The following is a 144179-nucleotide window of genomic DNA, read 5'->3' on the forward strand; positions in this document are numbered from 1 at the left end:
TGGCCTTGAACACTCCCAGGGATGGGGCATCCACAACTTCTCTGGGCAACCTGTTGCAGTGTCTCACCACCCTCACAGTAAAGAATTCTTCCTAATACCTAATCTAAATCTACCCTCTTTCAGTTTAAGACCTATCAAGTTTAAATCTAATTTAGATCTACCTATCTTTTCAGTTTAAAACCTATCAACCCTCATCCTCTCACCACACTCCCTGATGAACGGTCCCTCTCCATCTTTCCTGTAAACCCCCTTTAGGTACTGGAAGGCCACTATAAGGTCTCCCCAGAACTTTCTCCAGGCCGAACAATCCCAACACTCTCAGCCTGTCTGCATAGGAGAGCTGCTCCTGCCCTCTGATCATCTTTGTGGCCCTCCACTGGACTCGCTCCAACAAGTCCATGTCCCTCTTATACTGGGGACCCCAGAGCCGAATGCAGTACTCCAGGTGGGGTCTCACCAGAGCAGAGGGGCACAATCACCTCCCTCAACCTGCTGGCCACGCTTCTTTTGATGCAGCCCATGATACGGTTGGCTTTCTGGGCAGCAAACGCACATTGCTGGCTCATGTTGAGCTTACCATCAAGTAATACACCCAAGTCCTTCTCCTCAGGGCTGCTCTCAAACCATTCTCTGCCCAGTTTCTATTTGCGCTTGGGATTTCCCTGACCCACGTGCAGGACCTTGCATTTGGCCTTCTTGAACTTCATGGGGTTTGCATGGGCCCACTTCTCAAGCCTGTCCAGGTCCCTCTGGATGGCATCCCTTCCCTCCAGCTTGTCAGCCACTCCACACAGCTTGGTGTCATCAGCAAATTTGATGAGGCTGCACTCAATGCCAAGATCCATGTCACCAACAAAGATGTTAAACAGTGCCGCTCCCAGTACTGACCCCTGAGGAACACCATTCGTCACTGCTCACTGTTTGGACATTGAGCTATTGACTGAAACTCTTTGAGGGCAGCCATTTGAACAATGTGTTTGATTTTTTGAACAGTACATTTGACATAATAACGTATTCTAGTTTTCCATCTATGCACCTGAACATCCTCAAATAATCTTAGATGAACACAAGCACATCAAACACAGACACCAGCACACAGGAGTTTTATGGCTTTTGTCTGTGCTCTTAGGCTCATTTATTGTATGTAATAATGTGTTCTTGCAGGAAGACAGGAAAACTGGAGATCTGAATGGAGAACTGAGCCTTGTCATTCTAATTAAAAACCTGATTCCATACTTTAGAATTGCTTTCTCAGAGCTCCACATGCTAGACAGTATTCTGTCCAATTTCCAGCAGACCTTAAGGAGCCCAATCTCCTATCCCATGGATGAAACTGTGTGAGGATGGGTCCTGCGAGCAGGGCAGTCCCTGGGACACTGCTCAGGGAACTGCATGGCATGGGAGTGGGGAGGGCTAGTTGTGGCCGTGCTTAGCTCACACCTGCCATTAGTGGCATTTAGGAGTGCGTTGCACAGGAATTGGCAGGGCTGCGCTTTCCAGTGTCCCAACCTCCTTGCACAGTCATCCTCAGCCCCCACACTAGTCACAGTTTCAATATCAATTCTGCTGCCTTGATAGCCTCCCCCATAATCTAACAGGCAGGACTGGATCCTCCCAACACCATCTAGCACCTTGGTCATTAGAGCATGGTAGAGCCAAGGGAGCTGCAGGCTGGTCCCTAGCCCCGTTAAGCAGAGTTTGTTAGCAATGACCAGCCCTCTGCATGGCAGTTCTTGGTGTCTGAGCATAAGCAGAAGGAGAGAGGTACTGGGGAAGGGATGGGAGATGACAGGGGGTTTGTGGTAAACAGACATCACCCCAAGATGAAGAGCTCAGTAAGGCAAAATTGTAGAGGATTTCTGAAAATATCAAAATGCTTCTCAACAGGTCCCTCCAGACCCCTGGAAATCCACAGTGGTTTTGTAATTCCCGTCAGTGGCGTAAGAGCTTCCTGCTTGGATTTCTTTGTCCGTTAAGCCAAGTGAGTGCAGCAACCTGAGGATCAGTTAGGAAAAGAGGATTACATGATGATACTGACCACAGAAACTCTTTCTTTTTTTCTTTTTGCCTTTAGACAGGGAACTCGGCATCATCCAACACCCTCTGGACCTATGCAGCCGCCTCTCATTGCACAATGTATCAGCAGGTACTGCCCATAGCTGGACTGTTTGGAAGCCACATGCAATTCAGGAAGCCCAGATTTACCCCTGCTGTTGCCTTAGGTCTTGGCAGTTATTGGATTTAAGTTACAAGTGCTGTATAACTATACAGATTATTATGTTTGCATTTTGAAGCCAGCGTACAGGCTGAGGACTAGGTGCAGTCATTTCCCTGAAGATTTCATCATTATTCCTTCCTGATAGGAACAGTACTCCAGTCTAGAAACTATTTTAGGGAATGGGACATGTCTCTCTTTTTTTTTTTTCTCATTTTCAGGTTTTTTGTGCTGGAGGCAAACTGCCAAAGGGCTTGACTCTATTGTACTTTGAATGTCAATACCAATAAATTAAGCAAAAGGAGGTGTCTGTCTGTTAGTCTTTATACATGTCACAGTTGCAAAACTAGCTAAATTGGGTGCTTCAAAGGAGGATTTTTATCCTAGTCTCAGTTTAGTAGGCCAGGTGTTGAGGGTAGAGCTATAGTTATTAAATGGATAAAGAAAGTAACAAGAAATTGTGTGTAAGGTTTCAAAAATGGTAATCTGTTGAATTTCATTACTCAGTGATATTTGACTGCTTTTTCATTGTCTCCAAAAAGATTAATTTAGTGGTTCAGACCAAACCTTGCAAAGCCAAAAGCTGCTGTGTAAATTGATAATTATTACAATTATTTACAATTTTTGATAGTAGTAAAAGCAAATGCCAGGGGATGAGGCCTTAAAATGCAAAGAGAGGATTATAAATTAGTTTAAAACATAATTCAACAAAGGGAGAAATGGAGCTGAGTGCAGCAAAAACTTGACCTAGCTGCTCAGCCTAACACTAGAAAGTTTTATTTTAGGACATGTATGTATATTTTGTTAACAGCAACACATAAACTGAGACTGAGGTATGAAATGGAACCAGGAACTAAGGAGAAATTTTCATGAGGAAAAAACCCAGAGACCGAGGGCAGCTGTAGGAACAGAAGACCATGACCTGAGCATAGCAGCCCAGCAGCATGAAGGGTGAGATGCAGCAGAGGCTGAATTCCTGGAGGTGAACTGGCTTGCACTTGACTGGGAGGTCAGAACACCAGCCTCGAGCTAAATGTAACAAAGAAAGTTGACAAGGTCAGATTTGTAGCCAAGGAGAGCAGTTTTAAGATCTGCTTTGTAGATTAAATGGCAGTGGGAAGCCAAAGGGAAAGAACTTTCAGTAATCATGATGGTGGATTGTGGGAATTTATACTTGCAGTTTCATTACCAAAACAGCAGAAAGAGAGCAGGTCTTAAAATCTTTTATAGAAAAAATGTTTTGTGTGCTCTTATTTCTTCGTATTCTGCTTATAGCAATGGGTAAGTGTTTAGGATAAAATCTCTCTGGCCATGCTAGGGTAGAAATACTGCACTGGTTGTGACATAGGACTGTTTTGAATAGAAAACAGGAAATTAATCTCTGATTGAGATCTGTTTCTTATCACTTTTGTCCTGCTTTGAAGTTCTTATATCCCAAGTATTTTCCCTGCAAGCACAAAATTGTTTTCATAGTAATAACTCCTCTCCCTTCCTCCCTTCTTGAAATTAGTTCTTGGTTCTTTTGCAAATACTGTCTGAAGAAAATGACTGGAACCATGGCAGGAGCGAGGTATCCACATCAGGGTCTGGAGGGTCTGTCTGTGTTGCAGGATGTGGGTACCAGGGACCAAAATGAAACCTGCCCATGCTTCCTGGTCCAGACCAAAGGAGAGGTCAGATGCCACTGAACTGCCAGATGTCTGGCTAAGTGGGAGGATGAATGTTAGCTGTGTATCTGCAGTGCATTAATGTCCCATGCATTAATGGCAGCTATGGGTAAAAACTAGACGCTATCAGCAGAAAGGACTAGAGGCAGGAGAAGCAGTATTCCTCCCAAAAGCAGAGGAAGCCATAGTCATTGCTAGCCAGAGAGCCATAGTCAGGTTGTGCTGTCTGGGTGACACCACAGTTGCGTGCATTTCAGAGCGACTCTACCTCTCTCTTCTGCGTTTAGCTGCAGGAATGGGACCACTGTAAAAATTAGCAGTGATGGGATTCCATTTGCATCCACAGCACACAAGTGGCAGGGTGATGAGTGTGCAATTAATACAGTGGCTGTACAGAATAACAAGAGATTGCTCTGTTACTCACCAGAGTACCCTGCACAATGCCAGGATAAAGGGGTGGGGTCTGAGTAGGTCCATGTAAGAAGTGAATGAGTGAGCAGCAGCTATGCACATAAACACAACACACAAGAGGACACTTCTTAAACTGGAACAGAACACAAGTAGTCAAAGAAATGGAATACCACCTGCTCAAAGCTGGCCACAAGCCAACCTGGGAAAGCGGACTAGGAGAAAGCAAATGGTTATGGTGGCATTACAGAGTTTCCTTAGGAGGAAGTATCTCCTCATTAGAAGAATCAAGAGCTCGGCTCTCAGGGGTACAGGGATAAGGCTACCCATTTAAAACGTGTTTTTCAGTAGACTGGCCAGAACCTGCTTGTGTACCTGGATGGTCTACTCTGCACAGCTCATGTGGAGATGTATCGGCAGAGGCAGTTCTCATCTCTCATCTTTAAATTAAGGGCTCGGGACACACCAGGTTTGGTGAGAAGAAAATGCCTGCCTTTGCCTCTTTACCTGGCCTTTACCTGATATGTCAGCAGATCTAAGACCTGGATGAAAGGACTGGAGGAAATTCAAAGGTCTGGTGTCCCTCAGGGATCTGTACTGGCACCGGTGCTCTTCAATATCTTCATCAATGATTTAGACAGTGGGATCAAATGCACCCTCAGCAAGTTTGCAGATGACATCAAGCTGAGTGGTGCAGTTGACATGCCAGAGGGATGGGATATCATCCAGAGGGACCTGGACGAGCTAGAGAGGTGGGCCCGTGCAAACCTTATGAAATTCAACCAGGTTAAGTGCAAGGTCCTACACTTGGGTCAGGACAATCCTCATTATCAATACAGGCTGGGGGATGACGTGATAGAGAGCAGCCCTGAGGAAAAGGACTTGGGGGTACTGCTGGATGAAAAGCTGGACATGAGCCAACAATGTGTGCTTGCAGCCCAGAACGCCAAACGCTTCCTTGGCTGCATCAGAAGAACCGTGGCCAGCAGATTGAGAGAGGTGATTCTGCCCCTCTACTCTGGTCTCGTGAGACCCCACCTGGAGTACTGTGTCCAGCTCTGGAACTCTCATCACAAGGACATGGACCTGTTGGAGCTGGTCCAGCAGAGGGCCACGAAGATGATCAGAGAGCTGGAGCACCTCTCCTATGAAGACAGGCTGAGAGAGCTGGGGTTGTTCAGCCTGGAGAAGAGAAGGCTCCAGGGAGACCTTGTAGTGTCCTTCCAGTACCTGAAGGGGGCCTACAGGAAAGCTGGGGAGGGGCTGTTTGCAAGGGCATGTAGCGATAGGTCGAGGGGCAATGATTTTAAACTAGAGCAGGGTAGGTTTAGATTGGACATTAGCAAGAAGTTCTTTACAATGAGGGTGGTGAGACACTGGCACAGGTTGCCCAGAGAGGGGGTGGAGGCCCCATTCCTGGAGACATTCAAGGCCAGGCTTGATGAGGCTCTGAGCAACCTGATCTAGTTGAAGATGTCCCTGCTTACTGCAGGGCGGTTGGACTAGATGACCTTTAAAGCTCCCTTCCAATCCAACACATCCTATGATTCTATTCTACGATTCTGTAACTTGGAGTAATGTTGAGGAGTTCAAGTCCATTTTCACAGTATTTACCTGAGATGGATGTATCAATACTGTTGGGGGAGAAATGTCCTGCTCGTACTTCTCATTAGGCTACAGTCCTTGAGGTCATGTCCCTGTTATTTTTGTCCATTTTTGTACAAAGAACTGTACCATGTCTTCCCCTTGTAACCCCCAGTTTTAGTACGCTCCTCCCTTATATAAGGAAACTGGTACCTATGTATGTCATTTGCATATGTGTATATGCACTCACAAAAACATACATAAAAAGTCTTGATAACAGCTGTATTGTTATCTTGTCATATATGAGGCTTTCAAGGGCAGTGAAGCAGTAGTATTTTTAGGCCTTTATAACTGGAATAGAAAATCTGGGAGATGAAGAATATATCTGCAGGGACCAAATACTGTTCTAATTTTCATGCTTCTCACAGCAGGAATTTTTGTTAGAAATCACTTATTAAATTTTATTCAGTGAGATATGGTGCAGTACTCCAATTCTCTGGTGAATCACATACATCCTCACAGTGCTACAAAATAAATATTTCACATGGAAAATACTTTCTGAGCAATTACCATTTGGCAGACATGCACTATGTAGAATAAAGTTGGGGAGAATTTGCTGATGCCCACAACAGGGTAGCAATGATTATATGAAAAATTTCATGCTGGAAGTTTATAAATCACTTTAATAGCTGTTTGATGTTGTACAATTCTACAACATAGACATAAAGAAAAAACACAGCATGTTTGCATTTAGTTTGTCCTAAAAGAAGCTCTGAAAGTTATGGTTATGTTGTTAATAAAACGCCTAGATTATGCTACATGCTATGTGTGTCCTTGCTTATTCATATATAGGTAAATCTTGAATGTCTTGAGCCTTCAGATGAGACTTAGAGGAGGTGATAACAAAATAATAGCTCATGAAGCTCTGACACTGTGTAGCTGTGCTTGCGAGCACAGAGCACAACTCCAGGTCTGAACCGCGTCTCCATGGGCTTCATGCTCCACAGCACAGGCTAGCCCTTACCTCAGCTGTATAGGGCTAGTGCTCTCACTGGGGCGTAAGGACAGACCCAGAGGCTTCCTTCTGCTACATGCAGCGTTCTCAGGTAAGTGTAATGGTTGTGTTCGAAGTTGGCTTAACCAGATACTGACACTATCAGGCTGTGTTTGACAAAAATATGTTTTGACAAATGTAGTGCTAATGGAAGTTACACAAGGGAACACTGAAGACATCAAATCAAGTGGGTCTGGCAGAGCAAAACATGTGTTCAAGACACTTTTTCAGCATAATATCACTGTTGGGTTAAGCTGCTCTGAGATGGAGTTGCCACTGAAAGGGGTGATTATGCTTCGCTCCCAGGTACATGTTCTTGCTGCCTCTTTCCTGTCAAAACTAGGAATTGTTTGGCAAGTCAGATAAGCTTGTTGATGTGGTTGAAAACTATGCCTTCAAGAAAGACATATTGGCTTTCAGTAAGATCAGAGGATGGGCATGTCTCATGGCTAAGGGATCCCCACAACAACTGCAAACACCTCAGTCTTGAGTAGCTGGATGTCATGGGAGGAGCAGGACTGCTTCTTTTAACAGCAACACAGCCTAAGATTGGCTCAGGGTGACACTAAAACCGTATACTCACTTAGGATCCCCCCTTGGTTCAGCTCAGTGCTATTGCTGTCTCGTGGGGGCAATAACAGTGCTCCTGGCAAAAACAGCTCCTGACCTCTCTCAGGAGAAATCTCTCTTTTGGGATGCAAAAGTCTTCAGAAGCCACAGGTACAATTTATGCCTCTACATTTTCGAAGTGAATTGGATGTGACTCTTACTAGTTGAATCCTTCTTTTTTTCTTTCAGCTACAGGTGGGGACATCTGCAGGCTGGCTTCAGGACCTCTGAAGGTACTAGTAGTCTTTATGGAAATTTGACCAGCACTGCTACAGCTACAGACAGAGTTAAATCCTAATTATTGAGGTAAAATAAATAAGGGAAAATAAAAGAACATTAGATCTACCCCCTCCCAGCAGCCCCCACAGACATTTAACATTATCTTAGCATCTACTTATGTGAGGCTGGCGTCTTTCTCTGCGTTCACTGCCTGCCTCGTCCCAGAGAGCTATTATGGACATCTATCACATAAAAATTTCTTTGCTTACCCTGTGGTGAAATGAACACCATTGGGTAAAAATAACTGTATCTCTACCTTGTTTTCTCTTTGTTCCCTATAGCTGAGCTTGTAGAAAACACTAAGTTTTATATTATTAGCTTTTCCTTGTGCCTGAAACACCTTGGGAAAGAAGGATTCATGGCCTTCTAAAATCTGTACTCAGAACAGTTGTCAGAAGTAAACTGATTCATAATCAATATTGCCAGGAAGGCATGCTTGATGCAAAGGAAGTATGTGGGCAGAGAAGTGAAATAAGCCCATTAAAGGAACTAACAGCAACCTTCATATATAGAAGTTGGTGGTAATAAATACCAATAACATAAAATGTAAATAGGTTATAAAAATGAAATATATGATTCTGGTGACTAATACGTGATTCTTTTTCTTTTCCTTACTTACATCCCTTCCCTACTATAAGGTACCTAAATGAGACCTAGATTGCATTATGGAAATGTTCCAGCTGTTGTCACTGGAGAAAAGATTAGAGGCATCTCTGCAGAAGGACAAAGCCATCGCAGTGCTGAATGTTATATCCCCTATATTTTTTATGTCTAATTTAGTGGCGGAATGGAATTTGTACCCTGAGCTTTCTCTTCGGCACTTGAGATGAGCTATGTACTAAGGAGTGGGGGTTATAAAGGCCATCATTATTAAGTTCTCAATTTAGGACTACGTAAGTGCGAAACAAGAAAAAACAAGTATCAAGGTTAGTCTGTTCCTTTCATGTAGGTGGCTTTCTGTCTTTCACTGGACCTTTAAGGAAATATCTGCCTTTCCTGACAACTTTTCATAAAACAGCCCTGATGTAAATCAACATTGGGGTTTTTACCCCCTAGTGTTACGACACAGTGGTACAACACAGGACATAAACAACTGAAACCCAGTCTCTGCTAGTGTGAGGAAGAGTGGCAGTACTTTAGCAGAAGCATGGGAACCGAAACATCAGTTGTATCACTCTTTGGAAAGAGGTTGAGGAGGGAGAGGTCAAGGAAGGAAAAGAGGAGTCAAGGAAGCCAGAGGGACAGGGGAGACTGGCAGTGGGACAAGTATCTCTTCTCAACATCAGTCTCCTCTTTCAATCGTAAACTTTCCCCAAACCTTCCATAAGCTTCTCAACTTCAGAAAATCTTCAAATTGAAAGTCAAATTGCATATATCCTAAAAATGAGGTTCATTTTCAAGAGGCACCAAAAAATGAGCTTAAGATAATTTTAATAGATTAAATTCCTGTGGAAAGAAAAATAAATAAAATTGCTTATATTTTTACTTTGGGGTTTTAAACTCTTCTCTGCCAGGTTAGTATATGACATCTGCTAACAAAATTTTCTTTTGAATAGCCTCCAGATCTACAAACCTACAAAGCAAGTTCTGCAATAAAGTGGCTGTAGGCCTCCACTAGTATCAATATACAAAACAGTCGTGGCCAGCCAGCTGTGCAATCCCCCAGGTCAGACCAGGGCTGTCCCCATCCCTTGTACTGTGTCAAGTTCATCAAGGCCTGCGCAGTAACACCTGTTTCTTGTGAGACATTCTGTCCTTACAAATTGCAAAGGTACTTTGTAAAATATTAATCAGTGAGCTTGGAAAGTATTTCTGTTCTCATTTTGCAGGTAGGTAGATGGATGCAAAGAGATTTAGTAGTTTATCAAAGGTCTTAAAGGAAGTAGGTGGTAAAGCTGAGAGTTTAGTTCAAGAAGACTAAGTCTCATGACCTTGATCTAAATGACACTTTATTTGGACAACATCTCATTATTCACATATGCTTTTTTTGTATAATAGAAATACTTAATTCCAATTACAGGAAAGGAGAACTGTAAGAAATTGTCGACTATGAGAATAAGGCTAAAATCACTAATAAAACAGAGGAGGATATTTACTGCTGAGAGGAGTACAATGTTGAATAAGTGGGGAGCATGAACGCTATTAGTTCTGACTTCTGCAAACAGACTTTGTTAAATTGGCAATTGGCACAAGGGATCCTCTGCTGCATTTCCAGATATGGGCTTAGTTTCCCCAGGGCTGTCTTCCATGCATTCATGTTTTAAACTGTATAAACTATGACTTCCTGAAAATAAAAATAGCTTTGTTAAACTTAGACTTTCAATAAACTACATCAGATTACATGAGGCAGGAAAAGTATTTCTTTGCATAATAAAAGTTTCTGGCTAGTAACAAGACATTTTAAAACTTAAAACATATGCAATGTCCTGAGCCTCCTCACATGTTCACCAGCTTAACTCTAAATGGAATGAATGCTACTTCTCTCCGCACTTAACTTTCCTCCCACGCCGAAGCTTTTAACAATAAACACCTAAACCCTACATCTGAATTCTTCTGTCAATCAGACAGAGAAGTGAAACAACTTAGAGCAGTATCAGCATTTCATATTTTCTTCTCCATTCACAGCAGGACTCCAATCTACATGCAACTTTGTGAATAGTCTCACTGAAAGCAATTGAATTGTTCCCACATAGGGGATAAAGAAGAAAAATCCGTCCTTTTTACTTGTGAAGCAGATTGCCATTCTAGAGATACCCACAGTTCACATGTTTGGTGAAACTGCAGCTCTGGGGACTGACTGCCAAGTCATGTAGTCAGAGTTTAACTGCTGGGCTACCTGCACCCCCTTCAGAACAGGCACCTGGTGAGGGCAAGGAGCACAAGGTAGAGCACTGTGATAGACAGTGTCAGATATGAGTAGCTTTGCATTTTCAAACATGCTTAAATGAATGAGACTACTTGTCCATGTGAAGTTTGACATGTGTGTGTGAAGGGCCTTTATAATGTATTAGAGTTATTGCAATGATAGGGAAAAATTAAAAAGGAAAGCTAAATCCTATAGAAGTCTCCTGAGATCCAAACATAAGCAATGCACTATACCGTCTTCCTGAGTTTATTTGCAGGCCTGGATCACAGGGGAAAGCTTGGAGTGCATTTTGTCTGTCCACCACAACATGTGTTTCAAGTGAATTACGGAACGTGTTTTTTATTCCCTTTTTGTGGTTAAAAAGGGACAGTTTGCATTGTCAAAGAATGGATGCTCATTCAGTCTAGCCCTGTCAAAAGCACAAGTCAAGGAGATTATTTCCTTGCTGGAACAGGACACTGAAGAAGGGTCCCCTTCTTTCATGCATACTTTCACTCATCTCTGTCAGTAGTTCTCTTCCTTTCACTTCTGCATTGCTGATGGAGATCTATAACTGTTTGTGATTGCGAACCCACTTCACCGTTGACAGCAGAGCAAAGAAATACTGCAAAGATATGTAAGAGAAGCAGCGCCTAAGAACACGACTTCTTGCAGCACCTTGCTGGCAGCCTGAGGAGAAATTATAGAGCTATGCACAACATTTTCTGCAATAGTTATTTTATCTGCAGTGATAGAAGCATGAAATGAGAGAAAGACAGCTTGCAGAATTATCAGCTTTGCAGTATTAGCATCTTGTTGCCATATAAAGACAGCAATCTCTAAAGTCACTTCAGTTGTTTCTCTACAGATAGCACCATTGGCAATGGCTCAAGAATACAATAAGAATTACAGAAGAACCATTGATACAAAAGAGAATACAGAAAAACAATGGGGATTTTTAATGAACCACTTGCCTTGTTATAGACAGTTTTCAAAAGTTATTTTTATGATTAGTTTATATTTATACACTGTTATTCACAGATCTACTCTTGCTTGTACTCAGTTTGCAAGGCACTTCTCCATTTTTTATGCCCTTATAAAACTGCCCTATAAACTCATAGGAGTTTACGCTTGTTGGAACCTCATGGAACCAGTTCTCTCTCTCAACCATGTATACATGGATGTGTATTTGATGTGAATATTTATTAGTTCTCTGTAGAAAATACAATAATCAAGCTGTCCTTGAATGGCAGGGGTCCGACAGTCTAGTTTTTTAACATCATGGAAGTGAAACGTTCTATGCCCAGCTGTTCAATTTACATCTTTTGTTGTACATCAGTGAATTCAGATGGCCTAAGTTAATTTCTAGGGCACTTCTACATTTTGAGGTCTCCATGTCACAATAGGTTTATCTGAAACTTAACAAGTATGTATGAATGCAGTTTTCTGTAACGCCAAATGAGGATTCAGCAGTTATGTTTTTCAAACAAGTAAAGTAGAAAATAAATAAATACCCTATGTGCAGGGTGGGATTGTAAGATGTCCTGAATATAGGAAGGGGACCCATATAGAATATGGGAAGCCAACAGTCCTGAATTCTGAGCCAGATTAGAAGTCACTTTCAAATTCTGATGGCAAAGTTACATATGTAAATCCATACTTAAGCATTATAATAGGGTACAGAGTACATAAGTGCTGCTTAGAAGAGACAGAAAGCCTAACACACTCCAGTCAAATTTTGTCCATGGGTTGCTACAATCTGTTGCATGACGTGCTTACTCTAATTCAGAAACAGTTCAGAAAGGCAGTTTCTACATGTGCAAATAGCATGGTGCAGCAGCAGCGGTGCAGTAGAGCAAAGCACTTGTGCAGAGGACTCAATATCTACACTACACACATTTTGGAGGTTTTGGAAGATAAATGCAGGAGTGAACTAATTGGAAATTCCTGAATCCTCAGTACTTTAAAGGAGAAATTATTATAAGCAAAAGAGGTAACTGGAATAAAGAAACTGCTGGAAAATATGCCTGTGGCCAAATTTTATTTCTTTTTTTTCTTTTCCTTTGGTGCTCACATCAGCAAAGGCATTCTTTTTTCAATGTCATACTGAGTGAAACAGACCATTTTGATAAAAATCTGGGGAGAAATATTTATCTTTCAGTCAGTAGCCTGGAACTGTCAGAGTGGTACCAAAGCCACCCAACTTGTCATTTAACCATCCTCATCTCCTCCTTCATAATTTTTTTTAACTTTTACCTTTACTTCATCTTAACTGTGAGCTCCTCAAGGCAGAATCTATTTCTACGTATATGAGAACTTTCTTGTTTTGGTTTTAAATATGACTTAGTGGGGCTTTTGGATGCTGAACCAAGGCAAATAATAAAGAGCAACAAAACTAAGAGTAATCATATTTAATATCCTGAGCTTCCCTTACATTTTCAGCCTGCTCCTGCTCCCTGTTTTCAAAGCAGTTGATCACCTTGGGAAATTAATGAATATACAGCTGTTTCCTGCTTCTGTAAATTCAGTTTGTGGTGCTTGTAAAAATTGTATATGCAGCGGTCATATATGAGTGAACTTCAAATGGACAGAAAAGCCAGAGAAACTGGCATCTTATTCAGGCATATACATATCAGTAGTTATAAAATTTGAATGGAAATTTGACAGTTGTGAGATTTTCTAACATCAGTATGGGACAAATAGGCTGTGTCTTCTCTGTGGGGTAGGTGTGCTTTGGGGCACATCCCATGTTCTGGTCCACCAACATGCTGAACACAGGACTTGCTGGAGGACACTGCAAGTCCCCAGTGGGCAGCCAACCCTGGTTAGCTCTGTATACAACTAAGGTACAGCCAGGAACGATGTTCACATATCCCTGGCTGTATCCCAGGTCTGTCCTGGCATAAGTGTGCACTCCTAGATTAAGACACTGAAAAGACAATCACGATCCAGTTAATAATATATGGTGAAGTGCATGTAATTGATGGTGGCAGGTAAACATGAAACTATCAGGCACTTTCTGAAACAGAATCTGGCCTGTGCCTGGGTTATAAATTCAAGTGTGTGGATGAACTGTTTGATACAGAGGGAGTTTTGGGGAGGAAAGGAAAGAGGGAGGAGGAATTTTATAGCTTTAAGAGGAGGGTTTGGGGTTTTTGTGTGTCTGTGCTTGTTCTTTTTAAGTCTCTTTTGAGAGCAGAAGTAGTAGGAAATTTGTAAAGGAAGACCAGAGCATATTTAATTGTTCTGTTCCCACAGTAGACTTTCTGGGCATAATAAATGGAACATAAGCCCCATGTCTCTAATTTGTTACTTGGAAAATCCTTCATTCTCTTTTTGCCCAAGGCAAAAAGTCTCTTCTATTAAAGTTCCTCTAAAACTAACTAAGCTTAATGCAGCTTCCACTGAAGTCAATGGGCATTTTTAAATCCATTTCACTGGGAACAGAAATAGGCTTCTAGGGTACATCCTTGTGTTATTCTTTCTTTCTTTTTTTTTTTTTTGTCAGATTATGTCATCATAAGTGCCTCTGCATTCTTGAGAAAGTGGCATGGGAGATAGGTAAAGAGTTTCACTTCACAGGAAATCCCTCATTTTTTTCCAAATCTAAAATGAGTTGGGGAAAAAAACTGGAAGATCACTCTGAATCTGTTCTATGACCCAGATGAGTTAGTACTTTTTTTTTGTTTAAACCCACATTGACATATGCCTACATATTAAACCCAGTTTTCCACTACAAATATCTTATAGATTAGGGCAACGAAGCTGGTGAGTGGTCTGGAGAATAAGTCATATAAGGAGCGTCTGAGGGAGCTGGGGTTGTTTAGCCTGGAGAAAAGGAGGCTGAGGGGAGACCTTATGGCTCTCTACAACTACCTGAAAGGAGGTTGTAGCCAGGTGGGGGTCAGTCTCTTCTCCCAAGTAACAGGCAATAGGACAAGAGGAAATGGCCTCAAGTTGCACCAGGGGAGGTTTAGACTGGATATTAGGAACAATTTTTACACGGAAAGGGTTATAAAGCATTGGAACAGGCTGCCCAGGGAAGCGGTTGAGGCACTGTCCCTGGAGGTATTTAAAAGACGGGTAGATACAGTGCTTAGAGATATGGTTTAGTGATGGTTTTTGTCAGAGTTAGGTTGATGGCTGGACTCGATGATCTGAAAGGTCCCTTCCAACCTAGGCGATTCTATGATTCTATTCTAAAGTATCTTACAATACCAATCTGTAAACTTTTGCTAGAGGCTACCAAAAATTTTGTGTCAAAAATTTCCAACCATTCCTGAGTGGTGGAAATCTGCTTGTTCAACATTACAGGGAAAGCTCTGACAGCTATGTGGAACAGGTTTGAGCAGCAGTGGTTGCTGGCAGCATGTATTTGCTGTTGGTCCCACTTGTTCTCAACATTACCGAAGTTGCCTTAGCACCGGCAATGTGTAGGTTAAAAAATATCTTTAAACAAAAGCTTAGTGCTTGAGTGGATTTAAATGGTTTTTAAATGTGATCCCACATTGCATGGGTAAATTGTGCTAGCTCTTCTCCAGCAAGATTTTGGTTTAAGCCTAGCTCTGGCTACCAGCACTTGAAGTGCTTGAGGGACAGGGCCCCAAAATAGAACTGTTATATATAACCAGATGGTGACAAAACTGTAAACATTTGGGAGAGCTGTGAAACAAAATGTTATTCCCAGTCCTCCACACACCAAAGCAAGTCCCTTGCCTTTGCTGTACTATGGACCCTCTTCTACCCTATAAAGGAACAGAAATAAAGCCCATAACAAGGCCCTGTGTGATACACTGGTGTTACTCCCTGATTTGAATTCCTCACTTCCTCGGTAGGGCAATGCAGTGTGTTAACAACCAGCACACCTCAGCTGGTTCTGGTTTTGTCACACAGGTAGGCTGTGTACGGTCTCAGTGAAACAAATGGTGGTTAACCTGCTTCCAAATGTGTATTTGGACCAACAGGGCTAAAAATACAGAAACCAAAAGGGAAACAATCACGTGGTGGACACAAAGCACCAAAGTACATACTGACTTTTCAAAATTATACATCCTTATATCCTCCAGGGCACAGTCCTATTTAAGCATGATTGCCATGTACAGCTTAGCTGTAGGTTGTTTGAGGAAAAGTACCTTTACAGTTTGTGAGGTATTCAGCATAGAAATCCTTGGAACCTTTTCCTAAATATACAAATGTGTGGGACATTTTTTATAGTTGTTCCCTGCTGCTATCCTCCACGTTTTCACTATAACTTTATTTATTTATTTATGCATGCTGAAATCAGTCTCTTTGTCAGGGATTTTCGAAGTAGAAAACAATTCATCAACATTTTGCTTGGACTATTATTGGGATGTTAGAAAAATAACAGTTTTAGCATTTATCAAGGGGTAGCCTGTCAAACTCCTGAACCTGGTCTGGTAGCATACTTGGTTTGCTTATGAATAGTACCTACACTAGAGTGCTTTGTTTACGGAATGAACTGTTCTGAAATGAGTAGCTGAAATCTACCCAGCTACAATGAAAGTCCTATTGCTTTTTAATACGAGGTGTTGCTGAAGTTGCTGTAAATTTCAATGGGAGTTCAGTATCTGGAGCACCTCCAAGATCTGGGGCTCCTAATTTGGAACCTGAATTACATTTAGTATACATTTAAAGTCTAGATTGTTTTTAAGTTTGTCCACCCCATTTTATCATGCAGTGCCTGTTGCAATTACTCAGAATCCACCAAACTCTACTAAAATTGCAGGACATGGGTATGCCAACTAGCAGCAGCTCAATGCTTCTATTTATAGGGGAAAACCAGGTGTGTGTTCCTGCAATTTTTCACAGAAACTTACATGTATGAATTAGTGTGGTCTTTTTGATACTTTCACCTCAAATATTTTCTTTAGACCATTCTATAACATGATGAAAGTAAGACTTGGATACAAGTGGTGAATTCTGAATGGCCCAAGATTTGTCTGAAGCGAAGATGTTACTCTGCACTGCAATCGTCTCCTGCAGTGCTACTGTGGCTGTCCACAAAAAAAGGAGGTTCCAGGAATACATGAAATACAACACAGAGCAATAAACCTTAGTTAAAAGTACTTTCAGTGACATTCAAAGTGTCGGTTGTCATACCAAAGACCATCTAAGGTCTTGCCTCACTGGGAAGAGGCCTGATACAAATGTCAATGTGGTGGGAAGGAAGCTTTGGCCATCTCACCCTCATTACACCACTACCTGCTTCTGCTGCTGGCTTCTGCTTCTGGCTGCTGGCTGCCAGGTAAAACCCTGGAGGCACAGCAGCAAGCTACTTCCACTGAGGGCTCATACCTCTGAAACCTACTTCTGACAAGTCATACTTGATAATATTTTAGTTTGCAACTTACCAATTAATTCATACAGGTGAACTATTTTATTTTTTTTTTCCAGCATGACTTCCAAGGAATTAAATTCCCTTCTTGTAGAAATATATGTATATTTACTTTTGTCTTTGGATATCACAGAATCATGGAACCACGGAATTTTTCAGAGTTGGAAGGGACCTCTGGAGATCATCTAGTCCAACTCCCCTGCTAAAGCAGGATTGCCTAGAGCTCATTACTCAGGGCTATAGCAGGATTATATCTAATTCAGGTTAGGTATCCTGATGCTCTGATGTGTTAGACAGCCATGTTGCTACAGAGACCTCAACAGTTACATCTGAGGAAAACTTCCCATGTTTTGCATGGTTTCATGAGAAAAGGAACTAAATTAAGATTAAATATAGACTAGTAAAGGGAAAGAAAATGGTTGATTAAATGCTGCTTTCTCAATTTCGTGCCATAGGGGAGAAAAGGCAGTCACTCGAGACAGAGAGAAAATAGAGTTTCAGAGAATATTTGGATTTACAGTGCGATTAGCTGGCAGAACTTATTGCCACCATATATTGGAAAAAATATATTCTGGCTGCCTATGGCAGCTATGATTTTCATCATATCAATTGGGTAATTGGATAGTCCTGTTTTCAAAAGCAGTTCTCCCAAATACATAAATGTGAAAACCTGAGTTTCCTCTAAAACTATTTTCCTGTTACTCCATTTGATCTCTTTTTCAGTTTTGTGCTAGAGTTTCTTTTTTTGTGCCTGTGTAAGTAAGGTTTTTCTTACCTTAATTGAAGTTGTGCATGCTGTTTATGTCTCTGTGTTTGTCATAAAAAGGTAAAGTCACAGCTTTGTAAGTCCCTATAAGTTTAATTAAAAGAGGTAGCCCAAGAGATAAGAGAAACCTTGCCCAGGAGATGGAAAACTACAGAATGTTATTTCCCTTTATTAGACTGTGGAGAAATTGCGCAGTAGAGACTTTGTGAATGTCTCCACTGCAATGTCTCCACTTTGGTCATTTGACTTTTGACAAGACACTAGGGAATCAGTCACAGGATAGAGACCCTAAGAAACTAGAATTTATGGGTTCCAGCATTCATGGAACTTCATACTATTCTCTTACTGTTAGTGCATCTTAGTCATATTTCAACGTATGCCTACTTTTGTCCTTTTCTTTTGTAGTTTTGGCACAGATCAAGATTTCACTTCCCTTTGCATATCTGAGACTAGCAGTCAGAATGGATGTTACCCATTTACACTTCAGGAAAACATTCTCCTACTGAATGCTATGGGCAACATCCGCATGACTTCTGCCCCATTGTCAATGTTATTTGCTACATCAGTGGGCTTGTTCAATTCAGGAATAAAAAGGCACGTTTTGGGGATGAACCCTGTGCAGACACCCATGCCCTGTTGTGGCAAACTCTCTCTGTCTGGCAGTGCAGCTGCACGTGCAAACCTGTACCTCCCCCAAGAACGAATCAGTGAAGCTGATGGTGTTGTGTTAAAAAAAAACCTGTGTAACCTCACACATGTATTTGCTGTGGGGTGGGTAGCACTTGAGTTTAATTTTTGAGGCAACTTCATATATATCCTGCCAGTGGCTTGACCTGAGTGTTTTCTGAAATTCTCCCAACTCTGCTAGCAGTTAGTGGAATTCCTGTTCTAGCAAAAGCTTGACACTTTTTTCCTGGCATATTGTCTAGTTCTGTTGTGAGCCCCACCTCTTTTGACCGGTACTATGGACACAAAATAAACACCACTACTTAATGATAATACTGTCTGAAATCCCAGTTTCAAGTTCAAAGAGCACATGCTTGAGGGCATACAGTCACTGTTCAGATGCTGAGAGCAGTTGGTTTTTTTCTCATTAATATGAATGTCCTGTTCAAAAGAAATGTCGTCAATCTTTGGTGGCCTAGAACTGCAATCAGTTCCAAATTAATCAGCAGGTTGGCAAAACATCAAAAATACCAACAATATATGAGTTGGTGCCATTTGCAGCCAGTTACGTAAACAAGGAAGGCATCATAATGGAGTGGCTGATGGCAGAGCCAAATACTGCTGCAAGCAGGCTTTTAGTACTACCTACCCATCAGCTGAGTAAGAGTCTGTTCACTTGCTTGCAATTAAATAATGAAATTAAACTAGCTACTATAAACACTGTATAGTGTAGGGTAAAAAAAAAAAAAGCTCAATGGAAAAGAGACACTGAAACTTATAAGGTGGAACTGAATATGAAAAGCTCCTGGTATAAAGAAAAAAGACACAGACACACAAAGTACTGTGTTAGGAAGCTACGAGGTAAAAAACTGGTCTCACTGAAGACAGTAGCATATCTTCCACTAGGTCATTCAAGTTCTAAGGTCAGCATCAGACTGGGGTACCTCCCTGTGTTTAGGAACGAAGAGAATGTTTCATAGAGAGGACAGAATTTACCTTAGAAACACAAAATACCCCTGACACTGGATACAGCATCCTATTGATTTTTTTTAAAGTCAGAAATAGAGTTATTCTGAAAGCATTAGGAATGCTGGTTTCCTTTTCATGTTCCCTTTTTTTTTTTTGGGGGGGGGGGGCGGAAAGAGGAGAGGCAGGGCAAAATGGGTTTGAACAGCTTGAAGGAAGAAACAGCAATGGGGATTTATATCATTCACATATGAAGAGTTGCCATCCTGCCACCATTTCCCAGTTAAATTGAGCTGGTTCTGCTGCAGGAACAGGCAGGTTAATAGCAGTGAGAATGTGAGTCCACCTGGTTGGCAGTTTAGAACAGGGCTGAAACGGTTGCATTCAGAAAACAGTGAGTATAATTCTTTAATGGAAGTGGCAATTTAAAAAATCAAAAAGAAAAAGAAGAAAATCAACTTAAAGAAGAAAAACAAGGGACCAATGTCAGCTTTAAAAGTGCTATCTGGATGCTAGGAAGGATGATTATAAATGATTCAGAGACCTAATAAGTCACTTGCCCACAGCTCCTGTTGACTTCACAAGACTTTTTCATAGATGAATAAAATCTTCCTAGGAAAATACTTAAACCTAGCTAGCAGCACTAATGAGATAAGTCTGTAAAACTCTCTGTGACATTAGCAAGGCACCTAGGAATATTAACAGCAATAGGGACAAAAATTAGGCATCACAGAGGATTCCAGGTGGTTTCCTCCGATTCCCGGACCATTCTACCCAGTTTCATAGTAGCATGTTGCAAAGCCTGTAAAATGCAAAGCCTGTTTTTTACAGGGCCTAATGGAATGCCCCCAATCTCTGGTAAACCCAATAAAACTATATTTTCATAAACAGGAAAGCAAAGTTAATCCCTAGAGCTTCTGAAATAATAATGACTTTTAAAAGTGCAGAATTATTTATTATTTGTACCACAATAGCAAGTAGAGAAGCCAAACAAACTGGGAGTTGCTTAATACCAGGCAATTTGCGAACATAGCACAAACGTAACAGAAATATGCAATCTAAACAGACCAGGCGGCCAGAGGGTGAGAGAGGAAACAGAGCCTGTTAAATAATTACGACTTTGCAAAGCCATGTACATGCACAGAATGAAAACTAAGAGAAGTTACAGAAAATATGTTAGAAACCTAATTACCAGCCCTGGTTCTCGCAAGTGTAAAAAATGCTATTGTTTGTGGGGTTGCATTTCTGTCAGAAAAAAGGACAATGAATGAAGGTATCATACAGACATTTCATTGCAGCCTCACTGTACCAGTGCTATTTAGCAAAGTTTCTTTCTAATAGAAACAGTATGATTATCTGAGAAAATTCCTTTGGATTTTCACTTGGTGAGGTTTTCTGTTTCAAGGATCTTCTTTTTATTGTGCAGAAAAGCTCTGCTAAGTTCAGATCTTTACATGTTGAGTGAGAAGTGACTGAGTGAAGAGTTTTCCATTCTCCCCACACTTTCATGGTAAATCTGCCTCATACTACTTGATGAAAGAGCACCTCAGCTTGTGTTTCAGGTCTCTGGATCTAAATCAGAAAAAGCCATATGGTAGCTACAAAGCCACAAATGAGCAAGCATAGTGCATCCGCCTCCACATGGACCATGTAGAAGGGCTTATATGCAAAACACATGCAGATTCAGAGAGTTTGCTGGGACTTCCAGATGAAACTTCTGCTTCTTCTAGAAAAAGCAAGTTTTTCCTTTACCCAGACTCGTTCACAGGGAATAATCATTTAGAGAAAACACTGGAAGGTGAAAATCCCCAGTAGCTTCCTCTTTTAGCAGAAGAGAAGTAAGAAGCTTGCCTTTCTTCTCCACTTCCACTCATCTGGCTGAGCTCCTCTTAAAGCGGGTGGTTATGACTGAACTTACGTTCAGCATTGGTCATGAGAAGACCCTTGCAACTGACTGAAAGAGCAGAGCGTAACACGTTGCCTCTTGTTAGCTGAGCCACATTAATGGACTGTACTCCTGTTTCCTTGCCTGTGGCGACTGTAGAACAAAAGACATTTGCCTAGGCTGCCATCATGAAGGTACACAGTTGCCACAGGTAAGGAATGCAGGTACGGTCAGCTACCACAGCTCAGTGAATAGCTACCTTAACCACTTGTAATTGCTTGTCCACGCCTTCACTGGTGTGTATATGGCTACACTAGAAACAAAGGAATCCCATGGTGTTTATGAGTGTTATACCCACAAGCTGCTATTTAGCCACAGCTAACATGTTCACTTTATTGTTCATTTAAAAAAGGGAACAACACATTGTTAAATTTGGACTTATAAATTAATTTTTCCCTTTTAAAAAGCAATCTTTTTTTTTTCACAGACACCATAAAAGACAGCAAAGATGGATTTCCATTTGTTGTGTTTGGTATGCTAGCTAGCAAGCGCTCTGGCCCACATGGTGGGAAGAATGTCATTTATCATCAAAGGTTCATATAAATATTGAGTTATTTCTGCCTGACCATTTTTTCATGCTTCGGCATGAGGGCCTGAGGACAGCAGGAGAGGGAAAAGTTTTTGAAATATGGAAGAGGTAATTAGTAAAAGTAGTCAGTAATATGGGCAAGACTGTCACTGGGGAAAGAAATCAGGAGAATGGTCAGTATTTAGTCAGACATACTGGAAAGTGGTGAACACAGCATGACTGAGCTTTTGAGGAACTAACTGTAATGAGGCAGAGTACAAACTGTTGGTCAGAGCACTTTTGCCCAACCCATTGAAGGCTTAGTTGAGTTTATTTGCAAACATGGCTGGCTCTATACACAGTTTGTTCTCACACACAACATGCTTAGTACTTTGTTAGTAACTATGGTAACTGAATACATACCATTGCTGCCAGAAGCAGCGTGGCCCATGACTGTCTTCTAACAAGTATTTGGCATGTGCTTTCACAATGTAGATGAATCTCCTGACCCTCTGCTGGACTTGGTTTTGAGAGGTTGGCTTTTTACAGATTTATGCTACTGGGCTACACAATGTGCCTTTGGGCACTCTAGTGTCTGTTGAGACACGTGGCAGGGGAGATGCCCAAAACTCTGAAGATGTACCAGAACCATCTAACACTGTAAATGCATGCATGTGACACATTCTTTGAGAGGAATTGCTGTGGGGAGCAGTTCAAACCATATGTTACCACAAGGTCCGATGAAAATGCCACAACTCTTTAGAATACAGTGGTACTCCTGAAGTCCTTCATGGGAATCATTAACGTGCTAGTAGCTTTGGCCTGAGATTCCTGTGATGTTCCTGAGTTTCACCAGCTCCTGCATGAAATTTGGTAAATAAAAGCCAGAAGTTCTTACTTACATCACATGTCTCAAATGCACAATATTGAAGCGATATGTTGCGTGGTGTTCCCCTTGGTTTGTACACTTAGCAAAACAGGATAATGTTTCTGCAGAAGTTTTGTGTGTAAATATGCCTACTTGCAACATTTCCATTTAACTACAACTTTTTTTGCATGAACTCAACAGAATTTCTGTTAGTGTGTATTCTTCAATATTGCTTTGCTCCTTCTCCAAAGAATTTTTCAGGAGTGGAGCCCTGAGAAACAGAGCTTGAGAAAGAAAATGAACTTGTGGTTAGACTGACTGGATCTGCACCCAAACCCTGGATTGTTTCTGGTTTTACCACACACTATATGTATGACCTGAGGCAAGCTATACTGCCTTTTTATGCTGCAATTTTTCATCTCGAAAGTGGGGATAATAATACTTTCTCTACATCACAGTATTCTTGTGAAGTCCATTAACAGTAATGAGAAGCTTAAGCGGAATGGAAGCAACCATCGCAGCTGTTCTTTCCAGGCATCAGATAAGGGTGTTCATCATCTAAACGTGCGCAGCTGAAACACCACCAGCAGGGTGCTGGGCTGGGACTGGTTTTCAGTGCCCCTGTCTGTGCAAGGGGAGATCAGTGGCTGGATATGCCCAATGCAGACACCCCTCACACCATCACCTTCTGAAGGCAAATTAGACACAACTATATCTGGTACCTCAGTGGGCACAAGTTAAGACCTCTTAGAATAATGTCCAAAATCTTAAAAAAAGAGTCTGGAAAAATAATAAAAACCAACCTTATTGTCAGTTGGTGCAGGTCTTATTAACCACAAGAAATCTATATTGTTAGGAATCGTAAATGTCAGGGATTCATACAGACTAAAAACAGATATCAGGAGTTTTTGAATTATTTTTTATATGCTTGATATGCTTTTCAAACTGTTCTATAACAATTTGTGGACTTAGATATAGACCAGGAAACTTCCCACTCTACAATTGGTCTCTCCAGTCTCTTTCCCTGTGATACTGTCCAAATTCAGCTTACTGGCAACTCGTTAGCACTTCCACGTTTTCCGTTTTAACCCATGCCGCTGAACCATGGATGATCTGCAAAACCAGGACAAGCAGCGCACAGGTGGGATGCAGGAGGATGGCAGCAGGTCTGTATGTGGAGAACTGCAGCTCAACAGCCCTGAGGTGTCACTGGGTAGAGCTGCCACCATATTTTGCCACCCAGCAAGGAACACCTGATCTTGCACATTTGTCATGTTTCATATTTGAGTCATGCTTGCCACCTTTAGCTTTTTTTGTTTCCTCCTTTTTTTCTTTTCGAAAGACAATATATGGTCCAGTGGAATGGCGTGGAGAGAGCTCTCTTCAAGAGTCGCAGTGACGCCATACCTACTTTGAATCAGTAAATCAGTTACAGCTGTGGAGCACCTGTGACGAGCCTTCACCTCTCAGCAAGGTCAGGTTTGTATTGCTGTCAGGGACTGAAGTGCCTGCCAGGGGGGATGACGGATGGGGAAGTTTACCAACATGCAGACAGGGTTTGCTGCTGTCAACAGCTGGGGGTCAGAAACCAGAGGCCCTTCTCTTTTCCTACAGGCCCGGCCCCAACCTCACCAGCTTGCGTGACCTGGTTTCTGCAGCTCTTCAAGGCCTCTGCAATGCCAGCACAAAATTTTGGACAGATGGCTAACGATCGGTCAGCCATTTGTGCTAGCCGCCCCAGGAAAAACATCTGAGGAGCTCAGGAGGGGCTCTGGAGGCTTCGGAGGACTCTGGGGCGCTGGCTTCGCCCGGCCCCGGACAGGGGGAGCCCATCCCGTGGACCACAGGGCCCGCGCCGGCGGTGGGCGAGGAGCGGGCAGGGGGCGCTGCGGCGCCTGGCGGCGGAGGAGGAGCGGGCGGTACAACGGCAGGGCTGACAGGCAGCGGCAGCCGTCCTCGCCGCCGCCCGGCCTCCTTTGTCCCCTCCCCTCCCCGCCGCGCCCAGCCCAAGCCGGCGGAGCGGAGCGGGCCGGCCTGGGGATTCCCTCCCGGCGCCGCCGAGGTCGCCATCTTCACCCCCCCCCCCCGACCTCGCCTCGGACCCTGCCGTGCAGCGCGGGAGGGGGGCCTGCGTCGCGCCCGCCCGCTGCTTGATACGGCCGGCCGGTAGCGGCCTCATCCGCGGATCTCGTCTGCGTCCTCCTCCGCCCCCGGCGCGGCGGGGAGGGGGCGCGGGGCGCCCGGCAGCGGGGGACGGCGGTGCCAGGGCGCGGCGGGCAGACAAAGGAGCGGGCGCCGCCGTGGGCAGCGGTGAGTGGCGGGGACAGGGGTGTGGGGGTCCCTGCTATCGCCGCCGCTCTTCCCCGGCGCGCCAGCGGGGCAGGTACCTGCCGGCGGGCCGGGCTGCGCCGCGGCCGCTCCCTTCCCCGGGGGGGCGCAGGGGCTCGGGCTGCTGCCGGCGGAGGCGGGAAGCGGATGGGGGGGCTGCCTGTTCGCCACCGCCGGTGTAACCTCACCGCCAACCCCGGCGCCGGGCACCGGCGAGCGAGGTGCCCGGAGGCGGCGGGGGCCGGGTCTGGGCCGGGCGGGGCATTGTCGGGGGAGGCTCCGGCCCCGCCGCCACGGGAGCGGGGAGCGGACAGTGCCGCAGGCGCGGCGGTTGATGCTCCGCGGTGATCCCGCCTGACGCTCAGACAAAAAGGAGCGAGCAACAGATTTTCTGGTGGGCGATAAAAAAGAGATGAAGAGGGGTTATTATTATTCCCCCCCCCCCTCCCGCTCCTCCTTGGCAGAGAGTGTGGCGGGAGGGCAGGTGCCGCTGTGCGCAGGTGGGTGGGCAGCGGGGCCCGGGCTCGGCCTGCGGCAGGCTCGGGCGTGGCGGCCAGCCGGGCGTGCCGCGGCGGCTGCCTGCCCCCGGCCGCCGCCACCCGCGTCCCCGACCGCCTCGGGGAGCCCCGCAGAGCGGCCTGAGGGGCAGTAGGCCGCTCGGGGGCGGGGGGGGGGTGCTGGGGTATAGCAGCTGTGACTTTGCTGTGCATCCAGAGAGGTGAAGTCGCATTTAATGCAGTTATTTGAAATGTGGCACTTGTTTTCTGGGTTAAGCGTTTGGTTTTCAGGCGGTTATTCAGTGCATGTAACCTTGTGCTTTTAACGAAATTCTGAATCTTACTTTCATAGGCCAGCAGAACATAAGGACCTGTGACTGAACTCTGAACTTGGATATGCATTAAACTGTAAGTCTTCTGATTTTGTTTTTGAACTTGGATGGATGAGTGGAGTAATTATTTCACTTTTGTGAGACAAAAACTTAAGAAGTAATTTAACCCTAAGCAGACTTTTCCCATGCCCATCGCAAATATATCCCTGGTGAACTGTGATAACTGGTTAAAACTAGAAAAGTAAAGAAAATCTGTAAAGCCTGGAGACAGGGGTTGCACTGAGCTCTCTTCTTAGGTATTTTTTTGATGATGGGCTTTATTTAATCGTTAAGGGTTAACAGGCACGTTTTAAGCTTAAATCAAGGTATAGGAAACGTGTAAGTGTAATAATACTAGTATGTTTCCTTATGTTTATCTGAAGTAATTGAGATAAGATAGTGCTTTTTCCTCACTCACAAGGAATGTTAAGTCAATTCATTTGCTTACGTAATTTGATTAATAGGAGCACAGTGAAGGTACAGATATGTTTCTGAAAGTTGTTTTTTACATTGTTGAAATATAGATGCAATTTTGAAAGATGCAATAAAATACTTAATTTCAATTGTAAAAATCTTTTTGAAGGGTGAAAGGGACGGTTATAGATGAAATTGTAGAAAGAGATCGAGCAAATGATTGCAACCACTAATGAACTAAGTAGCAGCTCAAATAAGTAAGGACATAATTCACTGTATACATTTTAGTATGTACATAAATTTGATTGTGTGTCAATAGTTGCGCTCTTAAATTTAATTTCTCACATTAGTGTGGGTGAGAAACTACAATCTGGGTACAGCTGTCTGGATATCTAAAATATTTAGCTAATGGGTAATACTTTCTATATGCTTTCTGCTTTGAGGAAAGGCTGGTATCCTTTCCACAGTATGCAAACAGTTATTCTATATTCAAGAAACTTCCTGGTGAAGTTTCTGTATATTTTGACCAAAGTTTTATGGAACAGAAATTATGGTATACAGTCTGTAAAAGGTTATAATGCGTTTGTACACCAGAGGAGTGAAGAACTCTGAAACTGCTGTTAGGTGTAGCTTGCCCATAAATGTTACAGCTGTGTCATATGTTATATTTGATTTAAAGGCTGTTTCACTGAAAAATAATTGACAATTTACACATGCTGGTCATATCACCAGACCAAATAAATTGTTTTGAAGCTTGCTAGTAATTCTGACCTTATGAGGGTGTCAAAAGTTCTGTTGTGGCTTGCAGCGTGGTGGTCTGTGGGAAGCCTTGTGGACATAGTGGCTTGTCACAATAGGGCAAAGACAGTTAGAAATGTTTTGAACATCCCATCATAGTTTCTGCTGTCCAAAAAATAAGTTGAGTTGGTTTAGAAACAGGAAGGGGAGAAGAGAAATTGAGTGTGTTCCAAGTGGCTTTCTAAATGTTTTACTCTGACTTTTTTTTACCTGGCTTTCATTTCAGTGATAAAACATTAACCCTAGAGTAGTATTGAGAAATCAATTCGATGTCCTATGGAGGCCTTACAGTGAACAAGAAGTGTTAAATGACTCATTTCATGTTTTTCAGCAGCAAGAAGTGTAATCGACACTTTCTTACATTTCTAGAAGGAGTAATGTTTTCTGGTGGTGAAATAACGTTAATCAGCAGTTGCTGCTGTAATTCATTGTCCACTAGGGAGGCATCTGTGTAACACCGGGTAACCTGAGCAGACATTTCAGATCAAGCTTGCAAGAACCCTTTAGATATTTGTGCCTGACATTTTGACCCTCAAAGGTGGAGTGTGAAAGGGTTTCTTTTTTTTATCTCTTCAGTTAGGATTTCTTACTAGAATTACAATTTAGAGATTTGTTTCTAATTTACATTAGAAAAACATGGAGTTTTTTACACTATTGACATATGAATTACAACAAAAACATATTTCATTCTGTGGTATATGACTGAAGTGGCAGTTTCTTGGAGTTCAAGGATTTTTTTTTTCAAACCATTAAGAATAGTGTTGAGATTTGCTTTCCTTAATGTGATCTATAGACCAACCTTTAGGAATGAAGCATAAAGTGGAATTAAATTACTCACTAATTTAAAAAAAAAAGTTAAAATAATTCCTGGAAGACGCTTGCAGGTCTCTTTTTTGTTTCATTTTTGGTGAATTTAGCTTGCTGTGGAGTGGCAAATTATGTGTAAGCTTAGTATACCATACTGCTAAAGGAAATCTCTTGCCAGTCTGTTTTGCAAAGTCCATCATGATTCATGTTAGCTCTGTGTGCAGAAACCCACTGGGTTCTGGTCAGTGTCACCAAGTACTTGTATAGAATTAAAATATGAGTAACTTTCACTTACTTTTGAGTAATACTTTGACTATTCAAAGTAGCTTTCAGCAACTTAGTTGCAGCTCTTGATTGTACTTGGCAACCTGAGTCCAGGAACTGAATAGCAATTTATCATCAAACTCATTACTGCAACACATGTTTTTACTAGATATGGTTTTAGCTAATATTAAAGACTGTTGCCTTACATAAACATGCATCTGAATGACCCAGTTATCTTTAGTCACCACCTTACCTCTGGGTATCTCCTTCTTACTGTACACCTCTCTGTGTGCTCAGATAGAGAAAATGGGTGAAGACTAGTGTGGCCTTTTGTAGAGCCTTGTTGTACCTTGCTGTGTCGTATTCAGTAAAATGTGCCTGCTAGTTGCTGACATACCTGTTTAACACTAGTCTTCTTGTGTCTCCTAATCTTAATATTGGCCTGTAAAGCAAATAATTGAGTTTTAACAGAACTGAGGGTGGTGTAAAAGTGTTAAGTCACTGGTTTGGTACCTTAAAAGTCAGAGAAATGCTTTCTTATATATGCCGAAGAATTATTGGGAATTGGCTGCTGTTTATTCCACAAATGTAGCTGGTACATATATGCCTGTCTTCTAATGCAAATTTTATCAATGCTTAAAGAATATTTAGCGGAGTTAACATGAAGGAGGGTTTTGTTGTTGTTGTTTTTTGTTTTAATATTGTAGCTTACTGTTGCATTAAAAGTAAGTGTACATGACGATGACTGTGTAACTAAATGATTTTTTTTTTCAAGAACAAATTTTTGAATAGACTAGATGGAGATGGGAAAACCAGGGACATGGTGTTCCTTCCTGTAGCCAAGCCTAGGAGAAAAATAAAGGGGGGAAGGGGAGGAGGAATGCTTCTCTGAAGGATGCATATCCTGAGATGGGTGGATTGGGTTCCTTTTTGTTTAAAAAACATCAGTAAATCTGAAGAGAGGCTTTTGAGTATTCACAGTCACTTAAGGTTTCAGGATACTTGTCTCTAGTTTTATTGCATGACTAGTGATGATGTCAAGAAATGATGACAAATTCAAGGAACAAGCAACCTGAAACAAATGAAAGTAGGTAAGAGAACAATGAAACAGCTGCGCTGAAAATGTTGAAGCAGGGGCTTCACATAAAGAGCAGATCAAAGAGGAAGTTTAGCAGTGAGAAAACTGGCTATTACTAACAAAGAGAATGTAGGAAAGTTAGGCTGGTGAGTGTCCTACAAGAGGGTCTGTTCTCAGTGCTTGTTACATAGCTGGTTAAGTCTGCCTGAGGACCCATGTGGTCTCTTTCTAGTTCAGTGTTTTATGTGCAGTTTGAAGTGGATGTGCGAGAAGAAACTATTAATTCAAAGGTAATTGTTGTCCCAAGAAGAACAGAAGTTTCCCTTGATCACTCCTATTCAACTCTGAGAGGATGAAGAGCTCTCATGAAGGCACAGTTAAGGGAGAGCAGATCTACTTCAGAGCACTCTTCCATCTTTGTCACGTTAATGGAAGGGTTTAAGAGAGAAGGGTAAGGAGGGAGGCATAAGGTGTCGATGTGATCATCAGCAGGTTTTTGCAGGCTTCTTTCTGGAAACGTGGCTATGCTGTTTAACTTCATGCTCTGATTTAGTTTGCTTTCTGTCCAATCAGATCGGTAATATTGGTCATGAGAAGTCAGAGGGAGAACTGATACCTTCTCTCTGCATGTGCAGTAGTGCATCAGAGTGGTACATGGGAGAAAGCAAGCTGCTGACAGTTGCACTGCCTGAAGAGCTAGGAACTGCTTTTCAGCTTGCTTTAAAGTTATGGTTAAGGTATATTAAACAAACTACTGAAATATATCTCGGTGGGTTGTGTTCAATGGACGTCTTGCTTATTTGGCTGATATTGAACATATGGATCACAAAATAGGCCAATATCTGGTAATGTCAAAGGTCTATCGGGTTGCAGATACCTAAGCACTTGATCTGATACTGTGGTTATTAGAAAACTGTCAGCTCAGTCCTTCACTGAACAGAGTTTGAATCCTCTCCCCATCCTACATAAATTGTAGCAGAAGTGTCATGGTCCATGACAAGGTTTGTTTGCACTGTATAAACCATTGCCTCTACGTTGGAAAAGAGGTGCTGGAGGAGAAATTGCAATTCATCTTTAGCATATAAAAAGAGAAGATTTCATCTGAACGATATGGGGCTTCTAATGCTGGGAGATAAGGGGCTTCTAATGGTGATGACCACTCTGATCAAATCATTTTTCACAGCGAACAGTTGTAGTACTTAGAGTTGCACTTAAGGCAAGCAGGGGTGAAATATTGTAGGTATCTTTAACCATTTAGGCTAAAACAGAGAACTGTTTGTTTTATTGGTATATAAATCACAGTACAAGGGCAAAGTAATGTATGAACGAAGTAACTATTACACACTGCATCATTGTTTGCTGGGTATTTTGGGGTCTTGTCCTTTTTTTACAAATTGTTGTACAATTCAACATGTTTTTTTCTGACTGCACATGCCTTGAACTTTATCAGTTATTACAGAGAGTTCAGAAATTTTTTCTTAGGAGAACTTCCTTTCCACAGAATAGAAAGTGTGTTGTTACCAAAGCCTTCCCAGTCAGAATCCCAATTGTCCTGATAGAAAAAAATGAGTGTGTCTGTCTTTTGAATGAAGTTGGTGATTTCTGTCTTAAACTTAGTGCCGTTCCTGTCATAAAGTATAGGTTTATCTTTGTATGGGCTTGATATACTTTTCCCTCACTTCCTTTTTGGAAGGGGATCATTCGTGATCTTTCTTGTGCTCACCCACTGAATTTGGAGATTGACTGTTTAAATCTTGTGCAAAAATAGGACTTTCATAAATTGCGCTTGGCTTTCTCATCAAAACAGTCATACTAGTAAGTATTGAAATATTACATGCAGAAAGCTCTTTGTTACATATATTGGTTGCTTTTATCTTAAGGCTCATGTTCAATAACTCTTGTGCTGACCGATAACATCTCTTTCAATTGGCCCCATGTGATGCAGCTGTTCTCATCAAACGCCAGTTGTTAAAGGAATTCCACCTACTCCTTTAAAACTTCCTAAGGACAATTTTTCATTTGAGCTCAACTGCCTGTTTCCCCTCTTAACCCTTCAAGTGAATGGTTTCTTGCCCTGATTTTCCATTCTGAAGACCTTTCCTAATAAGTTGAGTTTTATAAGGTTGGTTCTGCCTTGAGATAACAAAAAAATTAAAATTGGTGTAAGAAAGTAGTTTAAACTTAAAAGTAGTCCTGTTCACCTGAACAGTATAAACAGTTTTGAGATACAATAGAAACTGTTTTCTCCAGCCAAAAGTGTCTCTAAGTATTTCAGAAGCAGGAGTTTGCCTGTTTTTCATTTGGTGGTGACATAGCCAGGAAGTCAATCTACAGTGCACTGAAAGAAAGGTTTAGAAATACCTGGTTTAAGTACCCTCTAATTTTTAAGGGGACTGAGGAGGGAGTGGTCATCAAATAATTGCTTTAGTTTTGGTATTTCATGCAGTTGTCACTTGTTGCTCATCAGATTTTTATTTTTTTTTTAATTGTCCTCAAGCATGTGGGGGAAATAATTTGTGGAGATAATGGAAGACTAAGTCAATAGCTCTGGTGCATTCCTTTATTTTATTTCCTTCTTCCCCACCTGCCCCTCCCCGCCCCCCCCCCCCCATCAAAAATTCATCTTACACAAATGTTTAGGTGATCTGTTCACAGTGGGAGCATGTCACTGATCATGTCACTGGTACAGCCAGGGGTTGCTGTGTAATCATGTCTTTTTGTTTCAGTGTTGAAATAGTGACTTATTTTGAAAGGCGAAATCTAGGTGTGTCCAACTATGTTGTTTGACACAATTGTAACTTGTTTTCTGCTAACTGTCTTGTAATGGGTAATGCCTTGTGATGCTTTTGAAAAATGTTAGTTGGACTTAAGACTGTATTGAGGTGAATTCGAAGGGCCAGTATGTCAATACAGCCACTCTGTTGTGAAACATGTGATTCACTCTAACGCAGGTTTTCCATATGGACCCAGGATCCACCATTGCCAAGCTTCCTATGAGGGCTCTAAGGAAGAGTCTGTAAATCCCTGTGCTGTCACTGCACTCTTCTTCACCCATGCATGATTGTTAGGTGGTGCTCCCACCTACTGCAGGCCTTTCCTGGGAAGTCGGTAGAGGTGATGAGGGACGCCTATCAGTTTTAAGTATTTCAGGTTAAAGCCTGGCTATGATGAAGTTAGTGGTGAACCTTTCATTGAGATCCTAAATCCATTACAATTGCGTCAGTAAAGAAAATCAACTGTGTCTCTGCAAGAATGCATTTGCAAGGGTAATATTCGTCATTACCTGCAGCAAGCAGTTATGGTGAAGTCTTGTCTCTGGTATTTCTTCATTAGAATCATAATTGCATTAGTTGTATCCCAAGGTGCTTACAAAGAAAAGTATGAGACATTATCACTGTATATACAGGACATACAGACACCAGACATTGTGGTGGATTTGTTTTGTTTAACCTATTGTTTGGTTGGGGCACAAAGAACCAAGAATTGTCGCCTTTGCTCCCAGTCCTGTGGCCTCTATGTTGTCAGGATATATATGTAGTCACAGTAATACGATCCTCATTTCTTAAGATGACTTTTAATTTTTTTTTTCTGTTGAAAATTATAGTAAATAAAAGGAAGCTGCATCAAGAGTGATTCCACTTGTGGGAAACTCGCAACAGGCATAGACCTGTTATAGTTCAAACAAGTCTGCATTTCAGTGAAATAGTATATAAATTAAGAGTTCCTTTAAAGCAAATATGTTGTTCTGAAAGTGACACTTCCATAAATAGCTATTCAAATGTGGACAGAAATAATGGGCGAATCTAGATTATGCTTTACATACTGAAGGTATGCTGTTTCTTTTCTCGAATCCATGGATTTAGTTCCCTTTCTTTCAGGGACAGAAAGCATAATCTGAAAGCTTTGTTGCTTTGTTTCTACTTTTTGAGGTCGTATTATGAGATTTTTGTCAGTGTTCTTCTGTGAAGACAGCTTTATCAAGCTGTATGTGACTTATTGTGTCTTTAAATGTAACTTAATTTGTGTTTGCATCTATTCAAAAATGTTGAGGGCATTTCAAATACTGTACTGTTCCAAAATCCCAGGCAGCAAATTTTGAGAATCACCATGGAAATGTATGTGTGTGGGAGGAGGCCTAAAGTCAGAATCTGCATTAACAGAATTTGTTAGTATTGCATATGCTCAGTGCCACTAGCACTGCTTGTTCTTTGATGTAGATATGTTCTTTGCTTAATTAAAAACAAAGTGATATGATTCACCTAATACTGCTAATAGTTTGAGTTCTTTTAATCAGTTTTTTTTTTCTGTGATTCTGAAACTAATCCACTGAAATAATCAGATATGTGGGTAATCATTGAGTCGTCATCTTGTTCAGGAAATGGCATATAAGAATCTTGTAATCTAGCAAAGAAACTTCAAAACTTGGTGCCTCTCCAAGAACTTACGGATAGGCTTAGAAGTTAGTGTTTTACAACTGGAGCTACATACCAAGGACACTTACTAGTGATAGCTCGTGTCTTGGTGATTTCTGCCAAGTCATTGTGAATGCTTAAGGTTTTTGGGTAAGCCTGTCTGGATACTTTTGTACATGCAGTTGTTGCCTTAGACACAGAGTTAGTTTTGAAGTGTAGTCAATGCTAGTTTAAAAAAAACCAAACAACACATTCTTAAGAGGAACTGTGTTCTGTTCTTGAGTGCTGAAACATTCTTAACAATTACACTTACTCAGTCAGTGCTGATGACAGATAAACTTATAAATTAATAGGAATTTATAAGAAGGCTGGCTATTGCTTTATGTGTGTGACAGAAGTTAAATCTGGCATTTCTTGGCTCTTTATTACTGTAGTCTAAATAAACTGGGAAAGAAAAGTGAGACTTGGATGAAGGATGATATATTTTCCCCATTACTATATTGATTGTCTCAAATTTTAATGAATTGCAATAACTTACTAGTTTAAAAACATTGGCCTGCCGGTACTGAAAATTACAGAGGCATTGATACTGGTTCAGAATGCAGACCAAGTTATAAGGACTTTTGTGTTAAATGGCCTGAGAAAATGAGCTTCTTCATTTTTTCATTGCATAGATAAGCTCTATAGCAAAACCACCAAGAGGGATGCGGAGTTGAAATGCTGTCTCTGCATCAGAGTTCAGATGAGTCAGGGGAGGCTCACAAGAGCTGCCTGTGCCACCGGCAGAGCGAGGTCATTAGCCTGGTGTGGCTGAACACAGTCAGACTGTCCTGAACTTACACAGTCAGCTGTAGGTCTGAGCTATCCCTGTGTGCATTTACATCACTTGGTGTATTTTATTTTTACAAAGCTATTCACTTGTTATATGTAGTCTGTCATAGTAATAATGCTTATTAGTATGGTATTTTTTCTTCAAAATGCCAGGCCTTCTTTTGAAAGGCTAAGTGTGGGAAGTGATGACTTTGAAAGTCTTTGCCTTAGGAAAACAAGTTGCAGTTTTTCAAGGCTGTTTTTGTGAAAGCTGAACTGCACTGTGTAGGCAGTGGAGCTGTTTGTATAGCTAGTAACTTGCTATGTTCTTTCTTTGCATGTTGAAGGAGGAGATGTTTAATGTCCACTAACAGGATATTTCTCCCTCTTGTTCTTTAAGACAAAACTTTAGAATCGACAGGACTTCAAACAATGATCTGTTGTAGTTCTGGGTGGGGTCTTTTGTTCTGTTGATTACCTCAACCTATCTGCTTCTGTTATGTACAAGATTTGTAGGAGCACATAAGCTGATTGTCACCTGTGTGATTTAAAGCAGACAGCTAAGGGATTATTCATACCACATTTTGAAGCAAAAATTTAAGTAAATTACATCCTTTATATGATGAATCAGTTAAGTTATTCATGTCATGTTCACCAAGTCTACGTTGACAGGTATGAAAACACAGTACCTGCTTCTGAAAAGCATACTATTAAATGCACCTTCCTCCCACCAAAACTCCTGACAGTATTAGCCTCTTTCAGCTGTTTCCTTATGAAAAAGGAAAGCCTTTACATACTCTGAAAGAGATCACCATTAGATTTAGGTTCTATGGTAGTAAAATAATCTGAGAAAGAAGTATTAACACACAGATACTTCTTCCTTCTCTTTATGAAAGGCCTAGCCTCTCAAACGTTGTAATACATACTGAGTTTCTCCATACTAAAAATCCAACTGGAATGAAATGTAAGATTTCACGCCTTACATAGCTGAATTTCTGCACTCGCAGCATCTGACCCAGGTATCTTTCAGTCGTCTTAGTGTGCTCATACAGCACTGTCCATTCATCATTGAAGTAGAAACACCTATGTTACTGAGCCAAAGAACTTCATTAGAACAGAGAAGAAACAGGAAAGCTTAATGCACAGGTAAACATGACCTGGAGGTCAGCCATCTATGTGTCTGACTCCTAGTAGTTTCCAAGAGGATTATTTGCTTTTTTTCTTGGGGAGATTTCTGGAGGCCAAGGGAGGTAAATGTAAACACTGTAAAATATTGAAATGTCTTAATGTTTCTATCTTCTAAGGATCTCTCAAAAACAAAGTTTAAGGTGAGGAAAAGGTATTCAGAGATAAATTCAAGTAGGCTACTATCCCAAGCCCTCCTCTAGCTTAAGTTAGTGAATAGAGGTAATCTTCTTCCTTCAGACGTATTTAAGCGTAAACTCTGTCTCTACATTGTCCTCTAAAGCAGTGTAATTTTGAGACTAAAATGAGTTTTCATGATTCTTTGTGCCTCAACTTACATTTAATTTTACATACTTTATGGCTCTTTTTCTTCCAAATATGCACAGCTCTGAACTCATTGACATTTAACAACTCCGTTCACGTTCATTATGGCTCTATTAAATGAATTGGTGGATCAGTTATAAGCTTCATAATGAAATGATAAAATATGGTCCACTGCTTCTCTGTAATTTTCTGCGTATATGTGACTTTGCCTTTGACTGGAATGGAAGGATGATTGTAAATCTGTGCTGTATACTACATATCTTTATAGTATTTAGCAGGTGCAAAACTATCCTTAGTATTTTTTCCATTTCTGTTTTTAATAGCTGGTGAAAGGATGGAAAAAGTCAGATGTTCTAATGAAGATAACAAAACCCAATATAAAGTTTAGATGATGATTTCCGTATGGATACACTGGTGCAACTGCTAAAATTCAATGTCTGGGGTGTTTTGTTGTTGTTTTTTGTTGGTTTTTTTTTGTTTGTTTGGTTGGTTTTTTTGGTTTTTAATGGAGAGGACTGAATGTTTGCAGGCTATTTAACTCTTCATCTATTGTAAACTCATGGCCTCTTTAGCTTAGAAAATACTTTTCCTCAAGACACAAATGCATTTTTGAAGCTTACACTTTACATATACAGTGTTTTCAAGCTCTTTATAATATTTCAACCTGTTCTGTGTAATTAGAAACAACTTAGAAAATGTTATGGGGCTGCACTAATGATTTTCTCTCTGAATTTGATAGATTTAGTAATAACAGCATCAATTTTCTCAAGTCTGTTAATGCTTATGACACTTTTGTAGCTGCCCTATCAGAATAGACTTCTTTGGCATCTAAAAGTATATGTATGTCTTCAGCAGAAGCACTGTACTAATAGATAAGTTTCACCTATATAAGGCAATCTGTATGTCATTTATCATATTGATTTTTACTTTGTTGTCTTTGTTTTCATACACAGGTCTTACACAGAACTTCTCAAAAAGGCTAATACAACTTAAGCTGTGATGGACTGAGTAAAATGAGAAATCATCTGAGCAGATAATGTCAGGATAATGATGAAATTGCCTGCCAATGTTGCAACATTGGCAATTTCTTTTAACTGGTTAAATCAGTAATTTAATTATTATTTAGAAATATAGGTGGTATGCTGAATTGTTAGCTCTGAAAACAGGGCTTTAGACAAGCATAAAGCTTTAAATTCTCATGCAAATGCTAACACTTACACAATTACTATTTATAACTGACATTCTTAATGAATGAGTGATGTGGGCAAGTCTGCAATAAGCTGTCCTGCCTTCACAGAAAGTGGTTACAGCTTGATCAGTAGTGTGCCTTGGCAGTACCTGCAAACAACTGTTCTTTCCACTCTGCTGGCTGGTACTCTGTGCCAGTTCATTTAATAGCTTTTCAAGCCAGAAGTCTACTGTTTGTAGAAGTGGTTTTGTGAATTAAATTGTCCATTAGGATGTGGGTTTAGTCTACAGGCTTCATTCATCTGGGACTCTAAATAGCTGTGGCATGATGACTTACAACTACTGGTCCAGATCTCATTTGTGACTGACTTTTTAAAACGTTAGTGTACAAGGATGGCGTTCCTTGTTCTGTCCTGATGCTCTTACAGGATGGCCCTAGATTTCTAATGCAACAGTTTAGGAAAGTGTAATTAATTTATTTTCTACTTAGTCTATTTTTCTTTAGGGAGAGGGGTAGAGGAAGGCATTTGGCTCAGAAGTCATAAATATAGATATATCTACTGTTACCTCATTTATATAAATATTGTTACATATTGAAATGACATACAGAACTGCAGTCTACATGTTTTCATGATGTTATGTATGCTATTGTGTTAGTACTCTGTGCTAACACCTCATAGTGCAGAATTGTCTCAGTTTTCTCTCAGTAAAATTTGCTAATATGAATCTCTCTCTACTTTGATTTCAGTTGCATTGCATTTGAGTGACGAGGTCCATGATTAAATACAGTTGAATTAATTGGTTCTATATATCTTACCTATATATCAGATATTGTCCACAGAGCCTTTAACTAGGAGGGAGCCAGCTTTCAGTGGCAATTAAGTTACAAAATTGACATCTACTCTAAAAATGCATATTTGCCTTGCTGGCTTTAAGGATTTTATTTGCTTTCTTATTGAACTTGTTAGGCAACCAGTGCAGTGTCATGTGTTACAAGCTGGTTGCTCAGCTATTTTGTCTGAGGAACAGCGTATCGCGATATGATTATTTTACCAGGGGAAAGAAAAATCATCAGAACTCTACTTACAGGTATTCTGAACATAGCTTATGTGGAGCCTAAGCATTATGACATCAAAGTGTTTTCCCTGTGTGCATCTGCCACTATGTTGACAGCCTTCAGCTTTGCTTCATCTTGATGTCCCACCTTTAGGACCTGTAGTTCTCCAGTCTTCATTCAGTGACTCTACTCTTTTTATATAGTCTGTCAAGCTTATAGTTCTGTCAATTAAAGTTTACTTCATTACTCTTCGTTATTCTGAGGTAACTAAAGGTAAACAAAGAGGGAAAAGCTGTTGTCTGACTGCTTACCCAAAGGAAGGAGTCAAATCTTATCCTTTCCACAGAATTTCCTTGTGTCACTGTCAGGGCTGTGCAATCATCAAACGTTATTTTCATGAAGGCAGTTATAGCCAATTCCAATACTGATCCTCTTAGCAATCCACTGTTGTGAAGTCATTTCTGACCACCCAGATTTCTACCCTAACAAAAAAGGTAATCAAAGCTTTGTGTCTCGGACATGTAATGCCGTCCAGACAAGTTTCCCCCTTCCCTTTTTTCCTCCCCAGCATTCTTTTCTTGATTTACCATTTTTCTTTATTTATAGTCTGTTTTACCTGCTCTTATCTGCCTCAGCTCTTTGTTCTAGTCCATAAATTTTCTGAAAACTACAGGGGTAAAGATTAAAATACCCTTAATTTTACTTTAAAAACCTGGTTTATGTCAGTCTGAAAAAAACACAGAAGACTCGGTTCCCTAGTTTGTGAGCAAGGAAGGACTGAAATATGACAAGCCACCAGTGAAAGTCAACAAGCAAATGTCTTGCAATGTAGTGTGGAAGTTAAAACACCAGGGAGCTCAAGCATGGAAGAGTTATTTGTTTTTTTAAAAATAAAATCTACAAAACATTGCCCTACCTAACATCGGGGATGCATAAAATTTAATTTATTCCTAATTTTACCTTGGTTTACATGAACATTTCAAGTGTGAACTGGATTGTTTGGAGTTTTCAGTTTTCCTCATAGCTTCTGTCTGTTTTGAAGCCCATTTCTGATATACGAATGAAATTTGTTGTTTCAAGTAGATTCTCTCTGAATGCAGGGTTTTTCTGGCTTGTTGGGGTATTTTTTGAATACAGGTTCAACACCGGTAAATAATCTGTTGCTACTGCAACAGCAGATTCTAGAGCAGTCATTTCTCTTGTTGCTCAGAGGCACCTTCTGTCCTCCTAAGGGGAACCTTCTATTCCTGACAGAAAGGAATGCATTTCCTTTCTGTTATTGCCTGCAGTACTTGTAATCCATCCTTCCTTTTACTGAGAACTGCTGAACTTGGTAGCAGATGTCATGGACAATAATTCAATAACAAACTTGTTTGCTAAACCTCACGCATGTCATGAGACTTAACTGCCAAGTCACACATTTTTATTGGGCACTTAGTACAAAACAGTTATTTCCTGAACTACCAGGTATTGTCAGTGATCTGAAGGCTGATGAGTGAGAAGGATTATCTAACTAATCTTGCACAGAAAAATGTCGGGATCTGGTTTAGGGCCTTTCCACCAGCCCCTGCTAATACTGAGGTTTGACCCTAGCAAAGGGAGCAGCCAAAACTAAGTTTGAGCTCAGAACTGCTTTTGAGCTCATGCTCCTTGTTTACTTCCTTTAACTATGCCATACATATATATACATATATATACACACACACACAAATTATGTATTTTAAACAATGTAGAAATGTATTAGGAAAAGAATAAAGAGTACCCAAAAGTGCACAAGTCAATGAAGGTTTCTTCCAACACTGCAGTGAACAAGGTAGCCTCTAATCCTTGAATCCATTCACAAATCGCAGTAGCTCAGCTGTTCTGATATCTGTGGTGCTCCGCAAAGGACAAGAGTTGGACAAACTCCTGTCTGTCTTGGTAGCTGTTTTCTTTTCTTCCTGCTGACATGAAGTTACATTGCTCTTTGTTAAAAATAATTTGCACTAGGAGCTGTAATAGGTAGTTACGCCATTTTTTTCCCTCCTTCTTTGCTCTCTAGAATTGGGTATCTCTTCAGTGAATAACGTGCTGCTTAGAGAAAGGACTAGGGTAGATGAAGTTTTGAAATTCAGGTAGGCAATACTGTCAGTTTACTTTTCATTTTAAATGTTGAGGTAAACATAGATGACGGATCTATGAATATTCTTTGTGGTACCAAAACCATCAAAGCGTGATAGGGATATTAACCTTAAGTAGATTGGATCTGATTTCATAGCTCCTCTCATGAATTCTAAGCAGCATTTCAAGTGCCTCCCTGGCGATGAGCCCCTGATAAGAAGTCCAGCAGGATTATGATATGCAAATGTCCTTTGTGCTCATAATAAAACCAGATTGATTATTATGCATATCTAATTCAGACTAATTTTGACAGGAGATCCACGTACTTTGTGACACTCAATTAATTTAATGGATTATTTTTGACAGCATTAAATGATCTTATTGCCCCAACAAACTCCGGTATTCATGGTATGTGCAGCCACATATGCTTTATCTAGCTTTCTTTCCCTAACTTTCTTATCAAAGTACGTTCTCAATGGATTCACTAATTACTTTATGTGAATTTCTCATTCCTATTCCTTTGTTCAAAGTAAGTCTTCTAAACACTTAATTCTTCAATAAGATGACAAAACTCCTTTGGTGTTCTTTGTGTGATACCTTTCATGTCTTTACTAATTTAACTTGCAATTTAGTATCATACGCTATTGCTTATCCTGGTTTGCTCAGCTTTGAAGGACCCATCCAGCTTGACTTTACTTTTTAATACCCATCAAGTACATGTGCTTTGGTGTGTTAAAAACACAGTGGCTGTTCATCTACATTGTTTAATCAGCTGAATTTGCCTCCAGCAAAATTCTAGGATAGATCTATTCCTATTTGACTTTGGTCAGTAATACAATTGCAGCACATTTATGTAGGGTTAATTTTTGTAATTACACGTGTACTGACGGAACAGTTGAACCCTGAAACTAGTGCTCTTTTCTTATGAGCTCAGCTCTGTATAGCAACTTCATTTTAGAAGCTTTTAAATTCTACTTTAATGTTTTCCTTTACTGTTTCATATTATACTTCAAATTTTTGATTTTACTAAAAATACAAATGAACTGTGGGGAAGGATTCTGTTAGGTACAGTACTTTAAGAAATGTGCATAAAAATCTTACACATGCTGCTTCCTCAGAAAGAGGTGTAACTTGTGGAACACATTGCATTGAGAGCAAAGCCTGCAAAAATCTATTTCATTTCTCAGGTACTACTTCATAAATATCTTTATATTTTACCTTATTCTTTGTGCTTCTGAGCACCATTCATGAATTATGTAATTCAAATAGCAGTTAAACTTGATGTTTTACCCTAAAAACACTGAAAGTATGCTGAATTTCATTTAAGTACTGGTAAAAGTCTAACATCATGTTTTCTGTTTTCTTCTTTCTCTCTCCCTTCCCCCATGTTCCTTTGACAACTCTGAGGTGTTCTCAGCATGACTGATGATACCAGACATGTTTGGGCTTATCCTTCATGTTCCTTCCTTTCCATGAACACACCTGTTTTTTTCAGCTCTGATTTCACTCTTGTAAAATCTTTCTGCCAGTGGGCCTGGGGAAGGAAGAGTCTGCACATGAATTTACCCTGGAGAAGTATGTGACAAGGAGGTGGTTTTATTACTAACATGTGAAACTGGAAGTGTAAGTGGCATCCCAAAGTGGGAGCAGGAGCTGCAGCCTCCTGTGCTGGCCCTGCTGTTCCTCCTCTGGTTAGCTTCTTGCTGCTATGCATCTGGAGCATCCCCAGACGTTTATATTCCCACCCTGTGAAAAAGTTTCATTGCAGAATGAGAATGGGGTGTGGTGATGTGGAATATCTGTCCTTGAGACTGTTAGGAGGAGGAGAGAGAAGGAAATGGTAGTCCAATCAGGTAATTTTAAAATAAATTAAAAAACTACCAACCCCAGAAAATCCCACTAATCAAAAAATCCCACCCTGTGTTGGTGGATGGAAGGTGGAGAAGAGAAGACAGGCAGTTGGGTAGCAGCTGTAGGGCTGATAAGAGCAGCTGGTGATGTCTGTTTGAAGACGAGGAGGAATATTTACTACCAAAGGAAAATAAGGGCTGTACTGCATGCAGCAGGAGGATGGCTGTGCATGAGAGCTGGTGCAGGAAGACCAAGTGGGGAAGAGACAGGACTTCTGGAGCACGGGCAGCAGTGAGTGGTGATCGTCTCTGGAGCAGGCAGGGAGCAAAGAGAACTCCACAGTGCAAAAATATGCGCAATTCATTCTTGTGCCAGAAACAAGTGAAGTGCAACGGGTGTTCCCAACCTGTTGGCTGCCCTTTCTGTACGTGCTTCAGGAGTGTCTGCAGGAAGCTTCAATCCCAGGTCAGGAAGTACAGCCTTCCTGACTTGCCTCACTGGCAGCTATGAAATTGGTGAGTGTAAAATCTCCATAAACATCTTACAGTAAGTCCTATTACAGCCTAAAAAACCCCATGCTTAAAGTCCTAATATTTTAATTCATTTATTTTAAGTGTTTTCAGGTGTAAACTGTGGATTTGAACCTCAAAACACTTAAGATAAACAAAGAAAAATATTAGAACTTCAAGCATGGATTTTTAGGCTAGAATAGGACATACTATAAGACAGTGATGCAGGATGGGCGCACCAGGGCCATTCCATGCTGCCTCTTTACTTAGAACCCCACAACATTTCTCTCTCCTTTATCTCTTCTGTGCATCTTCATTCACATAGCCAATGTTTCTTGTTGCATGACTTTGATCACATGGTGGGTGGATATACTTCCAGTCATGTGAAAGAGAAGGCATTAAGGCTTGTGGCTGTTCATCATGGTTAGTATATTCCTCATCTGATCTCATGATACTCTGAAACATATACTTTCCAGTTGCTTAGAGCAAACCCAGAACAATCTGAAAAGAAAAGATAAAAATGTGTTTTTCTTAACTTTGCCATTCTAGTATTGCTACTTATCACTTAATTCACTAAAGGTCTAGAATACTGGGGTGGGGGTGAAGGTGGGGAAAAAAAAGTATCTTCTCCCTTCTGGAGCTAGTGTCAAAGTGGTAGTGAATTTTAGATAAATGCTTTCATATCAGAGTTTGTGAAGGAAAGCCTTACTCCATTCACATCTAAACTAAAAGCTTCTGCAATGCTTCTTCAGTACATTCTTGCAGCCAGAAGTCTTAGCCTAACATATTAGCAGACTATTCATGTGTTGTGTTTATGTCTGGGTACCATCACAGAAAAGCCTGCATATCTTCAAAATCTGAAATATGTCTTTTCTATTACCTTGCTTTTGTAGTGTATGGTTTTCAAATTTGGCTCGTGGGCCATCTTTTCTGACTAAGATTTTCATGGATTTTAGTTTCCTGTGTAAGGAAGTGTTTAGACTTCATCCACAATGCTTTCATCACTTCTGTATGACTCTTTATTTTAAATTTAATAAGGATTCGTAAAGTTGGAGCAATTGCAAAAAGAGAAGTTTCAGTTCACTTATTTAATTGAAATTTGTATGTATTGTTCACTTTAAGGGCAAAGGAAAAAAATTCCCATAAGATGCTGGATTTTAACATTTTGTTTAATGAAGAACTCTTATTTTTTTTCAGTTTAGCTTAACTTCTGCCTGCAACTCCCGAGTTCTGATCATTGCATTAATGTTGTAGAATAACTCTGAAGTTACACATGTGCAAAACTGTGCTCTTCTGTTACTCCTTTTCAAATGCCTGTTTGTACAAATACATTGCCTTACTGCTGTCTCTTGCACCAGCTGTGTGTGTATCTGACTGTCCTCCGCTTCCTTCGTTGTTAAACTTGCCTCAAATCACTGGAATGCAGCTGGATTGTGTGTCTGATTCTGCTTCTTACATAGGTCTTCAAAAATGGGTTTGTTTTCTTCCCTGAAGCATTTTGTTTGCATTTTGAAGTAGAACACAGCTGATCCAGTTGAACCATATTAACACAGAAGCCCACAGTGCAACTTTTGCTGTCACTTTTCACAGTAAAGTGGAACACAAGGAACAATGTCATTGAAGCTTTGTGGCAATGTAAGCCATAAAACAGAAGAAAACAAGGAATCAAAGATGGTCAATAAGAAAATTGCTGTCATGGACCAACTTCCATTACACCTGTCTGTATGAAAAGAATAGTAAACAAAAAGTAGGATAGGAATCTGTGCTGGGAATATTGGTTGATATCTCAATTAGACTCTTAAACTGGTTTGTCTGCCTTTGTGGGTAAGTCATCCTGCAGTGTACTGGGGAAGGAAAGCACGAGGCTCACAAAGAAATGATGCTAGGAAGTATGCCTGCATGATGTTCGGTTACTGTAGTTTGAAATATTGAATATGCGCCCTAAGAGATCTTTTGGTTTTCAGGTTTTATATTTAGACTTCTAACTAGCTATAGAATGTACTTTATAATGATATTTAAAGCATCTCTAACAGATTGGGAAGTTCTGTTCTGTAAGGTTATTTTTTTTCTTTCTGGAAGTACAGTCATACGCTGTAATCTTTTCCTTAAATTGGCTAAGCTTATGTACAGTGTGAAATATGGCATCCTGAAAAACCTGTACGTGCTTCCTGCCCTCTTATACACGCTGTACTTAGCAATCATATTTTTGTTTCATATGTGATTTTATGCAGGAAAAAAAATCTGCCATTTTATAATCAAGGCATGAAGCTTAAGAGTGTAATTCTGGCTTTTACCACCATGAATAATCACATCTCCACAGAAGATGCCCCAAGCCAAAGCATAACACTCAGGACAAAGTACTGTCTGCAGTGAGAATGCCAAGGACAAATGTCCTGGGACTACTTGAACACTGGCGTCCTGTTTCCTGGGAGAGCCCAGGCTGAGTGTTAATAGTCCTTGTTACAAATTGTTTAGTGCTTGCTGTCTGTCTTTGGTACATCAGATTTGTAGTTGCCCTCCAATGTACAATGCCTATTCATTCAGAAAAGCTACCAGACATTATGCACACATTATATAATCAAATTAGATTGCTATAGGTATCAAATAATTATGGAACCCTATTCTACAGCATGAAATTAACATGATATACTTAGGTAGCTCAGAAGCAGAGACGAGCTCATATGAAGTCTAAGAATTTGATCTTTAGAGCAGGCTGGATGCAAAAGTGAACACAAGTGGAGGAGATTTGTTTCCCCTACCATATCTAAATCTTCTTTGTGAATTCTGGGTGGAACTTCTAGCCATAGCAACTGTCTGTTTTCTTCAAAAGAAGGTAAAGGGCAATATTCTCTCCTATATTAATGATGTAGTATCAAGAAGGAAAGAGGAAGTAATGAACAGACTTTTGCTAATGGTCCAATTTAACAGGTTCGTCTTTGCCACAGAAAATACTCTTCCACTCTGATGTCATGTCATCTTTTTGCATGAACAGTTGTTAAAGCACGCTGAAAGACATAGAATGGATTATTTTCTAACTTTGTTTATTAACATTATGGGTTTGTTTATTAACTTACTGGGTGCTCCCTTAATAAGAAAAGCACTTTAAGCTCTGTCCCCTGAATGAGGGATGTGTTCCAGTAAGAACTTATTCAGGACTTTGGCACATAGATTCAAAATACTGTCTTGAAAATCTTACTAATATTCAGCTTTGGACATGCAGATTTCACAGACCTCTTGCTTCCTTTCGGTGGTGTCACAGACACCTAGTCAGCAGTTTACTCATGTCCAGAATTGTTGCAGTTTGGTTGAGACGTTTGGATGCTACCCTGTGTCCAGGAGAGACTGATCTAGTTTCTTGGAATATGTTTTCTTCAAATCATATTAGGCTTCTCACAAGACACCATTCTGCAATGTCAATTTCTTTTTAAAATATAATGAGCAAAGTAATTTCTTGCTGTTCCTGCTTCCTTAAGCATAAGCTAGTAGCTGCAGCATTTTTAAAGAATCTGATTTCTTCTTTTGACTGAGGCAATTCAGAAGAAGCACATCTTTTCTGTCTTTCCCTGTATTTAAATGTATATCAGTCTTTATTCCTTCTAGTCTTTCTTGATTCCCAGTTATTAATCCTGCCAGGAATGTTACCTGTTACTGAGTAAATTGGGGAGGAAGGGTAAGCAGGCCAGTATTTCCATTATTCCTGTTGCATAATAGATACGTGCCCCTCTCTGGCTGGAATATGCATGACTGACCATTCTTTTGAGGCTGGTTTGTTCATTCCAAGTATTTGTCAACAGTTATTCTGTCAGTCAAGCTGGGTCAACCAGCCTTAAGTATGAATCATGTTTGGAGGCTGAGCTGCTATTGCACATCCTGAGCACATTGACTTGTTTGTGCAGGAATTTAAAGAACTGAAAGAGTGTCCTCAAGCTGTAACTTCCTTAAATCCCATTGACCAGCAGAAGAGGAATGCTACTGTCAATTGAATTGGCAATTTTTGAGTTGACTGAGGCAAGAAAATAGTGGTCGGGGAGTTGCAGTGGCTTTGCTGGGGTTTTTGTTTGCTTTTTAGTTAATATGAGTGAATTAAAAAAATGAGGATGGTAATGCTAGCTTAGCCCCCTTTTTAAGAGTAGTCTTTTCCACTTAGCAGTATTGTTAGGGAAGATGCCTTTATTGTGGTGATGTGGAAATGTGAAATACCCTCTTTAAGAGGAATGCATGGGTGATAGTTATTTGCTATACATGTGTTGCATGAAAAGGGGCAAAGCGGTTTTGGCAGAAGATAAACCCCCTTGCATTCTAACACTGCTCACCGAGGTGGGAGGCTAGGTGCGGCTAGGTTTAAATTCTGAGTGATGCCCAATTCAGCGCTATCAGTCCAATTGTGTTTAATATGATTAAACTATTACGATTTGGATACACTAATAGTGGACTGCACCTTCAGTCTAGTCGTGCTCATGAACTAGCACGGCCACTCTCAAGTCTTTGGTCATGTTCAGTGGGAAACCGAAACGACTAGCTACTTAAACAGTGCAGTTTATTTAAACAAGAGATATATATGTTCTTAGGATTGCTGGTGATAAATACACTGTCTGCAAAGCACGTGCAAATGAAGATATTGTTAAGTATACAAAACGCGTGACAAAGTTATAAGCGATACAGCCTGGCTAGAAATGTAGCATAGAGATTCTCTAGAGAAATTTCTAAGTTCCCCGAGGAAACACTCGGTGTAATCGAAGTCTTACCCAAAGGCATCCCCATGAGGGGGAAGAAAGACTCCGCCTTTCTCAGCTGGTCCCATAAGTCAGTGATGGAGTTCTCCTGACTTGTTCGCGATGGTGTCTTCCCTGATATCCCCGCTCTCGCAGGCTATTTGTATACTATTTTTTTATCTTCAAAGTGGAGTTTCAGTGACTTTAGTCATAAATACTTTTATTATGATTGGTGTGGTCGCACCTTGGGGGCGGATAGTCTCCGGGATGGAGGTGTGTTTTGGTATATTGTAGGGAGCAAAGTTCGCACAAAGGACAGCATTTCATTAACATCTGACAAAATGTTGGCTCGGGTAGCGAGTAGGGCGGCTTATCCATTCCATAGTACCATCTCATTCCCATATCTGCTGTTTGTCACAAGGGAAGGCCACAGAACAATCGTGTTCCGTTCCATCCCTCGTGTAGTTTCGCAAACAGCCTTGTACAGGGAATCGCAGATGTTGCATTCTTCGTGTGCCAACTGTGGCTGTATTCTACCTCAGAAGCCTCTTGATTTTATGACTTTCCTTAATGTGTGAACAATGGTGTACTTTTGTATTCTTGGCCAATTTAGTAATTATTCCACAAAATGTATATGAAAAGATGTTAATTTACTTATTCAGAAGAGGGAAGGGAGGCATGGGGAAGCATTGTAATTAATTATTGGGAGGTGGGAGTGCCAGAGGAATTGTTTGATTTGTAAAACAGCAAGCCAAATCTGTAATTGAGTAGCACCTGCTTCTCAAAAATCTGGAAGGCTTTGAGTGGAAAATGCTGGGTACTTAACACTTCTGAAAATCTAGCTACCTAAATTTCCAGTTCTGTTTTGAGATGCTTCTAACATAAGGCTCCTAACTTGAGATGCCACAAGAGTCTGGGGAGCTGCTTTATCGAATGTTTTCTTCCTTTTAATGGACTGTGACTTAACAAATAAACGAAAAGCCACACTGTGACATGAGTCTCTGTAGTCCCAGTTGATTTTAAAGTGCAGATCTCCAGACCAGTTTGTACACAGATGTTACTACTTGATTTATCTGTGGTAAGGAAAACAAACTCATGTAAGATCGCTGAAATTTCTCATTCTTAACAGGGGTGCCATAGAAGAAAAATACGATTTGCTGTCAAAATTTCATTATTTACCTTCAGATAAGCCAGTCTAGAAAAACATTTTGTCAACAGATGCTATCTCATAAATGCAATGGTTCCTTTGTTTCTGTCCCTTTTTCTTCTGCTCTGCGTCTACCTCCTGAATATCTCCTGCACTATCTTTGCCTCTGGATATTTTGATATATTTCAGAAAAGCTTCTTAATGCAGTGGATTATCTGTTGTGGTATCATTACAAGTGCTTTTACTTCCTCTTTTTGCCAATTTTTATATGTTTGAAAACAAAAAAATCTCCCACCCAGTTATTTTATATTGTATGTAAATTTCATATCTGTTTCATGAGTATAGTTTGTTTTGCTGTGCTCTGCATTGCCTCTCCTTTCCCTCTCTCCTTCACCAAGTATAACACTACAACCTTTCCTGTCACCTTTCTGTCTCTTCCTGTTCCTTCCAGCTGCTTGTATCTCAAAATGGCTGTAGTGGTCGTTACTGCTGTGGTGATGTTGCTAGATGGACCCAGAATTGGAAGGCTGCTGGATAATGTTACATTATTAAGTCCTCCATGGAGTGGCACAGGAGAAAACTGTAACTTCTGTTTTAAAAGGCTTGGGAAAAGTTCCTAGCTCTGCAAAATCTGACTGCAGTGCCATTTAAGAGTGAGGGACTTGATATGTGTTACTAATGTAGTAGCGGAGGCTTTTGGATGCTCTTTGTTAACCTAAAATATTGCATTGCGGTGGCTAGTAACCTCTTGTAAATAGGTATCAAATTCCCAGATGTGAAGCTTTATTGCAGAAAAAGTATGACTTTGCTATATGTCCCAAAACAAACTGTAACAAAAGCACGTGCATGTTCCTGTCTTTATGGAAGACAGAAAATGCACTTTCATTTTCATATATGTTTAACAAAGTCACATAGCATTTACTTACCAGAAGCTTCTACAGTGGAGTAGCACCACAGCTATTACTAATTTGGTAGTTCAGGCTGAGCTCAAGTGTGGAAGTGGTTTTCTGTTTGTTTCACTGCTGTTTTTCAGATAGATGAGAATCCTTTAGAAGGAAGATACATTCACATACAATTAGAAATAATAGCTTGTTTTGCAGAAACGGATTGTATTCTGATACAATCTGATAATAACTATGTTCAATAACATAGTTATTAATAACAGTTATGAAAAGAAGCAATTATGAAAAGAAGAAATGTCTGTCACTTCATAAATTCAGAGCAGTAACTTCTCAGAAAAGCTTCTGAAAGACTTTATTTCATTGTCCTGCTACTGGTATTTTTACATTTTAGAAAGTACTGCATTTTTGAGGTATTGCCTTTTCAATATTACAGTAAAATAGGCTATTAATCAAAAAGTGGAAGAGAGTATTTTAGATTGCTGTTTTCAGAACTCCTGCAAAAATCCCAAACACTTTGTCTCTTTCCCCATCAACGTACCAGTACAGAATTAATGAATGAAAGTTGATGACCAATATGCACTATTATTACTGGTGTTACTAGCACTGTCTAAATCTTGCAACTCTCTGGGATATCAGTATATTATAAAGCAAGTGAAATCAGCATTTGTTTTGAAATCTCAGTCTCATGTTGAGGGTATATAGGGATATATAAAAAAAAATAAGATACAAAAATACTAGTTAATTTCAAATGTTCAAAAATGGAGGTACTAGCAACATGAAAAGCAGATTCACTCTCTTGACAAATAGCAGTGTTATTCACTACTTGCATGTTCAATTGCAGTTATTTCAGCACCACTGTATGGTATTCTACTGCTCCTCTGACTCTTACCCTTCTTTATGCTTCTAGTTACTTCTGGCTTGCTTGCTGCTAATGTGAAATACATGTGTTGTTTGTTGGTTTTGTTGTTGTTGTTGTTTTTTTTTTTTCTTTGGGCTCTAGCAAACATATACCTTTAACATAGAAATGGAATTTCTTCCTGGCAATTGTTCTACTATCCCAATTACAGACCTATACAACAGGAGCTGGATAGACAGAGGTATGAGATCAGGCTAGGAAAAAGAGCAGGTGGAATCAAGTATTAAAATACATAGTATTACAAATAAGCATGGTATTTGTACCTTTTTTTGATCTTGTTGTACTCCTACTTTAAATATTTGAGATGTTCACATGGAAGGAAGCCCAAAATTATAGGTTAAGGCATCACAAATTATGGATTAGAAGAACAATTAACTTTCTGTTGCACTAGAAGTATTTGAGTCATGGTCCTCGAATAATACCAGTTGGATTCTTCAGGATCTCTTTATTTGAACTCCTGACTGTTCCCCCCACCCCAGGTTATTAAGTGCTTTACACAGAACTCAGACAGTTAACTGTAAATGTATTGCTTTTTTTTCAAAATGTGAACTTTTAAAGACATTCCCTTGAAAAAATAGGCTTGTTCATCTCTGCCTTGCTTTGTGCGCATTCAGAAATAATCACATGGGGCTCAAAGACCTCAGCAGAAGTACCAAGAGGAAGCACAGTAGGGAAGATCTAACACGTTTTTCAAAAGGTTACCAGGAAATAGATTAGCATATGTCCTGTATCAACATGGAGTTAACATATCATCCTTCTGTTTACAGTCCTTCCAGTGTTAGATCACAGGTGTCAGATCATGGGACAGGTAGCAGTCTTTTAGTGTCAGACTGTATCTGGAAGTTGTCATACGCTGACTCTTTGGCAGTGTGGTAAGTGTATAACCTTGCCAGGATGCTCTGGTAATCTTACAGGCAGCAAACTCTAGAATTCCTGTTGCCTTGTGTGGAGACTTGGGTTCCTCAGAGCTGGAGCTCAAATGTTTCGTCCACTGTTGCTAAAGAGGCAGACCTTCAGCGAGAGGATTGCTCATCTGATAATATTATGTGAAAAAATAGCCTGACCTTTAGTTAAGGGCTACAAAAAATGTGATTTCCTTTCCACCTCTTGCTGTGTAGTAGTCTGACATCCTATGTGAGAATGTTTTTGCACCCCATGTACTCTCTGCCTGTGCTTATTAATGTAAAACTAATGATCACTTTGGGTTGTTGTCTATGAAATGAATCTTCTCAGTTTCCATTGTAAACTATTTATTTGCACATAGCCTCAAAAAACATGTTTTATGAGTTATTATGTATTGATACTCAGGGTTCTTATGGAGACTTAGTTTCTTTCTCTTCGCTATTCATTTTCTGCTGTTCAACAATGAATTTTTTGCCCTGAGGAAGAGGAGTCCAAAGTAAAAACCAATTATTTTTGTCTGTTTTATTTCCTCTGACACTAGGAATGCTAAATAACTTCTTTATAGGAAATTGCTGACAATATACTGGCATTTACAAGCAAGAACCAGGTACCAAAACCAGTCTAAGAAGCAATTAGTTTTTAATTACTTTGAATTTGTTTTATTTATTTATTTTTCTAAATTTTCCAAATGGAAACGCTGCCCATATCCCTCTCCCTTTAACAAGTGGCACAACCACTTAAACCTGTTCATAGAATTAATTCAGCTCTTAATGCTAATATAGGTTTGAATTAAGCCCTGGGAAGGTAGTTCAGTGTGAATGAACCACACCATAGTGTGTGGATTTGGTCCTTTGATCCTGTTGTGTCCTTTTCTGTTTTGTGTCTTCAATCTTTATGTCCCAGAGAAGGCCAGGACTTCTAAACACAACTCTTTCTGGAAGATTAGAAATATTAGGAAACTGTTCTTACTGGTTTTAAAAAAAAAAAAAACAAACAAATCTCGTCTCACTAGTTCTTAAGTCGAACTGCAGTCTGAAATTCCCATCAAGTTGTGAGTAAAGATGACTGGATCATACATAGATGAGCAGCTTCTGAAGACCCATCCCTGGAGGGAAGCAACTTGTGGTGGTGGTAGGCAGCTTCCCTAGCCCTCCCGATGTAAGTGGTCACGACGGAGCGGAGTGGTGGGAGGTGCCTGCCCACTTTCTGGTGAGGGGAGAAAGGGGAATGCTCTATTCTGGTGATGCTGTGCCTGCTTGGAGGAGTACATAATGAAGCCTTTGTGGCTGACATGCGCTTTGACAGGAATGGGCTATGCAGCTGCAACCCTAGCAACAGGGCCTGGAGAAAAGAATGAGGGCAGCTTCCCAACAGAGGATGGTCACATTTGAAGATGAGCAAATTAAACCAGCAGCATAGTATTTAGAAGAACCTGTGTGCCTGTTACTCTGCCTAGGGATTTTTTTTATTTTTTTTAATTTTAATGCTTAGACTAAATTCAATATATGTGGGGTTTTATTACATAGATAAATCAATGACTTAAGGCTTGCCAGTGTCTTTGTTTGTTACTTTTAACTTTATCTTGGTTTGGGCTTCAGGAGTTTCTCTTATTGAATGTAACTCTGCAAGCTTTTTCTCATAACAAGTAGTAAAAATCCAAGATTATTTCTGTGTGTGTGCGCGTGTGTGATTTTAGAGTCTTAAGTTGATAATGCATTTCCTGGAGGATTCACAGTGCTGTTTTATACAGTTCACAATTCAATGTCACCAGTTAAAAAGCACGAAGGAATTCCGTTTGAGCTGATTTTTGTAGTATGGATGCACAAAATCCTTAAAGAAGCAGTGGGTTGAGAAATTAATTTATTGTAAAAAAAAAAAATATACATATATATGTACATATATTCCTGGGACTATTCGCAAGATTTGTATTGATGCTTTTAAAGTGGTTATGCTTATTGTAACAGATGTTTTATAGAAAAATTCAGGTTAAATATTTAATTTGTAAGATGCGGCACTCCCATCTATTTGCATGGGAAGTCCTGTAAATGAATTGGGATAATGCTACTGATGTGAATACAATAGGCTTCATTAATTACCCAGCTGTGGATAGTGATTCACCAGCCACAGTTCTGGCTGCGTGTCTGGGAGAGTGGGGGCGTTTGTTTGAGGGAGAGACTGAATAATGAATACCTTAAACCAAATGATCTATGGCTGAGTGGCAGACAAAGAGGGCTTTGGGGAAGTGACCGATCATCCTACGTGAAACGATCTTGGCTATATCTGGCCTTCATGCTGAACCTTGCATGTGAGCCACCCCTCCTCCTTTTTGGGGAGAAAAAGAGGAAATCAAGTCCTCTTAGGAAGAAAGTCCGTCTTGCCAGCGCTGAAGGCGCTGTTATTGCACCATGCTCATCTAGTTACTATAACGAAGAATGGTGATGTGAAAAGTTTGATTATTTTAGTTCTGTTTTCCAGTATTTTGACAAATGCAGTAGCCATTTTTTGGCAAGATAGGTACAGGTGTTTGTTTGTTTGTTTTCTTTTCCACTTTTTACCTCCTATATGTAGTCTCTAACATCTGTGCTACAAGCTGATTGTAAGTCAGAGCCCAGAGCAAATGGAACAGCAGATGTGATGATTCCTGGATGTTCTCTGATCAGGCCAACGTGCTAATGTGGGGCATCAGCAACTCATGAGTGTTCCCTTCTGCTGGCTCTGCAAAACAGGCAAGAATATCCTGCACAGGAGCTGGGTAGAAAGCTCTTAAACTGTTCAAGCAAGACTTACTGGAGTTTCATTGTAGATGGGAGGAGTTACTCATATTTTGGCTTTCCTTTTTTTCTTTTGCCTCTTCCCCAACTTGTTTTGTATTCAGCCTGAACAATTAAATTGGACTGAAGGTGAAGGCTAGGAAGAATGTGTTCCCTCACTAGGTGTATTTGTTGACTTGCTGTAAAGTGCTTAGGGAAAGGTCTGACACTTGTATAATATCTGGAGACACCTTGAGTCTCAAATTGTAGAATTCTCTGTATTTTTGTGAGGGGTAGGAAAAATGAGGGAAATATTTCGGGCTGGGATAGGATCTGATGCTGTACTTAGAATCATAGAATCATCTAGGTTAGGAGTTTTAAGATCATTGAGTCCAACCGTTAACCTAACTCTGACAAAACCATCACTAAACCATGTCCATAAGCACCACGTCTACCCATCTTTTAAGTATCTCCAGGGTTGCTGATTCAACCACTTCCTGGGCAGCCTGTTCCAATGTTTGATAACCCTTTTGGTGAAGAAATTTTTCCTAATATCCATCATAAACCTCCCCTGGTGCAACTTAAAGCTATTTGCTCTTGTCCTATGACTTCTTACTTGGGAGAATAGACCGACCCCCGCCTCTCTACAACATCCTTTCAGGTAGTTGTAGAGACCTACAACTTTTCTCCAGGCTAAACAATCCCAGCTCCCTCAGCTGCTCCTCATAAGACTTGTGCTCTAGACCCTTCACCAGCTTTGTTGCTCTTCTTTGGACATTCTCCAGTACTTCAATGTCTTTTTTGTGGTGAGGGGCCCAAAACTGGCCGAAGTACTTGAGGTGAGGCCTCACCAGTGCTGAGTACAGGGGGATGATCATTTCCCTGTCCCTGCAGGCCACACTATTCTGATACAGGCCAGCATGCCATTGGCATTCTTGGCCACCTGGGCACACTGCTGGCTCATATTCAGGTGGCTGTCAACCAACAGCCCCAGGTCCTTTTCTGCCAGGCAGCTCTCCAGCCACTCTTCCCCAAGCCTGTAGTGCTGCATGGGGTTGTTGTGACCAAAGTGCTGGACCCGACACTTGGCCTTGTTGAACTTCATACCACTGGCCTTGGCCCATCGATCCAGCCTGTCCAGATCCCTCTGTAGAGCCGTCCTACCCTCAAGCAGATCAACACTCCTTCCCAGCTTGGTGTCAGCTGCAAGCTTACTGATGATACACTCAATCCCCTTGTCCAGGTAGTTCATAAAGGTATTAAACAGAACCGGCCCCAGTACTGGGCCCTAGGGAACACCACTTGTTACTGGCTGCCAACTGGAATTGACTCCATTCCCTACCACTCTTTGGGCCCAGCCCTCTAGGCAGTTTTTTTACCCACTGAAGCATATGCCTGTCCAAGCCATGGGCAGCCAGTTTCTCCAGGAGAATGCTGTGGGAAACAGCGTCAAAATGTTAGACTTCAATGTTAGATTTAACAACTATTATCTTGTGCTCTTTGCAGAAGTTGCTAGTGAAAGTGAAGTTGCAAATTTGAAGAGCTTGACAGCTTCTTTAACATACCTTTTCTTTATTTGAAAAAGAGTAACCATAACGGAAAAACATGTTAAAGAGTACATGTAGCTTTTATCTAAGTGCATACTTGCTACACCTGAGTCTTAACTTTCAGATAAAAATTGTTATCCCAGGTAAAGGAACTGGTGTGTGTTTTGGGGTTTGTTTGTTTGTTTGATTTTTGTTTCCAAATATACAGAGAATATCTCTGTCAGCAGATTCAAGGAGAATATCATCCACACGCCCCCCCCCCCCCAAAAAAAAAAAGTGTATGGCATTGGAGGAGATATGATCTATTTCAAAATAGGTAAGCTTTGTATGGTAAACTGAATTGTCACAACTGTTTGACAATTTAGTCAAAGTAGTTGCCACTTGCTTTTCATTTGAGTTGATTTGCTTAATTCAGTTCTACATGCAGACTTGATGGTACCCTTCAGCAAAACCCCAGTGACCATCTCCATGCCTTTCCCTGGAAAGGATTATACAAATTAAATACTATGATGTTATTAAATGATTAAAAAAAAAAAAACACAAAGAAAACAAAACCATACACAACTAAGAGAAATGTGAAGGCAGAAAAGACCTTTCTTTTTTTTTCCCTTGAACAGAGAGGATTCTACTGAATTTTACAGCTTAAATTTTCAGTGATGAAGGAGTTTGTCAGCAGTTCTGTAGTGTGCTTTATCACAAAGTTTGTAAAGGTCAGTATGAAGATGTTTGCCAATTGTATATGCTTCAAACCTTTGCAATCTCTTCTTCAAAGGTGGCTGCAAAACTTCTTAGTTCAAGGTAACTGGGGAAAGGCGCAAAAGTCTCCATAGAACTAAAGAAAATAGGGCAGTTTTTTTGATTTTGAGAGAAGATGCAATTTTACCTCTTTTGTAAAAGACAGTATGCTAGTTTGGGCTATTTTTATCTTTCCAAATCTTGTCTGTTTAATTCCTGTTTCTTGGTTATTCGCCACAGCAGTTCTTGAGTGAAAATGAAGCTGTTGTGCTACTTAGTGCTTTGTATCTCCAAATTGCTGTGATCCCAGCATAGAACAAAGTTCCCCAGTGTTTAAATCATAGGCATACTCTCATTTAAAGGGGAGCATGTACCAGTATCCATAGGCTTTCCTGACCCTGGAAGTACCAGAAAAGGTAGTGGATTTGTATGTTAGCAAATTGTAATGGTATTTCATGTGTCTTCATAACAACACGTGGAGCCAGGATGATCGTTCTGAATATCTAATATATATTTACCTTGTGGTCTAGGGAACTAAGCATTCGCCAAGAGAAATAACTCTGATTAACTAAGTTTACCTGTCAAAAGAGTAGAATAAGACAACAGATGGTGGAGAACAGAGTAGGTGGTGCTGGCAAACCATTTTATTTCAAGCTTAAACTCGGAAGCATCTGATGTTAAATCCATCATCAGCTAAGCCTTGTAATTCACTTCACGGTTTGTGGCTTGTTCTGCAGTCTTCATCAGCATAGTTTACAAAAGAGGTCCGGGAGGAACCTGATGGTCCTTCCTGCTATGAAGAGCTGCAGTCGTTGCTGCTGTCATTTTCCTTACGGCTTTGTCATGTGTGTTATAAAAAGACTGCATGTCTGAAAAACTTCCGTAGTTGGTCTTGAGTAAAGGAACTTGTACTTCTCTGTTTCAAGTGGGCAAACAGTTTTGATTGATGTGAGAAATGAGAAACATTTGAATCTTCATGCTTATATTTATAGAGTTTCTTACTCTGTGTGGCAGCAGCATTCTTTTCATAGAAGGAAGCACAAGTAGTATACTTCATATTTGTTATTCAGGATATTTCAAGTCTATCAGCAGAAGTACTGTATGTATAGCAATTGTTTTGGCATGAGAAATATCATGGTCAAAACACTGTTTATTTTCCAGGCTTCCATTAGGAGTTTTGTTTATGTCAGAAGGTTGGAAAGAAGAGGGCAGTGTTTTGTGTGTGGCCTTTTTTTTCCCCCCCCCCCATTCCTTACGTGTTTGAAAGAAAGTGACTAACTAAAATAACATAAGAGGGATTGCTTGGAGACAGTATGCCTCTGATCCATACTACAGTTGCTGATACTGTTTTTAAATGTGTTTTCTTGTAAATAATTTCATTTCTTCGCTTTCCACTCCTCTCCCAAACAAACTACCCAGAGCTAGGTCTTTGTACTTGAAAGTGCTCATTCAGTTCATTCATTCAGCAAATGCTGTCAGGTAATGTGACAGTGGAATTGAAGTGCCCACAATAGGAAAAAGAATGTAACTTCATTGCTGTGCTGTCTTACAGAGATAAAATTTTATTTCACACTGATAACACCTGCTGTAAGTAGATACTATTTTGGCCATTACAAAATGCAATATTTAGTGAAACTTGTTGCCTTACCGTATGTGTGCATGGAGGACAGAAGTATAGGTACTCTTGAGGAAGAGATGAGAAAGCAGGAAGTAGTTAGGAGCAATGTCTAAGACCGTGCTAGGCTGGACAACACAGGGCAGGAGCAGGAAGCATGGCTTCTCTTTCAACAAAACTTCTGGGAACATAAGCATAAAAGGACCCTGTAGCAAGAAGCACCCGGTTCACATCACTTTGAAGGGCTGTTTTTCACCTTCACTGTATGGAAGAGGTGGACTCAGCAAAAAACGGTTGCTTGGCTTGTTCTTTCTATTTTGTTTTCTAAGTTGTGGTTCCTAGGATTCGACGTGCTTGCTTCGCAGTGCAGTACTACAGGGATGACAGAGGCAGCACAAAGAGGAAAACCACCAGAGGCTGAGTATCTGGCAGCTTGACACACCTTGAGGGTGATTGCTATATTTGAAATACTGGCAGAAAGATGAAGCGTTCACAAAACTCTAGCTAATACCAATTTCAGCCTTAACAGCAGCATAATAGTGCAAGTATCTTGAGGGAAGCGTTAAGGAGGAAAATGTTTATAAGTTTGGGGTTCAGTTTTCCTAAATTGCAGATTCCTCCATTACTCCAGTATCTTTATTCTTTTAAGATTTGAGTTGTACCAGGTAGGTCATCCTACAGAAGCTAGATACATAGGTAAGACCAACAGAATATTTTTTTTTTAAATTTTTTGAAAAAAGAAATATAATACATGCATGGGAAAAATGTCAAGGTAGATTGTGAAGTAAGGAAAATTTCTACAAAGACTTGATTAATTTTTTTAAAAAGAAAATGATAAATTGTATGCCTTTACTTGAAATGTCCTACTTAATGAAAATAAAAGGCAAGTGATGTGTGATCTTTCCCCACATGCACACCTTCCAGATGCCTACTTGTACTGCTTCCTGTATCTTCCCTTTTGAAAAGTAAGGAGGTTGAGAAAATGTTGTTTGAGAAAGGGAGAACAAAATTTAGAGGAAGGGATGATAAAGTTTCTGTATAACTGAATTGTATGGAAACAAAGAGGCATACTTTTAAGACTTGGCTTGCTTTAATCATCAGAATAACTTTCTAAGGGTACTAATGGATTCCCCATAATTTGTTTTCTTCAAGTGACATTTGAATGCCTATTTTAAAACAGGATCACAAAATAGACTAGAATGTCAAGATCTTAGTTTTCATTCAATTATGACATTAATGTGTCTTTGCATAGAATACTATATAACAACATTGTAGAGGGCTCTTCAGACTGCAAGAATCACCAGTCCTTTTGTCACCATTTCTGTTTGTATCTAGAAATTCTAAAGCAGGCCATCTTCAGTTTAGCTGGCACTTATCTACACAATGAACTTGCAAACTTCAGGGGTTTTCCCCCTTTAGTTTACAAAAAAAAAAAAACCGAACCCTAAAGAAGACTGAAAATTTGGCTAAATACAAAGCAGTAGAAACATATTAGTGGCCTCAAGTCAATGAATGACTTAACTATCTATTTATTTGTTGTTTTGACTGATTAAAAATAAGAATCTACTTTCAGCTTAATAGTTCTTGGCAAAGAACAACCATGGAAAGAACAACCACGCAAAGAAATGCAGGTTTTTTTACGTGACGATGTGCTAGAAAACTCATGCATCAGTAAGCAGGATGTTGTTGTTTCTTCAGATAACTTCTGTAGATCACCACTAGTAAGTCAGCTTTCTTTCCAAACCATATTTTGTTTTAGCATATTTTTCTTGTATAACTTTTTTTTCCTTGCCTCTTATTTGTAGTCTCAAGCCTTAAGTGTAAAGTCTGTATCTTGAGGAAAAGATTAGGCGTTTAAAAATCCTGTTATGTCATATATAAATCCATGCAAAATAAAACATAAAATTCCAGTGATTTGTCCAAACTCTGTATTGATAAAGATTAAGTAGTGCAGTGCTATCTGGTACAGTTGTAGTCCTGTGGTGTTGCCTAATGGTAGCAAAGGTGGCAAATCTTCTCTTTTCATATTTTTGGGATTATCTTTCCTTGGCATGTACCTAGCAAGTAAACATTGGTAAGTATAACAACTGCATATGTGATATATTAATATCTTACCTAAAGAAAAGACTTACAGTATCCATTAGGTTTTTTTTTAAGAAGGGTGTAACAATGATGTTTCGTCAAAGAGTTGCTGACTATACTGCAGAGCTTTTATAAATACAGAAGATGGGGTTGACATAGGGGAAATGATAATACTAAAAGTACATAAAACTTGATAGGTATCATACTCTAACTCCCCACGTGGATACTATAATTTTGCATGTCTAGTAGGGAAGTAGTATCTGTGGATACTGCAGCCATTGCAATATATTCATAAAATATTACAACCAGTCGTTCACACCTAATGAAGGATTAAAACTAGTCTCTTCTTAAAGTGATAATGTTAGTTGAGAACTAACATGTTGTATTACTTCCAGACCTGCAAAATATCACTTGATATGTTTGTTCTGAGCAGCAAAATTGAATAAGTGAAAAGGTTCCCTTTAAAAAGAATGTTGTGGTTTCGTCATGAAGTGGTCTGAATATGTGACCGGTTATATTGCTAGAATGCAATGAAAGCAGATAACAAGACAGATGTGCAGAGTTGTTTTTTTTAAAATTCGTTAAAGATTAAAGTTATCAGCAGTGTATATTCAGTGTTTTTTTTCAAGGCAGACCATTCACGGCAACTTCAGAGTTCTGTGAGCAGAGTTCAGAAAAAGTTCTGCTGGGAAATATACTTGTTGCTTTATATGAAAATATATCATATTTTTATCTTGTTCTTTTCAATGCCTGCTCATTAAAATGTAAAAGATTAACCTACATAATTCTAAAAACTAATAAACATTCGCTGGTCACTTTTGCAGGGCAAAGGTTTACCCTCTGTCTTTAACATCACAGAGCAGTTTCAGTGTGCTAGCTCTGTGAGAAGACATACACTGAGATCCATAAATTGGTGGAAATGCATGCGCTTGGAACTAAGTTGAGTAAGAATGTCCTTGACTATCTTGAGTTATAAAATAATATTGTCATTATGCCTCAGTTTCCCACACATGTAAAGTGGTAGAGGTCAGGAGACTTCCTCAAAGTCAGAGTGCTCATGGCAAATCCTGTGCCTGCCATAAGCCTCCTTGTTGTATCTCTTTTTTTTTTTTTAAGCAATTGTACTAATTCCTGATAAATAGTTAGCAATACGATTCATGATAATGGATTCTACTCTAAGATCTTTATGCATATTTTTTTTACGATAATTCAGTAATTACTAGCATTTGCTATGACAATCCTGTCACAAAATTGACTTCACAAATTATATCAGTGAAGTCACCATGACCCAAGATTAAGAATTATGCTTGTGTTAGAATGCTGGGAGTATATTAAGTTCAGGAAAAAAGTTGCAGTTCTTTTACATGCTTGATACTGGTTCTCAAACTTTTTGCCAAGTCTTTAAATGAGTACCAAATCAATTTTATTTTTTTTGGTAATGCAGTTTTTTAATGTACATTAAAGACCTTTTGATTTCTTTCACACAGAATCATTAAGAAAAATGGAATAGAAAAGATCTGCTCATTCATCTGTTGATTTCTTTGCCAAGATATGACTGTTCATGTGTGGGATTTTCTTTTGCTTTTGTGTGGATGTTGCAGTAGCATGTGGATGTTGCAGTAGCTAGTCTAGACTTACTTTCCGTAGTCTGCTCAAAAATCCTGTATGGCGTGGGTACAACTACTCTGCTTGTGAAAATCAGATTCCTCACATATAGCCACTCTCAGCACCTCCTGAGGTGCCCACGTGGGAAGTACATTAAGTGCAGTGCAATGATTATGCATGAAATCACATCTCGGAACAACTGAGCACCCACCTCTTCCTTCTGTAGACATAATGTGTGTGACAAATGGCAAATCTACTTTCATGTCCAGCATGTTCTTGGTTAGTTACTTTTTTTTTCTTTCCAGAACAGGTTTTCTGATTTCTTTGTTAATAAGGTACTTTTATCTGTAAATGATATTAAGAACAGAGACTTTGAAAGGCAGAAGACATAGTGTAGTAACGTAACTGTAACTAGAAGCTAATAGGAAGTAAGAAGTAAATGCTGTCTGGCTAAAGAATGAAATACCCTCATTTGAGGGTGGGAAGGATTGTGGTGTGGTTGTTTTGGGGATTTTTTGGGGGGGCCAGATTTTATGGGAAGGTCTTCTGCTGTTATGGTTGCTACTTGCTAATTCAGAATAGAGCTGTCTGTTCAGTTGTGGGAACCAAGCCTGTTAATTTTGTTTAATGAAATTAGAGCCTAGTTAAGACTCCAGGTAGCACAAGTGCTGCAGTTGATAGTACATTCACAACACCTGTCTCTCAACACCTGGTGGTGTGACGGAAAGTACTGTTTTTCAAACTGCATTAAATTGAGAAGCAGGTAGCTTTGCTGTGGATTGAGCTTTAGTGTATGAAAACCATTTTCTACCAAGAAGAAGGTTAACAATTAAACCAGTGACTGTAAAGGTAAATTGAGCAAAAAATGTCATGCTATTTAAAACTTCTTTATTGCCCTGGATAGAAACACAGAGCAGATTTACATCTGTGCGCACTTTTTGCTTTAGAATGGCTTATTTTTCATGCTGCAGCATTCTTGCATGTAGCAGCAGTAGCATTGAAGGCTGCAACACTGACATTTTTTGGGAGGAAATGTCAGTGGCAGTGTGTACCTTCTTTTTCCAATCCACTGGTTGGATTGAGATTGAAGCCTGAAAGTTAGTCTCCTTTCATATGATACATAATGTCTTTTAGTGTACTTTCCCTCCCCCTGCCCCCAAACTTTTAGGAGGGAAATGTACTGTTCTGAGTAGTTTTCAGCTAGGTCGTGTTGAATTGCTGGCATGACTCTGCTTTGCAAATGTGATGTAGTTGTTCTCTAGTGAACATAATTTTTATTGTGTGATATGAGCTTAGTCTAGAACGTATTGGGAAAAGAATAGGAAGAGCATTTCTGTGTTTCTAGTGCAAAATATGCTTAAAAGCAAATGAAGAGCAGCATTTTTTATTAACAGCAGATGCATGACTATGTCAAAACCAACTGCCTGCAGCACTTCTGCAGTCAAAATGAATGTGTGGTGCAGGTGAATCAGTTTTTTTTGGTGGGGAGAAAAACAAAATCTTAATAATCTGACTATCCATCTGTTATCTCGTCCAGCTTTTTAAAAAGTTGTCAACTATCTGCACTGGCATGTACTTGCAGATGCACATAACATCAGTGAGACCGTACCTTTGGGCCGGGAGGCTGAGTTGGGGGTCCCTGACCCAGGGCTTGATCCTTGGGGAAGGCTGCTCTGCCTGCAGCAAGCTGAATGCCTGCTGGCTGCCCCCCCCCCCCACCCTCCTGCACCCTTGGACAGGAGCTGGTCCAGATCTTGCCAGTTTACCTGCTTATCTGGTTGTCATCCCCTGCTGTCACATAGCCCAACTCTTAAATAAACCAAATGCTTTTATTTCACAGAAAACTTTCTAACTAATGGTGAAATAGACACAACTGAGAAAGTGGATACCTTAACAGTGGGCAAGAGACCACCTGTTAAATTCAGATGTATTCTGAGAAGTTTGACTGGCTGTGTCCTGAGGAACAAAACAGAAGTGGCCAGGTGTACTTCTCAGTCCTCTCTTGCATATTAGTGTAATACTACACTAAAATACTACACACTAAAAGAAAATATTTCCTTTGCATCGCAAAGAACAGAAGGGTCTTCAGTTTTGAGAAATGTTTGTACTCATCACAAGTCATTCCATGGGAGTGTGGTTTTGTTTTTTTTTAGAAAATGTTTTTAGGTTTTTTTCCTTTAAAAAAAAAAAAACCTCAGAATTTGCAAGAGTAGTTGTTTGTGTTGTGAAGCATTTTTAAACACATTCTCTTAGCATCTCTTGGTTAAAATTGGAAAGTCTGTGACATAGGATAATCTCTGCAATTTATGAACAAAAGTTCTTTAAATTGTTGTCAGACTGAATTTACATCCAGAATATTATATCCTCTCTGTGATATGCCTGGTTTTTAGGAGGAAGTAGGGAAGTAAAATTTCTAACTATATGCTATACAGGTCTATTGTATGAGACTACAATTTTGAATAGCTGTAGTTAATATAGCTAGAAGTTCATTGTGGAGTTCAAATAGTGTCATCCTCTGGTTATTTGGTGTCAGAGTACACTTTTCACGTTGCCTATTAACTTCCTTATCACGAGGCACTGGCTAAGAACAGAGATACATAAGGTTTCTTTCATATTTAGTAAGCAAGCACTGCAAGTTCTGTATGATTTTTTGTCAGCAGCTTTCAGTTTGGGGAACTGAAATGAACCTGGCTAGCATTTACAGGTATGAACAACTTTTTTAAAAAAAATCGTTGGAAAAATAACTCTTAGTCTTGAGACACCTTTATTCTAGGTTTTTCCACTCATTGGATACCTATCGATGTAGGTAAGCCATATCCTGCTGTATACATGGAGGTTTTCATAGGGAAGCCAAACCATTTGAGATTTACAGTGGTTTTACATTGACAGTGAAACTCCGGGTGACTTCACCACCACAGAGCATTTTCCAAATGGGCATTTTTAGCAGTAATGGCCTTGAACTTTTTGTGGGTACACAGGGAACATAATTCAGTGTTTCTTGGCAAGATAGGCAGGTCATTTCTGAGGAGGCAATTTAGCTTCCTGTGTGTTAAGATTTTAGAACAGCAGTAACTGTTCTGCTGAGAATATGTACTTTGTTAAAATGTTTCTGGAACATTTTGAAACTCCCTGTTTTGTACAGCACTTTGTTCCTTAACTAGGCCAATAATTCTGGTATCTCCATTGAAATTGCATTTCAATCTTAGAGATTTGTCTGTGCACCATTTATTTTTATGTTAAGCTGACTCTGTGTATGGTTGGCTATTTTTCTATGTATGTTACAGCATAGTGTGTTTTGGTTTTAAAATTGCACATCTCTACCTGATTTCATAAACTTTATCAAATAAAGTTTTAAGTTAATAAAGTTGTTCATGTTGTCTAGTGTATAAAAAGATGTGTTGCAGGGGAATTATTAAGATAAGTCATTGTTATGGGCTTAACTAAAAGGGTTTTGTTAATGATTAAATGATGATCAAATTATAATTTTATCAATGATTGAATTAAAAGGAAATGGTAAGTAATGATTGAATGGTAATTAAGCAGTGAATTAACCCAATTTTCAGGGAGGGTAAGAAGGAAGACCGTGGCAGTTACAGTCCTGTCAGTCTCATTTCAGTGCCTGGTAAAATTACAGAGAACGTGTTTTTGTGAGTTACTGAAAAACACTTGAGAGACAATACCATCATTGCTCATAGCCAGTGTGAGTTCACAAAGGGAAAGTCCTACTTAACAAACTTAATTTCCTCTTATGACAAGGTCATCTGTCTAGTTGACCAAGGGAAGCCAACAGATATGGGAATTTGATTTTACCAAAGCTTTTTGATACCATCTCGCAGTATTCTTCTGGACAAAATGTCCAGCATAGAGCTAGACAAGTCCAGAATACATTGCGTAAGCAATTGGCTGAAGGATCTGGCTGAAAGGGTTATAGTAAATGGGGTTACATCAGACTGGCAGACAATCACCAGTGGGATTCCCCAGGGCTCAATTTTAGGGCCAGGGCTCTTTCATGCTTTTATAAATGATCTGGACACAGGAGTTGAATGTACATTAAGTGAGTTTTCTGGTGGTACTAAATTAGGAGGATCTGTGGACTTCCTCGACGGTAGAGAGGCCTTACAGAGAGGTCTGGATAGACTATAGAGCTTGGCAATGTGATCTGTATTAAGCTGCACAGTGGTTATTCAGGAGAATTGATGGGAGTGCTGAAAGTACAATACAATATACTGTACTGCTACCTGGGAACTGGTACACCTGAGAAAATGGGCTGCATGAACTTAGAGATCTCTGCCTATAATTTCTGTAAGTTCATACTCCAAATGGCCTAAATTCCACTTCTATTTTAGAGTGATCTTTGAAATCTTTGAAAATGTGATTTGTCTTAATTTTTAAGCTTCTTTAAGCAATCTCCCATGTGCATATGTGCAGGTGCACAAACACAGTTCAAGTCATCTAAAGCAGCTAATAATAGAGAAATTATAAAAAGGCTAGAGAATAACTATAAAGAAATGGTAGGGCCTTAAATGCTAGCAGATGAAAAATATGCTGCTCTGCTGCACTTTGAACAGAAAACTGTTGCTGTTCTGTTGCTTGCAAGCTACGGAACTGAAAGCTGAAGCAGAAGCATGCTGCTTGAGCTGATGCACTCTTCCTGTTGGAAACATGTCATCGCCACTTGCCAACAAAGGCTTAAACAGAGGTGATTCATATTGCATTTCAACCAGGGAAATGTGCACCCTTGCTAGTGTTACTGGGTGACTGCGTAAACGTTAGTTATCCAGTCCCACAAAACGTGATGCTGCTTTGCTTACTGCAATTGGTCTAGTAATTATTTTGTGCTTGAGTGGGAGGTGAGGAAGTGACAGCAGTAATCTACTGAAGTGTGTTAAAATTACTTTAGATACAGTGGCAGACTTCTGTTGCAAGGTTGTCTATCTTAGAAAAGTAACTTAAAATCTGCAACAGCAGTGTGCCATGTTGATGGTTTTAACAAAAAACACTTACTGTACTGAGGAGAGTTTGCCTCTGTGAACTCTTGACAGTTCTAATGGCCTTTTCTCCCCCTGTTCCCACTTATTCCTTTCCTCTATCCTAGAACTTCCTTGGAAATTGCTTTGATGTATTAGTTTTCTGTGGAAAAGGGAATATTATGAATGTTGTGAATAATGCTTTTTACGTATTGTAATACTAAAAAACAGGTAGGGGTCCCTTGAATATCTTGTATGGTCTGCCACATAGTTTGTCATGGGTACTTTTGTCCCCATAGACTATTCCATTCCTTTTAATGCTACACTGTTGTTAAAATGATGGACTCTCTGGATGCTGATGTTGACCATTTCCCATCATTACTTTAGAAGTAATATCAGAGGGCTCTTCGGGAAGGTTTTTAGGTTTTTTGGTGTTTTTTTTTTCTTCTGTTTTTTCTTTCCATTCTTTATGGAAATGTTATCCTGTACTGAGCCTGCCTTAGACCACTAGTTTGCCTTGTTTATTTTTTTCTCTCTGACTGGTATTACCTGTTAGAATTAACAAGGAGGCCAGCTCAGAAGAGTGTTCTTTTGTGTTACCTTCAACAGGGCTTGCCACTGTAGAAGATAATGTTATTGACTGATTAGAACTTTGACTAACAGGATTTATTCTTTTTTAATGTGAATGGGCAGGCATTATGAAATCACATTTCCTAAACCATAGGAGTGGATTCTCAAAGGCTTCACACTTGTTCTTAACTGACTGTTTTTGTAGGTAGGGCAAAATATATTATGCCTAGACTATGTCTTATGTAGGACAAAACATATTTATTTTGTCTTTGGTTTGCCTTCCTGTTTTTTAGTGAATAAATTTGGACAATTATTTTTCTGTTAAGTCTTTCTATCTTTTTGTAGTGTATTTTCATAATGCAGAAGTATTAGATGTTCTGTGCTGTGGTTTTCAGAGAAGTAGGTTCTTGTCTGCATGTATGCATGGGAAATAGTATGAAATAAGTCAGGTGTTTCAGAAACCTGCATTGAACCCATGTATATTGAAAGCAATTACTAATTGAAGACACAGGAAGCTTTGAAAACTGTGTTTTCCTGTTTCAGAGTGGACACAGGTAATTTTAATGGGATCATTGTAATGCTGTCTATTTCATTTGTTGGTTTTGTGCACAAAGTAATAAGGACTATTCAAGGTGAAATTAAATTTGATAGAATGGCTAGAGAGTAAGGCAATTGCAGATGGGTGGTGTGAAGAAAAAAGGGGGGGGGGCAGGATGGGACATTTGTCAATGATAAAACAAATGTTTGAGCCTCATGCTATCAGGATGTTTTAAATATGTTTAAAAGCTCTCTGCTTTAAGGTCCCAGCTGGCACTTGCAAACAACTTGATTACTGTCACACTGTGTGAGCCGTTCTTTGCTTGACCGAATGGCCTGCTTTCCTGCCTTCACTTGCTTTTCAGCTCCCTCTCACGCTGTCTGTGACCTGATATGAAAAGCTAGTATTTTTCCTTACAGACTTGCTGTATCTCTTGCTGCCTTCCCATGTATTATCTCAGATGGGCACACTTGTTGCAGGGAAACTTGTGGCGTCTTCCTACAAACTGAAAACACAAACAAAAACTGGAAGTATTTTGGTTCCAGTGAAAGAAGAGATTGTTCTTAAAGCTAGACTCCATTCTATTAACAAGAACAAGAATTAAAAAAAAAAAAACCACCCTCATCTTTCTCCTTTAAGTAAGCCATAAGAGTACCTTCATCCTATTCTACTATTTTCAATATTCTTTGAAATTCAGAAGCAAATTCAGAAGCAAAGCACTCTCATAATATGTAGTCATTTGTGGCTAGCAATTTGTGTAGAGCTTTGATAGCAACCTATTCCTAAATTGTTAAGGAAATACACTAATGAAAATGCTTTCAGCATAAACAGGGACAAAAAAAACGCAACCCCGACTCCAAATGACCAATAATCCCAAAATAAAACCCTATACTAAAATCTTAGAAAGAGTTTTAGTCATAATGTTCAAAACTGTATCATAGAGACATGAATAAAATACCTTTCTAGAGTCAGGACCTATGCATTCAGGGTTTGAAAATACACAAGAAAGTCTAACTCAAACTTTGAAGAAGCTTCTTCAATGTCTTGAAACTAAACCCTGAAGTACTTGGGGGGTGATGGTGTTGGTCGGAGCAGAATAGATATGGGAAAGTTATGAGGAAGTGAAAAAGGGATTTCAGCCTTATTCAGCCTATGTCGATGGTGAACGTCGTCCTTTGTCTGGCAAGAGTTACTCGCAGCTCAGGTTTCTCAGGATCTGAAAGAGCAAAAGATAATTGGTGCTTTAAAAGCAGTGCCAAAGTCCCCAGAAGTGCCCACTCTGCTAGAAGGAAGGGAATGGAGGAAGAGTGCTTCTACAAATACACTGCCCTGGTGAGATAAAGTTTCTGATAGAATATTCATGTGTGAAGGCAACTTTCCCTATACGCAGTTTTTGTTTAAAACCTCTATTTCTTCTTGTACAGATTGTTCTATTTCAAAAAATGGCAATGGAGTAAGCACTCCTTGGTTCCTTTGGGATCTGGAGAGCATCCTCCAATTGCTACAGCTATAAGTGTATGGAAGTGTGCACCAGCACAACATCTTTTTTTAGTTTGGATGCACCTTAATCCCCCTCCCCCCCTCATTTCTCACTGCTACTTGACTGGATATGCTAAGCAGCAAGAGGAAGTAGTATTGCTACAATAGAGATTTAAAGTGGAAAATATGAAAGAAGTCTTAAAAATGCACACTGAAACTATAATTTTCTACTTACAGCTTGCAGGATTGATACAAATGGTAGCTGTTCAGAGCCTTTAAGGCAAAAAAAAAACAACAAAAAACTGTCTTTTATGGAATGATGCTTCCATATATAGAATAATTGTAAATTTCTTTCTTATAAAGTACTTGAGACTAAAAAACAAGTAGTAGTCCTGCTCATGACTTTGTGCATACATGTGCATGTCATGGTACATCATGTATGCCATGTCCTTGTATGTCATGACTTAGTCATGACTTTGTGCTTGTTTCGCTTTTTTTTACACTACCCATTTCCCAACACTCCCCCCCCGCCTTAAATAGTAGTCTGAGCTTTGAGCAAGTCTAGTTAAATTTGGATGTTCACACCTGCGCTCATTTTCTTTCTCTTCCTGTGGTTTTATTTGCTTCAAGTAATTGTCAAAGAGCGTTGTTACCGCACTTCCTGTTTGAACCCATAGTGAAGAGTATGCAGACAAAGGATGTAGAGAGTTTGCCCTTAAAAGGAACTTTATAGATGTTTTTTTAAAAACAGTGTTCTGTTCTTAAGCTATATAATTAATAAGTACCTTTATTCTAACTGACCCTCCAAAGCATGCAGCGTATTCCTGTTTGGATCAGCTAAGGTAAAGGCTCTCCAACCTGCTTTTTGCCAGTAAGAGTTTGCAGGGGAGATTGATTTCTTTTTCCTACCCTTCTTCCTTTCCTGCTCTGTTTATTTCCTACAGAAAGGTTAATAAAAATTGCTGATACTGTAAGAGAATGTTCTCCACCCCCACTACATTAATGCAGTGTTTGCACTTAGTGCCTTTATGACTGGTATTCAACAATAAGCGGTAGTTTGGGGTTTTGCAGTAGATCACCTACTGTGGAATAAACTTCAGAGTAATGAAAATTACCTTACTGGTTTTCACTTTAAATTTTAAACAATGCATCCTTTTAAATATCTTCATTTCTTCACACTGCTTAAAATTTCTATAAATGGGATGAAATTAAAGTTGTACATACAGTGTAAAAGCCTTAACATGTGACGAAGTTGTTCAGCATGATAGTCCTGTGAATTCTTGCAATGTGAATTGTATGCTCTAAAGTAGGTTGCGTTCAGAGTTCAGAAAGTTTAAATGGGAAAAAACAAGTAAGTGTTTTACCATTCATCACTCCGATTAACTTTCTGGTTCAGACATGAGCTGTATGGTGTTCTACCACTCTGAGCACGATAAATTGTGTAAAGAGTGAAAACAAAGAGTGACGTAGCTGTTGTCTTGAACTGTATTCTTCAGCCTCTTCAGCTGGCAAATGCAGCAACACCTGCAAACAGAGCCACATTAAAAGCTCGATCCTACCACGGAGCAAGGTACTAGCTGTGAAGTATTGCACATGTTTAGGGATCTCATTAATTCCAGCTGGGTCTGGGGTGCAGTCCAGGCTTTGTAAGAGCACTTTGTCACGAGATTGCTACAGAGCAGATCATACATAACTACCTGACTGGTAGCTGTAGGTCGGTATGGTGCTTTTTTCCTTCTTTCTTTATAACCAATAACTTGGAAAAGAACAGCAGAATGTTCCCATTTCAACTCAGTCTTTAAACTAGCAGCTAGCAGTGTAAAAAAGTCTTAGTGTGTTGCCATTGACATTGCCTTTTTGCCTTTGGTTTAATTCTTTTTCTTTCCATTTCAGTGCAGCAGCATACCTGATCTTTTACAGTGGCCAAGTTAATATAAAAATCATTTATTCAGCAGAGTGGGGGTGTATAAAATTCCAGTGCTCTAACAGATACTGCTAAGCTTTTGTTTGCCTTTTAAGAGGTGCATTTACTGTCAGTTTTCTCCAGGCTTACAGATATGTCCTCCTACCACAGTTTTTTTAACTAAAAGACAGCAGATTGGAAAACAGCTTGTTACTGGTTGCAGAACCACGAGATGAAAGAGAAATGTGGCACTACACAGGCTATAGAAGATAAAACACATTTTTAAGAATGCGTGTGTTATCAGAAACTATTATGCACGATGTCTATCTTGGTTTTGTCATTCAGCAACTTTTGATTTAAGAGGGAGAGTCAGTTTCAAAGAGAACTCTGTCCTGGAGGGCACAAGTCCTTCCTGCTGAGAGTGGTTGGGTGGAGAAACTCTTCTGCACCCTTTAGTATTTTGTAACCAGGAAGAGCCTTACAGGCTCTCTGGAGCACGCACAAGCCCTTCGGGTTTGTTCCCAGGGCTTCAGCTCAAGACAGGCACTTAACGCTGCAGTGAGCTGGAGGAGTGTGCCAGCAATCAGTGAGCAAATGAGGAGATTGTTCAACAGAGGAATTTCCCTGCCCTTTCCATGTAAGTCTTCTGTACCCGGGTGTAATGGCAGGATGGAAGTTAACCCTCTGTGAGAACAAGAAATTGATATGCTAAACCTGGACTTGTCAAAAAGATATTGTGAGGAAGCAGTAATGTGGGCGTCAGAAGTTCAGGAGCTTCAAATCAGAATATTGGGTCACTAGCACAGCAAGAGAAGCCCACTGTGATGTATCAAGTTTAGAAAATAATTGTGTAGCATGCAAATTCCGAGAAGTGTCTGACAAAAGAAAGGTGGTGTAGAAGCGTTTTTTAGGGTTTTGTTTAGGTTTTTTCTTAACCATCAAGCTGGTTTGTCTCTTAAAATGTAAGAGGTGGGAAAACTTCCCAGAGGCTTTGGATTTAGTGTGGGAAAGGAACATATATGCGTGTTGTAGCCAACAGTCCCGGAAAGTACCTGGCTAGTAGTGGCTACACAGTACAGTAACTTAGCATGTATGTAGTAAATGAGGGACCTCATTGCTTGTGTGTTTGGCATGTAGAGAACTGACGAGGCAGTAGGTAAGTGGGACTGGTCTGCCACAGAATGTGTGTGTATGTATCCCATGGACTCTCTAAGCCACTTCATACTTACTGTGAGGAATTGCATACAAATAATGATGCACAGTTATGCACACATTTCTATGAATGAAGATGCAGCCGTATATAGAACTGTCAAGGAGCATGTGTATAAAACCTGAATACTCATTATCTCACTTTCTGCAAGTAAAGTGAGTGATAGATGGCGAGATAAACAACCAGGGTGAAATCTCACAGGAATTTTTATTGCACTTTTACTGAAAGAGACCAGGTTGGAGATTAACCAATAAACACTATTTTAGCAAAGGAATGGCTGGAATCTGGAGCCTCAGTTGTTCCACATGAGGGATTTCAGAAGTTTAAGGAAACAGTTTCACACTCTACAAGTAACCTCCTATTTTGAAGCCAACTGTACATGAAGCAGTAGGGTAGAGAGAGTGGAAGGAAAATACCTTGAGTTGACCAAGTCCGGCCATTTTGCAAATTTTCCATATACAGAAATGTATTTATTTGTTTCGTCAACATTTAGAAAAGCACACCTTTGCCTGGCAGCTGTTCGACAAGGTTGGGCTTTAATACTATTTAAACCTCATGCTGTGAATGGACTGGGAACTTTTCTGTTGAGAAATACGAAGTGTCAATAGGCACAATTCCCTAAGGAGTTTAAAGGGGTGTGTGGGCAATTGTCACGTTCTAAAATGACATTTGAAAGTTAGAAACAGATCAGACAAAGATGGCTGCCAAAAGATTGGACACTACTTCTTCGTATTATTTCATCTAACCAAAGCTGGAATGTAAGCCTCATACGGATTTCTGCTATATGCCATTTTTGGTAGTCGCTGTAGAAATAAGCATGTGACTTGTTTGCTAGTATCTCTTTAGTCCGTGGTTCAAGATATTAGCAAGAAATCACTGGTGTGGGTGGCTGTCCGGGAGCACGAGATTCTGTGTATTCTTTCTTTTTGATGTAATGTACTTCTGTTTTCAGGTTCACGTAACGCTAGGGACCAAAGAAGCATACGTAATATTTTTGTGGTGCTGGGACCAACCTTCTGAAAGAAGACTCTAAAATAACCTTTTGCCTTCAAGTTGTTTGTCCTGGGACTGACTCGTCTTTGGAGAAGAGCTCAACAGAGAAAAGATTTTTACATTGGAACCATTATAAATAAACCTATTTAAAGAACTTGCTACCTGAAGACAGATTTACGGAGGTTGAGTCCTGCTTTTCATCTGTGTTCCCACGTCAGACTGTAAACAATGAGTGAGTTTTGGTTGTGTTTCAACTGCTGTATTGCAGAACAGCCTCAGCCTGTAAGTATGAATATTGGCACTGCTTTCTTTTCGTATAATTAACAACATTGGTCACCTTTTCTGGTTTTCTTACGGCTTTTTAAGTTAGTGCTGTCTGGCCAAGCTCAGTGAGAAATAAGGAATTAACTAACATCCTGGCTTAGTGGGGACAAAAAAAATGTCTGTTCTAGACGGTTGTCACATATATTTTCCTGTCCTTAAGGTGAAATCTATCCAAAGTCTTTGAAAAGAGCCTTTATTTGTTTGAATTGAAGAGGAGGGGAAGGGAAGGGTGAAGAGGTTCTAAACTGTCATTCTAAAACAAGTCATTTTTTAGTGTAAATGTGCTGACTTCTGTGTGACTTAAAGCCTGCTTTCAGGTGTGACTGGACAATGATGAAAGAAGGAAAGGATTTTGTTAAAAAGTCCAGCATGAAATCCAGTCCTCCTCCACCTTGTTTTAAGTAAGCCTTAATTGTTGTGTTAATTTTTAGATGAAACCTCAGGAGAGTGAAGGGATGCACTCATACGTAAATAATTTTATTTTTTTTTAAATAGAATTTGGAATGGCAGTTGTGTGAAAAACTACATAGCAAACAATTGGATAAAAGAATACTTCAAAGCATATGTAAGGAAGACAGAAAGTACAGAAATATTCTCGGGTTTCATGCCCTCTTAGTACCTCTAGAGTGTGTTTCTGAGCCCAATGCTGTTGGGAGAGTCTGCCTACATGAAGGTGGAATTAACCAGGAATATGGTTAGGACTGTGAGAAAAATCATTGTGTAGGGTGGCATCCAGATAAAGCTAAATGAATCTATAGAAAGGATGGTAATCTTGCAAATACATGGAAAAGAGCCCAGTTACTACTAAAGGTCATGCTGAAATTAATGGTGACCAAGAGAATTCCAGAACAAATAGAGCAAACTCACATTAATGTACTCAGATGATAATATTTGGCTTTAGGGAAGCCAAAGGATGAAAAAAACCAATCTTATGTTAGGCCTTGTCATTGCACAAATCCTGAATGCCAGACTAATCGTTGGGTGGCAGCACAAATATTAAAGTGTGTCCATTAACATTTCTAACAAATGAATACAACTTTATCTCACTTTTAGTCAAGGAGAGTTGTGGGAGATGAACTGCCAGATACCAACATGGGAAGCTGCAGTCCTCTCCCGTTGCTTGAATACCGTTCAGTCCTTTAAAATGCTACCTGCGTCCATATGTAGCCAAAGTTATTTGCCTAGTTTTTGGAACGTATATTTCAATTAAAAATAAGCTGTGACTGTTAAAAACCTTTGAGCTAGAAAATGGCGTATTCTGTTTGTTTACAAGAATCCTGAGGCTCAGTCCTTATAAAATCTTGAGTCAAGCTTTATGATACAGTCATTACCCAAGAAATGCATGGTATGTTAATACAGCATGTAGTGATCTGTGGGTCATTACTCATGGAAAGGGTGGAGATTGTACTTCAAAAGTCGAGAAAAGGGAAACAACCCATTTTTGTATGTTTCTGCTGATCTGGTAGTGTGTATTTGCTTAGAAAATTAAAGCCATTCATATGTTTAACATAGAAGCAGCACATTGCTGAGCATTGACCTAGTTCCTGAACTCTGCCTTTCAAATGTTGTAGGAGTTGCTCGTTATGAAGTGCCAGAATTCTTCAGGACACATCTCAGAAAAGAGTTGTGGGCCCTCCTTGGCATGCTTGACAATAGGCGCTTAGTTGTCCTTCCCCTGCAGTTACCCAGCTCATTTTGCTGTGTTGTGTTGTACAGCAGTTGTTCTGCCGTGCACTGTTACAGTAAGTGGAGTATTTAATCAGATATATATGCATCTGAGTAAGTACAGGAATGTTTTTCCTCTCTGGCATGTAGCAAAGCATGTACTGTCAGTGTGAGCAAACTGCTAAGTGGTAAGAAGCAGTTTTTCCTTGTCGCTGCAGGTGTTGTGTGATTGCATGTTTGGGACACTTACATGCTGAAAAACATGCTAGTTTTTAGCCCCAAAATACTGGTACTTATTGCCCTGTTGTATCAAAAGATAGGTGAAACACACAAATTTGCATAAAAGCTACTTGTCTGTCCCCTACCATGCATTCAATCTGTCAATTTAGTCCAGTTCCTCAGGAGAAATGTCTCATCAGCCTGGTTTCATCTTTTTCACTTGCCTTCTTCCATTTTACCTACTGCATCTCAACTTCTTCATGGCCTGACTAACAGTGTCCCAGCTGCCACTTTCATGTTCAGCAACACCAACCATCAACCTCTCAGAACAGACCTTGAAAGCAGGAAGTTACTTAATTTGCTATTTGTTCTGATCAATGCTTAAAATGTTCCTTTTGTTTTTAAACTGATAATCTCTGAAATATAGATTTTAAGCCTCTTCACTGGAGGAAAAAAAACAACATGGAACTTAAAGTAGTTGCGTGTTTCTGGGGTATTTATAGCTTTCATTGAACTAAGGAGTTTTCCTCCTCTCTTGAAATCCAGGATGCAGGGACTATCTCTGTTGCTTTCTTCTGGCAAAATTCTAGCATATTATATTAGGCATCTTTAGTACGGCATCTTTATTTTTTGCAGCTATAGTGCACTTAAAATGAAAAATGCACTAAGTCTTTTCAGTCAATTGCATAGAAGACTATTATTCGTGCTGTACACACAGGCATTTTCTAGGTTATTGTCAGTACACCGTATGCCTTCCAGATTTGCATAGCGGTGCTTTCCAGTGCATTTTCATGGGTTTGAACTATATCTTTTTACATAAGATTTGCAATCTTTATGGCAATAAGAACACATTACTTACCTGATTTTACTGCCATAATTTCTGTAATAACATACCTCAGAGCAGAACAGTAACAATGTTGCAGTTATATTATACTAGGTCAGATTAGGATGTTTCTTAATTAAAAGACAGGATTCAAGTATTACCATCATCTTTTATTGAAAAGTGTCACGGCACAGCTTTTTGTCTTTTGTCAGTGCTAAATGGATGCACTATGTTGCTGTGAAATAAAACATAGGCATCTTGGAAAGCAGTGGTTTACTTTCTCTCCTAATGTTACTTTGTTTGCCGAATACCTCACTTGGTGTTCCTGAGTCTGCAGTACTCATAATATCAAGGAAGGGGCGTGTTTGAACATGGGCCTCTATGCTTCTCTGAAATAGGGTCATAAATGAAGGCACTGAGGATCCAAAGAAACAAAACTAAATAGTGATATAGTTGAAGGAAACGTGTTCCTAATGGTGGCTTAGGTCTTGCTTCTTAATAGCCTGAGGTCTTTACCACAGTAGAATGCAAACAAAAGCCAAGGGAAGGTGTTCTCATATCCACTTCTAGTTTTCTCTTGTCAGATTTGGATTGATAATATATTTTACCACACTGAAGGCTTCAGACAACCAGTAGCTTTCATATCTGTTTTCATGATACCGAGGAGGTGATATTAATCTCTTAAAAAACTATGTTCAGGTTTTCTTGGTTGTTTAAATAGCCTGGATTCAATATCTTATGATCTGACCCAAACTTTTTTTGTTGTTTTGAGAAGGGTAGCACTTACTGTGGTTGTGCCAGGTTTCTTACACCTCCCACTGATACCCTTTATGGGTTCTGTAAGCTGATCTTGCACTTCCCGGTGATAAGATGAGTCTTTTTTTCCCATGCTTCCTCTGTGCTATCATCCCATCCACTGCTACTTTTCAGTAAACTCTGCCAAATCCCCATGACCAGATGCACTGCTTGGTAACAGAAGCTTAAAGAGCTTCTTATCTTGTAGGTTTTCAGAGAACACGTCCGCAGTTTCTTTCTTACGCTGAATTCATTGCCTACACCAGGAATCTGTTATTTTCCTCCACTTTTTTTTTTTTGTGTTCTGTCCATTTTTAACTTGAAAAGTTAATTTTTGGTCTAAGAAGCCTTTGGTCATGATCTGGTGCACTCCCACCTGGTTTGGGCCGCTGCCCAGTACAGCTGAGCTCTTCAGTTGCCTTTGACCTTGCAGTAAAATTACTGCTGTACTATAAAAGAATACACTGCTCTCCTCCTTCTTGCTCCAGGCTTCCTTCTCTAGTTAATTAGTTTCTGTTTTGTTAATTCTCTCCTGTGTAGATGATTTCCATTTTGTATTTTGTCAGAGGGCTATTGTGTTTTTGCTGTATGCTATGCCATAAATGTTTAAAGTGGTTTAGAAAGTGAAGTTTCCTTGTGTCTTTTTTGATGTATGAAAGAAGACTGACAGATCTGTATTTAGAATGGGGAGGCCCATCTTAAAATACGGGCAGAAAAAACCCTGCACATACTGCTGTATTTATCAACTGAACTGAATGCTATAGAAGACATAAATGATCTTGACTCTGGTTGCTTAAGGAAGTTAACCACTGATGGATATTGTCAGCACTAGCTATTTTTTTCTAGGGAGTCATACACATAGCTAAGGATACATCTACCACTGCAACTCTTAAAAACTTGAACACAATAAAGATAATGAAGCATTCAGTATGCATAACAAATGCAGAACAAATCAGCCTCAGTAGGCATGCACGGAAATTCAGGTGTTTGTTACTGAAGAAGTACTGGGACAGGCTCCCTGTTCACTACTGTAGTGCTGTGCCAAGTGCAGCTTTTTGCTCGAAATGACAAAAACCCAGGCTCTCTTATTCAGTAAATTTGATCAGCCTACCACATTCAGTAAGTCTAGGAAAGACTCAAATGTAAAAGGTGACAACTCTTCAGAGCCCTCAGATTTCAGAGTTGTCATACTGAGTTACATATTGAGCTGCCAGTCTGGATGTTTCAGATTCCTTCTGTTTCCTATTCACTGCTGTTTTAGAAGTAGCCTGAGGGAACACGTTGTCAAAGGGGGCAGAGTTAAATAAGCAGCAAAGTGCTTGGCTTTTATTTCTCAAACCTGATCTGTTTCTGCTGCTTTCAGCCTGATAGAGCTCTCTAGATTTTTCTTTTACCTTTAAATTAGCCCCTACACATTTTAAAATATCTGTTGTGATGTTCAAGTATTAAAAAGTTTACAAAGAAAAGAAAAAAGACAGTATTTTGTGTTTATGTGTAAATACCTTACTGAAAATTATCTGAATATTTTGTGATCCTTTACGATGGTTGGGAGTTTTTTAGGATTTCTTAGTTAGCTGTATTTATGCTATTTATTTAATATAATAATAGTTGATGGGTTGGAAAACAGCTCTTTTGGGGGTGGAAACAAGAATTATACCAGCTTTCTGTTCATGAGGACGTGTCTTGCCATTATCAACATCTCTGAGGAAGGACGTAATATGCTTTTTGATATCTACAGGCTCTACAGAGCTCAGGCTTTCTACTTAAATATGGGGAGGAAGTAGATTGTACTCTTTGATCTGAACACCAATATTAGAGCCTTTAAATTACTGGTTTCCTTTACATCTCCAAATTTTTCAGTGAGAAGATATCTTCAAGAGCAAAACTCAGCATGAGTCACTAACAAAAGAAGCTGCCAAAAGAAATAGTTGATAATGCCTAGCAAAAGTTGTTAGTTTTGCAGCCACCCTTGGAGACTGTGCTGAAGTATTTCTGAAATTAACAAATCCAGTGCAACTTTTGTAAATTTTTTTAAGTTGAAGCTGCAAAGCCCCGATATTTTTGCTGTGCCTTAATTTTAATGCTTGGCAGTTCAGCTATTTTTCTTGTTCTGCTTTTTATGTTGGAGCAGGGAAGATGGGCAAACATGAAGGTTTAGGGGTGTTTCTACCTGCCAACAGCTAGAGGCAGAGGTAATTTGGACACCACCATTCTGTGATAGTCTGAGATGTGCACTCTCATTGACTTCATGTGGAAGTATGCTTTGTGTTAGTAAATAGAGAAGTCAGTTGTTGCCCTGAAGCTAAGTGCTCAGCCTTTTACTTTTAACTGGTTTTGATATAAAAGGGAGTATTAAGTGCAAAAACTTCTTCTGCGGCTATCTTACTGTATTTTTATTGTAACTTTACTGTAATACATCTGAGATAATTCTGTTGGAGATAATTCTTAAGACCAATATGCAACTCACAAAATATGCATTTTTAAATGGCTGTTTTAAAGATCTCTGCCTGCAATTTCATTTTTTTAATTTCCAACATAAACATTTCACAATGATGAAAGTTTTCCTCTTTCAGACTGTTCCTCAAACCTTTCCTTCTGCAGTTCCTGTTGTGACTCTTACTTATGTGTAAGACATGCATGATAGCAGAGTTCCTATGTTATAGCTATTCTTCATGTATTCTCAGAGATCCTAAAATTATAAGGTATCCATTAAGCCATAGACTTTAACACGTAATCACTTGCAATGATTTTCTCACTTTCATCTTCAGAGCGGTTTAGCTGATCACTCTAAAAATGCTGACTTCTGTAATTCTGGGTTAATATGCTGCCATGGAGTGAGAATACAGGAGTGGCGGCTGGGCAGAAAAACTGAAGCTGTGAACTGCACTCTGATGCAGATTCAGGGAAGTAATGCCTCTCCGAACCTCTCAGTTTTATTTTTGTTTTTCAAATAATTTTAGAGCGTTTTTGATCTATTTGAGTGTAGCCTCAAGAGAGCTGTCATTTACTGTAGCTAAGGAAAGATACCATCTCTCTTTCTGTTTTCTCCCTCAAATAAACGTGTGACACTCAGTGATTTGTTGTCATGTCGTGCTCTGAGAGTGACCTGACATCAAGAAGGAGAGGCTTGCATGGAATTTTTTAAAATAGTTTCAAGCTACATTATCTCTCTTACAGTTACAAATTCAACTCATTCAGTCTCAGAAAACAGTGTGGGTTTATAATATGCTGTCTTCATAGGCATGAGGTTTTCATAATTGTTGGTTTCTCTTGCTTGTGGCATGATTGTTTTTCAGTGTGAATATAACTACCCTTTGTGTACCGCTTGATGGCTTATCATAAAGGACTACCTAGTTTATAGTTTCTGTGGTTTGGTACTGTGATTCTCTCAAACCTGAATATTTTAATTTTGCGTTATCTTAGGCAGGTCTGTATTATGGTTTAGGTGTTTCTAAGCTGCACAAGATAGTTTCAAGTTGGTATGTGGCTGCCTTATCCACGGAGATTGAGAAATAAATTGTGACTGAGTTGTGATTTGTCTTCTGAGTTTGCCCAGACCAACACTTCGTTGCTTACATAGCATGGCTGTACTGCTCTAGCGTGGTGGTATTGGCCAAACGGAGCTCTCCGCCTTGGCAGCAGAGGTGCAGAGCTCATCTCATCACAGCGCACAGCGGGAAATACTGTTGCTTATCGGAGTCTGCCTTCCCTCTGTACTACGTCCATCTCTCTGGGGTGACGTGGTGCAGCACAGGGCTTTGTAGTTTCACTTTGTTAAAAGAAATTGTGACCTTTTAAGTTCTGCTACTTAAAAACATTTCTGATGGGCTGTGACTGTGGTGATGGCTGAGTCCAGGTGAATGCTCTGGAAATTTGTGGCGGTCTCTTATTCTGGCCTCACACTGCTTTAAGGACGGGTTAAAGTCTTGCCTCCACTGAAACCCCCAAGTTATGCCACTGACTTTGAGTTCAGTTTTCTTGCAGCTGAGGCCTGACGCATTTGAAACTTCAGCATTGCTGTCCTTGTTTTACAGCTGGAAGATGTCAGGCAGGTTACTTGGGGAGTTGCGTGGTAGTCCTTCAGTGGCTTCAGAGCCTCTGACCTTAAATGAGGAAAGAACAGGAAAAATTGCTTGGGGCATATAGGATGACGTGGTGGGTAGCGAAAAATGAATCGGATTTGAATAAAACGGAGGAAAAGTCTTCAACGGGACTGATGAGTAGATGTTAGTTGGGGGTTACCCAGAATGATAGAATTTTAGATGTGATGTCACATCAGTGTTTTGAAAAAGACAGTTGCATAAACTGTAGTTACTAATCTTTAACTCACAAGCATATTTGCATAAAACTTGCCTTTTTGGGTGCTTTATCAGTTTTGCGAACTGAAAAACTGATGCTATCAGGAATTAAATTATCTAAAGAAAGCACGCTTGGCTGTGTTCAACTGGGAACTAAAGTTGTGTGTCAGGGGAGTGTATTATTTATAAAAGGAAATTACTCTTATGACTCATCAAGTTCCTCTAAACGTAATGGGCTTCCAAGACAAATTCAGATAAATTCCTTGAAAGACTTGAGTAAAATTAATATAGGACAGCATGTTATTTAACTGTGTTTGAAACAAATATTACTTTAATTACAGCTTGCCGTACTCCAGTTACTTAAAAAACATTTAACTCCTGGGCTCTAGGATGATGGTTAAATAGTAGATTACTGTTAAAATGGGGCAATAAATCCTGCTAGGCACATATTCCAAACAAATCTGCTAGGATATGCAAATGCACACACATATGTGTATGTAACATATATGTATGTAACATACTGAATTGCTTGTGTTTGTGGTAGCAGCTTGGCATTGCTGAACTTGTAAAAAGAAGAAGAAATGGCAACACAAGAATAAGCAGGCTGATCTACAGAATTGCAGGCAAAAGAACCTTATATTCTCCATGGGAAAATATCAAATGTGTATTTTCTTTCTTTAACATCAGAATTAAGGCTTGAAAACGAAATGCCTCCTCAGTTTGTAATGCAAACAAAGGAAGATTTAGGGGAGGTAAGAAAATAACTGTAATGTGTGTACTTCAGAGAATAAAGAAAGAGGACTTGTACGTGAGAGAAGAACTGAGGCTACCTAATTATTGCTTTTAAAAACTATTTTAAAATCTGTCAAAGATTTCTAAGTCCCATATGTCATATGAATATTATCATTTCTGTAAGCTAACCATGAAGACAGTGCAAATCTGTAAAACACTACACAACCACAATGGTAGGCTGCTGCCAGTAGGGAGAATGGGGAGGAAGAGGCAATTAAAGCGGCCATGGTGAAAGCAGTGTGGATTAAACTGGCAGCTGGAAGACTAGAAAGGATCTAATCAGGGACTCTTTGTATGGCCCTACTCCCAAAGAAATAAAACACATGCACGTATCTCAGGTCAGTGAGATTCAGATGCTCTTTTTAATTAATGAATAAAATGCCAACATTTGCATTGCAAAAGGAGAGTAATGTTCCTACACAGAGAAGATAATCAAGAGGAAATTTTCACATTTTAATACATATACACTGAGATTAAAATCTGGCAAGAAACTGACTAATATATGAAGATTTATGTGTGTTAGCTGATGTGGTGGTTAAAGAACTGAAGTTTATGGGGTTTTCTGCAGGCTGCAACACTTAGTGTTTCTCTCATTTGTGAAGTACGTTTTGGGTGATGGGTTGTATTTTGGTGTTTTGTTTTTTTTTTTTTTGGTGTATGTTGGGAATAATCTGCTGAATTACAGCAAAAAACAACTGCCAGAATATTTTTCTGAGTGCCTGTCTGAGATCCTGCTAACTGTGCTGAGATCGTCTGAGGAAAAGCACTACCAAATAATAAAAAAATAAAACTCTTGGATGTTTAGTAGCAGGTTTTTATGTGTATAAGTATTGTGATTTTTGTTTTTTAAGGCAGCACAGTTTTTAAATGTTAAGGCGAACATTTATTCTAGCTAGATTTTAAAAGAGATTATGTTAATTGTAGATTACATATCTGTATTTTTAAAATTAACCACTTACTTGATGTTCATTGTAAAGGGCTTTTCTATATCTGAAGAGATTATAATACAAGAGGAGTTTATGAAGTGTGTAATACTTGTGTGAAGTAACTGCTTTGTAACATCTGCCATAATATTTTACAAATGTGAGGGCATCTTGATCTTTCTTTGAAGACAGTGAATTTAGTGTCCTTGTATGCTGCTGGTAGCATGCTTCCTGTCACCAAAATGACGTTCTGCAATATCTTTGTCTTTTGCTTACTCTCTCTGAACCTGATAGCAGTGTAAATACTAATTTCTGTTTAGTCAGAGTGAACAGAAGAGTTTAAATCAGTCTGAGCTATCTCTACTTTATATAATAGGAAAAATGCTCAGGTACTTTACAGTACCTTACATTACATAATAACTTATGTAATTTAGTGTTCCAGATTTATTCAGCTTGCATTACTACCCAATAAAAAGAAAAGAAAAATGATAAAGGGAATGAGAGGATTTTATTTGGGTTTGATGTCCGTGTACTTTTTATCTAAAAAGACAGACAGAACTTTCCCTTTGAAGCATGCTCTGAAATACAATTTGAAAAATTCTTTTACCATATAGTTGTTTGTTGGTCAATAAAATGTACATCAAGTGATCAACTCTTATAAGGAACCACTTTTGAAAAGAAGTAAAACTTCCATTTGCCAGGTCTACAAACTCAGTCTGGGTTCAGAGAGTCAAGCTGAATCTTTTTCCCCACAATGGTACAATAAGTTTTCTGCAAGTAATCCCTTTGCTTCATTTCACTGGAATTTAGTAAATAATTTGGTCGTGACCAAGAAGGAACAGAATTCAACTTAGGCTCTTAGCAGTGTTGGCTCTGCAGGCACTGCAGAGGTGAATATCACTGACAAGTCATTTTTTATGACTAAACATAGCAGACACTTATGTTTGCAATGCGTAAGACAAGAAATGCTGCAGGATGCATTAACTGCGGTATGGTTCGTGCTGCTACTGTTGCACAGATAAACAGCCATACCTAAGTTTTATGTTGTGTTTTATGCAAGTTTGTTTGTTCTAGTTTCTTAAACAAAAATTAACTGTAACTATACAATCTCAGAACACAGAGGAGTTGTCTGAAAATGAAGCCTGCAGGGAAGCAATTGGGAAGGGCAAGTTTTGGGTTTCTCAATTTTTTCCTTAGTGATACCAAAGAGGGGATGTTCAGTATCTTGATGATGCATGCGTCAAGGTGCATTTCCCCTTTCTGACTCTTTAGCTTTGCAGTTGGAAAACAAAACTCCTTTGTGCTGTTCTTAGTGGAGAAATTTGTTTCCCCTGAGTTTTAAAGAATATTACATTCATAAAGTGTACTTAAAGTGTATTTGCATTTTCAGTATAATATGTTACAATTAGCACTTTAAGGCTTAAGAAATTATGTTTAAAATTGTCTAGAATGATGTTATAGAGAGAATTAGGGTCACTTCTGAAGCTGTAATATTTGTCTTTGCATAAAAGCATAAGCCAAGTATACATTGTTTTTAGGAAGACAAGCTTTTTAAGCTTCTGAAGAGCTATCACAATTCCCTTTTTTCAGGAGGGACTTTAACATAGCAGCTACAGATGATTTAGGACAAAGAAAGGTGAGGGAATAACCAGAAGCTTAAAGTGGCAGGATTTCTTAATGCTACTCTGTTGTCTTCTAGTTATGCAGCCTTTGGGATCCTTTATCAAGGTAATTTGTAAATCAGTTGTTCTTTACAGCAAGAAAAAGCAGCAGCATTTGGGTAAAATTCCTGCCTCAGTGGCTGTCAAATGACAAAGTTGACCCATACCTTTAGGGGACCAGGACAGAGATAAAAGTTACTATAATAAAGAAGAGCAGAGGCAGGAGGGCTCCTGAGAAGTGAGTATGCAGTGGACAATGATGTTTCTCCGGCTGTCTGTGCCTGCATGTGTGTACATTTCAGCAGGCAGCGAAGAAAGGGATATGGAGCAAACACCAGAGGGACAGCAGGACCACCACAACCTTCTCATTTTCAAAAATATTTCTAATGCACGATTTCCAGCCATCTGAAGTGAAAGGTTAAAGAAGCTCTGAGAAGCTCTCTGTAGGGTAACTGTAAAGTAGCAACTGGTGTTTTGCCAATTCCATGGTAGACAACTCTGGCTATTAAATATTCTGCCTATTAAAAGTGAGACCTTTCATGTTGATGCATCTCTTCTTGTCCTAAATTATTTTGATGTAGTATGTAGCTCACCTTAGAGTAAAACTTTGAAGCTTTTGAGAAGCATGTAAGTGGCAAAGTCTGTTCAGAACAGCTGTAGGTAGGTACTGTAATGCCCGTGTCCATGGATCTTCACAGAATTTCAGGGAAACTCAGTGAAATGGCGAAGCGAGGTTGAGGCATAGAAACCATGAAAATCTGGCTAGAAACCAGGCATCTGGCAACAAAATTAACTTCCTGCAAATTCTTTGCCTTGATCATGGAAGTACGTTTCTGGGTGGTGTGGCCTGATGACACCGTGGCATAGGGAATCTTAAAATCTGATACGATTGGAATTTGGCAGTTGTCATGCTCATGAGCCAGCTGTTCAAAACCAACTTGTTTTATTTGCATAGCTGCCAGAGTCCACTGGAGACCTGTGTGTTGAAAGGGTACCTGACACTCAGGCTATGAAACATAGAGTGGTGGTGGTAGCGTTTCAGCTTAGTTGTTGTTGGTTTGGTTTGTGTTTTGTTTTTTTTTAAATTTAGAAACAGTAGATATTTTCCTACCAACAGTTACTATTCAATTCCGTGTTCATAGCTCTAGTGGTTGGGAAAACGGAGTTGTGTACCTTTCTTTTTAGGTATCATATGGTTCCATTTGCTGGAGAATAAAAGGAAAAATACTTCCTATAAATAATTTACACTTCCTGGTACGCGCCCAATTTAGAAATTCCCAGCCTGCAGCTCTTTAGAAAACCTGGTTTTGTTCTGTATGTTCATTGCTTTTTCTTCTCTTCATTCTGACTATTTTTTTTAACTGCCAGTGACTGTAAGTCTGTAGCCAGCAGCTGATGTTGGCTGTATTTTGGTTTTGATAGAAGCTGACTACACGTGTGGAACTGAGAAACAGTTGCTCTGAAGTTGCTAATAATGCAAGAAACTTGTAGGAGTGTGAGGGACCTCCATGGTGCTCACTGTTGCAATGCTAAAGCTTCCCGTTTTGCTGACAGTTAAAGAACCACTCTTTCCTATTCTTCCTAACTTAAGAAGCTCCTAAAAATGGGCTTATGCTGGCAAGACCATTAGCTCTGACACACTAAGCAAGCCACTATATTTCCTGGATTTCTACAGTGGATACAACTTCAGAATTGCCAGTACTAGACTGAAAGAATGGTGTCAAAAAGTATGCAAGAAGGAGACACAATAATACGATAATAAAAATTCTGCTCTCACAGTAATAAATTTATCAGACATAACTTAGTGCAGAAGACCTGCAAAACAAGGACAAATAGGCTTGCCACAGAAATGGATTAGTAAGTACAAAGATTTTTCTGAACATTATGAGCAGCCAACACTGCCTCTGAAAAAGATTATGTGGGTGGGTTGTTGATCCTATTCGTGAGTCTGGCAGTAAATTCTGAATAATGAATATACCTGAGACTTCGTCCTCAACAAAATTTGTGTGTCGTCTTAGTGCAGCTAGTGGAGGAGTAAGGACCTACTGCTCCTGAATACCTCTTTTCAGCAAGGCTGTATTTAGAAGAGTAGAATTTGACAAATAAATTAGGAATATGGGGAGCTTTCTGACTTGATGAAATTTAAATAGTTAATGATTGTTTACACTCAAGACCTGTGGAATTGTGGCATGCCTCAGCTAGATTATGCAAAAGTGCCTGTACATGCTTGGAAGTGGTGTTTTCCTTTTGATAGGAGGTTGGACTAGGCAGCCAGGATTCCTTTGGTTTGCCAGGGAAAGCAGAACGCTCCTTGAAATTACTTCCTTTTTATGTTTCTTTTTGAACTCAAATAGGTAGAAATACAGTGCTTGAGTAGAAGTTTTCCCTCACAATGGCCTCTCTTCTTCATTGTCCATCTTTTGACCCTATGGATTTGCAATGGCACGCCATGCTGCTCTTCCTTTGCCCCCATGCTTCTGTTGGGACTTGTTAATTAGGTCTTGAACAACTTCCCTTCCATCTTTTGTGGGAATTTGCCCCACTTTGGGCATGGGCTTTTGTGTTGCTGGTGTGTGTCAGATAGCTTTCTGCTCAGCTTTTGACACATTCAGAATTGTATTTTAAGTCTGAGCACAGCTGTTGATTTGAACATTTCTTAGGAGTTGCTGGCAGAGTATTCTTCCAGAAATGCTTCTAGCCATGCTATGTGTCATCTCGGCATCTAAGTATTCCTAAGATACCTACCGGGCCATCCGTTGCTAAATTGTCTTGGATGCTGTTGTATTTTCTTTTTTTTTATTTTGTGTATAATGCCATCATTTCCATATCCACTAGTGGGATCACCTTTCAAATGTGTGACTATGGGAAGAATATGGGAGGCTGTTCTTGCTTCCCTTGCATAGGTTGTAACTCCTTTTTGCTTTAGTGCTTCAAGAGCAAGCAGACAGACCATATCATAATGTATTTTGGGATGCACTTATTCCAGTAACTTACCTAGAATGAACTGGATGGGCATATTTCCAGTGCTGACAGTCAAATTTGGGAGCTTTGCAGAAGTCCTCACAGGAGCAAGAAGTGGGATGGCCACAGAATCAAATTTGTGATTCCATGTTTATGAATGCTTCTCCCCACTGCAAAATAGTGTACCTGAGGCCATGTGACAGCACTCGTGCTGATGAGGATGGTCAGGTTGCCTTTTAGGCAGCAAGGAGAACCCAGAGATAATGACAAATTCACACAGGTGACAAATAACTTATCAAGGAAATGTCAATGGGAAGATTGACAGAAAGGTCAGCAGTCAGGAGTGTGTCCCATGGACCTGACATACGCAAAACTGTAATGGGATTACTTTCCTTAAAAAAGGATTTGTACAAAAAAAAGAAAGTATCTTCATTGAGAGCAAGTTCATTTTGATAAACCTTCACTGAGAAGTAAATAGTACAGTATGCCACTAGAAATCCAGGTGAATATTTAGGTGTTTCATTGCATATATATATATATAAAAACAAACAAGAAGCTGTTGCTATTTGGGCAAACTAATGTCAGGCTTCTAAGGTTACATTCACAGAGGTATTTAAAAGCTGATGAATTCACTTTGGGTTTGTTGACTCTTGAGGATATTATTATTAAATATTTCTGCTTTGTTTTCGCCTCTGGCACTAGTACTAGAGCTTCCACACATGAATCCTACTGCTGAAAAATATCAGTGCCATAACTCCTGAAGATCCATCTTCTCCCAGTAAGGGAATTACTATGAGTTGTGTGCAGAGGTTTTCTGAAAATACCATATATGCCCTGATTTGTTGTCATAGTTGAAGGTGAATCACAATGTGCAGTACCAAACTGCTGCTTGCAAGCACATATGACAGTGTGTTTAGAGACATTATCTTCAGAGCAGTAGATATTTTAACTAGCTGGTCCAGGGAAAGTGTTAGACTTATTAAATGACTGATTTTGTGTGGTGAATGTGACTGAGGATCCTGTATCTGGCAGTGGCTATTACGTGTTTGGAGGTAATATTTCAGTTTAATTTTTGTTCTTGTACTTTTCTGTAATGGAGTTTGGTATGTATGTATCATTCTGATTTAGAAGATTATATACAGTGTACATATGAGTACAGAAGGCTTGTATGTAATGTACCTTATGCAACATGTATGCTTCCATATTGATTGCAAATGTGTGCAGACGCCTGCACGTGCAGAATATAACAAACCTGTTTATGTTATCCAGCTAGCTCTAGGAAGACTTACAACAGGATTTGCGAACATGAAATATAATTTCTTAATGAAAGAATTTCAATACGCAGTGTACTTGGGGACACCCGAGGCTTTTGTTTGTGTTGTGGCTGGGGAAGGGTGACATTTATTTGGCTGAGCAGGAGGGGCTGCATGGTGTAATCCTGACACATCCTCTAGAGAACTACAGCTCTCATCATGCCAGATCACCTTTCAAGTATTTCCTGTGTTCTTGTTAGAAAAGGTCAGCGAGTGAAAGGAAAGAGAGCTTTAACATGATGCACTTTGCAGCATGTTGTTATCAGGACTTTGGGATTTGCTTTTTAAATAAGTTATTAGAAATTTCCAGAATGTTTCTATTGTGGTGTAGCTTTACATCATTTTTTTAATCTGTATCTTTTAACATTATGATTTTGATTACTGGGCAGAATATACTGCATCTGTATTACAGCAAAGTCAATTCCAGCCTGCTCTACATTCTTCCTCTTCATCATCAGCTGAAGTTAGAGACTTGGAAAATCACGGAATCACGGAATCTTCAGAGTTGGAAGGGACCTCTAGAGATCATCTAGTCCAACTCCCCTGCTAGAGCAGGATTGCCTAAACCACATCCCTCAGGGCTGCATCCAGGCGGGTCTTGAAAATCTCCAGAGAAGGGGACTCCACAGCCTCCCTGGGCAGCCTGTTCCAGTGCTCTGTCACCCTCACTGTAAAGAAGTTTTTCCATGTATTTGAACGGAACTTCCTATGTTCTAGCTTGTGCCCATTGCCCCTTGTCCTGTCGCTGGGAACCATTGAAAGAAGCCTGGCTCTGTCCTCCTTAAACCCACCCTTTAGATACTTGTAAACATTAATCAGGTCCCCCCTCAACCTTCTCTTCTCCAGGCTAAAGAGTCCCAGCTCTTTCAGCCTTTCCTCATAAGGGAGGTGCTCCAGTCCCATAATCATCTTGGTTGCCCTTCGCTGGACTCGCTCCAGTAGTTCCCTGTCCCTCTTGAACTGGGGAGCCCAAAACTGGACACAGTACTCCAGTTGTGGCCTCACCAGTGCAGAGTAGAGGGGGAGAATGACCTCCCTCGACCTACTGGCCACAGTCTTCCCTATGCAGCCCAGGATGCCATTGGCCTTCTTGGCGACAAGGGCACAGTGCTGGCTCATGGATAATTTGCTGTCTACCAGGACCCCCAGGTCCTTCTCCTCAGAGCTGCTTCCCAGCATGTCCGCCCCTAACCTATACTGGTGTTTGGCATTCTTCCTTCCCAGGTGCAGGACCCTACACTTGCTTTTGTTGAACCTCATTAGGTTCTTCTCTGCCCAGCTCTCCAGCCTGTCCAGGTCACGCTGGATGGCAGCACGGTCCTCTGGAGTGTCGGCCACCCCTCCCAGCTTGGTATCATCAGCAAACTTGCTGAGGATACACTCTGTCCCCTCATCTAGGTCATTAATGAATATATTGAACAAAATTGGTCCAAGTATTGACCCCTGAGGGACACCACTCGTTACAGGCCTCCAACTGGACTCTATGCTGCTGATCACAACCCTCTGAGTTCTGTCACTCAGCCAGCTCTCGATCCACCTCACTGTCACCAGAATAATCTAGGTGACGAGATCTCTGGATGCCATCTAGTGCAATGCAACTACTCAAAGCAGAACCAACTAGACTGGCGTTCTCACGGCCACGTCCAGTTGTGTTCTGGGGATCTCTAGGGATGGGCGTTCAGATTCATTGCGTTTTTGGTCCAATGTTTGAGCACCTACATAACAATTTTTTTTAAATTATTATTACTTAATATTTTCTATATTACAACTTCAGGTTGTGGCTTCTCATGCTATCACTGTGCACCTCCAAGTCTGTCTGTCTTCTGTACTCTCCTGTTAGGTAATGGAAGACCATTAAGACCATAAGCAGATGTCTCTTCTTTACTTAAGGGTGAACAAACCCGCTCTTTCAGTGTCTCCTTCTATACCACATGCAGCAGAATTTTTGTCCCTTACCTGTGTCACAGCTCTGGATTCACTCTAAAAGGTGCAGCAATAAACTTTGGTTCCAGGTGTGCAGGCTGCTAATAAGCAGCTGTTCCAAGTGACAGTTAATGTGTTCGAAGTTATGCAGCTTGGTAACTGTAAGAAAAGAGTTCAATGCTAAGTTCTGATTTTTGCTGAGATACCACAAGACGGTATCACCGACTTGTTCCTTTCATCACGCCCTGCTGTGTCTTTATCATTGATGAATTACCTGTCACTCTACAATCAGACTGCATAGTCTGTCTAAGGACATTAAAGATGTAGAAGACCATATAGTAGAAAACCAGTATTAACATCTTAGATGACTGTTGTGTTTAAAAATTATGTTAAAGAGGCATTAACCATGAAAAGTAATGAAAATAAACTTACTGGAAAGAGAAGCTAGTTTGTGGTATAACATGACAGCCAAGTTACAAGTTGCAAATGTCATCTTAAAGTTGTGCTAATGTGTATTCTGAAAAGCATAGTGCTTGCTAGCTATACCAAGGAATGGATTCTGATTTACTGTGTGACTTAAAGTTGGTTTACACATCTGGAACGGAACAAGTTCCCTTTAGTGTGTGAGCTAAACACATTTCTTAAAAGACCTGTTGTCTTTCAGAGTCATTTAACCTCATCTGGCAAATTTTCCTGTTTATTTAGAAAACATAGGCTACAATTGCCAGTTTTGTCATGTGGTGACTAACACCATCATAATGTAATGGAATGTTGTATAAATGGATCAAAAGTGTACACATCAAAAGATTCAAGAAGGTGCTGAATTTGCTAAAAGCAAAGGAGCTGTTTGAGATAGCAATATGCAATCCTGTTTGAGGTATTCATTTACAAAATAGATTAATTTGATGTGAAGTTGTACTTAAAACCAGGCTGAAAGATTTGATAAAGTCAGCTTCTCTGCCATTTTAGATTCTCTTATTTTCCCTTTACTTTTGTCTTTTTCTAAATATGAATGGAACTGCTAGTTCCTTCGCTCAGGAGTTCAGAAAGCAGTCAGATTTGCTCACTCTTTTTTTTTGCCACTTGAGTTGGTCAGTAAATGTCAAGTGATTTTGCCTAAAGTCTAAATCCAGTGTACATGTGATAACTTAGTGATTATGGATGCTAATTGTAACAGCTTACACAATTTAAAAACTTACCTCTTTTCAATCCTTTGTCTCAATTTCGTAACTCTTCTTTAGCTAGAGAAGTCAGGTAGTGTCCTGGATTTTTGGAGAACTTTATAAAATCTGAGTGTGCTGGAGGCCTGCTACTTATCTCTGTTGCGTAAGAGCAGGCATGAAAACTTGTGCTGGTTTCCTCCTGCTTCTGTTCTCATGAAGCTGTGGTTTGTAAGATCCATAAGCAATCAAGACTCATTAAGGAAGAATCTTTAATCTGCTAGAAACTGCCCATGTAAGGGACTGTGTTAGTAATGGTAGCAGCTTTGGTATTTCACAGCTGATGAAGGTCACAGAGCTGGTCAGAACATCACTATGTTTGGCTTAGGTAGCACACATTACTGCTTTAGAATAAATCTGTCACTGAAATACAGTGGTTTAGAGGGAGTGGCTAGCATTTTAATTTATTTTCCATATTATCTTAGTTGGGTTTCTTCGGTATGGTAGACCTCTTGACATAAGGCATTTGAAACTTAAAAGTCTAGTTCTTCAACCTTGCTTCTTCAGAGTGTATGTGTTCTCCTGCAGTTCGGTAACATCAGTGACACTTTATGGTTCAAAAATTAAATTCAATGTTAAACTTTAAACATATGCTAGTGCCTGACTGGAATTTTAACATTACCGTGGATGGTGTCTCTGTAATTTCATCAACTTTCATATAGTACCTGCAGATTGAATAAATGTTGGAATTGGCAGCATAACCTCATGGGTTTAAAAAGCTGGAAAAAAAATGGACAGTACCACAATATTCAGGGAAATGTTTAGGAGGTGTGTAGTCTTTTCTTCAAAAATATTATATACTATGATTGTATATATCCAGCCATTGGTTTCATAGTACTAGTTTGCTACATAACGATCCTGTTGATAGATGGGCATGTATTAGCATTCCAGCTTCATACGTGTACATGCTTTTTATTGTTTTTAACATGTATCTCTACGTTCCTAATTAGGGAGAAAAAATCAGAAACATATACGAGATACACCCTTGCCTCTGCGGCCCCTTTATGTAGGTTTTGATGAAAGACATTCTTTAAGACCTTTTTAGGTCAATATTGGGAACGCAGACACGTCATTCAGACCATAGCTTGTCTTGAGAGGCAGCCAGCCATCCTGTGCACATCAGACTATTTTGGGAGCAGAACAGCATGTATGTGGGAAGACAGAAAGCCACACTCTGCAGGATGGTTTGATACTTCCTATTCTGAGCAAGTACCTAGCTCTTCTTGTGTGCTAACATGTGGAGGATCAGCTGGGTGGCACAGCATAGGGACTCCTTTGTTGCTGGTGCACTTTTCAGAGAAGATATAAAAAGTAGGAGAGATCAAATATGGAAAATTAAAATTAAGGGTGTTTTCTTCCGTGTCTCCTGTAACCATCCAAATCCCCCGTTTTGAAATGGTTTACTATCTTGTCTTTGATTAAATCCTTTCTTTAGATTTCTATCTTAGTTTTATCTTTGGTCTGCACTGCTTCTGAAGTTTCAGCAGAGTTCTTGAATACAAAGCTAGGAAACAGCTCTATTTCAACAGAATTATATCATTGAAAAGTTTTTTAACAGATCACTTTGTCCTTGGGAAAGAGTTATGAAACACCTATCTTGACTGGTGGCAAAGATTCCAGAGAGTAAATCAGCAGATGAAAAGAGCTTGCTTTTTTCATTGGGTAAGCCTGAAATTAACACTAGAATGAATGGTAACAGACGTTTTCCAAAAAAGGTTGCTGTTTGAGGGTTATTTGTGAAGGGAGGTTAAACGCAATAACTGTGAGCCTCCATATAAGTCTGATAGTTCCTATTTAAGAAATAAAAATTAGCAAATCACATACCATCTGTATGGTGCATCCTTACAGTGTTAGATGTATGAGACGACTAGCTCCCAATCATGTAAACAAATGCACTAGGCAGGAACAGAAGAGAACCAGGAGTGTATTCCTTGTTTGCATTTGTCTTATCTACCATAAGAACAGCAGTTGTGGTGGCTCTGCTGGGATTTATTTTATTTTAGGAGAATTCAGGATTTGGATCATTTTAGTATGGAAAGATGTATTAACTCTAGATCTCTTAGTGTGGCAAAGGATTACAAGGCATGGTTAAAAGTTACTATACTTCATTATGTTGAAATTACCCTGCTGTTATTTAAAAGTCAAGCTTGTGAAGAGCTATCATAGAGAGTGAATTGCTTCTTACTGTATTTGATGCCATTTTACTGTCTGAGATGGCAGTAACTGAGCAGTCTGAAAAAATGACCCTCATGTTGTGGAGACAAGTTTAAAAGCTAAGTTTCTAGTGTTTATGAATTCACAGTTGTCTTTCTGCTTTGAAAACAGTGAAATTTTTGGAGATAATAAACGTAAGTGGTCATTCTTTGACCACAGGAACTCATTCTGCAAAGCCGAACTCTTTATACCGTCCAGATGAATTATTCACTTCTGTTCACCAGGGAGAGTTTCCCAGTAGGGAGTTAGCAAGTAAATTTATTAAGTCTTGAACTAGGTTGCAGAGAAGAATTGAATGTTCTTTAGTGATCTTTTTGCCAAGAGAGATAACCTTGTTTTATGACAGTAATCATTTAAGAAAATGGAAAACCAATTTTTTGTCTTACCTCAGTTACTGACCCTGCCACCCAGCAGTAACCATTGCTGACTTGATGAAGACAATCCTGGCACTGAAGCCTCAAATGCTGCTGCGATGCCCGCTTTAATGTGGAATATTGAGTACCTTGATTTACACATCTGCACTGCTTTTAAAGATTTAATTTTTTAAAAAAAATAGTCTGAAATTAGAGAAGAAACTGAAACAAGACTGGAAAATTAATCTTGGGAAGTTGATGCTTTTACTCTGCATCAGATGAAGTGCCAAAGCATGGTGTTTTCTTTTGTGTTTCTTTTTTTTCCCCCTGATTATGTATCCCTGATACGTATCGTTGAAGTTAAAATACAGAAGTTGTTTCTGATCATTTTATTCAGAAAGGGACACTATAAAGCACAGGGATTATACCTCAGTAAATGCCACTTTTTAGATTTTCTACATGTGAATCTTTGTGGCAAGCTTACAAATTTTGTATTGAAAAAACAGAGAAGCCAAAATAACATAACGAGAAATAATAGAGATAGTATTGCAGAATAAGGAGAAATTACAACAAATTTGAACTAAAGTTCCTCTTCTACAGGTAGTTAGAATGAAAGATGAAAAGAACTGTGTCAAAAAAAAAGGAAGGTGCATCACTTGCATTTTATATATGGATCACTTCATATTGATTTGGGTCTGGTTGGAAACATGCTGCACAAGATTAGACTGGATAGATCAGATCAGTACGCAATTTCTTTTTTAATCTAGTTTACCGTGCCTTACGCTTTTTGGAACACAGATAAATATGAAGTGACAGAAAAATGCCTTGAAATGTAATATATGATATATTATATTGTTATGTAATACATAAATATATTTTGTGTAATATATTTTTACTGCATATAAAATAAGACAAAACTATATATATATGGAAGTGCAGTCATGTAAAATGACACTTGCTTTGTAAATGTTACAAAGTTAGCAGTAGGAAAGTGTTGCATTGGAGTAGCTTGATAATATTAATAAATAATTAACATTAATTCTAATAATATAATAATTAATAAACAATAATACAGTGTTCTCCTCAACAGAAAAGCAACTGTATCTGTGTTGGTTTTAGAGAAGAATGATCAAAACAAAGATTTACTACTTGTGACTTAAATACCGAAATTTGTTCATCTTAATGTGAGATGCAAAGTTCTCACTCTGGCCCTGCCATTAATTTGTTGTTAGTGTAGGTGTTCTCTGTCTGTTCCCTATAGTAGAGTCACATTGAGGGCAGCGGGTATTCTGTTGCCCTGTTTCTTATAGTTTACTTGACTGAGATCCTAAGGTATAAAAAGCCAGGACCACAAACAGCTGGGTAAAGAGTATTGCTGTGTGGCAAAAAAGAGTTGACAGTTTTTCTTCTATGTAAAGTGGAGATATATTAAATGGTAGGAGAAAAGTGCCATATGTGGGAATTTTAATAAAGAGGCCTTGTTTTCAGAAACTACGTGTTCACAATATGGCAATAACTTACCATTATCTCTGAATTTCTTCAGTTTCTATCATGTGTCACTTTATGCTTGGAAAGCATGTTCCTTATCTGCACCCGCAATACCACTTCCATTTGAGGACTGAGATAGAGCCTTCTGCAGGTCAAATCCACGCAGGCTTTCGTGTTGCAGGGTCCTTTGTAGTGCTGTGTGTCACTTATATTTCACTCAGACTTGGATTTGGAATATGTATCTAGCAGCTATCTCAAAAAATCTGGTGTAGATTTAGCAGAACATGGTTTTCTGCCAACTAAATAGAAGAGATTTCTTTGCTTTTGATCCCCAGCATATGTAAGTTTGTACTTGACTTTGGGATACCTTTCTATGATATTCTGTTTGACTTCACTTGTGACTTCTACTTTTAGCAGCTTCCAGAAAAATAATTATCAGCCTCCTAGGATCTAAGTGACATCACTCAAGTATTTTCTGATACATTTGAGACCTTGATGCTACTCCATGTGTCTTTTCTTTTTCTTTTTTTGAGAGAGCCTGTCGTGAAGTGCAGAGAGGGATGCATGACCCAGCAAAGGAGAAAAATTCCCAAAACTTATATTTTTTATATGTATATATACAGGCAGAGAACTTGTCTCATTCAGAACTGTTGCAATCACTACGAAGCGATTTGAGCTAGAGAAGCACAGCCTAGCCTCTGGACGAAACTTGGAGAAAGCCAAAAATAGAGGGGAATGAAAAGGAAATTTTGCATGCCTCTGGACCCATCAGTGTGTGCCTATTATTTGTTTAAAGAAACAAATTAGAGTTTTTAATTTCTTGCAATAAGTAGTTTTTTGAACTATGAAAATGGTGTTTCAGTAAAATGCTTGTGGCTTTGCTGGAGGGCAGGTTGAATACATGGTATAATTAGTTTAATTTTTTAAAACAAGTTTAAAACTGTTTATCAAAAATTTCAAGAAACTTGCAGGGTTAAAATAATTTCTGTATGATGCAACAGCTGGTAGTTTTCTTAATTCTTGTGCTTCGGAAGAGATGCTACCCTGTATGGGTGCAAAGCATCACTTGCAGATTAAGAATAGAAGAGACGTCAGTTCTTTACTTCATTGCTATGGTAACTGATGTGATCCCGTTTCATTGCATCTAGTACACGTTCAAAGCAAAGCTTCTGAGATGGGTCCTCAGACTACTTCCGTTCCTCTCAAACAGTTAACACACAAACCTGCATTTCTTCTACTTCTGTTTAAAGATTTTATTTTTTTTTCTTTATGTGGTGTAACGATTATTTGGTGTGTGCTTCGCAATCCAAACTCTGCAGATTGTTTTAAAGGAAACAAACTTGAGTAAAACCATTAAATGATGACAATTCATATTCCACTTTCAGGATCCCTTTACAGGTCTCTTCCTCTCGTCTCACCTCCGTTGTGCTCCTTGTCACCCCATCCCCCCATAGTAAAGGGGGAAGTGCCTTGGTATAAGGCAAGGAGGGGGAAAAAGTCAAATACTACAATTCAGATTTTAAACTTTTTTTGCTCATTGATACTAAATTTTTCAGTAACTTCACCCAAATTAACAAGAAAGATATGGTGTGTTATCAAGTGGAGTTTGGGGCATGGGTGAAGGCTAGAGTGAATTCATATTCACTGGGCTCTGGCACATGATCTGCGCTAAGAACAAGGATGGAAAGGCACAAGTGATACACAGAAGGAAATGAGCATAATTGTACAATTCATTTCTTAAGATGTGAATGTGCACCTTCTCAGCTTATTTTAAATTAGGTATACTAAATTTACCAAAGAATCAATCTGTGTGTTAATTCTTATTGTTTATAGAACAATGGTATTGCATGCATTCTTACAGGTACAGAGCCTCAGAAAATACAACATTACAATAAAGTCCTGGCAAAGCTCATGTTTATGGTGAGCTCAGTAAACGCTTTATAACCTTTCCAGGCGTGCTGCCCTATGCCATTCTCCTGTGTTACATTCCTTGAAAAGAGGTGACTTTTTACAGTGCTCCCCTTGTCCCTTCACTCATGCTGACTGGTCGTTTTGGTTCTGGCTGAGGCTGCATCTACAGAAATGGCACATCCTAGTAGGAGCAGCTATGTAGTAGTGCAGGTGTTGGGGAGCCTTGATGTGCATTAGATGTCTTGTGGTCTGCTTCAGGCTGGCTCACATGGTCCATTGGTCTCAATGTCTGTTAGCAATGGGAGTGCATCAGCTAATCTTCCAGTTCAGCTTTTACCTAAAAGAAGTCTAATTTGTACACTCCGAGACTACTCTGAATTGAAATTGAAGCTTAGTAAATGGGGACTGCCAAAGTGGCTTCAAAAGCGTGCTCATGATCTAAGCTAAAATGCTAATGTAAATGCAAACTGTGTGTTCCTGCAGCAAAAAAAAAAAGCAATATTTGATTTCCTTTCAGAGTGAACTGCTTTGTGCTCTTCATATAGCAGAGCGTTTAAATACTCTTACATTGCTTCATGGAGATCACATCAATGGGCACATGCCAGGGTGTAACTGGCTGATGGCCTCTGATAAGAAACTCACTTAAGATAAGAAACAGGGTTTGACAGCGGTTCAGTTTAACTAGTGGTTACTGGTTGACTAGCTGATGATTAGCAGAGAGTCATTTACAGTTTTCACAAGATCTGGCAGTCTAATACTGTTACTGGCATGCCAGGGATCTTAGCAACAAGTAAAGGAGGAAGGTAAGTTTAGTTGCCCAAAGAAAGAGTTTGGTTGTTTGCAAAACAAATAAACAAAAAATTACAAAAGTTTTGATAATGTCTACATTTTCTCTTCATCAAACCCCTGCATTTCAAAAGTACACTAAAAACAAGAAATCATGGATGTATTGTTTAGACTTATAAATGAATCTGACTCGTTATTTTTTTTAAAGGGGGAGAAGGGCAACTGCTGCAGACGTGAAACAATTTTAGGTGTTCTGATTGGAGTGGTGTGTTTCATACAGCTCTCTAGAGCTTCTTTTTGTGTCATAGTCACAGCATATTAACAATACTATGTTGTGTAAATACAGCAATGTGCATTTGAAATAATCATTGCACCTGTGGAGATGCTTCTCCTGAACATGTCAGAGGAGCAGTTCTTATCCAGTGGAAGCATAAACCTGGTGTGAGGTCTCTCCCCCCACATTAGTCACATATGCTTTTTACTAGCTGATGTCATGCATAACTTAAGAAATCATTTGCTGTACCTGTAAGTAAGCTTGACTTCTATATTGAAATATTAATGCATTGATGGGACATTGTAATAGATTCTGTTGTGGCTATTTATGGCTCTGTGAACTGTACTGTTTTCTGTAATTGAGACGTCTCAGTTAATTTCCATAACTATTTTCTTTGTGAAAGCCCTTGAACTACATGAAGATATTTTTATAGCTATGATTATTTTATTTTGTTGATCTTGTCAAATTTGTTGGAGTAGAGAATTCACTAATAGTTATGGCATAGATCGGGTCATTTTATTTTGTTATTTCTATAGAAGTGTTTTATGTGTTTCTCCTCACACCACCTATTAATATGATGCACTAAGGTACCTACTAAAATCTGGTTTTAGTAATAGGGAGAAGGCACAGGAAAGGATTAAATGTGTTTTGTACTTGCTGGCTAAACCCCGTGATGTATTCTCATAGCTGTGGGTTCTGATTCATAAAGATTTAATCTATAGCTCTGTTTCAGTAGCAGCTAGCCCACTCATGAAGCATGTACCTTCGTGTCTCGGTCTGGGTGGTCTTATGACCTCACTGCAGATTAGAAACGAAGATACCTTTAAAAATGAGACTGAGTGGACTTTAAGATGATGTAAAGCTTTTAATTGAGCTCAAGTAGTTTCTTAGCTATTGCACAGTATTTTATGTGACACACCTTAAATTGTGTGTCACATAGGAATATCACATGTGATATTCATACTGTGCTTCATGGCTATTGTTTTTGGTTTGGGTTTTTTTTTTTTTTTTTCAAATACAGGCTACGGGCATATGGTGACTGCACACTGCATGATTTGCTCTGTGTAAACTCCCTGGCCCTGGCCTAAGAAATGTGGGATAGGGTTTTCTTGTTTTATTGCTTTAGATGCAAGGCTTAGCTGGAGGTAGGCAACCAAAACAGCTTTAATTAGAGGAAGTCCTTACTGCCTCCAGTTTTTCATTTGTGAGTTATTCCATTAATAAAAAATGAAGCTGTGACTCTGAAAAAAGGAGAGGCAGGGGTTAAGCAATTCTTGCCTTCTGTCTTATGGCACAGGAATCGGAGTCCCTAATCTGGCATCCTGCTTTACTATCACACTGCACCCCTTCAGCTCCCACTCTACAATCACACAGACTGGAAGTTATCTTAGTATACAGGGATCAGTAAAGATATGTCTGTGACTAAATCTGATCAAACTCAAGGCATTGTTCTGAACATCGCCATATTACAAATTGTGACATGAGTTCCCATGGCACGCAATCAGAAATTCTCTACGATAGCGGTTTCACAGACTATACTAGTACTATTTGATCCTTAATTCTTGTTTTGAATGACTAAACCTCAAATTTGATCTTGTCACATCATGATTTAAATACAAACATAGGCAGAAGTTGCAAGTACTGATTAACGAACTGTGGAATGCAATAAGGTTATTTACAACTGTTTTGTTGGCGTAAATGTTAGGAGTGGTATCAGTGCTGGTCTAATAATCTGCTATAGATCCTCCAAGTAAAAACAAAGGACAGTATTACCAACGTCTTGCTTAACCTGGGAATTTGGACTCTGCTTTTTGTCTCTATGAAAATATCTTGCAGTGTATGAAATATCCTGTGGACAGTTAACTTTTACATTTATGACACACATTGGTTTTGGCTTTTCAGCAACTCTCAGTTAGATGGTTTCTTTACGTTCCTTTCAGAAAAGACGGCGGCGGATTGACCGAAGCATGATTGGGGAGCCAACAAACTTTGTTCACACAGCTCATGTAGGATCAGGAGACCTATTCAGTGGAATGAATTCGGTAAGCATGAGCGAATGAAGACTATTTCGTCTTACAATACAGGAACACTGTATATGTATCTTATAGCTGAAAGACTCATTGCTTCAGCTACAAGAAAGTATCTCTATAAAATTGAAGAACAACCTGCTTGGAACCTGCTGAAGAACAACCTGCTTGGAATCTTAATTCCAAGTCCTAAACACCTGCATTGAAAATTATGGAATATAATTTTTAAAATTCCTATATTTATTGATAATACATAGTAGATACTGTATAAATTGTGCAGGCTATGTGTAGAATACTTTTAAAAAATTCATTCTGATGGCAAGTATGAACTAAAATAGAGGTATATTTGAAAATATACTAGTCTATCTTAGAGAAAATATTTAAAAATGTCTTATAATTGACTAGATTTCTTACCTTAAATGCTTTAAGCTATTTTAAATATAGTTCATGTAAAACTCTAACTTAAGTTGGTTTACGGTGCACACAAATATTTTTGTGTGTCCTTGTTGTTGTCCTTTTCTATGCTCTGTAGCCCTATTTGCAGTGTGAATTATTTCCAGAGAGAGCAATGATGTCACAGGCAAGGTTTTGTGGCTTCCTGTAGATGATAGGAGCAACAGGTATTTTTATCTCTCTCAAAGTGAAAAACAGAGGCTAAGATACATACTGAAAATCAGCTTATGAGGATAGATTTCTTTTGTGTATCTTCATATTTTTGTGAAATGTCGGTAGATAATGATGAAAAATACTTATTGAACGTAATAATCCTCTTTAAAGGAAAGAAATGTTTTGAGATGAAAATGATGAAAAGTACTTCTTGACAAAGCGAAAAAAAGAATTCTGTCACAGGTATCAGAATAGAGAGTAGAGCTGTAAAGGAAAGAGGCAGTTTTAATGTAGGCAAATGGAGTCATTTGTAGTTTCAACTAGTTTACCGCTTATTGAGATCAGACAGAAACTTTTGTAACTCAGTACATATTGGGGAAGGGCAAAGCTAGAAAATCTGACATGACAAGCAATATACTAAAATTTTCCAGAAACAACATAATGGATTGGAAGTGATTTGTACTAAAACACGTGTAAGCAAGTTAAATGGACAAACACAGCTTCAACTTAATAAAATAAAGCTAATTACTTAATGCAATATATTACATTAATCTTTAAAGCCATTACAAATTGAAATAATAAAGTGATAAAGTGAGAAGCTTGCTTTATTATTTTTTTAAAGCATTTTTTTAATTTTGAATGCTTATAACTGGCTCTTTCACTTTTTTCATTTGGATAATGTGCTGCATAAGTGGACAGAGTGATTTTTCTGAATCCAGATAGAAAGGATCTGTATGCAAAAAATAATCCTTTCTCCCCTCTCTCTTCAGACACACAAATCTCTAGTTTTTCCACATTGCATATTTTCCTGCCTCTTCTGTGTTGACTTACTGTTGTAATACTGCAGCCAGTCTCCTTGTTCATTCTTCGTAGTGCAAATTCCAAGATTATGATGTTAACCTCTACATGGGTTTCTGCTGTTTAATTTCCTTTATAGTATGGACATTATACTCCTTCATGAACCTCCTTGTGCTTTCTCTCTTCTGAATACCTTAGGAGGGCCTCCTGCAATTTCATTAGCTTTTCCTGTATAAATTTGGTTCTTCATCCGTTATCTGCTCTGTGCTTTTTTTTCATCAACATTATTCTTCATTACATATCCTTATGATTCTGAGTACAGATTCTGACTACTGAAATATTTTGCTTTTTTTTGTTTGCCTTCTCTGTGGAGTGCCTTGCTCCTTTGTCAAAGGTACACTTAATCAGTAGGAGCCTTCTGTACACTGTTTCTTTCTCATTCCCATCGCTTTATTTCTTATTTTACCTTCATGTTCCATGGTGAAATCTCTCGCTTTCTTCTTCCGCTTCATATTCCTCAGTTTAGTCTTTGATTTCGTGTATTCCATCCTTTTCTTAGTTTTTTCCTTGTTTTCATTCTCAAGGACCATCTGTGCTATTTCCTAATTCTAAAAGAGAGGGAAAGAAGGAAATTAATGAGATAGACAAGCAGCACAACAGATTGTATGATCTTTAATTGGTTCAATCCTTTTCCCCATACAAAATCTTATCCTATCTAAATTAGATGTAAGAGAGAAGAACCTTGCTGTTATGTGTCATCAAAGAAAGGCAATGACATCTTTGGGAAAGAAGAAAAATCATTGCATTTCATGGTGCTTGTTCTTGTAACTCAAGACTGCTTCAAAAGGACAATGCTTCGGAAAGAATACCACCTTATAGGCCTACAGTTGTAAGACCTACTTTTTGCTTAGTGTTTTTAACATTGTATGTTTCCTATTTAAGTTTTCATATAAAAAATAGCCACTGAACTGTTAATGCAGGCAAGTTTAATTTGCTGCATTCTCTTCGCTTTAGGTTTAACAGCCTCTGCGTTCTAAACTAATACTTCCTTACCTACTCAAGTACCAGAGAAAATATTCTAACCTTTAGAAGGTGTACTTATAAAAATTTACACAAGTGCCTTGTAATTTGTGTTGATTAGCTGTTCTCCAAAATTTTAAAGCCATGTAGTCAAGTTGTCCAGGCTGGGAGGCCTGGAGATGTTTTTCTGTCTCTTCTTCAATAGAGGCAGGTTTCGTTCAGATTAAATTAATGCCATCCTCAAGTAATTCTTATGAACACATTTACATGTAGATTAATTATTTTCTAAGGAAAAAATATTAAATTCAAACTCCTGTTGTTCCAGTGAGTAACAGAAAATGCTTGATGAAGAAGATGACCAGCTTGGTGAAACGTGAAAGTTCTTAAACAACACCCTATGGATGTAGTTGCACTTCTCCACACTTCCTTACTGAGTTTGTAGTCTGTGATGTCAAAACCACTAGATTATTGGCTCTGAACACTTTTCCGTAAAAGAAAATGTGAATATAACATCACTTTGCTGCAGCTGTATCACTTATTTGAGCAAAGTGCCAACATAGAAAATTGGTTTACTTTGTGCTGCTTAAATACATAAAAATCAGATCTTTTGCACTGCATTGCAATATGCCATACTGTTGAAGACAAAGATCCTAAAACAGGCTCTCTTTTTCACAGTGGTTTGAGAAACAGTGTGTAGGAAAGAGTTGTGCTCATTCATTTTGTGTGTATGCTTGTGGTTTGCTTTGCTGTGGAAAAGAATATACATATTTTGTCTTTGTAGACAGGGAAAATATTGTGCAAACTAATATTTCTCCAGTGCTGTTTTAATACAGCTTTCTGGTGGTGTTTCAAGGTCTCTGTGAAGGAGCATGTAATAATCCCAAGTGGTGCCCTGCAGGCATAGGCTTTGCTGCAAGCTCAATTTCAGAAGCCATAGCCTTGAATGAGTATGTTCTTTTGTGCTTATTGTGTACTTGTTATGTATGCTATGGGGTGCAGAGAGAAAAACGTGCAAGGTCGGGGTTGTCTTCCTGCAGGCAGCTGGCGATGATTATTTTGACTCATGCAACACAAGCAGGAAAGAACTATGGATTCCTTTCCTTTTTGTTGATAAGGGCAATGAAAGCCGTACAGGGATGTGTGCGTCTTTGCGTGTGTGAGGTATCTTTATGTATTTATTTGTATCAGGCTAAAAATACCTTCAAATAAGCTGTTTCCAGGGAAGTTGATAGTTTGAATATGGTTTAAACAATAAATACCCTGCTATTTAAAGGAATGGTAGCAATTAAGGAAAGCAGTGTGTGGTGTTACATAAATAGATAAATAAAAAACCTTCCACAAACCAAAAGCTCCTTCTTGGTTTAGAAAGTCCTTTTTTAATTATCTGAAGTTAGCCATACAATGCAGATACTATCCAGATATTTTGTAAGTTGTCTATTTTATTTTAATGTAGCAGTGTCAACTTCTCTGGTTTATCATACTTAGTAAAGAACATTTTCCATATAAAAAGATTGTCAGGTGGAGTGGAGTTGGATACCAGTAAGAGATTTGATTAATTTTTTCTGAGTAATCAAGCTGGTCACTGAAAGCCTGAATCAGCCAGTTTTCTCTGGGGGAGAGGAAAAACTTCAGCCTCAGTACCAGTTCTTCCATCTCTCTGTCAGAGCTGCTTGCAGAAGTGAAAATTCGAGCAAGCCTATGCTGCACATGTCCTCATGCACAAGTAATGTAGCTTTAATGGTAAAGGAGCACTTGAAAACCAACCTAAACAAGAAATAAAATGGGAAGCAAGAAGACGCCATAGCTCACTGTCTGTCTTGTTTTTCTGCCCCTCCTTTCCGTCTGTCTCCAGGTCAGCTCCATTCAGAACCAAATGCAGTCCAAGGGAGGCTATGGAGGTGGCATGTCTGCAAATGTTCAGATGCAGCTTGTAGATACAAAGGCAGGATAACCTCGGGGAAACCTTTGCAGTAAGTATTGCACTCTGCTTTTTAGGCGCTGTAAGAGTAGTAGGAAGAATTAGCTCCCTATAAAATAGCTCTGTCTTTATGATGCTCAATTTAAAAGTGCATTTCTGAGTAAAAATTTCAATATCATGTAAGCATGTTATTTTTTTTTTTTTACACAATGAACAAGAGATTGTCCTGAATGCATCAGTCTGTCTGTAAGCTTGATTTATACCTAAGGTGATACTGTAGGCAAATCTTTGCAAGTGAAGTTAGTTGTATAACAAACTTCAGAAGAATTCTGTGATATGATTAGGGTACCATTTTTGCAACAGTTCCATCCATTTAAGTATAATATGTATTGTGTTAAATCAATGAATAGCAATGTTACAGAAGGAAAATGGTCACTCAATGTTCAAAACTCAGCTTATTGTGTTTTTTCTGTCCTCCAGGTTTATGTGAGTTCCTGTATCTTCTTTCCTGTGTCCCCTCTTTTGCCTTGGTGACTGCTTTCTGTGCTCATGATGAGAGAAGTGATGGCTCATTGTTCACCCTTTGTGATTGCTCCAGTGAAAAGTTGCTGTTCTGCTCTGATGATGCCATTTATCAGATTGGTCCAACTGTGCCTTTCAGTGGCATGCACACATTGGCCTCTACCAGTATCATGGACATAGAGCTGTTTAGGATTGTTTTCAGCTTTTTGTTTGTTTTTAGGCAAATCAAAGCACCAACCTTAGCTTCCGTCATCCCTCACAAATACTAATGCACAACATTCTGTTGCTTTTTAGTCTTTAATCTTTTCTCCACTCCAGTAATTTAGAAATGAGTGAGTTTCCATTAACGTCATCAATCATCTATTGTTCATAACGATTTTTGAAAGGTCTGGGACCTGCAAGCACAAATGATTATTTCATACAAAACCAGCAGAGTAGATGACCGCATGCTTTGTGAGGTTGCTTTGTATGGTGGCCTGCTTGGTGCTAGAAGAAAAAAAAAGTTGCTTCCTGCAGACTCGTGAAAAATTTTGCTGTGGCACCAAGTCATGCCTGTTTCTGAAGAAGGACTTGTAACTTAGCTGCTTCAGAGTTATGTCTTTATTTTAGTTTTGATCAAACTGGTCTTGAAATAATAAAGAGAGAGCTTGCATTCATGAGGTGTTTGTTGTAAATGTTCAGTATATTTATTTTAAAAGAGCTGACCTTGAGACTGTAAACCAGTGTAGTACCGTATCTAAGTGTTGTGGAAGCACGTTAGGCTGTTTAAAAAAGAAAAGCATCATGTTTGGCTGCTGCTTTTTCTTTATATAATTTTTCTTAGTTTTCAGCTGTATGGTCATTCCCAGTAGCAGCATGTCAGACTGCCTGCAATATTAGCTGAAAAGTTTAGTAGACCTCTCTAAGTAGTTGGCAGTTTCTGTGTACTAAATATTTAGGGGCCATGGAAGTTGCTAAGAGCAACATACTAATCTGGCAGAACAGATGCCAATGAAAACAACATACAGGGTGACTTTTTACTAAGTCAGTAAATGCCTTTTGCTCAGGTTCCAAAGCATGTTTCTTTCACATGTTGTGAAATTGTATTTTAATATTGCACTGTTTTCAGATTATCTCTGTAAATGGTCCCTTTTTTCCTCCTTGGTGGTGGTTTGAAAGAAGTCAATGATTTGAGTCCTGGTTGAGTTAAGTTTTTATGTGGAAAAAAAAGCCAAACATCCAAACAATAACTGAGCCTAATCAGATCCATTTTTATATGTAAACACGCATGTGTTCGTAACTATAGATTGCTGTGGTAAATGATTATTCTTTTTCCATCCTTCCCCTGATTTCACATTGCAACAGCTGTCAGGTTGATTTAAACATGTATGAACCTACCTACTCTTCTCTCTCAGTTCACAAGCAACATACAAAATACAGGGTCGTGGAGGTAGTTTGCCTTTCCTAAGTTGTATTCCAGTGGTAGGTGTTAATTATCTGGTGGAATAGTTCGAATTAGTTTGGATAGTCTTCACTGATTAAGGTACTGATTCATGATGACAGAAGATCAAGATGTTCAATGGGGTGCATAAACATGTGGCAGTGCAGTGATATTTTTTTTAGAGGTCAACATTTCCAGTGCCACTTTATCAATGAGTCCTAAATATACTATGATTATAAAATTATTTGAACTTTGTCATTGGTAATAGCAGCTTAAATTTGCTTGCCAAACCTATCTTGCACTTGTTAAAATGTTTTCAGCTCAATAGCCAGGAAAAAAAATTTGACATATTTTTATAACAGACATACTTTTTTTGTACATTGTGTTCATTCTTGAATAAAGTCAGTTCAGTGTTGGCTTGTAGATATTAAAAGGAAAGTATTGACTTTGATTCAATAAATGTTTTCTTTCAGTTGGTGGCCTACCCTTTTTCTTTTTCATTTGCATCAGAAAAACACTTGCAGCCTATGGACAAATTTGTGGTGAAAATTCTCTTAACAGTAACCTGTTAGTGTCAGTAAGTAAGTTGCAGTCTTCGGGTTTTTTCATATCACTTGGCCCTTTTGTTGACAAATGGATTAAACTATAATTTTATTGGCACTTTTGTTGCATTGACTTAGAGTGTATACCAGGGGCTTCTGCAAGGATCTTCAAGGGAAGGTTTCATAAAAAATACATTGGAAACCTTAATATACAGGATTTCTTTCCTTTTGACTGCAGCAGGTTTGTGTCTTACTTTCTTGAATGTTATGCAGATTACTGTGGTCATCAGTAGAAGACTTAATTGTACAACTAATCATCGTAATTCAGACATCTGCACTAAATATACCTGCAAGGCACTTCTTTCTATTTGGCTCAATTACTTTCTATATTTGACACTTTCAAAGTTAATTCCTTCAGCACTAATGTACTAGTTTAAACTTCATGCTAAATTGTTTAAAAGACTGATAATTAATTGTTTAGCTCATGGCAAGTTCTTGAAATTGCCAGTTGAGGAAAAAAGATAGTTTTAAAGGGAAAGAAAGATCAAGATAAAGACTAGGTTGCTCAGAGCCCGATCCAGCCTGGCATTGAACACCTCCACGGATGGGGCATCTACCACCTCTCTAGGGAACCTGTTTCAGGGTCTCACCACTCTGAGTAAAGCTTTTCTTCTTAATATCTAATTTAAATCTCCCCTCTTTCAGTTTAAAACCATTATCCCTCATCCTATTGCTCCATTCCCTGATAAAGAGTCCCTCCCCACCTTTCCTGTAGGCCCTCTTTAGGTACTGGAAGGCCGCTATAAGGTCTCCCTGGAGCCTTCTCCAGGCTGAACAATCCCAAGTCTCTCAGCCTGTCCTCACAGGAGAGGTGCTCCAGCCCTCTGATCATCCTTCATGGCCTTCCTCTCAACTCACTCCAATAGGTCCATGTCCTTATGTTGAGGGCCCCAGAGCTGGACACAGACCCCCAGGTGGGGTCTCACCAGGGTGGAGTAGAGGGGCAGAATCACCTCCCTCAACCTGCTGGCCACGCTTCTTTTGATGCAGCCCAGGATATGGTTGGCTTTCTGGGCTGCAAGCACACATTGCTGGCTCATATTGAGCTTCTCGTCCACCAGCACCCCAAGTCCTTCTCCTTAGGGCTGCTCTCAATCCATTCTCTGCACCGCCTGTATTTGCACTAGGGATTTCCCTGACCCACGTGCAGGACCTTGCACTTGCCCTTCTTGAACTTCATGAGGTTTGCATGGGCCCACTTCTCAAGCCTGTCCAGGTCCCTCTGGATGGCATCTGTTCCCTCCAACATGTCAGCTGCTCCACACAGCTTGGTGTTGTTGGCAAACTTGCTGAGGGTGCACTCAATCCCACCATCTATGTCTCCAGCAAAGATGTTAAATAGTGCTGGTCCCAATACCAACCCCTGAGGAACATCACTTGTCACGGTTCACCACTTGGACATCAAGCCATCAACTGCTACTCTTTGAGTGCGCCCATCCAGCCAATTCCTTATCCACCAAGTGGTCCATCTGTCAAATCCATTTCTCTCCAATTTAGAGACCAAGGATGTCGTGTAGGACAGTGTCAAATGCTTTGCTCAAATACAGGTGGATGACGTCTGTTGCTCTCCCCTTATCCACCAAAGCTCTAACACTGCCATAGAAAGCCACCAAATTTGTCAGGCATAATTTGCCCTTAGTGAAGCCCTGTTGGCTGCCACCTATCATCTCATTTCTATGTGCCTTAGCGGAATTTCCAGGAGGATCTGCTCCATGGTCTTGCCGGGCACAGAGGTGAGACTGACCAGCCTCTAGTTCTCCAGGTCTTCATTTTTTTCCTTTTTGGAAATGGGGGTTATGTTTCCCCTTTTCTAGTCAGCAGGAACTTCACCGGACTGTCACAACTTCTCAAATATGATGGATAGTGGCTTAGCAACATCACCCACCAGTTCCCTCAGGACCCAGAGATGAATCTCATCAGGTCCCATGGATCTGTGCACCTTCAGGTTCCTCAGATGGTCTCGAATCTGATCTTCTCTGACAGTGGGCAGTTCCTCATTCTCCCAGTTCCTGCCTTTCCCTTCTGCGACTTGGGCAGTGTGGCTAGATGATTCATTTTTGCCATCAATGATAATTACATCTATTGCTACACAAGACATGACGTTCTGCCTTCACACAAGTTAATAGGCATGAGTTCAGACTTCAAGCAGGTTTCCTATTAAGCCCAGAAAACACAGAGTGCTGGTGGACTTGGCAATAATTTGCTGATTACCAAGCTTGCGTACTTAAATATGATGCAGAATGGTATAACCACATTTATGAATGATTGAGCTGTCTTGCAAAAGTCACATTCATTTGTTATGACATAGCTATTTAAGCATTTGTGGGAGCTTTTCGTGGCATGGATTGTCTACAGCCAAATTTATCTTTTTTTTTTCAAAAAAATTGATGATCCATTTTTAGACACGCCATAGTAACAGGGCGTATTAGCAGAAAAGTGGAGTGTTATGTTTGATTTATCAGTTCTTTTGAGTGAAGTGGATACTTCACTTTTGGACTTGGCTTGTAGTAGAAGTCAATCCTGGTATGCCATGGCACACACACAGAGCAGGGCTGGAGATCTCATAGATAACACTGAAATCAGCTTACTCTGATTTTTCAAGAGTTCAAGAAGGTGTTGGTATATGCAAGGGTCATGATAAGCTTTATCAGTCCAACAGGGACTGTGAGGGTAAGAGATGTTTCAGCACGAAACACTGACCCACCCACTATGGATAGACGTTGTTTTTCCTCAGAATGCTAAGCAGTACCAAAGTTTCATATATTGATGTCAGCATTCAGGGAGTGCTGGTCTTCTTCAGTGCTCTGCATGTCAGAGTCATGGGCACTTGTTTCTCAGGAATGTGCTTTGTTTCGCCCATGCTATGCCTTCAGTGCCACGAAGGAGCTGTTGGCTTTTGGTTTGTTTTTTAAATCTCTCACCATTACATCAGCCTTAATTGATTTGAAATATCTGCTAGGCAATATAAACATATTTTGCATTTGTGAATTTCCTGGTGGGAAGCTCAGATTAATGACTCCTCTTGATGTGAATGGTGTGAGGAGCCCTCATGCACCACACAGGAGCTGGGGTTTATCTTTTACACGTGCTGCCACTCACCATGATCCCTCACCAAATGTGTGAGGTCAGCTGTTATGCAAAGCTAGTTCTTAAAATTTTGCCACTAGGAGGAAGATGAGTATTGGAATTGATTTTGAAGTCCTCAGATTTCATGAAATGTGGCAATGCTAGGGAAATGGCTATTCTGAAAAATTTTTCCTTAGGAAATCATCTTTACACACGGATCATAATGCTTGGAGAAGAGTACGCTTTCGAGGTGGTTAATGCTAATGTACATTTTGGCATTCCACACCTTTTTTCCACTTGTCACAATTTTGCCTGCTGGACCAGTAACAGTCATCTCATGTGTATGGTGTATGCATTAAGCAGCAGAGATAATGCATGGAAGTGGGGGTGTTGTGCAGCATTTCACATTCATTTTCAAGGAGAAAAACATTTCAGAAGGTGGAAATAAGGAACAATCACATTTCAGCGAGCAATACTCCACGTTTGGAAGGATGGGGAACTGTGGGGTGAGTGAAAAGAAAGGAGGGTAAGTGGGGGGAGAAGGTAAACTTTGATAGGTGTCCAAGCACTATACCCAGGACAATTCCCCATGGTACTCTTTCAAGGAGCTATTGGCAACAGTCACGAAACCAGAGCCCAGTGCAACAAGGTTTGTTCATTTTTCACTGTTTTACGTAGTAGGTTCCAAGCCAATTACTCTTTCTGTAAGTTGCAGCAGAACATTTGGTTTCCAGCTGGCACAAGAAGGATCCATCATAACAGGCAGAGCAAGAACAGCCCAGGGGAACAGTGCTGCATGGTGAACAGAGCTGCGAAATGAGACTCTCTTTGACAATTTCGAAAGTCTGTATTAAATGCAAACTATTTTTCTTAATGTGAACATACATTGGCAATGGATGCCAATGCAACTCCACATCTCTTAAAAAATCTTTCGTAAGTCTGTTTCCAAACCCATTCGCTGAAGCTGGACAACATCAGGATGATACTCCTGCTACAGGTCCAAGTCCCAGTATTTCTTCTGATTGACTAGAACCACCCACTTCTATCTGTTTACATCTATCTGCAATTGCACAGATGCTATTGTCCTCAGAGACTGCCAAAATGCACCCAGCCCAGTCCTTGGATGGGAAATAAATTGCCGTGCCATGCTTTAGTTAAGAGCTTCCTCACTCATTCTCTGAATCACAACCAAAGCACTGGAAATGCATGACAGAAGGGAACACTGTGGCTAATGTAACAGCTAGACCTGCAAAGTTACATCAAGATGACTGCTTACTAAAACAATTTTAAATAGGATTTTCAGCCTCTTAAAACACACTTGCATTCCCAAATTAAACTGTTTTGCAAAATTAAACTGTTTTGACCTACATAGATGCAGCGGCCCATGCTGTCCGCATCGTACATGCTACAATGGGACATAATAATTTCTTCTCTCAGAATGAGTTCCTAATGGTTTCTGGGGCACAAGGCACTTCTCAGCTGCTGTGCGAGGCATCCGCCTGCCTCCTGCACAGCAGCCCTTCGAACATCCATCTGGCAGCGACGCAGAGGCCAACGCAGCGCTGGTAGGGCAGACGTTTTGTCCCAACCCAAAGTGCCGAAGCCATTTGGTGAGAGGGACTGGCAGCTGTTTCTGTCAGTGCTTGCAGGCATTGCAGCCCTCGGCAGGTAAAGGCTGCTGCCAGTGCAGGGACCCCCCGGCTCAGCTTTGGCATGGGACAGCGGGGCCTGCTGGTGGGACTCGCCCAAACACCTCCAGCCGCCACAGCTGCCCTGATCCGGGGCAGAAGAGAGGGCCCCAGCCTCACCCCAGACTAGGCGAGTCGTCTGCATCACGTTCCCGGGCAGCACTGCTACCATCCTAAGTGCAAATTCGCACAGTATCGCGCTGGGGTAAGAAGAACCCTTCTCAAATCTGATTTTCTAAGGGCACTTAGCCACCTGTGCACGCTGAAAAGTCAGGTCCTCTTCCCTGCTGCCCCCATTTAGCAGGGTTATACCAGCCCAGTCAGCTAATGAAAGGGCGACTGGAGCTGGTTATTATCAATACAATAATCAGTGCTGTCACTGCTTGGAAAACTGTGATCAAATATGCGCAGCTGTTCATTTGGATAGCTTTCCTCAGCGGGAAAGCTATCCACACCCATAAAGAAAAATCCTCCATGGGACTGACATGCCTTCTAAATTTAAGCTTCTCTGTAAATAAGAAATTTCCACAGTGCTGTCCAACAAAACATGCCACAGGGCCCATAACCACCCCCACCTCCTCCCAATATTAGAAATATTGATGTCCACATTTACGAGATGTTTAAAAAGTTGCAATAAATATTTGGATAATTGGAAAGTGGGCAGTGGCCTCCCTGGATGGGCAATTGCTTTAGGTAGCTCATTGCCCCAAGGCAAAGCCAGTTTCACAGCATGCTGGATTTCCCAACTGAAAACCCTACAGTCCAATCCTGTGACCATAAATGAACCTACAAATGAAATGGCCTTTCTGATCAGGCCAAGAGGAAAATATAGGAAAATTGCCCCTAAACGTCTCCTAGAATGCTCTTGAAGGAGCATTAACAGTGCTTTGATGTTTGGTTGGGAGCTAACATCCTCTGAAGAATAACAGCAATGCCGCATTTTGCTTTTGTAGCATTGCATCAAATGACTGGCATCCCAGGCCTCATCCTCACTTCAGTCAGTTATACTTACTAAAAGTTCACTTCAGCACTTTCTGGTGAGGTACACAAGCACACAGGGTAGACACTTTGAAAGAGAAAAACTATTTTACTTGTTATTAATAATTGTATACAGCAGCTAATAATTTTTTTTCATAAACTAATTGCCCTGTCCCTTGCCTATGTTCTGTACCTAGAAAAATAAGACCACTTCAGAAGCAGCAGGGTAACAAGACAGTTCTCTACTGCTTCAAGCAATTACCACAAAGTAAGAAAAATTAGATCTTGTGAGAAAAATAGAAAGCATTATTACACTCTTGTAAAAAAGCCTATTTTTTTTTTAATTAAATAATTTGTTTGAAGAAGGACTGCAGGAACTAATCCAAGATAGGACAACTTGTTGCATCAGAGGTCACTGCCGCTTACTTTTACGTTCCTAATTTATGTCAGTGAGATCACTTAGGGTTGCATGGTTGAACAAAGAGAGAACCTTTCACATCTTCAGATAAATCTTTTAGTCACTTGTATCACAAATGTTCATTTGATGGGACATAGGAACAAGATCTGTCCTCTGCCAAGCTGCTGCAGAGAGACAGTCCTTTTATCAACATCTTGGCATGATGGAAGAAACACCAAATCACAAAAGGAAAGACTAAGGAACTTGTATGGATAAATGGGATAATTCTTTTTCCTCTGGAAAAGTAACACCTCCAAGGAAAGTGGGGAGGACAGCGGAAGGGAAGATGTTGCAGTCATGCCTGCTGTAACCGACAGCTCTGTCCACAAGGCTGCTCATCTGGCATTTTGCTCACACGCTGACCTGGTATACCAGCTCCATAGAACTCTCTGACTGTGCAACGTCACATGGTTTCAAAGATTATCACTTTGTGAGTGTGCCTGCATGTGATCGTCAGAGATGTTCTTTACAACACTAAGACCCTTAGTCAGCCCCAATGACACAACATCGTCACTCTGATGTAAAACCCTCTTGAGCCCTTAACTCTGAGAACAGAGGTGTCAAAAACATACCACCAATTTTCCTTTCAGACAGGGTGATTAATGGAGGAATGCTATTGTGAACATATATCCTCATTAGAGCTAAATGCTTCAGGTCTTGCCATTTTGCTCCTGTGGTTAAATGCAAAGTGAATATTGATTTTGACTGTTTGCAGTTCTTTAATCAGCAAGTGGGTTCAATGTTTGCATTCATGGACTATGGGAAGCAACAGAAAAATCCCAGCCTGCCTGGAGGTAAAAATGCAGAAAAAGGTGTGTGCTACAGGATCAGTGATTCTCTGAAAAGCCAGACCCACAGTGTGGCTGCCCAGTTGCTCCAAGGCTCAGTATAAAAGCCCAAAAATACAAGCAGGCTTTGGCCTTGGTTCTTGGGAGTGAGAAAAGGAAAATTCAGCAGCTTCTGCACATCCAGACTTCACTAGTTTTCTTTGGTCACGTAAACCTGCCTAGATAGAGGAAAATAGAAAAAGACCACAGCTGGTCCCTGAAGGAAAGAACACTTTTTGGGCAGACACCTAGTCCTTCTGGGCTAATGAAAATATGGCAGTGTGCAAAGCCTCAGCTGGCAGGTGACTGTCAGCACCAGAACTCCAGGAAGATGGTAGGCTAGAAGTGATGTGAGCCTGTTGTACCTGATGGGAAATTGATAACTGGCTTTGAACTCTGCAGCAGCCTCCTTCAGAGGGGGCAAAGGGCTGGGTTTTGGTGCAGTAGTGACGAAGTTGAATGACACAGTGATGCCTGCTGATGAATAGAAAGATTTAGTCCATTGCAGAAGTTTTTGGCAGCTCACATTTCCTCATCAACTCGCCTCTTGTCTTGCCATGTAGTCTGAGGATGCTGGAAATCAGCTTTCTAGTCCTGCTCCATTCCTCCTGCACTTAACCCTTGTGTCAGTTTGCTGGTTATGGCGGGTTAACCTTGGCTGGCTGCCAAGCACCCACCAAGCTGCCCTGTAACTCCTGCTCCCAACAGGACAGGGGGAAAAAATACTGTGAAAAGCTTATGGGATGAAATAAGGACAGGGAGATCACTCAGCAATTACTATCATGGGCAAAACAGACTTGACTTGGGGAAATTAATTTAATTTATTGCCAATTAAACAGAGTAGGATACTGAGAAATAAGAAAAAATGTAAAAACACTTCCCCCACCTCTCACTTCTTCCCAGACTCAGCTTCACTACCAATTTCTCTACTTCCTCCCCTCAAGCGGCACAGGGGGACAGGGAATGGGGGTTGTGGTCAGTGCATCACGCGTCTCTGCCGCTCCTTCCTATTTGCTCTCTCCCCTGCTCCAGCGTGGGATCCCACCCATGGGAGACAGTCCTCCACAGACTTCTCCAATGTGGTCTGCAGCTCTTCATGAACTGCTTCAGCGTGGGTGCTTTCCACAGGATACAGTCCTTCAGGAACAGATTGCTCCAGCATGGGTCCCCCACTGGGCCACAGGTCCTGCCAGGGCTCTCCTTCTGCATGTGCTCTTCATGGGGTCACAGCCTCCTTCAGGCCATGTCCACTTGCTTGGGTGTGGAGTCCCCTAGAAGCTGCAGTGTGGATATCTGCTCCACCGTGGACCTCTATGGCCTGCAGGGGGACAACCTGCGTCACCATGGTGTTCACCATGTGCTGCAGGGGGATCTTTGCTCCTGTGACTAGAACAACTTCTCCTTCCCCTCCTTCCTCACTGACTTTGGTGTCTGCAGAGTTGTTTCTTTCTCATATTCTCGCTCCTGCTGTTGCATAGTGGGGTTTTTTTTTAGCCTTTCTTAAATATGTTAACACAGAGGCACTACCACTGTTGCTGATGGAATCAGCTTTGGCCAGCAGTGGGTCCATCTCAGAGCCATCTGGATCTGTCTCTGACTGACACAGGGGCAGCTTCTGGCATCTTCTCACAGAAGCTAAACCTACAATCCCCCCGCTATCAAGACCTTGCCATGTAAACCCAGTAGATGAGTGCATCTCTGGTATTAATCTCTCCCTTGTGCCTGAGAGCTTTTTTGAGAAATGTGGTGGGCAGACATTATTCTCTTTCACACAAGGTGGACTGGTGAGTGTTAGCCTTAATTTTTTTCAAGACACTGCACAGAACATGGCTGCTACCCCCATTTGTACTGGCTAACAGCTGGCCTCTCTCTGAGAGTATACTGGTGACTTCAGCTAGCAAAGCAGTGTGGAAGGGTTTGGAGGTCCCCCTGGCATGCTGCAAGGAGTGATGTGAGTCACCATCTAAGTCTCTGCGGTGTGCTGCTGCCCTTGGTCCTCTACATGTGTCTCTGGGTAAAGGCAACATGAACTAGTGAGAAGCACACTGACATGGTGTATAGTTTTTCATTCCAAGTAAGAGAAAAATAGAAACACATGAATCTAAAAAAAACCAACAAAACAAAAAAACTCTGTATGCTTTTTTCTAGACCTTGACTTTGCTTTCTTGACATTGCAGAACACTCTGCAGCTTCAGTGAGGGTTATCTCAGATATCAAACTTAGGGCAACCCCACTTCTCACTGAGCATTTGGATGTCAGTCTTTACAAGGTCTAAAGTCCTGAAAAATCACTTATGTGAGGAAAAAACCTAGTGGAACATTGCTTATCCACTAGATCCTGAACACTCATTAAACTTGTCTCTGCTACAATTCAGCTTAAAATTGTTGGCTTGGTTGAGCCGAGTGAAGCCAGGAATCCCCCTGTGCTCCCATCTGCATTGTGAGCCCCTCTTCCTCTGAGTTCCGCCTTTCAGCAGAGCAGTCAGATTTTAGAACCTGCTATGACTAGCTCTGTGTTGATGCTCTTGGAGCCCTCAGCTCACAGGAGAGGCAAAAAAGGCAGCAGAAAACAACCCGTAAAGGTTAAAACAGAGTTGCTATTTGACACAGTGCCATATGTGCCATATTACTGCCTGCTGTACTCTTTTGCTTCAGCTGAAACTGAAATTCCTAGTCATCAATGCCCATGGTTTTCTGCTGGCAACCCCACCTTGTGTTGCACTGTGTCTCCTCACTTCTAGCTTTGAGTCTTGCTCCTGGGCATTTTAGCACCAGTTCCAGCCAGAGCCCATGACCTACCCATTTCCCACCAGGCACACTGAGAAACATTTTACTGCTCTAAGTTAATCACCACCTCGGAAACAGAAAAGCTCTTTTGCGTGTCCCTTAAGACCGTCCCAAATCTCTGAAAACCAAACCAAAGAAGCAACTAGAGAGTGGGCTTTTTTTCTCCCTCCCCTAAAGCAAGACAATAACAAGTTCTAACAAATACATAACCAAGAAAAAAGTTACATGTTTTCTGCTGCGTTTTGCACTCAGAAATAATACTAGTTAACACAAAAATATGGGGGAGGGAGGATAAAATGCTTAAGTCAGAGTACGATGCTATCCTCTTTCATCAACAAGTCTGGCTAAATTCTGTATCTCCTTCTCTTGCCTCCTCTTACACCTGGCACACAGCTGACCTGGCAAGCACTGTTGAAAACCATTGTTAATTTTGGACACCTTCCACCTCTGTTACTTCCCTATAAATAACTTTAAAGAGATGCTGTATGTAACAACCTTTTTTTTTGGCTAGGTGGAAGAAAAGGCACTTCTGAACCAGATAGGAAATATATTGTTTTTGAAATATGCTGTTCAAGGAGAGTGTACACAGGACAAAACAGTACATGCATAAGCATGCCTGGCTCTCAGGTCATGCTCCAGTCTGGCACTGTTTTCAAAATGTTCATTGTCTCTAAGCTGCTTCTGGGAGAGGTTACATGAGATCGTATTAAGTAGTCAGAAAACAGGACTAGCTTCCAGCCTTAGCTCAGGTCTTCCTGCAGTGCTTTGTTCTTACATCCCTCTCCAACTTTCTTGCCCCAAAGCTGATCCTAGCAGTGTAGGACATGCAGTACCAGAATGGCATGAACAGTCCAAAGCATGAGGAGTGGGCACCATATGGAGAACATCACATTCAGAGTAGACCCAAGAGCCTCGCGCCACTCGAACACTGCCATTTCCCTTGGGAAGGCTCCAGTCCCTCTTCGCTTGGCAGAGCAAAAGAGCCTTTCCCACTCTGGGCCCCTGCATTTGCTTTGCCTTGCAGTGCTCCTCCACAAGGACAGGCTGGTTTCCAGCAGCACATGTAATAGTTCCCTACCAACACCAGGAAAATAAACTTCCCCAACCCGCAGCCCTGGCAATGTACACTTTGTACAACAGCAAAGCTGTCCTGGTTTGAGGTAAAACAGAAACAATTTTCTGATTTGTAATTTTACTTTTTAGCTGGGCCTCTTCTAACTGACTAAAGTCTGAAATTAACAGCATGTTGTTCAGAAACTGTTCCCTCTCAGAGTGATAAGACCTGATTATACCAAGGAACGGTATGCACAGAGGCTCTTGCTTAGACTTATTGCTATAACAACCAAGGTCAGCTAACTTCGCTGTTTGCTCCGTTAGAGGGTGGGAAGGGGAGAAGCGTAGAGGGGTCCCACCTGCAGGGAGGAGCAGACGGGACAGGTGACCCAAAACTGACCAGCAGGGTATTCCATCCCAATGCATCACGCTCAGTATAAAAGCTGAGGGATCAAAGGGGCAAGGTGGCTGTGGCTTGCTCTTTCTTCAAGGGCCGACGTCTGAGGAGGACCCTGTCTGTTCATCTGCCTTTGATCCCAATCTTAGCATTCCTGACTCTAGTTCCAGAATTCAGCTCCTGTCCATCACTGACTCCAGTCTGGGACTTCCCCTGTGTCTGCTGGCGATGCAGTCATCATCCTGGGAGCTGGATAGTGTTTTGTATATATTGTATATTTTTTTCTTTAATTTTTATTATTCTATTATTATTTTCTATTTTCTTAGTTATTATTATTTTCGTTAAAGTAGTTTAGTTCTTTTTCTAAACTCGTAAATCTTGTTATCTCTTCCTCTCCTCTCTGAGGAGAGTGGGGGGGAGGGCCATCTGTCATTCTGATCAGCCAATCCAGCCAGAACCACAACAAAAGCTCTCATGTATGCTTCTCCAAATTGTCACTTAGGATCAGAAACCAAATCTGTGGACACATCAATTATTTTGTGAGCAGATGAAAAACTTGCCTGCCCAATTTACAGGGCAATCACTGCTGTGATTCTTGATGAAGCCAATTACATTTAGGATACTCTGGTCAGCTACATAGCTGCCCTGTGCTTCATGCAGCTCAGCTGTCTTGGCTATTTCCTGCACACTGAAAATGGAGGCAGTGCCACCACTGGGTGCAATTGCTCCATCAGTCTATGCACCACCCAATTTTCCACTCCCTGTTAAACATGCGTCTACACACCTTAGACTCTTAGAAGGTACCAGGCATATGTGTCACACAGATGTGGTCTCTGCTCCCTGCAGTAAAGAGAAAATGAAGATAGCACACTGTAAAATAAGAAGCAGAGCAATGCACGCTGCAAATACAGTGCATGAAAAATGTCACACATACCTTTAATCTATCTATAAAACTTGTTTTCTTGTGCCAGTCTGTAGCAAGGCAAACTTCAAGGTATCTGTGCAGCAGTTGGTTTCTCCTGCAACCTCCTACTTGCTCCCACAATCCTCCTACACTGGTAAAACCAGTCCAATCTTCCTATCAAGCTGCATTGCACAAAACGTGACTGAAGAGGCTTGAATGAAGGCATCAGAACAAGAGCATTTTCAAAGCTCCGCTGAGGTCTAAATGGCGAGTCAGAGGTTGGACCAGCAGTGTCAAAAGGAGCCTCTCTCCCGGTTTCCCCTCCTTCCCTTCAAGTCCCTGTATGATACTGCTGCCTGCGTGTCCCATACCATGACCAAAGCCTCTGGCTAGCCTCTGGCTAGGCTGCTACTGCTGTTGCCTTACTGTCTTTATGCCTTGCCTCTCTGCTGTAATAGTCTCTTTACTTTTTTTTTTTTCTGCATGTGCTGCTCATGATGATTTTCCTTTCCCTCTCTTTGTCACTATTTTAACCTTGTGTTGTTGCAGCACCCTGTGATGTGTGTCCCTCTTTCCTGTTCCTCTGCGCATGACCACAAAAGGGTAGCGCGAAGAACATACTCTATTTTCTCAACCTATGACACAGAAAAAAAAAAAAGTGTGGAAGGGAACAATGAATGATCATAGGGACAACACATCTGGAACCACAATTACTGGTAAGCTGTCCCATAAGTGTGTTTACCCCTATACACACAGATTCACACCATACCTACCAGCAACTGTGTCCTCTAGGGCTCGATAATCAGTTTCTCCAGAAGAGATGTCCCATGACTCTTGCTCTTATAATGCAGGTTTTTCATGACAGGAATGAAGTACTAGGCAAAAGCTGCTCTGTGGAGGTATGGAATAGAAATACTTTAGCTACTAGTACGCTTTGATATCTGGTGAAACATGTCCTGACTTCTGATGTTAGAGTTATTTCCGTAGCTCATTACCTCATTTGATAAGCTTCTCTTGGGTTCATCTGCTGTAGGGGAGCTTCTTCGGGGTGGGAGGTCTCAGGAAGTGCTTCATAACAGGGGTGGAAATTTATGGGTGCCTTGATCACCCATCCTAAATCTATGAGTCTTTCTTTAGTGCTTGAGACGGGGTTAGACACTTGAGGAAAGATGCAAGGAAGATGAAATTTTAGTGTTAAGTCTTCCCAAGTCCACGACAGAGCACAGAAACTGGCAAGACAATAGCATTGTAGATACCACTTTTGCACTTGAACTTCAATCATTTATGCAAAATACGTTGTTTTCCTCAAACACTGCAGACCTCTTCTGCAGGCAGAAGTGATGGGAATGTACCTGTTGCAAACCAAACTGCTAAGTATACAGTCAGTTCTTTTCCCTTATTTTCTTTTTGTGGTTATGATTCTTTAGGTAAGTTTTACTAGGAGTGAGGAAATAGCACTCTAGCAGCTTATCTTATAAGAACAAATAAATGAAGCACAATGGGGTGAGCTCACAGGGCAGCTGTGAACTCAGCTGTGAGGTTGAGGGTTGTGTGGAGCCTGATGACAGCTAAGAGAAAATAGGGACTGAATGCAGCCTGCAGCTACTAACACCAAAAACTTCCATTGTTCACAATACAAACATGTACATGTGGATTCAGACAAAAGGTAATAACCAAGGGCAATATTCTAACATTTCTTTATTCCTCTAGCCATCAGGGAAAGTCAGGCTTCTCAAATTCCTTTTCTGTAGTTCTTATATGGATGAACTGTTCACATACAAGTAGTTTTGTCAATATGAGCCAAGATTGAGCAATTTGGTGAAAAGTGTGTGCTCATCAGCCAGCGGCTGATGAGACACCTCAGGTACCACATGCCTGTATTTGGTATTCCTCCATTTGGGCGTTCAGTCTTTCATGAGATATTCATGCACTGTACCAGACTAAAATGAATCTGTCTATATATGATATGCATGTGCAAGCAATCCATTACTACCATCAGGAACTCAGTTGCTGCAGATTTGAACAATGTGCTGGAGCACCTATTAATTTCTTTTCCATGACTCACAGCAGTAAATGCAGTAACAAACAGATTCATATGATCCACATACACTCTGAAGTGGTTAGCTGTCAGTGCTACCGTATACCAGTGTGTCCTACTTACAGACATTTCTGAAATTGTTGCACACATTTGGTGATGATTTTGGACAGATTGTCAAGAATATACTGACAGAAAAGTCTTTAATAGTGTCAAAAGAGGATCCAGAAGGTCAGAAAAATAAGTGCCTCCCAAGAATGAGAGAAGTGTAGGTTTGGTTTGGTTTGCTTTTTCCTTTTCTTGGCTGTTGTTCTTTTTTATTTACACTTTCAATACCTGTGCTAACAAATATCTATAGAGCTCATTATCAGTCATGTCTAATTTAGAAAAACACTGCCACATGCAAGCATGAACACTATACTATTGGCTCTAAAAGGAGATCAGATTGAGAAGGGACAATTATTTTGAAGCAAAACTTCAAACTTGGAGGCTGTTTCTTGTTGTCAGTTTTGGGGACTGTGGAGGAAGAAAAGAAGGGCAAAAACTGAGAAAGGAACAAAGGTTGTATCTGTCCAGCTGAGCACAACTCCAAGCCAGGTCATGTCATCCTAATATCTTCTGTGATTTTCAACTCTTCCTTTCCATTTAAAAGCGAACACAAAATACAAGATCTTAGTGCCACAAGCTAATAATGGGGTTGGTATACTTCTGAAGTCTCCGCTCATGTATAAATCTTCCTTAACTGCTTAAGCAACTAAACTTTCAAACACTGCCAGGAGAGTGGGCTGCAATCCTGACTTACAAGCATGCATAGTGCATGCATTCCCTCAAGCACAGATGATGCATGGGACAGAGAAGAAGTGTATTTGCAGCAATTTTCAGACTACAATGTTATACTTGTTAAATAATTAGTGTACTTTTAAGTACACTCTCAAGGGAGATCAAGGGCTTTAGCACATCCACAAAATCATTCCTGTAGTACCCTGGACTATTTTTTGTATTACAATTATGCCTAGAGGCTCCCGCTGAGATTGAGGACCCCGTTCACTCAACAGGCTCTGCGTAATCAGAGTAGTCACTGTAAGGTCTCCAGGGAAATCTGAACCAACAAAGAAAGACAAAATGTTACTTTCAGGTGTCAGAGTGAAAATACAAAAAAATCCCTTTTTTCTCTCAAAAAAAACTTGAGTGTGTTCAGGTTGTGGCAAAATCTTCTGTGAAGGAGGCAACAGGCAAAACTGAGAAGTATTTCTGCAGAAATAGTTTCTAACTTCCTTTCATCAGTCCTTAAAGCATTTCACATTTCCAGGCTTTATCCTCCCTTTCTATTCTATTACAGATTATAGCTGACACCCACGCTGAACAGGAACTACTGGATAAATAAGTTTTACATGACCATAAGTTTTTCTCTAGGTGAGAGCTGTGCCAGTCCAAGCTTTAATTTGGCATTAATTGAGTTCTTTTTTTTTTTCCATAAACGAACACACAGTAATGAAATAAATACAAGCCAGAGGACTTAGTACATTGTAGGTGGCATCTGATGTAGTTAAAAAGCTAGTTTAAAGGAAAACCACAATGGTTGCCCTGTTATTCCTCCTAGAAATAGCTCTTGGGAAACTTTTCTAATGAAAAAATATTTCTTAAAAGAAAGCTTCTACAAAAGTAGGAATTGGATGAGAGAATCTCCGTTCCAAGGTGCTTTCTCATATTGAAATAGCCTGCCTTCTTCAGAGATATATCTGCTCATATCTGGTAGACCTGGAGTACAAAAGATGCTTCGTGCATTCATTCCACACAGAATTTCCTTATGTTTTCTTTCCTTATATCAGTACACAATTATGTTAGGAAATCTTCATAGCAAACAACCCAAATCTACTTTATCTTCCTCTTCCCTGTCCTCTTACTACATCAACAAGTCCCAGTGCATCCCTTACTCTTGGTCAGAGGCACCAAAAGCAATCCTGTCCCTCTGATGCCCCTTTGCTAGAAGAAAAAGTGATTTTTGCATAGCTCAGATAGGGCCTTCCATGTAGAAATGGTACCAGTAAGGATTTTCTGCTATATGGAGACTAGATGAAAATAACTGTGGCATTTCATGAGTCGAGTCCTAAGGCTGAAGAAAGGCTCTACAAACAGTCATATGTAGATTTTACTCAAATAATGGAGAATAGGTACAGAAAGGCAGAAAAAAATTCACTTCTTAATAAAGGTTTTATTTATTTTGCACCTTAAGTTGGCTGTCCTGTTGACTGGCAAATTTGTCACTGGCTGGAGCAGGCCTGTCTAATGCTCAGCCTCTCAGACAGCAAAACAATGCTACTGCAAACAATAGATTTAATTACTCCCATGTATGCGAAGAGGTAGTTTCCCTGCATGTAAAAAATGTTTGATGAAAGCACATGGAGTAGGCTGCTGAAACACAAGCTTCTCCATAGACTCAAATGTATGCCTGACTATACACAAATGCACATGGAAATATACACATTTCAAATTTGCCAGGGAAATTTTTAGCAATTAGTGTGGCAGAACAGGTCATGAGGGCCATCACACTGTATTCCAAAGCATTGTATTAATTCATTCACAAAGTGTTGCATATTCAATATGCCAGTTTTCTTTCCAATCCCTGAAGAGAAAAGAAAAAAAAAAGAAAAAAAAGAAAAAAAAAGCTTTAAATCCCCCTCTTTCTCTCATTTTATTAGCTATAACTCAGAAACTATTGAAAAATTTGCATTTTACCGACATCAAGAAAGCTGCTGTAAGTATTGAGATACATTAAGTTACTAGATTTGCTGCATTATTGTCAAGAAATGACCCTGTGGCATTTGGTGAAGACAGAATTCCTGAGGTATCAGCTGTTTGGGTGTCTGGTTCATATGTGGCAACAAAATAATTAAAAAGATATGGGTCAGAAAACCCAAGCAATGATGGAGTTACCTATCTTGATGGACGAAGATATCGATATTCTAGGTTAAAATGATGCACAACAGGTGAAGGAACAGTGATGTTTTCCACCAAAAATGTCTTTTATTGTGAATTCCCAGCAGCACTGTTAAAAAATGACCATTTATTTTCAGCATGAAAGATAAAAATGGGAATATTAAATAAGTTTTACCCCAAAAGCAATTCACTCTTGTAACCCAGCATATACTGTCTTTTGACAGTAAATTTTCTGAGTAGTCCTGAACGCAGATTTCTGACAGTGAAGGCAGCAGATACCTTTTTTTTCTGTAGACAGAACTTATAAGAGAAAATCTTTTTCAACAGAATTAAATCTGTTTTCCTTTTGCTAACCAAATATGACACATTTTAGAATTAGCAGAAACTGCTGATTTAAAGAAATTTTAAGGAGGGGATGGAAAACAGGTTTACTCCAAAACATCTGAAAGCTAGCTACAGAGCAGATCAGCTCAGCAGGTAGCAAGAATTACATTTCCTTACATGTTCAGCTATTGAAAAATAAGGTATGTTACAGCATGTAACATGCACTGGAAGCATTTTCCCATGTAGTTACTGCTCTGACGCACAGAAGTGCTACAGAGCGAAAATTGGGTAAGGCATCTGACTTAAAGTATCCATTTGTCTTTGCATGCACCACAGGAGTTTTTTCCTTTCTTTGCACTTGATTGAAGCATTTGGTGTGGCATGAGGCAGGAAGCTTGGTAGCAAAGAGGAGGTCTTTGCCTCTCAACATGCCCTAAATAATTTATGATATTTGCCTCATGGTGTTAAAGACAACCAAAGTTAATAACCCATACAGATTAAAGAAGACAAAATTAAAGAAAAAGGCTTAAAGTATATTTTAAAGTTTTGAAAAAGAACATCCTAGAAGCTTGTAAAAGCAATTAAAATATTTTTCTTTAACGGAAGAGAGACAAAAGTTTGGAAACATTTCTGCATTCTGTGGAAAAGCAAGAGCACAAAATGTGGACTGGTATTGGTCATACCTTGTACGTTTTTTGCCTAAAGCTACCACCAAGGGACTGCCTGGACCATCGCTACATATGCCTTTCCAAGAGCATACCCATTTCAATCATTTCACTAAAGACTGAACCACCAGCAGCACGAGAGGAAGGTTCTTGCCAGGGAACAGCTGGAGATGTGTCAGAAACAATGAATTACATGCTGCGATAGCTCTGGGAGCTGCAAATCACTGTGCAGAAGGAATCTGTTGGTTTGCATGGGATAACAGCAGCAGCAGCAGCAGGAGGAAAGCAACAGAATGAGATGTCTGCCCAAGCAACCCCCTTTCCTTTTGGTTCTCTCTTTTGATATAGATGACTGTCTTTATGGCTTCTGAGCATCTCTCTAACTCAAATGCCCTGTCTTAAATCATTCTGAGTAAGAAAACCTCGCAAAACTGCAGTTTGCTAGCTCTAGGCAAAAGAGTGATAAAAGCTCCAAAAAAGTATTGTTATGCTGTTTAGAATTATACAATCACAGTCCCCAGGGGTCTTTGCTTTAGAAGCTTCCTGTGCTGTGCTGTGCTAACAGTGCTGTGCTGACACAGGAATTGAAACAATTTGGGGATGCTTCTCTGAGCCCTTTGACTTACTGACCTCAACATACTTCTGTCTTACAAATACAAACCTGTGAGACATCACTCAAGATTTCCTGGATCGTCAAACCAGTCACAAATTTCCAATTAACCTGCTGACCCAACACTTGCAGATAGGACTGAATTGCTGATCAGATAAAGTCTTTGTCCAGGACAGCAAAGAGTTATTTTATGGAACCACATGTAAGTGTTGATGCTAACACTGCACTCATTCCTTGTACAGATAAATCAAAGCTCTGGGCAGCACTGTGAGTTAGGAAGCCTTGTTATCTAGCTTCTCTATCTTAGACTGCATGTTTTGAATAACTGTTGTGGTGCTGCCACACAGCAAGACAACTTGTTTCCTGACAATAAATGTGGAGTAAGCACTATTCTATCCAAAAGACTTAGACACGAGCAAAAGGAATTGACAGTATACTCACCTAGCCTGGCAATGGTTTTCTCGTCAGGTGTAAAATCCCGATAAGGTGTCTCCTGACTCACCTGTATCCCATTTTTGGATAATTTCATATTTAGATCTTCCCAGGTGATGCAGAAACAGGATGTCTTCTCATGAGTAGTTGCATAGAATTTGGCATCTTCATCACCTGTACAGTGTGGAGCAGCAATTTAAAAGGACAATATGTGTACTTGACGTATGAGCAAAATCAGGAGTTGTTTGTGTTTATCCTCAATTATATACAAGCACAATGTAGTATGCCCTGTTACGGAGGCCAGATAACAGGCCCCAGGAAAAAGGCATCTCTGTGTAAGAGCGCCTCAGCATTTACATGACAGGTTATAGGTTATAGGATACATAGGTTACAGGAATTTGGGTTGGTGGAGGACTCTGTAACGAAGTTTTGCTGTATTAACAAGGTCTCAGGAGTGAAATCGAATTGCTTAAGAAGATTAAAAGTCACCCCAGAATTACAGGGTAGAAATTCAGACATTTTTAAAAATTGTGTTGCTTATTTTTTGTATGAAGCATGCAATGATGCAATTTGTTTCAGTGCTCTTTTTTCATCTATATTTTTAGCTCAGTGCAGATTTATGTACTGATGATGGGCGCTTTAACATAGAAATCATAAAAGTGACGCTCAAAACCACCAGACTTCTGAGTTCAATATAAATGGAAGCAGTTTAACGCCTAAGAAGGCACTTGTGAATGGGACTAGGAAGATTAACAGGGTATTCTGCAGAACAGCTGATTAGAGACACAAATTGCTATGGACTGATGAGTTGTTTCATCTTCAAAACAAATAATGGAGGTCACATGCTGACTAGAGAGACATCATTTAACTATACTTGCAGGAGGCTCAGATGCAGTCACAGAAGCAGCTCCTGTCCTTCGCAATCAATACTGTCCCCTGACGTGCTGCTGGCCATGGAGATACAGACATTTAATTGCAAAACTAGTGCAAGCAGTTCCTCCCTCTCTGGCCTCTTCCCCCCGCCACATTCTCCTACAGTTTTGGTAATTGTGAAGTTTGTGAGACTGCTTCTAAAGCCACAAGTTAACAAATCAAGTAACTGACTAAGGTTAAAAATAACTATGAAATAAGCAAATAAAAAAGCAGCAGCTTTGCTCTGGGGTCAATATTCATGGGCCCACAGCTTCTATAATGAGGATGGCACATACTTTACATCCTACCATTGCTTCCAGCCTGACATGTATAAATTGCTGATGACCTTACCTTCTATTATAAACCAAGGAAAATAAGCAGCAGATAGATACATATTCTTGCTGACTGCTCCTGCAGCGTTGGGCAAAATAGCCTCTGGTGGAGGCTGGAGGGAGGAAGAAACGTCAGCCACTGAAGCCGAAGTTCCTTGTGATGGTGAGTCAGCACTCTTGGGCTTTAAGTAGAAGTATGCATCTGGTTCAATTTCTAACATATTTATTTTTTAATTTGCAGAAAAAACAGTATTAAAATTAAAATTCAGATTCTGGAGTGCAACTCTGTGGCAAGCCACGGAGACTGCTCAGTAAATTGGGTAGGAGTCTGTGGTTGTTTGCTTCTGCAAATGTTTTACTTCCTGTCACTTTAGAATAATTCTGGCTTGGTGCTGGGTACCTTTTACTAGACTTTTTTAACCGTTTAGAAAATGAGACCAAATTAATCTTAAGCCGCTCAGTAGTGGTGATTTCTGTTCCAGTTCCTATACATTCAATAATAATAATAATAAAGTAATTATTCTTCCTCACTCTCATAACTAATCAGGAATCTCTGGTTTTCACATGATTAGTTTTGCATTACAAACTTCTGCTGCTGAAAATATTGCTCAGGCATCTGAAGTTCCTGTCACTGGCCAACATAGGTAGGTCAGCAGAATCCCCTTACGGAGGTACCACTACATCGGTCTCTCTTGTTTCTGCAGGAGATGAATAACAAAAAAAAAATAGTAATAATTAAAAAGAGCTTTTACATTACCATTACCATGTATAGTTTTGACAGTATAGCTATGTCTATGCTGTCGTCATTTTCCTGGGACTGTTCCACTTGTCACCGTAAAGGACAGAACTTTCTGTTAAGCATCAGAAGAGTTTTCATTAAGTTGAATATATCCCTTTCAATAAAGCATGATACTTTTAATATATTAAAGCATACATTCTTTGTTTTTTTGTGAAGATCTGTTAACTACTTTCGGTACATATAAAATATCTAAAGAAGAAGAAAAAAATCCCAAACAATACATCATGCTTCTATCCAGAATTTAAAAGGTTAAATAACTTACAAAACCTAACAATTTTTATAGAAAAATAAGTGACACCACTAATGTATTTAGTGCCCTAGACCTTATTCTTGGATGTACAGCTTAAAAAAACCATTCTTCATTCATACTAAGCAATAACATCAGTTAATCATTGTCTGCAGTCATATAATGAAAAAGAAAGGCCTTCACTAATTCCAGTATATTTATGACAACAAGCTTGTTTTACTTCTGTAAAACTAAATCTGCTTTGGCAATAGCCAGTGAACCTGCTTTGGCAAGTGGGTTGGACTAGATGATCTCTGAAGGTCCTTTCCAAGCCCTACCATTCTGTTATTCTGTAATATCTCCATGCTTCCATCTGCTAGGATAATGGCACCATTGCTCACCAGAAATAAACCACTGCAATCTGTTTGCAACAGTTTTGTAGGAAACACTTTATCATAAATGTAGGAAGACAGTACAACTTTCCTGATGCATGTGCAGAGAACTGCAAATAGTCAGACTGATCGAAGTATTACAGTCCTGTCTCTGATGACAGTGTAGATGGCATCGGTCACTTTAGTCTTCCACGATGTACCTGGCTGTTTGGGGCTTCAGAGCAGACATAGCAGAGGAGGTGCTGAGAGACACATCTCAATGCTGCTATCTCTTTGGGATTTTTAGCTTCGTTTTCATACAGGCGTAGTATTAGCTGCTGCCCAGCACAACCCTAAACCCTTGCTGTCATTACCACAGCATCCAGTCTTCCCTATTTCCTGATCTCCCATGGGTGAGCACTTGCTCTGAAGGCGCCTTATTCATTCACATTCATGCCAGCAGAACTGGCATCAGCGGGTCTGGCTTTCATTCCCGTTAAAGCAATTCACTACTGGTCCAAGAAGGTAACATCAAGAGACTGATTTATCTGAAAACAAAACAAAACAAAACAAAACAAAACTGGCTAGTTCCTGTTCTGCTCTCTGGAGCTAAAGGGAGCAGGGTAAAAAGGCATAGTGTTCATCTTTGTGATATGCATTTGCTTGCTCTGTTGGAGAACAGGGTAGTTAGTGAATTCAGCCCAGTGAGTTCTCCAAACTTTTTTGGCTCAACATGATCTTAGAGGGTCACATGTTAGAGGATACGACACTGTGTGGGAGAGGGAGTAACCAGCAGATTTTATTAAGGCCAGTTTGACAGGTCCTGGTGAGAAAAAACTGTAAAAACCCTTTGTGCCTGCATGAGAGACCAAAATAGTTATGCTCTGGACACAAGTTGGGAAGCTGCTATGTTAAATACTAAGTTAGGTGCTCTACATATGTTTTTCATGTTAGGTACTATTTTGCTTCCCCTTAATTTGCAGTCTCTTTCAGATACTCATTTTTCCCCCTACTCTTGCATTTTCTATAGAAAAACATGCAGATCACTGACATTACTCTTGTTCCAAAGGGGTCAGCATTTTTAGCTTGACCCTGCAACTCCCACCAGCTGGAAGGTTCCACTACAGCTCTAGATCCCAGCGCACACTGTGGTCCTGCTCTGCTGAATGCAGACTGCATTTGCACTGCTTGGAGATTATTTCAGTATTCATGCATATGGCCAGTGTTATGTTCATGCACCTAGATACCAATTTAGTTCTGTTACCATCATATTACATAACATTTCTTTAGTTACTTACTGCTATAATTTTCGTATGCTCTTGCGGTTACTCTCAGTCAAATAACAGAGACCACTCAGTTACAGTGTGGTATGTTTGACTCCAGGATATGGATCTACTAATTCTTCCCTATACTGCAGCCTGTTGCAGTATTATACTATTCCAAGTAATGCAAGTAGAAAACCTTATTTTCAGCTAATATTTTCTATTAGCTCGCATACCACCTCCTCTACCCCTCCTTTAAAGGTGTGTGAAATTTACAGGCTTAGATTAATTTTTGAATTGTCTAGGAATCTGTCTCAACTGCCTGGGAGAATTTACCTTTCACAAAACTAGGAGGGTGAAAACTAAAACAAAACTAGTTCAAAGAAAACTCCCACCACTGACTCACTACTGTACCATGCATGGCTATTGTACTGGGTCTGGGGGGATGGAGTTAACTTTCCCCATAGTAGCCCTGATAGTGCTGTGCTTTCTAGCTAGAAAGGTGTTGATAACACACCAAAGCTTTGTCTACAGTGCTCATATAGCATCGAGGCTGTCCTCCAATCCACCCCACACACCCAAAGGCCAGTAGGCTAGGGTGGCAAGAGCTGGGGAGGGGGCATAGCCAGGACAGCTGACCCAAACTGACCAAAGGGATATTTCATACCATATGATGTCTGCTCAGCAATAAAAGCAAAGAGAAGGGGTGAGGGGCATTCATTGTTAAGGCATTTGTCTTCTGGAGAAACCACTAAGTGATCTGAGGCCCTACATTACTGGACATGGCCTGCTGATGGGAAGTAGAGAACAAATCTTTTGCTTTCCTCTACTTCCACATGCAGCCTTCGCTTTTGCCATATTAAACTGCTTTTGTCTTGACCCATGAGGTTTTTTTCGTCTTATTTTCTCCTCCACTATCCTGCTGAAGAGGGGGAGTGATAGAGCAGCCTGGTGGGCACCTGATGGCTAGACAAAGTCAACCTGCCACAGCTGGTCAAAAGCAAACTTATTCCTAGTGTTGAGGTTACATTAACTTTAATGGTTTATTCAATCTTTCATCATTCTTCTCAGATCGTTTGTAAGGTAAAGCCACATGATGGTGAGTTTTACAGCTTAGACATCTATTTCAGAAGAACTGTTTGCTCAACCTATTAAATTCACATTCATTACAGGGTGATACCCAACATCAACACCTACCGACTTAAGCTCAGTCCATAGCAGTTTCTGATAAAGGAGACAGACACACCCAAAAAATCCTCAGAACTCGCGTGACATAGTTTGCTCTTGATACAACCTGGTTATCTTATCTAGGGTTGCTCCTTAAGTTGAAATGTTGTTCCTAAATATTTACAAGTACATTTACTTGTACCCATCTAGCAGTTAGATTTTATAGTCCATTGTCAAAAATCATGGTATACACAATGGCAGTGTGAAAAGAGCTAGTATGGTAGTCTTACTGTTAAAGAAACTGACTAAGAAAAGCAGAGAATCAAACTCATGACCAAATGCTATGGCATGTACTCAGAGATTATTTGTTCTTATTCTACAAGTACAGGATGAAGAACATTCACTTGTCTTTGGTTGGATTTTCTATAGCAGCATTTAACCAACATTAACATTTACTAACATAAACTAACATTATCATTTAATTAAGCTTTTAAATGACACCGTGTATAAAACTCCAGATAGATTCTTTCTGCCTTGCATGTACCCTTAAAGTCTACATTCTCTCATTTTTAAGATGTTTGATATAAAACAGTTTAGTCCCAGAATGTTTACACTAACAGACTGTAATCCACAGAGCTGCTTCCTGCCCAGGAATGCTGTAGTACACCATTGAGAGTAAGGTTGAAGTGTGGCAATCTATAAGAGTGTATTTTGCACTTGCATGCCAGTGCCTGCTCACATATACAACAGAAAACCAGGTCCCATTTGGGCTCCTATTTGAACCTACCGAATAGGACGTTATTTTATGGTTGCCTCATGTTCTAGAAAGCACTCTGCCTTTTGGAAATGAGAAAATCATTCCTCGATCTATAAAGCAGAATAAACCCAAACATATCCAAGATGCTTAATTAATTTTTATCTCAGCCACATACACATTTTCTGAATTGCTGGGTGACGCTGAAAGTACAAATCCTCAAGTTTAGAGGACAAACTTTGGGAAACAATTTCAAATAATATAATTTTATAATATCAGTTTCAATCTATTAAATGTCTTGCTACAATGGTTTTATCCATCCAGGGATGAGAAATAACAACACAACTTACCAGTTAACTGAAGAGCAGTGAACAATCTTGCACCCGTGACATTCATATAAGCCATGTGTAGTGATGTTAAGAGTGCCCACTGTCACAGAAGAAACAAATAGACACTACCCACCTTCCTTTCGTCAGCAAATCTACAGCCACATTAGATGAACTGTAATAGAACTCCATAACTTTTAAGCAACATGTGGCACTTATCCCCAAAGTAACACTGCCTACCATCCCCAAAGTAATACTGCCTACTAAGCATCCCTTTTGTAGGGAGCTAGAATTCTACTCCACAAAGCTCCAGGATCTATATCCTCAAAAAATTCACAGCCTAATTCACAGAGAAAATATTCACAGAGCCTTAACTCTCATTAAAATCAAGTCTAAACATCCTTTCTTACAGACCACTTGTCCTTACTATGCTGCTACACAGCTGAGTTAAGGTCAAGCCATACTGCAACTGGTTATAAAAAGAGAATACCTGAAGGGCATCCCTCCCCCTGACTCCCTTTTTTATTTACTGTGGCAGGCATAACCCCAGCCAAAGCAATTTGTGTCCAAAGTGTCCTGGGCATGCTGTAAAGCCCGTGTGTGTGTGTGTGTGTGTGTGTGTGTGTGTGTGTGGTTTTCTTTAGTTACTCTTACAAATTATTCAGAAAGAAGGACACATTTTAGTGCACTTGCTTAAAACATAATTTTGTTTCATTCCTAAAAATACATGGGCTTGAACTAGCACACCCAATCTTTTCAGGCATACCAGAAAAGAGTAGTTTCTTCAAAACAAAAATATCTCAGGTCAAACTTATCTCCATGACAGTAGCTACAACTTAGACTTGTCTCTCCCAAATTTTATATTTATTTTTTTTTTAGATTTAATACAATAGTAAATAATAATAATAATAACAATAATAATAATATCATCATCAACAACAGCTTATAAATATATAAGTTGTATATACAATTGGAAATATACAAGACAACTTTCTGAAAAAAATACCAAGCCAAGGAATCTGACAAAATATTGTCATTCTATATTTTTCAATACTATTTTTAAAAATTTTTTCTATATAGTGTTTATCCTTCTGAAACTATTTCAGAGCACTTTTAATGAAACCAATATAGAAAAGGTAAAGCTGAAGACACTATACATGAAGAAATGTTATAGATCAGGATTTATATATTCGAATCCCTGTTTAGCATGACACTTAGCAGCAATCCCATTTTACTGTTTTGGGCAGGCCTCTTGATTTACAGTAACACTACACAGTGTGGATTTTAGAGCTCTGAAGCTAGATTTTTTAAATTTTTAAGACAAGCAGTAACCCCACTCTATTCTCTCCTCAGACAGTGGAAAGGAAGTTTTGCTTTCCATTTGGAGAAATGTTTAGCCTCATCTAAAGATGAAAAATCATAATAATTTTAAATTGTCTGCACACTAGCTTTCTAACCAAACCAAGCTACCAAAACTGTGACAGTTCTTGTAAAATACAGTTAGGTATACAGACTCAAGTCTTCATTTTCTAAGTAGGCTTAAGGACAGTAATTGAGCACAAAAGTGGAGACTTACAAGATACCACAAATGCCTGTGGTGGTGGTGGTGGGGGGGGTGTTGGAGGGAAATCAAGGCCCATTTTTAATAATTTTCTCACCTCTTTCAAAGTATGATGGAGTTAAATACACTACTAATATTTTAATAATGGCAGTTTACCTAATAAAAATAATCTAGAAAGGAATGTTTCTCTGCAAATGTTGAATTTCTCAAGCTGAATGAATTGAACAGGATGCTAGGGAAACATGCATTTCAGGGTTAAAATAACCTCTGAATTTAAAAAAAAGTTCTATTAAGTAATGCAGAGAAGTTTCTTTCTACTTTTTTTTTTTTTCTTTAGAAAGTAAGCTATATTGAAAGTACTACAGATTTGTATTGAAAAATTCAAATGCTGGACATTACCAATGAGAAAGTGACAGAGTTTCCCCATGCAGAGCTTAGACAAGACTCAAATGAGAAAGAAAATCTGAGCTTTGTAGAGAAATGCAAGCCAACTTCTATTACTGAGCCCACTCGTAAATAGCCACCTACTAGCTGCAATGAAAGTTCACTAGTAAAAAACCAAGACTTAAAAAGTTCAATTGGCTGAGGCTCAAAATCTGAGCCAGATGAAGCTTTTAAATTTAGGTGTTTTCAGTAGTAATTCGAAAAAAAAACACCCAACTTTACAACTCAGATACAAATTCATGGATACTGTTGATTTTCAGCTCCCTCATGCTTATCTAAACGTTGTGGCAAGTAAGGCTTTTTTCCAATAATGGTTTCCGACTGACGTTTTAATTTGGGGTTTTCAACTCCATTAGTTAAAAAAACATTACACTGACTTTTATTAAACTTGGCAGCCAGTGTGAACTCCCTAACCTAACGCAAACCATGTGATTGGAGAAAGTAGCTCCTAAATAGAAAAAACTTTTTTTGAAGTTAGTTAAGGGCTGGCATTTTAGTAGGGTGAAGCTACTTCTAAAAGTTTGATTAGTTGACTTTTTCCATTTGGCTGACAACTGCCACTTTTTCTAAAAGCAATGAACAACACAAGTCATGTCAGTACATGTTCGTATTACTAAACATGAAAAATTTAAATTAAAATGCATTTAGTATGTAATTGTTAAATGGTTTCAGATATCTGGATACAAATATAAATGGCTGTGCAAATGATATACTCAACTGACTGTCCAGTCAACTGCTATCTATACGCAAAGTTTAGCACAGGCAACCTACTGGGAAAGAAGTTCACTCTCCCACGGGATGTCTGGCTAGGTAAGTTACCTGAATCAAAGAGGCAACTTTGTTTCTTTATGTTACATAAGGCTTAGTCAAATCTTCAGGAAACACCACAGCCTCATTGTCCTGCTTGTACTCACATTCTGTCTCATTCAGGACCTCTGTTGCTGGAGATTAGACAGGAAGGATAAGACGGGTGTCTGTTGAAAGCCAACAGACTGAAGGGAATGTAACCATTAATGGTGAATGATCTTGATGAAACAAGTGTATTTTCTACAACTTTAACTATTCATGATAGAAGTTAAGAAAAAATTTGCAAACAAAAAACTCTTCAAATAGGAACTTTATGCCCATTATGTATTCTGGAGTTGCTTTCCATATGTACAGTCACTGCCAGTTTCCATCCTGGCAGTCTATTGTTACTGCTTCAGTCCAGCTGCTGGTGACTTTTACAGCGCTTCCATTAAGAAGTAACAAATGCATAGAAGCAGTGTACCACACAGCAAGAATTCAGGCAGCAACAGATAATAGTAATTGGCAGTAAAACTGTCATTGTGATTGAGCGAAGACAACAAGAACAGTTAACTGCTGGAAAATTGGAGATGCTGCCTGTTACTGCAGGGTGAGATGCACCTGGGGAAAAAAAAAAAAAAAAGCTGGTATAACCATTTAGTATGGGAAAGACTTGAAAACAAATTCAAACATATCTCTCATACACAAAAAAATAGAGACTTTAATCAAAACCTTCTAAATGAGGAAGGGAAGGAGAAACTGCTTAATTAACCCTTCTCCTGCCTTCTGGGTTTCAAAGACCAGCATCAGTAATCCAGAGCAAGGTCCAAGTAAACTTTACATCTATTACAGTCAGTAAGAGTAGAAGTTAAATTTCTACTAAAAGCTCATTTGTGTGAAAGGAGCAGCAAAACACTCCAAGAAGCTAATCTCTCACAGCTTCTTACACTTCTCAGGTAGTTCATGCTATTAGTCTTATGCCTCTTGTTTCAGAAATTAATTTCTTGAAATAACTACCATGAAGTACACTTGGCTTTTTTATTGCTTAGCTAATGACCAACACTAAACCTAGCTCTAGAACTGGTTTTCCAACTTTTCCAACAGTCACATTCGACAACAACATATTTCTAAATAACTGCAATTTAAGACTTGAGAAACCTTCTGAGAAGGCAAGCGTACGTAAAGAAACTGCTTTGCTTTTTTAATGACAAGTGTTTACTTTCCTTTATGATAGAATTCATTTAGCACATAGCTTACTGTGTAACACAACTCAGAGCCAAAGCAAGCAGAGATATATTACTCTTGAGACCAAATCAAGAAGACCAGGAAAGCACATCTGAGATTTTTCATTATGAGGAAACTGAAAGCTATGTCTTTTTTCTCTCACAATGCTAGTGGCTAGAGCATTTCCCTATACCTGTTCCCCTGTGGCAGCCCAAAAGGAGACTAAACCAGACTGCTCTTCATCTGCCCAGGATTTTGGCTGGTCACATGATGCTTTTCTCCCCTCAACGAGACTACATGGGAGCAGCAAGCTTGTAGTACGGGGCCTATGTGAAGGGCGCATGCCTATAAAAGATTCTCCTCCTTTACCTTCCCCTCATTCCTCAAAAAAGGTAAATTCATCAGCCCTTTCTATTTCAGAAGCAATTACAAAGAAGGTAACTTTGGATCCCTTTGGGTTAGGAATGCAACCCCAGCACCGTTCAGATATTTTGCAATGGTTTTTGGTGCTTACAAATATCCAACACCTATTTTAAAATTAATTCCCATTTAGTCATCAGTACCCTTACTGGTTCACAAGTTGGACTAACACCCTACTCTGGAACAGAAGAGAGATGTCAAAGATACATGAGTAGGAGGTTTAACCATGCCATAGCTGCAGCTGGTGTTTAAACAGACTCATTGAGGATGTGTACATCTGCTTGAGGTAATTTAACATGCTCTTCACTAAAATAGGAGTGGATGAACCACAAAAAAATGTATTTATACATGCTGGAAATCTATTTTCTTGGATGGTATGGCCTTTCCTAGCAAGAGGTCTCAAATTTAAACCAAGTCGTTCAGGAATATTTTCAAGTCAGCAGTATTCTTCTCACCACTCCAAGCAAGATACTATGGGTCTTTTGTATCTCTTCCAGTGTTTCTCCCCTATTCTTTATCACATCTTTTGGGACAGAGTGTTCACAGACCACTTGCGTGGTCTGATTACAGGAGCCACTTGAACAGAGTATTCATATATCAGACTCAAGAGCCCAGCATTTTGACAGCTAGCGATTTTTTTCCTGATTCACAATTCTGCACTTGGACAGTCTGAAAAATATATTCACAGAATCTTAGTGGTTGGAAGGGACCTCTGAGATCATCGAGTCCAACCACATAAAAAAAAAAAAAAAAAAAAAGCACCCACCTACTAAACTCCACACCCACAACCCCACACACAACACCCCGCCACAAACCAATAATCTTGGGCACTAGAGCATGCCCTGAAGAGCCATGTCTACACGTTTCTTAAATACCTCCAGGGATGGTGACTCCACCACCTCCCTGGACAGGCTGTTCCAGTGTCTGACCACTCTTTCAGTAAAGTAATTCTTCCTAATATCTAATCTAAATCTCCCTTGCCACTGCTTCATACCATTTCCTCTGGTCCTGTCGTTATTCCCTTGGGAGAAGAGGCCAACCCCTGCCTCTCTACAGCCTCCTTTCAGGTAGATGTAGAGGGCAATGAGGTCTCCCCTCAGCCTCCTCTTCTCCAAACTAAACATGCCCAGCTCCCTCAGCCTCTCCTCATAGGACTTGTTCTCCAGACCCCTCACCAGCCTGGTGGCTCTCCTCTGGACACGCTCCAGCACTTCAATGTCTTTCCTGTAGTGAGGGGCCCAAAACTGAACACAGTACTCGAGGTGAGGCCTCACCAGTGCCGAGTACAGAGGCACGATGACTTCCCTACTCCTGCGGGCCATGCTGTTCCTGATACAAGCCAGGATGCTATTGGCCTTCTTGGCCACTTGGGCACACTGCTGGCTCATGTTAAGCCGGCTGTCCACTAACACTCCCAGGTCCTTTTCTGCTGGGCAGCTTTCGAGCCACTCTTCCCCAAGCCTGTAGCGTTGCCCGGGGTTGTTGTGACCAAAATGCAGGACCCGGCACTTGGCCTTATTAAACCTCATCCCATTGGCCTTGGCCCATTGATCCAACCTGTCTAGATCCCTCTGTAAAGCCTTCCGACCCTCAAGCAGATCAACACTCCCACCTAGTTTGGTGTCATCCGCAAACTTACTGAGGGTGCATTCAATCCCCTTGTCTAGATCATCAATAAAGATATTGAACAAGACTGGCCCCAAAACTGAGCCCTGAGGGACACCACTGATGACCGGCTGCCATATTTTGCTCCATTAGTCACAACTCGATTCCTTGTTTGGGAACCAATTCCTTGTTTCCCAAAAACACCCTCTTCACAGACAAAGGCTTACTGTTGTTCAACAGAATTTGTTTCAAATTCTGTTGAAGCGTTTATTGAATGTAATCCATATTCCTGCAGTACGCAAATAATTTCCGGTTGTAAGGCCTAAGCTCATTCAAGAGGAATCCGAAACTCTGTCCTCCACCACACTAAGTGGATGTGTTTTGCCAAGAATTGAAATGTTCTACATTTTTGTCATTGTATACCATATACAGTGTAAGAAACAAAATCCTTGGTCTGATTCCCACCCATGTTGCTTGAATGTCAGTATAGGCACAAGGTGCACGGTTTTTTATCTAGGGAAAACCTATTTTTTCCCCTTTAAAAAATGTACATACAAAGCAACCACCCCTACTCTTTCATTGTCCATGTGTGACTGCCTAATTTCTAAACTACTGCTTATGAGAGTTTGTGGTAACACATCACTCCTTGTAAAGAATCTTTTTCTCCTGATCAGACTGAGGAAGGTATCAAGAGATTTTTCTTCCCATACAATGCTAACTGATTTTCTCTTGTAGCAGAACACCACTCTGTGTGATGCTGAGAACTACGTCTAAAATAAGAACATTAGGCCAGGACTATAAAACTTCAGCATTATGTTTTAATGTGGTTTTTTGTTTAATTTTTTTTCTGATTCATTATCTGAAAAATAGGTGGCAGTCCAATTCGCTGGCATTAAATAGGAACTTTATTACATTTATTAAAAAGTGAGACACATCAATGTAAATCACTATATCATACTTGCCAGTAAAAGTGCTTTACACACAGAACAGTGTGTAAACATAGATGCTAACCCATCAGGATTTCCTGGTATTTGATGGAAACTTATTTTCTTGAAAGAGAAGTGAAGGTTGGAGTTCGGGTTTTGTGGGGTTTTTTGTGTGTGTGCATCTGAAATATACAATTTTCCTTACCATCAGCTTCAGCATAAGGTTGGTACTCTCTATCACATGCAGCAGAATGTAGAAAATCAGTAGTGCTGCACAGATACTCTTTGAGGATTCTAGGCTAATAATTCTTAAGATTAATAAAGTTGTTTTCTGAGCAGCAATGAGAATAGCCATGATAACAGCACGGGGCACAGCCAGAGGAGACCCACATTCCAGCCAGGGATTCTCTTGCCACAAAGAGATTCAAGAAAGGGGCATTTCTTACCTACTAGTTTCACTATTTAGTAATTTTATTTAGTTATTTTGGTTCAAGGGCTTCCTATTTACTCTTTCCCTCTTCTATTCCTTAAGCTGTCTTCTGTGCTAAGCTCAGTGTGAAACCAATAAAGAAATCATCTACCTTTTGAGTCCAAAGTATTAAAGTGGTTTCCAAACGAGGCAATACCAGTTTACAGAGGCTTAGTGTGAAGTAAAAGAAAGGTGAAAGATACAAGTACAGGACTACATAAAAATATATAGCTTGTATTAAGAAGTACCTGAAAGTAAGGACTGCACAATTGTATCTCAACAGGTGCTATTCCCTTAGTTTTCATTGAAAAAGGACATTTGCAGATTTCAACAGACACCTATTCCTGGACTACGTGACTAGTAGGTAGAAAGAACTGCCTGCTATGAATAAGGAAGCAGGATATGAAAGCAGCAATTAAAATTGCCCTTTTTCTCCATGTTCTGTGTTACAGAGGTAGAGAAGACAGTAGCAATTGCCCTGATTTATTCTTGGGAAGCCAAGGGACACTTGTAGAAAAAGTAAAGTGAGGTAAAAAGAAAACTTTAAGTAAGTCTGAGTAAAATCAGCCCACTTAAACCTGGTGCAAAATAGTGAAGACGGAAGTGCTGAGAGTGAAAAGTCCCATGCTCACTATGTAGCATAGCGCCCTTTGAGGGGAATGATATGGTGATTGGGATTGCCTCAAAGCTCCAAGTACATCAAATTTAGTGTAAAATGCAGCTTCACGAAAAAACCACCCCAATCCTGGGGGGTTATGACACAGTCCTACCCTTAGGACACCTGGGAGTTAACATCAATAGGAAGCAGAGCATCTCAGTAGCAAGCTCTTGAAAAATAGGTAACCACATGTGTGTGTACATGTCTTAAAAAATTAACAATGAAACCGTAGTAAAAATTCCATCTCATTGGCACATATACAAAGCAAAATAAACTCTCAAGTTCTCTAAAGTAACAGGAGATGTATATCCAAGCTACAGTTTCTGTCTCTACAGAACACTGAGCATACAAAATATTGCCTTAACCAATTATTGCTTAAAAGAGCAGTGTTTTCTTTTGGTAGAAAGCTAAGTACATAATCATAGCAATGATTAGTAATCACAAAAGTTGGAAGGCTTTCCTAATTCAAGGATTTTTTGCAATGTTTGCTTTTAAAAGTCTCTCTGGTAATCCTTGTAATTTTAAGTTTAAAAAGCCAATCAGCCTTTATAAAACATTTGAAATTTGACCACCGTCAACTGCAATTTACATACTTAAGGAAAAATATTTAATATGCAAAAAATTAATATGCTAGTTAAGATCTTGTTTGTTTTCCCTTCAGCTAGCAGTAGGCAGTTGAAGAAATGATTTTGCTTTGACCTCAAAACATTACATCTGTAAAGGATTAGGTCAGAAGCAACAATTTCTTGGGAGATTTTATGCCATAAGGTGGCGTAAAATTCATTGCACCAGGCACTGATTTTGCAAGGCATTGAGAGATGCAGAAATGGATTTAAGCTTAGAATTAGGTATGCATTGATGTATTTTGCTGTCCTAAATTGCAGGGGAAAAAAAATGTTCATAGATGAACAGTGAGTTCCCATTGAAAAGATAGATCTCATAATTTAGAAGTAGCTTAAAGACTATTTTTTAATCAAGTTACTTGGTAAACACAGGATCTTTACCTTGGACCAATGTTACTTATAGAATCGTAGAGTATCTTGAGTTGAAAGGGACCCATAAAGATCATCGAGTCCAACTCCCTTGTCCTTGCAGGACTACCTAAAAATAAACCATACGACTAAGAGCATCGTCCAGATGATCCTTGAACTCTGAGAGGCTTGCTGCTGTGACCGCTTCCCTGGGGAGCCAGTTGCAGGGACCAAGCACCCCTCTCAGTGGGGGGTCCAATCTGAACTTCTAAGAGTTGCATTGCAGAGATGGAATCTAATATTGATTGGAAATGAGCAAGTCTAGTAGAACTGAGTTTAGATAAGCATCTAAATAGCTAAACAGTTACCACAAGTTGCTGTTAGATCTTGTCTTTATAATTTCTGCTTATACGTAGGACCTTCTGTGACACTAGTCTGGGGGGGGGGGGCTTCATTTTTTATCTTCCCACCTTAATATTAATTATTATTTTTACCATTTGCATTGGAAAAAAGGTTTATTTATTTATTTATTTAGTATTACTTAATTAATTACTTGAGAGAAAAAATATCTTTCTTGAAACAGTAAGTAGGCATGATGTATGATTCCAAGTTTACTTCTAGTCAGGTTCAAGATTGTGACATTTAAGACTGCATATATTTTTGTGTGACAGTGCTAAAATTTATTTAAACAGAGCTTTAAATTAGCATAGCCATATAACAAAGAAATTAATTCCATTCTTATAGTTCTAGCATACACAAAGCTCCTCAGTTAATTAAAAGGTTTGCCCAAGACAAACTACAGAGTGACTCCAGTCACATCTTTACATTGTAGAGTCATCCTGAGAAGACTAGTGAAGGGCATTGGGAATCTATGTATCATTGGGAATCTTAGCCTGTTGGCTAAGCTTATTTAAAATAACTGGTGATTTTAGAGATGATTTGAGATGATTTTCAGGAAATACCACTAGTTTCTGAAATAACCATTTCAAAATTTCATGTAGGACAACCCAAACCGATACTATTCTATATGTGAAAATAGTGACCCAGTATGAAAATATTACTTTTTACATAAAGTAAATAGCTTATTAAAAATGTTATTGGGGGGCAGGGAAACCCCTTAAAACATGGTTGGAAGATAGCCTCTCCCCTTTCACTATGCAAACTATTAATATGGAGGAGAAAATATTGCATATGAATCTTGCAAAATGGCTGGAGTACTTTCACACCATATTGTAGAGATAGGCTCAAAGACTTGACATTCTACAATGTTTATGCATTATTTCCTGCATATTTTAGTTCTGCCCTGAAAAATATACTTTAGAATGTCAAGAACTATAAATACAGGGGACTAGAGGCACACAATACACACTTTCTTTTTTGGTGTTAGAGATTGAATATGAGACATCGCTACAGAAATTGTTTTCTTAATCTATTTCTTAGCATATTATTAAAGAGGAAAACAAAAACTTTTTACATAATTGGACTACATCTTCTGCAAAGTTCAGCAGTGGAAAGAGTTTAGTATCCAGGATTTTGGGGAACCACAGGACACGCATGGTTCTTACAAACTAGAAATAGTTTTGAATCAAAGTTCTACAGATGTTATTTTAAAATTTGCAGCTCTCAGATAACTGTCTGCTAGGCTTTCT

The 144179-nt window shown here is 39.8% G+C and overlaps 1 protein-coding gene across 1 annotated transcript; it reads left to right on the plus strand.

The window, feature by feature from the left end:
• The first annotated feature begins 24758 nt into the window (after positions 1–24758).
• CDC42SE2 (CDC42 small effector 2) lies at positions 24759–108028 on the plus strand. The gene is made up of 6 exons (XM_054186741.1): positions 24759–25045; positions 25913–25968; positions 73262–73584; positions 101186–101287; positions 105549–105666; positions 106095–108028. The coding sequence occupies exons 3-5, from the start codon at positions 73531–73533 to the stop codon at positions 105645–105647; spliced, it is 255 nt and encodes an 84-aa protein (XP_054042716.1). The 5' UTR covers positions 24759–25045; positions 25913–25968; positions 73262–73530; the 3' UTR covers positions 105648–105666; positions 106095–108028.
• The last annotated feature ends 36151 nt before the right edge of the window (positions 108029–144179 follow it).

The sequence above is a fragment of the Rissa tridactyla genome, chromosome Z (genome assembly GCF_028500815.1).
Source record: "Rissa tridactyla isolate bRisTri1 chromosome Z, bRisTri1.patW.cur.20221130, whole genome shotgun sequence".
In the NCBI taxonomy this organism is placed as follows: domain Eukaryota; kingdom Metazoa; phylum Chordata; class Aves; order Charadriiformes; family Laridae; genus Rissa; species Rissa tridactyla.

Bases quoted from the DNA above. Each gene is read 5' to 3' on its own strand.
- CDC42SE2 (XM_054186741.1), top strand. From the start codon at position 73,531: ATGAGTGAGTTTTGGTTGTGTTTCAACTGCTGTATTGCAGAACAGCCT. The intron at 73,585-101,185 runs GTAAGTATGAAT...CGTTCCTTTCAG, and splicing joins TTGCAGAACAGCCTCAGCCT to AAAAGACGGCGGCGGATTGA. The intron at 101,288-105,548 runs GTAAGCATGAGC...GTCTGTCTCCAG, and splicing joins TATTCAGTGGAATGAATTCG to GTCAGCTCCATTCAGAACCA.